This window comes from Ischnura elegans (genome assembly GCF_921293095.1).
Source record: "Ischnura elegans chromosome 13 unlocalized genomic scaffold, ioIscEleg1.1 SUPER_13_unloc_1, whole genome shotgun sequence".
NCBI classification, from domain to species: Eukaryota; Metazoa; Arthropoda; class Insecta; order Odonata; family Coenagrionidae; genus Ischnura; species Ischnura elegans.
Window position 1 is genome coordinate 14,500,159 of NW_025791657.1, and position 112,513 is coordinate 14,612,671.

Below are 112,513 nucleotides of genomic sequence, written 5' to 3' on the forward strand. Positions count from 1 at the left end.
TGACGTATATAGTCCAGCAATGATTAAACTTCTAAAACCTTTCTTCCCAAAGTCTGAGGCTTAAGCGTTTCGACAATATTTCCATGGTCTTCTGTCGATTTTTGAAGGGGGCGATTCAACGGCTCGTCGTATCTCATCTCGTTCACTTTAAACATTCGTGTGAGTGCGTTAGTCAGTAAAACGTCGGTAGTCCGTCTTGATGTATACTAACTTTGTGACAAGGATTCTTTTCCAGGTGAACTCACCTTATATTGCATGTTCTTCCAACTACTCGATGGTCGCGTAAGCGTTGAAGACTATAAGCTCATGCCAACTCATTTCATTCATTCTTATGAATTTGCAAATTACAGCGGCATATCATTTTGACGCCAACAGTAAATTATTTGCAAAGCAGTGCATATGGACAAATACTTGAACGTAATATAGTATCACAATATAGCGCATGCAAACTCGAGGAAAAAATAAAATACGTCAAATAAACATGGGGTGGAAACTTCTTAGTTACCGAGCCATGGAAACTTAGATATTTGTTGGACACACTTTGAAGTAAGTCCAGTTATGGTGTAAATTTAGTGCCGTCACAGCACAGATTTTTTTGTATGGGCAGGCAAGCATCATAGCCGGCCAATCCACGGTACACCAAATAACCCGGCCCATTGAACAAACGCAGTATATCTTCAATATCGGGAAATACTTGACTGGGGAGTTTCAGGACCAATCAAAAGGATATGAAATGAGTCTGTTAAAAGGGATTCTTTAGTGAACCCCTATCCTATCCCGATTCGTTTCATCAGAATCACTTAATGTTAACTTTCAGATCGAACGCCATTCTTCCCCGTAAACCATTTACGTTTTTACGTACACCATATCACATGCAATGCTCCACAACGATAAATCTAGTCCCAAATCTACATCTACGGAAATGTTATCCAAACGTCTTTATTTATGACCTATCCACTCGGATTAACATTCAGCCTCCACACTGAATACTTCTCCATTGTCGCACGTTCTTCAACCAAATCACGGATGTGGACTGCATCCCGGATTCCTTGGACAAAGTCGAAAACTGGATTACCAATAGGAAGCTCTAACCTACTCCTAAAAAAATCATGTGATGCAGTTCACAAGGAAAAATAAAAGATCCACCTGAATCCTGTTTTACTATGGCACCTATAGAATCAGGCGATGCAAAAGACTATGAAATTTTTAGGAGGTACTGTGGATGAAAACATGACTCGGCGGGCAAACAAACACACAACCAATCAAAAAGGCGTAACGTGCAGCAACAGCAATAGCACTGAAAAATGTTTGAAATGGTGAAGATCCAGCCAATACTCAAGTGCTCCCGGTTAATATGAGGACTAGAAGGGAGAAGGTTATCCGCCCAAGGCTGCTGCTAAGTCGTATATATAGCCATTGTTTTGTGGTTTGTCAGGAAAATTTTATAAAATTAGTGTCAAGAACAACTGAAGATCCGAGCTACATTTGCGTTTCGTAACTTTATTTCATTTTTTCATTCACACGGCAAAAATTAGCTAAAAATCGAGTCAACATGAAATCTCATCATTTATCACGCAAAATGGACAGCAGCCTAATTTCTTTCAATAATGCAAGGGAATATACTAACTGCCCTACAAGTGCATAGAATTATTTATGCAGCGTTGATTTAATAATTTATCTAAATAATTTACTCAAAACAAGTTATAAATTCAAATAAAATATGATGAAAAATATGAGATATTAACTGTAGTGACTTAAATTAGTAAAGTGAAGAGAGCTCTAGGATTTTAAATTGTAAAACACAATGGTAAATGCCAAAGAAAATCCTTCCACTTCAATCGTTTTGTTGATGAAGCTGGCCAACATTTTTGAAAGAGTAACACCAAAATGTAAGACAGGCAAGTCGTATGATTAATTTTTTATGACTTCGCTTCCAAAATATCTACATGATAGCAATGCCTTTGCGGACATAGAAAACCGGGAATTTTCATTCCCTGTGCTCAGAATATGTATATTGACCTCATTTTTATGTGAAATATTTTGTCCATGATAAAATATTCTCAATTGATATATCTCGACATGCAAAACTACGCGTGTAGTTCAACCAATTACCTTTAAAATAACTATTTATACACAGCAGGGAAGTTATTTGTTTCGTGCCTATCAACGAGACACATTTACCAGGAAATATATGGCCATTCACTTGAGAAAGAAATTCCTTGCATTCATCATTAATGCCTTAATCATGGCTAAAAATATTTTCGGGAGGACATATTATTGTCATTTGAACAAATAATTTCATGGTGATTGTGGTGTAGGCATTCAAACAACAACCCAATACAGATGTAATCATTGAAAGGCATGTGGGTACATCAGCAATTAACCCTCCGGAACTCGCGCTGAGCCTGACAGGCTCACATTGTTGATATTTTCTTAATAGTTCTTGACAAATTCTCAATAATGCGCTTAGATTTTCTCTACCTTTTCCTTATTCTTTTGGCTACGTTTTACATGCGCAGAATATCCCGATCAACCTATCATAAGATTGGAATATGATACTTTTGCTTCGTATGCACGCGGTGTGAGCCCCTCAGGCTCAACGCGAGTGCTCGCGTTATATTTTTGATTCACACCCTTAGCCTATTCTTTTTCTCTAATTGCCTGCATAGTCACAATGTAGGCTCATATGGATAACCCCTAACACTCTACTCCTAGTAAAGGTTCTTTTTCTGCCAAATCGGCTTGATATTTTGAAAGTGAAAACTATTTACATGGGAGTATGTCTGAGAACCCACTGTTGCTCTTCCTACTGTAATTACAAGCGCGTTATAGTTGACACAAACTAAGCTACTTGTTTTGATTTCACACAATGTTATAAGTTACGGCTTGTTATAATCACACCTCTTTTCGAAAAGTGAATTCACTTCGCCACTCGGCGGCCATAAAATTCGGAGGACACGGTCATTCTGAATAGTGTGTGCACAGATATTGGAGGTGCTCTTCTCGCTGAAGTTTCAATTGCGCCAGTTCCGCAACAAAACCGTGAGTATTCTGTTTCAGCATGCTGGCAGTGACTTTTTGCTTGCGAAAATTATAGAAAATACAAATAATAACAGCAAAGAAGACAAAAAATGATATGATAGCTGTTTTCATGAGATATTTGAAAAAAAAACAATCGTAAAAGTTCTTACATTATTGATGAATACAAAACCATTTATGGGAAAATTGTGAATTTTCGAGGTCTTTTCGCATTCCAGCAATAAATCCTAAGTATGCCCAACAAATACGGGATAAAAATTTTGCTTTGCTAGGTAGTTGCTAGAATATTTTACACTTAGAACTTTGAAGTGTATGCTGGTAAACCACCTGATGGATCGTTTTCGGTCAACAACAGCCCTTCTGATATCGTGAAGAGTTTATGCTCCTCATCAGCAGTACTGGTAGAAATATTTCTATTGACAATTTATTTGCCAGGTTTAGTTTATTAAATGAACTCTTGAAATTCCGACTTGCCGTGATTGGAACAATTCGGAAAAATAAGCGGGAATTGCCAACTTTTTTCGTTGAAACAAAAAATAAGAAATCCAGTTCATTTAATTTCTGCAAGAACTGTTTTTTTTTGCGTCATACACTCCAAGAAAGTATAAATTTGTGTTTATGATATCAACCATGAACTATAACAAAAAAATGATGAATGTATTGGAGATGAAAGAAAGCCAGAAATGATACATTTTTATGACATGACAAAATCGGGAGTAGATGCACTAGATCAGTTATGCATGGCATACAATGTATCAAGAAATGCACGGCGTTGTCCTATGCCAAGTATTTACTTTATGCTAAATATTGCTGTGGTAAATTCCTGCATTTTTTTTACCTCGGAAACAAAAACTTAGAAGTGAAATCTCGGAGAGCCTTATTTAGGCAATTGTCAGCAGGGCTCGTAGATGAACACGCGTAAAGAAGGGGAACCATAAAATCGCTCCCCAAAGAGTTAGGGCTAATTAATTATAAGACAAGCCTATCAAGATCAACAGAATAGATTAACCAAAGGCAACTAAAAAAACAGAGAACCCAAAGTTCACTGAAATTTGAAAAATGTGTGCAGACTGCGGATACACGAAAAATATATGTACCGGTTATGTCTGCGAAAGTAGTGGAAAGTGTATTTGTCTCGAGCATACTTTTTTATTGTATGGTGCATGCTTGCAGAATAATGATAATAGCTAATTTTGCCTCATAATATTCTTTCTGTCCTAATATTAATACTGTGTAGTGGTTTAACGAGTCAATAAATCAATAACAAGTAATAGTAATCTTTTTTATATCACACTCGACATGAAGAAATAATTACATATTTTATCAGACGTTAATGGACTTCATTTTCATGAAATGGACCATTTCAGCATTATTAGTTAGATTTAAACAAAAGAAGAGGAAAAATAATCGACTTTAATAGGTGAGGACTTGAAAAAGAAAATTGAGCCTGACAGGCTCAGCGCGAGTACTCGTGTTCCAAAAAGGGGCGCGAGTCCTGCAGGGTTAAAACAGACCAGTCACTCAGTTCAGCACTCTCTTCATAAATCATATATTTTTATTAACTTGATATTTGCATATAAATTACATAGAAGCAATACATCAAATAACATCGATCAGACAATTAAACGTTGACTAATCACACAATTAAAATTGACATTACATTGAAAATTATTCTTGAGACAAAGTATCTCAAGTTTTTATCGAAAGTGTTGAAATGCATGGCTTACATTTAAATGTAAATAAGTTTCTACCTGTAAAAAATTAGCAGTTATTCCATTTACGGCCAAAGGTGCGAAAACGCACCATTTTTTAATTAGTCGGTTATAAATTATCCACCCCTTTTTTAAATAGTTTCTCAATGGTTAATTATTTATTAGACAATATACATATTTTTAAAACCATTTTCTTTTAAAATTTAAATGTGGATATTTAGTTATAATTTTTCAAGTTTTGTAAATTTCTTGCTCATCGAGGGCTATTAACTTAATATTTTTTTTACAACTGTCATAAAAATATCTATGAATCCAAACACTCGTATTAATAATGTACTATAAATGCTAGATCACTACAATTTTTTAAACCATCTAATGCATTTAGAGACTCACAATTTTGACACTTTCATTTATTGGTGCGTTTTAGCACCTTTGGCGTTTGGCAGACTAGGGCAAAGGCACCGTGGGGAGGGACGTCGGCCGCTTACATTGTACACCACCATGAAGTTAATCGTGGAATGGATCTGAGAACTTTTGGGTTTCAAATACCATGATATATTTTTTCTTATCTCATTGGTTCGCAGCTGTCGATTGCTACAATACGACTTTATTCTGTCGTTAGATACATTGTGAACTAATGAGCAGCCCTGCACGAGACCAGGCGGTTCTTGACTGTGAGTAATGTATAGTTTCGCAAACAGCAATGGTCATTCAGAAACAGAACACCACTACAAAGACATCCATAGAATTTACCTTCCAACTCAATAAGAAGGCTTCAAGAAGGTATAATCGCAGGTACACTCCCGTAGGTATATACGCAGTCATAAGGTGTGACGTGTGTGACTGGGACTTTAGCTTCAAGATCGTCGACATTTCTGGCAACGTAAGTGGGAAACATAATATCTTTTTTTAAATTATTTTAACAAATTTGCCGGTTGTAAAACTAATATACGACCGCTTTAGATGGATAATAAAAGGTGAATGTCCATCCAAGTAATCCTGACCACTTTAGAGGAAACCCTGGATTCTGTGGATGAAGCCAAGGAAGTTGTCTACAAACCACCAGACGTTGACAACTTGACGGATGAAGAGGACATCGATGACAACATTTTAACTGCGGATCCGATTAACAACGACATCGCGGGAACATCTGAAGTGCATCGAGGCGATGGCATAGTGAAGCACTGGTTGATTGCGCAAGAAGCAGAAGGAAAGCCGTCAGGGCGCCGAAAAAAGGTATCCAATCCTCAGACAAAAGATATTCATTTCCAAAATGGAAAACAGGCATTAATGCTAAGTTTTCGTGTCATCCAATAAATAAAGTGAAGGAATATGATGATAATATAAAACTTGAATTTGGAGGCACGTCTTCATCAGATATTTTTTACCTGTTTCTTGATTATGAGGTATTGGAGAAAATGATGTTTTTTTACAGAAAAGTGCGCTAGTGATAATAGCCGGCATGAGTTTTACATCAGTATCGTAGACGTAAAAAAATCTTGGTATTTGATTCTCCCTGGGTATCATGTGCTCTCTCAGCAGGACATGTACTGTTCTAAAGATGAGGATAAATGCGTTGAATTAAATCGTAAAACTATGAGCAGAAAGAGATTTAGAGGCATACAGGAGAATATCCATCTTTTTGACAACCCTTCTCTCGACAAAACTGACAAATTTGCTAAGCTCAGACCAACTTATTAGGATATTGTCTAACTTCGGGTTTTATCAATTTGAAGTCTATCTTTTAATCTTATATAGTATACTTAAATAATTCTATGTAAAATGCCTCCTCATTTGTTTACACGACGTGATGTCCATATGATATTGAAATAGGAGAAAAAAACGGGGCAGTCGTGGGACTGGCCGACAGAAGTGAAAACTGAAATTATTATAATCCATTTATTATTATAAAAGAACAATTTTTCCAGTAAATACTCATTTTTCAACAAGAATTGAAATTATTTTTTTCAGCAAACTGTTAATTATTATATATACATAAACATAGGCGGATCCAGGGGGGGCACGGGGGCACGTGCCCCCCCCCCCCCAGACGCTGAAAAAATGGACGAGATTTTTATCACGGTTCCGTTACCATTACGTTCGTTTTATTTTGTGTTTTACGGAGCCTCAATCATTTAAGCATGGAGCCCAAGCTCAGTGGACAGATTTTCCGTTCATTGGTCATAGTTTGATCATAGGTTCATAGGTCATAGGTTCATTGGTCGCTAGTCAGCTTTCGAAAAAAAATTGCCCAAGTGGGGAAGGGGCTCGTGAACGGCCTTAACGCCTGCAAGTATGAGCCATCCGTCATAGAGCGGTGATATTCTATCCGTCGCAGGTTCTCTCCTCCCCCTCCAAGCGTGGACATATGAGCAAACAGCTTTAAAGGCACCCTCTGAATAGATCGCTACATTGTCGCAACTACTGGTGTTGTGTGTTCTTTTCTCTGGAATTTTATCTGGGACGAAGACCGCGATATTGACGATGAGGAGGGCGAAGACAATGTATTTAGGGATGCAGTACATGGGACGGCGACTTCAATGTATTTTAATTATATTAAAATAGACGAATCAGCGTAAGCGCGAGTGTTAGACGACTGAGCAGTGGTCGAAGGTAGGGCCGAGGGTTCGACCTCAACGCAGTCAGTCAGGAAACTCCGGCCGAGTTAGTTTCTAGTGTTTGTTAGAGTTACAATTACGTAATTTAATGCGTAACGAGTGATATTATCCATAAATGAGTGACAAAAATAGAAAAAGGCAATATAACTTAAGCGCGTATTTCTATAAAAAAAGAAATACGGACGATGTTGTTACGGAGCCTGGTAATGGGATTGAATGTGATAGTTCTCAAGTGCATCCCTTCTCGCTTGCGGCACCTGCGTCGATGTCAACACATGGAACACATCTATCTGCAACGCCAGCCTCCGCTAGTAACAAGCTGCAGGAACTTGACATGGGTAGATATTGTGACGCCCCTGTTGGAACGATTTTGATCTTTTGTTGGTTAAAACTTATGTTGAACTGCCGTTGGATTGTTTTTCTCGCAAGACTGTAATAAATACACCACTAAACGAATGATAATAACATTGATTGTAGAAATTAAAAAATACCTCTAATTTGTGAACTAAGTTCTGAGATCTTTACCTTTTATCTTATTAACTAATTCAGTGTCTGATTGTCGTACCTTCTTTTAGTGCATAAGGGTTGCTATTATTTATGATGATTGACAAAGATAGAAAAAGACAGTAGTTTTTAATTGATTATTTATTTTACAAAATAAAACAGACGATACAGTTGCAGAGACTGGTAAAGGGAATGAATGTGAGGGTTCTCATGTGCATCCATCCTCGCTTGTGGCAACTACATCAATGTCAACACATGGAACACATCCACAGGCAGCTTCAACCACCACTGATTACATGCTGCAGGAACGTGATATAGGTAGGTATTGATTTTAATATTTTGTTGGTTAAAAAAAATTAAAACTTATTTTGAGTTGATGTTTAAATTTTCTTTGTATTACAATCATTACACTACTAAACTAATAATAAGAAAATTAATCCTCGAAATTAAGTGTACTTAACAGCTTTAATATCTTACGTCGGGTTATTGTTTTAAGTTTAAATTAACCAATGAAGTAGTTACCTGTTTGCAGAGGAAGAAAATATCTCCACGGCCTTTTTGATGGGGCCAAGGGATGAAAAGGGAAGAGGGGGAAGGAAGGAGTATATGCGAAATAAGGGAGCTCTCTATCACATGTAAAAAAATAAATAAATTTAAACTATAGTAAATGACACATTCGCACACTCACAATGTTAAAGACAACCGTAACACTCAAAACTAAGGGAATCGTAGTAGAAAAAAATAAAAACGAAAAATGACTCACGCAATCATTCACTCGCGTTTCTATACAAAATACAAAAGTATACAAATAAATCGTGAGTTCAATGGAACAGAAAAGAAGGGTTTATAGGTATTTCTCCAGCGCCTGTGACCCTTCATGCACACAAGAAAAGAATAAAAATAAAAGTGGGGGATAACAAGGAAAACAAATAAGTAAAGTCAATAAAATTAAATTGATAATAACTTTCAAGCACTTATTCACCTGGGTTTGCAGACAATACATATAGTCACCCTGGTGACTGTCATTCGTGCATTCACATACATGCAATGTTCAGAGACCCTTCTCGAGGAAGAGGAATTCAAAGGACTTATTTCCGGAATACGGTTTTGGAGATATTTATCTTCCTTTGTATTGCTTACAGCTATAAAGACGTTCATTTCATTGTTCAAGTCATTATTTGTGCTACTTATGCAAAAATGACAAGAATTTAGTCTTATATTGTAATATTTACTTACAGCTAGACTACTAACCAACCAGCAGGACAGTTCAGTTCTTACAGATGAAGAAAAGTATCAGTGGCTGAAAAATACTTGGCAACCTACATCAGACTTTAAGTTTCCACTGTTGAGTGAGGGGAGAAAAAAGCGGTCTTTTCAAATGAGCTGGGTAAAAGGACATGAATGGCTAGCATATAGCAATATTGCCGGAGGAGGATTGTGCAAAGTGTGCATCATTTTTGGTCGGCGTGAGGGAGGTACAAATGATGTGAAGTTGGGAAAGTTGGTGTCGGAACCACTCAAAACATATAAGAAGGCCACTCAAACAATCAGACACCACGAGAGCACGAAATATCACCAGGCAAACATGATAAAATCTCAAAATTTTTGTTTGGTAATGGAGGGAAAATCAATGGACGTTATTGTCCAAATGAGAACTCAGGAAAGGAAAACTATTGAAGAAAATCGTAAAAGACTTATACCCATCATAAAAATAATTTTATTATGTGGAATGCAAAACATACCATTAAGAGGTCATAGGGATGATGGCGATTTAGAATTGGAAAGTTCCTATGGAGAAGGCAATTTCCGAGCATTGTTGAAGCTCCGAATTGATGCTGTAGATGAAATACTGCGTGAACATGTAAAAACGTGTGCTAAAAACGCTTCCTACATCAGGAAGTCGACTCAGAATGACTTGATCGAGTGCTGTGGGGAATTAATCACTACCAAAATAGTAAACAAAATTAAAAAGGCCGAGTATTTTACTATTATAGCCGATGAGACAACAGATGTTTCTGTTATTGAGCAACTGGCGATTTGTATTCGCTATTTCGATGTGGATAAAAGTGAAATTCAGGAAGACTTTCTAATGTTTGTTGAAGTTGATAAACTTACAGGGGAAATAATTGCTCAGCATATTCTGAAGGCGATGGAAAACCTCAACCTAGATATTACATCGTGCCGGGGTCAAGCATACGATGGAGGAGCCCATATGAGTGGGAAAATAAAAGGTGTTCTGGCATGCATATCTAAAATTCAGCCTTTAGCCTCTTTTACTCATTGTGCAAGCCACCGTCTCAACCTGGCTATCAGTACTGCCTGCACCGTTCCCAGTATAAGAAATGCCGTAGGAGTTATCTCAAGTGTTGCAACTTTCTTTCGTGAGTCAGCTCAACGAATAAATCTCCTCAGGGAAGAAATGCAAGCTCATCTGCCTACGGAAAAACAAAATATAATTAAAATATGTGTGAGACCAGATGGGTGGAAAGACATGAAGCAGTTTTGACATTTTTGGACGTCTTGCCATGTCTTCCTGGAATCGTCGGAATTTCTGGTAAGCATAGTAATCCTCGCTGATATTTTAGGAATCACGCTGCCTTTATCTCGATCATTACAGGCCACTGAAATTGACATACTTTCCGCAGTTCAGCTTGTCAATGCAACCACAGCCAGTCTGCAGAGACAACGTGACACTAGCGCGGATGCATTTAAAAAATATTTCAATATGGCAGAGGCCCTTGCAAAGGAAATGGGTACAAAAATCACGGCCCGCAGAATTACCGGCCGTCAAAAAAATAGGCCAAATATTCAGACTGAGTCTATTGAGGAGTACTACCGACTAACGATGTATATTCCTTTTATAGATTACTAGTTAAAGGAAATATCATCCAGGTTCCCTAAATCTGAGCTGAAAAAAATCGGACAGTTGCAAAAGCTGCTGTTCCATAAATTCAATGACGAAGATGTTGAGGATGTTTTGCAAGGTGCTGACGCATATAAGGAGGATCTACCTTGTTTTTTAGCTTTGAAGGGAGAGCTAAAAATTTAGGAAGAGATAAGAAAAAATACTATGCCTAAGTCTCCAGCAGATGCCTACAAAATGGCAACAGCGCTGCCAAATATTAGGACCCTCTGTCAATTGTTATGCACGTTTCCTGTGACAACTTGCACTGCCAAGCGATCTTTCTCCACCTTACGACAATTGAAAACATATCTTCGTAGTAGAATGACGGAAGATCGCTTGAATGGACTAGCCCTTATGTACATCCATCAAGACATTGCATCGAAAATAGATGTTAATGAAGAACTGGACGTCTTTAGTAGAAAACATAGGAGAAAACTTTCATTATTGTACATGTGAATAATTAATATTGCCGTATTTAAAGCTGTTATATTAACTCTTTCGCGCCGCATCCCGCACCTGTGCGGCGAGGATTTTTTTATCCTCAACTACGAATGCCACACCAGTGCGTCCTCAATGTTCTTACCCTAAACGACGAATGCTGCGCCTGTGCGGCACAGGTCGAAAAAAGGGACCGTGGCGGACACAATAGACCCACGGACGCGGTCGCCCCTTGTGATCCGCCTAAGCGCGAGCCCAGCCCCTTCTTCGGCCGCTCAGGTCGACCCTCTCCTATCCTCTCCACGCGGTCAACTACTGTCATTTGCAGTGTGTTTTCCAAAAAAAATATTTGTTGCTTACTTTTGAAATCCAATGCTAGAAATGAATTAATCTTTTTTTGCTGACCACATGGAAATTTCAAGCGAAATTCTAACGTTAATATCAACAGAGTTATAGAACAACTACTAAATATACTAAATCCGTCTAAATAAACGTTAGAACTTCGTTTAAAATTTCTGCACGCTCAGAAAAAAAACACGAAATTCATTTTGAATTTTAAAAAATCGATACGAACAACAAGTATTTGCATATATTCTGCGTTAATATTTGAGCTAGTTGACCGCGGACTCGTGCTAGGAAGGGGCTTTTAATCCCTCTGGGGTCTGGGACAGAGGCCTTGGAAAAGGATCGGCGCCCCACCGAGTTGGGTCCAAAAATGTTTCGGGAGGGACCCACTGCCTTTAGTCGACGCGGAAAGGCTTCGTACAGAGGAGTAAAGAAAACTTTCAAGAGACTCGTATAGAGGAAGAATTTCTTTCAACGAAGGTCCGGCGCGAAAGGGTTAACCTCTTCCCTACGCAGGGCGTGATTTCACGGCCTGAATTTTCTGATGCTAAAGAAGGAAGGCCGGATTATCACGGCTTGACGTTTTCGAAGCAAAAGGCCAAAGGCCGTGTTTTCACGATTTCGCGGTCAAGCATGCCAAGTGGGTCCCAACCGCCATTAGGGTCTCTCGGCGTGAGAGGTCCGACCCTTTCCTATTGTCCGCGTGGGGATTATCTCGGTCCATCCCGGCACTTAGTGACCCACTCGAGGAAGGTGCTCATGGTCACTTATTTTTTTATAAGTTAAAATAACTAAAAACGTTCATGTTGCATTTATTGAAAATCAATGCAAGGAATTACATTCTGTATGTTCTGCTGATTGGTTCCAAATTTTAAACGGAATTCTAACGTTCATATTAACGGAGTTGGTCATCACCTAGAACAATTTTTGGAGACGCTAAGGTTAGATGTTTAAGGGTGTTCTATCCTAATTCAAAAATCCAAATTCAACCGTCGCCGGATTTTAGTTGCGAAGTCGGCCATTACGGCCAGTGGAATGGGAAGCCTCCTTGGGTGGAGGGGAGTATCGCTGGTCGAAGGAAAAAAAAGGAATGGACGAGGGGTCGAGCTTCGCTCCGACCGAAAAAAACACCCAACGCTGTATCAAATTTCACTGCGGAGGGGCGATATTGAGAATGGTCAGGATTCGGAGGTTGATTTTTGCTCTCTGGTGGCATAGTCCCACCTCAGCCACTCGGTTGACGTTTCTTGGAAGAATCCAAATACGCACGCTCTCGACGAGGCTGGGAAGTACGGCCGGCTTCTATGAAGAAGTGCGATTACTTGCATTGTTCTCTCCTTATTCGACTCTCCTCGAAGTGGAGAGCTGGTCAACGTTCACATCACAAAATTGTTTAGTGCCATTGAAAGCATCGCAAAAGTCAATTACGCCAACCGACATGCGCGTACTTCATGAAACTTTTTTTGGACGTACAACTTTACATTTTTACGTTATTCCTCAGTATGAATGAAATAGTAATCACCCACGTCCATTTGAAAACGTGTATTCCATACAGTTACTTTCCGAAACATGTTTATTCAGTAATCATAGCGCTACAGGGAGAACACTAATGAGAAATATGGCAAATAATGAATGAATGAAAATTGATTTTCAATCATCTTTAATATTTATTGATTTATATGGTAAGAACATCATAAATTGTACATTGCATTAGACATCACATACAGCTTTGATAGGGCCAATTACCCTGAATTACGCTTCGGGTCATATTGACTTTTTTATTCAATGTTTTTTAATAAAATGATGCCGTTCGAACTAGAGTTTTTCTGGTCTCTAATTTTTTGTAATTCTAACTCTAATTAACGTTTAATACTCAAAGTGTTCCCTAGTTTTGCTGCAACCGCTGTTTTGATCCGACGCGACCGTAAGTATTACAATTTATTCTCGCTTCCGATCCATTGTGAAGACGATTAAAATTCATTCGCTCGCATACTGGCTTGATGAAATCGCCGATGACCCATCTTCCTGGAATACACCCATGTGCAAGAAGTGTGTGTGATGAATAACCAGCATTTCGCCTCTTTTTACACAGAATTATTAGATATAATTGTGAAAATCACAAATGTCTACTTTAATTCTGTTTCTGGAAATTATGAAAGAGATCGTGATACTAGAAAGTTGAGTGAAGATGAATAAATGGCTCTTATTAGTCTCCTTTTTCTCTCAGGTGCGTATAAAATTTCCCATATTGATCCCAAAGTCTATCAAATTTTTCCCTTACACTGAGCAATCGGATTTATTTTGCTACTCTGCATTTGTTTTGTGGCCTCAGCAATAGACTAAAAAGGAATAAATTTGACTATTAAGCAGAAATTATAGGGTTCATTAATCATATTTCCTACAAAATTGAATGTGAGCATTAGGCTTATGACTTTTTGTACAAAATTTGATTTCCTGTGCCACAAAAGTATGAACTTTCGCCCAAAAATAACGTCCGAAGTCTTCGTTTTGTTCTATCTTTTAAAAAGGTCACCCCCAACATGATATTAATAATAAGAAATTCAGCCCTATACAAGTTCTTTCTAGAGTCTTGTCACACGTTCTTCACAGATCTCAATCTGTATGATGGAACTCTATAGAGTAGTCTAGATGCTTGTAAGACTCTCTGAAGTCTTCTATGGCAGTATTGAATTTTATATTACTCAATAGAAATGTCCAGAAAATTCTACAACATTCTCCAATTTTTAAGTATATAACTGCATACGTTTATGATCATCTAATTAATTCTTATTCTTAATTTCTTATTAATTTGTTCCAAGTCTCCAACTGCAATTTGAAATCGTAATGTCTCACAAGGTAAGTGCAACTACTACTGAAGGGAACAAAAAGATCTGGGAGAATAATTCTACTCAATATCAAGATTCAAATAGAAAAAAAGAAGAACTGCTCTGAAGAAAAGAAGAAGCTGGAAAAGAACAGCAGGAGAGCACTGAAAATCCAAGTTTTTGGCCGCTATCTAACTCTTGGAACATCTATCAGAGGAAGGAAGGAATGAGCGAAAGAGATTATGAAAGAAGTTACAAGGTTGTGGCGAAAGAAATTAAATTTCCCAACTTTATCAAAGCAAGTAGTACAATCAAAACTAGAACATGTGCTAAGACCTATGATGGATGTGTAAAGCGAGGAAAATAATATTCTTTGAGTGAAGTATTTGACAAAACAAAAGATAATGGTGAATGGCTGTGCAGTGAGGTTAGAAAGCTATATCATCCACAGATTGAGAGTCAAGGAAAAGTAGGTTATTCTACTGAAAAGTCAGCCAGTAATGAATCTATCCATCCATCCAAAAGAAGAAAAATGCCTTTGGCTTATACTTCCTCAACAGCAATTGCAACAATAATGTCAGCTTGTGTATCAGAGACTAATAGTGAATATCAAGAGTCCGAAGAAGAGAGTGAATATCAAGAGTCCACAAGCACATGTAAGGAGTACAGCAAAACAATTTTAAATTTATCAAGCAGCAACGCATCCGCAGTTTGTAAACAGCTATTTCAAGATGGGATTAATGTGGATATGCCTTCACAATCGGGTACTTACAGATCCACTATTTTAAAAAGTGTTACAATAAAAGAAGAAATGAAGAAAATGCTACAATTAGAAAAAAAATTAAAAAATATAATGGAAATTAGAATCGAGACAAATGGAAACATTTATGGAAATATGTAAAGATGATTGTAGCTAACACTACAAATGTGAATACTGGAAGAAAGAATGGCGTTGTCATCAGTTATTCAGAGTTTGCTGAAAAGAAACTGGGAAAGCCCCAATCTATTGCCTGTCAGATGCATGTTCTTGATCGAGTTCCTCACTTATAAATGGATAGTGAAATTGAAGGAAAAGAGACATCTCCCAACATTGAATATCCATTTATTCCGGAACTTGTAAATAATTATGAACAGCTAAAAATGAAATTCAACAATCGTAAAGGATAGATTACTGAATTAGCAGGATGACGTGATGATATGAAATTTCTATTTTATTTAACTCGGGTTTTCCGTTTTTTTTTAAGAAACTGGAAGATTTTTGACAGTAAAGTTTCAGAAAATACCTAATTTAAGTAATGTCAGGTGGAATTGCCGAGCAATACTAGCTCTTTTGTCATTTATTCCTTTACAAAAAAAAGACCTCTCAAAACTTTTAGATTAATTCCCGACAGTTGGGCAGATCCAGTGGGGTAGCCATGAATTACGTTCGGGGGGTGGAAGTTTTGAAAAACGGGGTTCTAAGTTCTACTTTAAACTACTTTTAACATTTTTTTAGAATCGAAATAACTTCATTTGTGAAAGAAATATTTTGTAAATTCATGATTTTTCAATATTTTGTTTGCCAACTGCCTCAATTTCAATCTTTTACGAAGAGAAGTAATTGTGTGGTGGGGGTTGGTCCGGACTCCCCGGACCACCCCCCTCGCTTCGCCATTGAACAGATGTGTGTTAATACATAAACGTAATAAAATTGTATCATAAATATTTAAATTAAAATCTACATTTAAAAAACTGGTACAAAATGATTTTTTCATCGAATAAGTTATGGTAAAAGTAGTTTTTTGAGTTGGAGGTGACCTTTTTTAAAAAGAAAATAAAAATAATGCCTTTTTCTTAAGTTTTAAACAAAAGTTTATCAATTTATAGAACAGGAACATGGGGTTACAAAAAAGTCATAACCCTAGTGAGCATACACCCTCACAGTACACCACGATGGATTAGCGACTCGTACCATTTCGTAGCCGCTGTCCTTTTGCAAAATATCTACACAATAAGCCAAAGAAATATGATATCGAAGTCCTTGCTCTGGTGGATGCTGGGACATTTTACCTAAAGTAATTTGAAATTTATACGGGCACGTAGCCAGATGGCCCTTTCAAAGAATCCAATCCACCTCATGATATAGTCAAACGCTTACCTCAGCACATTGATGACAGAGGAAGAAATAACAACATTGACTACTGGAATACCAGTATACCTTAGGCAACAGAACTTCTTCAAAAGAGATTAACGCTAGTAAGGACAATGCATAAGAACGAAGCAGGCGTTCCTCCTGAATTTCTCGTAAGCAAAATAGAACCGTATATCCTTCCCTTTATGGATTTACTTTACTTTTTCGTACATTGCCATCGTGTAATACGTTCCATTAAAATCAATGGTTTTAGTACTTACTTCTACCTTTCACTATGACGCAAATATTGATGCCTCAGGTGGTAAGAAAAATGATTCCTAGCATTATATAATTTTACAATATTATCAAGGGATCGTCGATTCAATCGATCGGCTATGCTCTAATTACAGTGTCGGCCGAGGAACAAATAGGCGGCCACTTGCTTGTTTTTAACACATCATAAACGTCACGGAAATCAATTCCAACATTTCATCTAAACACGCTAGTTCGATTATCTATGAAATTTAAGGGGATCAACTCACTAAAATTGTAAGGGAAAGCGTTCCGAAAATAAGATCACTAACAGAAAATTAATGCAAAAAATACAATTTTTTAAGAAGGAACAAACTTACACCATGTAAATAATGAAGAGAGCAAAGACAACAAAAACATAGCTGAATTTATGTAACTTGTATCAACTGTAACCGTAAAACTCACTCTGTAAATTGCAATAAACTTAACCCGGGTCACAATGACCCGATGCAGGCAGCTACACACGTAATTTGAGTTGGGGTGCAACCAATTAAGGGTTAAAAAAAGATTCTACAACGCATACTGACCAAAAGATGAATATAGATCGCGAAATTTATAAAAATAAGACCAAACACGAAATAACCGGCACGGAATGACCTTTGGGAACAGACTGGTAATGTTCCTGGAAATATATTACTCGGCATGACAAAAAATAACTCATATTCATGGAATATCTCGTAAAATGGCTGGTAAAAGGTAATCCATATAAAATTCTTTCAGTTTCTCTTTCATTTTGGTCTCCCAAAAGTTATCATCCCTCATTATTTTTTGAACTGAAATTCCACAAGGAGTCCAAACAATGAATTGGCAATACTCTTTTTCAGTGACGTGTAATTGGCCCTGGACTTGAAAGTAGTAGTCACTGCTCTGCTTCAAAAGAATGCTATTGTCTCTTACTTGGCGAAAGGTGATCATTTTTTTCTGTGCAGCTTCCAATTGGGACATATCTCGACATTTGTACGGACATTTAACTTCTTCAATGCCTTTCCCATCGGAAGTAACACCATCTGGCGATGCTGCTAAATATGGGTCCTCTCCGTCGATAAAAAGCCCAGCAGGGGAAACTGTATCTCCAAATTTTTGCTCATAGGCGGCGATGGCGGAGGATTCCATAGCTTGGCCGTATTCAGTGGCCTTACTACCGCAAAATAGAGGGCATAAAATGCTTTTTACCGTTTTCTCTTGGGGTGTAGAGACCCGTAATTTACAGACTCTCCCAAAATTGGATGCAGTCAACCTTCTCTACCTTTCTGACATCCATTTTTGGGATAGTCTCTGCTCCCTAGTGTCTTCCTCCAGCATATGTCTTCCTGCATCATCTAAACGCAGAGACTGAAGGAAGGAATCCCTCGATGCTTCATTTAGCTCTTCCACTGGGTCGTTATCAAGCACCTCCGCCAGCCCGTAATGCTGGTCTGGACCGGTCCATCTTTGGCGTTTAGTTTTAACCGATTCGGGCATTTCTAATTTTCTTTTGCTCCTCAGTTTTGCCTTCCTCTCAGTGGTGGATAGATACACCTTTGTGTGAATCCCAGGGCTCGTTCCTGTCAACTTTTTGTGCACTAAGGAGTGCAGTTGTGGGCCAACATTATGCGCTGTTGCAGCTACTTTGCAGCGCGTTTCATATGACCCCCTTAGTGAAAAATTGACACGCTTCCCACCGACATATTTGGCAACATGCGCGTTGTAGGACTCAGCCTGATTGTTGTTGACGTTGAAAACCAGGCTGGGTGCATGCTTAGCCAAAAGAGAGTTGGCATACATAATGTCATCCCACATGCCACAACTCTTTAGGTCACTGATGATATTAATTTCGCCCATCTTCGGACCTTTGCAGAAATACTCCCCGCATTTTTCATGGTCGCCAAATACATGGCGTGGTCCATTTTCAATATCAAACTTTAAAAGTTTCGTATTCTCTCTCAAATTCCCTTCTTTCCTATAATTTATGGCGGACGTCACAGCTGTCCTCATCCGTAGGATATTGTCTCCCAATCTTTGACGGAAAGTGACTGGCACACGCCCGGTATTATTTTTTGGCCTCTTAGCTATTTCCCTCAGCTTGTTGCAGTAGTTGCGCAATAAATGATTTGTGCACTCTACTTTAACGACTGAGCAGTTGATACCGTATGGTCGTACTTCCATTAATTTCCTGGTGATGCTGCTGTCACCATCACCTGCGAATGAAATGATAGTATTATAGTATATTCCTGAATAATACAAGTGAAAACCCAGCATCAATGAGTAATCAGCGCCTTATATTATCGTACCAATTAGCCGATGATATTTTAAATTGTGCATCTCTACACTTGTTCTGAAACCTTCGACTAATATGTCAGCTTTCATTGCTGTCGAAGATTTGCTCCAATTTTGGTAGCAGACGTGCTCTTTCACCTCCACTTTTGTTGTTCTGCTTTTCGCACAAATACTGCAGTATTTATTTCTTACTCCAATGAATAGCACCTTTTTAGTCCGAAATCCGACAATACAGGCCTGTGACATGACAGAGAATCTTAATGGTAATTCAATCAAAATGTATGTTTAATAATAAAAACATGCATCCATTATTGTCTCTCAAACATAACACTATTTAAGATTCCATCTGTTACTCAAAAATTATACATTAATGCTGGTGTGTTGACCAAATTTATGCTGCTACTTTTGGGGAAATAGTAAACGTTGCTGGACAACTATGCTGCGAGATATTTATGCTTTTCTCGGCACCGAGAGATTACAGTTATGAATTATGAAAAATATGAGTAATTAATGCAGGGTTGATCTGTGTGTACATTTAGTTTAATTTGCTCTCTTTTACGACTACAAAACATGCCGGTACCACTTTCCCCGCATTTCGATCGTATTCTCCTTATATTCTACATGATTAACGTATCAAGGAAGATTTCCCGCAGTGATATTCAAAATTTGTAATGGAATTAGAAATTATTTGTCCCCTTAGCAATTAAAGTGGGCCAAATGTTGACATAGTTGGAACCATCAGTTCGTAATCAGACGTGGTCTACTCAGAAAGTGGAAGGCAGTCTTGGGCGGTTCAGACTCGATGCAGAAGTCATTGTGGACGGGTGCCGAAGAGCCGCGCTATCCATCGTGCAATCGCCAACAGTCCCTCCTCAGGGTTTTAATAACGTATTAACGTTTGACGACTCAGAACTACAAATTAAAGATTTGCACCTTTTTTTCAATTTGAACCAATAAACAAAATAAATCGCATTAGCCTCATTAACATTTACGAGTTATTAGTCCCGACAGCAAGGACAGAATTCCACTTCACGGTTTCTTTGCAGCACTTTTTTCACATTACTATCTCTCCCACGCTCCCGAAACGCGATGAGTGTGGAAGGCGTGTCGCATACCACACATTACTGAGCGCGGGCGACGGCGCCATTTTACTAGGTAATATTTTCCGAACAGATATTCTGCTGAAATTATTTAATGACCGTTCGCAACGCAAACAAAAGTATTCTCCTATATCTAGAGTTTACGTTTTGCGTAAAACTGTATCAATTAATCTAACACCTTTCGTACTTAGTCCGCAAATAAATGCAGAACACTTTTCAAAATTCCTGTAGTCATTGTCTGGTGAATTCAATCATTCAAAAATATTTTCACTAATAGAAGGTGAAGCAGAAAGAAAAGTGGAAGAGAAGGCGAACGGCCTGGTGTCATAGGTAGGCAGGTGTCTGGGAAGTGGCACCCGGAAAGGCACTGGTTAGGGGTGGAGCATGGAGACTCGCAATTCTATTGAGCAATCACTTAGGTTATCCGCTTCCGAGGAAGGATAAAAGTGACTTTCAGAAAAGGCAGCGTCCTTCGTTGAGCGTAAAAACGATGAGGGCAAAGGAAGCGGCAAGTCCTCAGAGTAAGGTACAAGGGAAAGTGAGGGGGTGACGGATAGACGGCTGCTAGGGAAGAACTAAGGATTAAGAGTACTGGAGGGAAAAAAGGCAGAGGAATAAATGAAAACATTAGGAGGGGAGTTACTAACGGGTTAAAATTTGTCCTCGTTCACACATAAATTTGACGGCCACGCGATGACCAAGCAGGCAGCAGAAACATGCTCTGCCTTCATTTAAATATGTACAGAATTGATTTTAGAGTTTGACGAATATTGATACTATGGAAGGCAATTTCCATCGTGCTGCGTCTCCACACGGCATACAATGAAAAACATACATGCTCCAGATATGTTGAAACATGAATGGTAAGTTCAGCCAACCGAAACTTAAAATCCTTGTCATTTGGGCAGATAAAGTGCAATCGGCTAAAAAGTGAAGGATGTAGAGATATATTTTCGGAAATTGGTGTGAGAACATGTATTTCCAGTTTGATACGTACCGTTTTTAAATCATACGGAATTTGAAGTTGTTTGTCTATTGTTCACGGAGAGCGCCTCAAAAGATAGGATGATCGCGATTAAATGTTGAATTAATGAGAGGCATAGGGAGACACAACGAGTTAAACATAAAAAACAGTCGATATACTACCCGTGAAAAATAATATTTCATACACAGAATATATAACCCGGAAGAAATACTGCCTCTTAGAGTATTTGTTATTACTTTTACATCGGAGAGTGATGAACTACGTAAATATAGAGGCTGTTTCGTATTCTCTTCTGTGCACTGCTAATCAGTTTTAGCGCTGGATACTTCGTATTAACGCGTGCCACGGGCAAAATATATAGTCTAATATAATGCGTGCTCCTAGTGGAAATAATGAACTCGACGATAAATACCTTTTCCACGTGCATCATTCACTAGTTAATCGAACGATTCGTCATTAAAAAAACTCGCTACGAAACATTGACGCAGCATACCAGAGCTTTTTATTATTTGTATTTTGATTACGTCCCGTTTGTTTTGATGGTGGCCTTAGTTACAATTATTCAATCGTAAATAGTAATTTTGAAAGTGAAATAGCGTAACATTATTCTATGCAGCTTTCTATGTGATTTTTGGATTTTAAATAAGTTAGTCTTACCACTCCAGAGAGAGAACTGTACTTGGTCCGGTAGGATCTTTTCCCCCATGATCCATCGGCGACCACTGTTATCAAAGGATTACCATCAGTATCCACATCTCCAGCCTCCATTGCAAGGTCATATTCCTTTTTTCCAGCAGCTCTCATCTCTTGCCACGCAACATCATGAATTGCAGATGAGACTTTCTCATGAATGTTTTGGTAACTCTTCGGTGTAATGGATGGCATATCTAAGAATCTTAGATATGCCATCCATTACACCATCTTAGATTCTAAGATTGCACTAATTTCCGCCAACTGCGAATAGCCTTGTCCAGTGCATATCATGCCGGTGACCTGAAGTGGAAGTTTGAACAATGAAATTTGTGGTGCGGAATATAATATTGATCACGAATGTTACAAGAGACCTAGTTGGAGTTCCTTTTGCAAGAAATCGCGCAAGATTCCAACTGTTTACTATAACCAATAATTTAACATCACTTTATCAATTTATGGTACTATTTCCATGTCATCACTTACCATTGCCTTGTTGACCTTCAAAGTCTTTTTCTTGGGGTCTTCAGTTCGTAGACTAGTTTCCAAATTGCATAGCTTGCATCTCAGGCGAAATTCGCTATAAAATCCCTTTCGAATTTCTCTGACAACATCCATGTCCGATACAGTGCAACTGAATGGTCCGTGATTACTTAATATTTTCAGAGATTCGAACAAATGCCAAATATCAAATATTCTTCTTCCTGAGGGCTCATATGTAGTCTTCATTGATGACTTTGGCTCCTCAGTAGCGTCTCTGGAAGTAAATTCGAATAAATAAATATAAGAGAAGTTCCTTAATTCCGATGCCTTTCTTACGCGTTAAGCCATCAACACACGACTACGTAGTATATTTTCTACATGGTATAATATCTATTTGATTTTTGTCATTCCATGGACTCTTTATTGACAAACTGTTAACTTCACCGAATGATATCGACATATTCCTACAAAGGACCCAGAGACATACATACATGCATTGACTGTAATGCAAAAATGAGAAAAACAAAGTTAAGGATTAGGCCCTTCATAAGATTAGGACCCCATTTGGCTCAGATCACCCCCTCGTGAAAAAAGTATTTACTATTCCATATCATTATCTTTTTCGGAATGTCTATCAACCTCAAGTTGGGTATCCCAACAGGCTCACCCACAATGCAGTTTCCTCTGGAAATAGTGAATTACTCGAATCTGACGGATGAGAGACCAAAGCCCGTATTCCAAGCTCCGACACCCAATAAAATAAGGATTTTCTTCGTTCCTTCACCAATAACAGCCAAAATGGAAATAACCCAGGTCTTTCCACCAATTTCACCGGTAAAAAAAATTCCGTCCTCAGTTGTCACCTCTACCCAAAGCACCCCTGCCGAGCAACATTTAGAGAAGGAAAGTGACCCACTCTCCACGGAGCCACTGGTTGGGAACTCATCAAAAGCTGCCTGCGACAATACATCCTCCCCCAGCATTTTGAAAGAGAGCTGGCGGGCTGCGCGTGGTCTTCTTACGCCTTCGCCCAAAGAGCCATTACATCCAACACTTAATCCTTTCTCCTTCACCCACACTTATCTTACAAATTCTACTTTTTCAGCCAATAGAACCCCGATACAGCCCCTTCAAGGATCTACAAACGAAAAACCCCAACATTTCTTTTCCTAAATAAATTCGACTGATTCATGCGTGATATAGTGGAAGTTTAACATATTGAAATAAAAGGTAGTTGAACTTTTTCACAATGATTTCAGAACATACGACGCGTTTCGGCTCAAAGAGCCATCATCTATTGGAAGACAATATCATTGAATTTTGTGAAATTTGTCAACAAACAAATGGTCAAATTCCTGCTTCACCCACTCTTCCACCAACCCCAACCTCAACAGGGTTTTCCCGACCGCCTACCCTCTCTCCGTATTGTGTTGACCATTTTCGTCCGCATGCAATCCCTTCCCGGAACCCCTGCTAATTCTCACTCATTCCCAGCTACCCTAAAGCCCGTATGACACTTGCCAATTTATTGGCCAATATATCGGCGCGCAATATTGGTTAAAATATTGGGCTTTAGGCATCGTATGACACGCACCAATATTTACACCAATATTGGCCGTTATAGTGTTCTAATACCCCACTAGAGAACGCCACATAACACAAAATGACAAAAGAGCATCTCAAGACGCAGATTGATTGCCATTGAGCTACAGAATGGGAGGTGGCATAATAAATATAATTTAATAACTATTTCGAGGGGCTGCTAAGATATTTTCGAATTGCTCGAAATTTCATTCGGGTGAGTTCCTTGAATGATGATAGATTGGAAATATTGTGATCTCATAGGTGAGCCAAGATAACGTAGCGGCTCGTTTTGGCTGGAATATGTTCATCGAATAAACAGAGATTGTGTCATCAATTTGGACTTTCACCCGAAACTTTAGCGCTCAAATCATTAAAAATAGTTTAATAATTGTAATTTTAACAAAATATAGACGCAATCGAGGAGAATCACGACGTTTTTATTCATTAAATATCCGAAATGTTATTTCCGAATTACCCACTTTAGACAGTTGATGTTTGTGAATTTATGTTCTCTCAAAGTACATATTAATTATTTGAGCTATTCCATGGATTGCTATGCTTCTAAAGTTTTTATATATGATATTAAAATTCCGAGGTGAAATGTTTTGCAAAGAGCTTCTAGATTTGGCCACTAGGAGTCGACAAGACTGAGTTCTGATTGGAGATTGGCCTCGAGAAAATAGAACCCGTTCTAAAATCTAGATTGGCCAAGAAATTGTGCCCAATATTGTGAAACGGAGATTGGGCTAGAAATTGGTGTGTGTCAGTGGGTCCACAATCCAATATCCAATGGATTGGCCAATAAATTGGGAAGTGTCATACGGGCTTAAAGGGACTCCTCTCCCCCGCCTCTTTCTGCTTCGCTACTTACTCCGCCTCTCCATTTCTGACGACTCGCGGCCTCTCTTTTTACCCCCCCTTTTTACTCTTCTCCACCCTTACCGTTTTCTGTGGTTCCTCCCACGTGTTGTTATTCCACAGTTATGCCTAGAGTCCTCTTTCCACCCCTGGGTTTCCCGTATAGTTGTATATTTCTTACTATCTTCCCACTGCCCGTACGTTTCCCGCCCCTTCCTCAAACTTGTCAAATCCTCCCCCACCTCTTCCTCAAATGTATAAATGTGATTTTCTCATAAATAACAATGCCCTGTACTAGATTATGGTTGCGAGAGCCGAAACGCGTCGTACACATTAAAATAATTGACGCAAAGATCAACTACCTTTTTTCTCAGTATTTCTTTCCCCTAAAACGCTTTCTGGAGCAAAGGTATTTTTGAGCAAGGTGTACTCACTACAATACGCGTTGTACGGCTAAAATGTTTAGTGCAAAATTCGCAAAGGCGTCATAAGTCGCATCAAGAACTTGGAGCCTAGACGAATAATGAATTAAAAGCGAATTGAAAATTCTTAGGGCTGAACGATGCCAAAAGAAATAGTCAAGTGTGAAAAAGAAAGATTAAAAATTGGCTGTGATCATGAATTAGTTATTTTTTCATTGAAAAGATACACTGATAGATATCAAAGATTATTTCATTCATTGAAAACTTTACAAAGAAGTTGTATGGACAACTGAAGTCTTCCTTATTTACACTTACGTAAAGTTTGAGTCAGTCAAAAATTAATTTTTTAGCATTGAAATTTGCACTTTCAATTTTACACGATCATAAAAGAATTTATGGCCAAAATATTCAATTTCGTAGTTTACACATAAATTAGAGATTAGCAATGGAAAAAATTCCCAAGTTCTCCAACTGAATTACCACCAGTGCATATGAAATTCACCCGTGCCATTCCACCCCTCAAGTAAATATGGCGTGTGCCTAGAAGAATCGACAAATACACCTCCCTCACTCCTTCCCCCATTCAAAGTGTTAAAACATCCCGCTATACGTACGCCTGCACGTATACTGTGAACCCAGCAACCCAGCCCCCCCCCTTCCGCCCTCAGAAGAACCCTTCGGTTCAGGATGCCCGCTAATCCGACCGGCTGCTTGCCTCCTCAGAAGAAACTCGGCCGCCGCCGCCATTCATGCATGGACTCCCTCCCGAAACAACACCCCCGAATTCCACCAGAAAGGAAGACCGCCACGAGAATGTTGGAATATTAGTCTGAAAAATTTTGCTAACCCCAAAAAACCCAGTATTTCCCATGTCTCCTCCCTTACCAACTCCCACCACCACTTTCTCTGGTTTTCCAATCTCTTACCCTGCTCTCTATTCCGTTCACTTTCCTCTTCAGGTTTCTCCATCTCCTCTCCCTCCTCTCTCCCCTTACTTCCCCAACTCCAATTAAAACATTGTGTAGATTAAATGCACGACACACCATTTGTACCTTGAAGATTATGCTATAACACTGAAGCCGAGGTCGCCACAATGTCTTTTATGATCGTGTAAAATTGCAAGAGTTAATTTCAATGCTAAAAAATTCCACTCCATCACTCTTGAATCTTCGAATTTTATTTGAAAAATTAAAACATAACTTTTTAAGTAGAGCGTATGAAAAACCATTCACCTTTCTATCAAATGAATTTGTCGGGCATGGAACAGCAACTAAATATTATCTTCCGCACAGTGGCCGTTATTTTATGAAGTTGGATATTCCATCGTCAAATGCAAAATGTTTACTCTCACTCATGCAAAGAACTCCACCAAAAAGTAACTTTTGTACACCGACACGCGCGCGTGTGCATATTTAAGTACACCAAGGATGACATTCAACATGCAAAAATAATTTAGCATCGCCGGTATTCGAAGGTTTGGAAGAATTAGAGATTAGAAATTGAAACAAATCCCAAGTCCCCCTACTAAATAAACACCAGTGCATATGAAATTCACTCCCGCCATCCCTCAAGTAAATATAGTGTGTGCCTAGAAGAATCGAAAAATCCACCTCCCTCCCCACTGCTTCCCCCTTACATATGCTACCAATTTTATCACCAAGCCATCTTTATACTTGAATATGAGGTTCTATCTTTCCTTTTGTCTGAGATTCGCCTTGGAAGTAAATTACTTTGCGGAGTAAAGTATATCTGACCAGCAATAAGGGAGATCCGGGTTCGAATACCGGCATATCCAAAATATTTTTAATGGTGAATGTCATCCGTGGTATATACTCTCACTCATGTTTAATAATCATGCAATTTAAGAAATTGCATGCAAAAATGCAATTTAAATTCCCTTCAAAATTATGATAATAGGAATACTGGCGAATAATAGAAGAGAATTATATGACTACATACTCAGTACTAGACGTGACTTCAGAGCAGGTTGCCATTTCGGAAGGGTCATCCAGTGTCCCGAGGGGTTGAGAAGAATTGATCGGATAATGCTCCTGGGAAGTTGTTGGCTCTTCCCAATGACTACACTCGGGCTGTGGAGATGTCGATGTAGTTCTAAATTGAAGAATTTTTAAAGACATTTTATTGAATTGTCATAGATTTCTTGTAGAATGATTATGCCATAGATTATGATCATTATTAATTAATAACCGAAGATTAATGATTATGATTATTTCAACTGTTAAATTTAATTAGTCTACCTGATACTGCACACCAGTATGGTACATGGGTTTTCACACATTTATATCTCAATTTACTCTTCACGAAATCGTAATTTTAGTCAACAATTGTATATAAATGGGTAAAACATGTGCTACCGAAAAAAACAAACTTCCTCTTTCAACCATTATCACAAACAATAGACTTGAAAAATCGCGGACGTTTGCGCCTACTTTTGAGAAAAGTTGCATTCGTAATTTGAGTTCATTACCTCCTGCAGTGAGAACCATTTATTGAGAAAAACGATAAACATCACGCAAATTAGGATGTTGGTAAAGGAGATAACAATACGCTTGTTTGCATAACTTTATTCGAGTGAAATGAATATCCCATATAGCTCCTTTCGACTTTTATCCAAATTATTTTTTGCTGTTTACTCGTCACTCCTGCTACGCATGTAGAATTATAGTCTTATATTTGGAAGACTGGTTCTCAGGTTTATTGGATCTCGTGTGTCATTTTTTGCATACCCCAAGCTTATTTACACAAATAGGAGACAGACATCGATTAAATTTGGTAATCTAGAAATTATCGCTGTATTATATTGGTCAAACATAAACCCCCTCTCAGTAATACGGTGGTTCCCGTCCAAATTCAGTATATTTGGTGACTCACGTATCTGAATTTCAGATTTATAAAATAACCTGATACTTTTTACGTCGTGTTTTGATGAAATGGTTACTTTTGAAAGTATTACACACGAAATGAAGATATGCGCATTATGTTATCTACTCAGTTACAAATTTATTCTTGGTAAGCGTTAGCAAGAACTTAAAAGACAATGTTGCAACCTAGGACCGAACTCATTATGTGCAGTATATTCACTTGAATTATCATCATCATTTTCCAAGACTTGGTCACATAATATTAATATATTACAATCACTGCCAATAAATTATCGAGAGATACTTACTGTACTGCAGTTTTCCTTCCACATTCCAAATAACATCTCTTGTTGCAGGTTTGGAGTGACTAAAATGGTTAAAATAATTTGATAGTCTCTTTCTTAGCTGCACCACGTTTTTACAAATGTTACGATGAAAATACGTTTCTTAAGATATCCAAACTTTTAATAATGTAACACATTTAAAAAGGATTTAAATACTCACCATTCTTCCAAGGACTTCTTTTCCATCTTCCCACAAAAGATACGCTTCCTCTTCTTTCCTTTATAGGTCTTCATATTCCTCTTTCTTCTCTTTGATTTCCTTTCACTTTCCATGCCTAAGAATAAAAATTGAAAACTCGCGCTTTCTAACACACCGCTTGCCGACTCCGAAAACACACCGTTTCAAACACACCGCTCGCAACACTAGAACACTCGCCTTCGGGTGAGAATGAAAAAAAAAACTTGTCTGCTTCTTCCTTGCGCGGCGAAAGCATAAAGGGAAACGACACAGATGAATGGGGAAGCAAGTGACCATGGAGAGGAAGTGGTGAAAGAGGAAGAGACTGGAGGGGAAGTAGAGAGAGAGAGACTGCTGTGGGTGGGAGGCTCTTTCCTCGAGAGTGGGGGATCACTCAGCAGCGCCATGGAAGAAAAGATCGTAAGCGCCTGACGTTGAGAAAACACGCTCACGAAATTGAGCTAAAGCGTGGTTATTGCAAAGATGACATTCATGAAACGTATCTTATTTCCAAGAAGAAGGATGAATGTTCACATCTACCGAAAAAAAAATCAAATCGCGTTTTCTACGGGGTAGTATTACATCGAGAAAACAGGCGTTTATTGTGTTTTTCAGCGCCAGTATCTAATTAACAAATGCTTTTCAAAATTTTTTTTTCACTAGCCGAGAACAATAATCTTAGCTTAAACCATATCCAAAACAAATTCTCTCTAGAGTGTATAATAAGCGAGCAAATGGCGAGCAACCTGAAGTCTGCAGAGCCGTTTTTCGCGGAGGTATAGAACACCCTTAATTGTTATTTTTATAACTCACTAGCAAGTTTGTAGGAGCGATATTGTAATGATTTACATCTAAAAATATACGTTATTTTGTTAGCTACATTCCAGATGTACATTTGCGGTGAAATTCGATAGAATATTCGATTTAACTTCTATGAAAATAGCCCTCGTAATGTAATAAAATATGATTCTCTCAGTTCTTTGTCGTGAGCCAAAATTACAGCGACTATTTTTAATAACCTCTTACCAACCTTTGAATACAAAGGTATTATAAACGAATTTCGCTATAGATACTGATTAATGCATATCCTAAAAATTCGTAAATGTAATGTATGATAAGGAATGTTTTACGTAGACATGTTGTGAGAAGTATTCCATACCATTGCAGGAAAGACAACTGCTCTACCCAGGTAGTTACTCTCATACCTTGGATCTCTGGTCAGGTTGCACCTCACAGAGTTAGTTAGCGCATTAATGTTTTCTTGGAAAAACTTATTATCCTCCAACTGGAAGACCCAAGAGTATATTGGTAAAAGTATTCTCCTACGGAAATATGTACGTGGAAGATGATAACATCACTCTTCTCGGAAAAGCTCATTTTCTTTTCAAAATTTTCTTGGCGTGTATTCAAATTAACCGTAAATGTTCTGTATGCATTCCCCTTCCTCCTCCAATGGCTAAATATTATTTTAAAGCAAATTTGCTTTAAAATAATATTTAGCCATTTCAAACAACAAATTTGTATCATTCAAGTAGTTTTATGAGATTTTTTCGGGAAAACATTCTTCTAAAAAAATTCTAAATGTATCATTCTCATGTTTTCAGAGAACTGGAGAGTAGACGCAAATGAGGAGTGCGGATTTTGGCATCATGGATCTAAGTTATGTTAATATCATAAATCATAAATACCTAGAGGTAGGCTAGGAACATTGAAAGATTTCATTCCCTTAAAAGTATTTGTTGGTCTATGATATAATGCCGTTTTGCTGAAAACCCTAAAAATAACCGTAGAATTTCGTTTAACAGTTCTACAGGCATTGCAAAATGAAAGGAATACATTGATAAACTGACATTTAATGCAAAAGTAACAATTTAAAAAAATTAAAATTGCACTGGTAACAATTAACTGACCGCAAAAGTACGCCGGGATGGGCTGCTCTCGGGGAAAAGGGTCGAGGATTATCCCCCCTAGGAAAGGTCATTAAGGGGAGGAAGCGGCTACCTGGTCATTCCCGAGCCGAAAAAAAACTCCGTACGGGGCGAAAAAGAAAATCTCAAACCCTTCGTAGAGCCAAAAGCAACTTCCCGCGAAGGAGCTCGGCGCGAAACGGTTAAAAAAATATAACATCCGTGGCAAGTTATGTATAGTTGGAAACATGAAGAAAACTATTATTACAAAAAAGAAGTAATCTTTGAATCATAATGTTACGGAAGTGATATCAGAGCTACTCCAAAAGAATTTTAAAAATGTATTTTTTATTTTAGAATGGGTTAATACCAAAACTCTGTACATATTTAAAATGCAAAATAAAATATACACTGTAAGCGCTAAGCTTAATAGGAAGGGCCAGGTTCGTAGAAGGCAGAATGAGATGACAAGTCAGATGTCTCGTTCCACATGTTTAATTCACAGAGCAAAGGTAAAATCTCCCCTTCTGACATACAGCCACTAGTTGTCACCCTTATAATATGCAACACTCCTACATTCGTAGGGTAGGCTTGAGTGCACAAGATTCAGGATATGCTTGATGTTTTATCAAGGGTTTTTGTAATGTGTAGCACATCAGCGGTGTATTTTTACAGACATAACGAGAAAAATGAAAAAATGCTACAAAAAATACAAAATACCGCTCCTATGACTTGGGGGTCAGAAAATCAAACTACGAATTCCTGTGTAAATACCTTTTAAAATATAAAAACATTTCTATGGAAACTAAAGAATCTTAAAAAATTATAACCTCCGTGGCAAGTTATGGATAGTTGCAAACATGAAGAAAACTATTATTACAAAAAAGAAGTAATATTTGAATCATAATGTTACGGAAGTGTTATCAGAGCTACTCCATAAGTATTTTAAAGATGTATTTTTTTATTTTAGAATGGGTAAATACCGAAACTCTGAACATATTTGAAATGCAAAATAAAATATACACCATAAGCGCTAAGCTTAATAGGAAGGGCCAGGTTCGTAGAAGGCAGAATGAGATGACAAGTCAGACGTCTGGTTCCACATGTTTAATTCACAGAGCAAAGGTACAATCTCCCCTTCCGACACACAGCCACTAGTTGTCATCCTTATAATATGCAACACTCCTACATTCGTAGGATAGGCTTGAGTGCATAAGATTCAGGATATTCTTGATGTTTAATCAAGGGTTTTTGTAATGTGTAGCACATCAGTGGTTTATTTTTTACAGGCATAACGAGAAAAATGCTACAAAAATACAAAATACCGCTCTAAATTTATTATGAATGAAAAATACCTAATACTTTTGACTTGGGGGTCAGCAAAACAAAGTATGAATTAATATTTAAATACCTTCAAAAAACACCAGATTTTCTTTAAAGTCAAAATAAAATATCTCAATGAGAAAAATTTATGCATGAAGAAGATCAGTAGGTGTACTGGGTACACATCACAGCGTTGAGGGGTCAAATATGCCGTATGTGTAACATTTTAATTGAAAAAAAATAAATGAACAAGTAGGTCTGCATTCTCCAGCCACTAGTTGTCATCCTTATAATATGCAACACTCCTATATTCGTAGGAAAGGCTTGAGTGCATAAGATTCAGGACATGATGTTTTATTAATACAATCTCCCCTTCCGACATACAGCCACTAGTTGTCATCCTTAATTATATGCAACACTCCTACATTCGTAGGATAGGCTTGAGTGCACAAGATTCAGGATATGCTTGATGTTTTATCAAGGGTTTTTGTAATGCGTAGAACATCGGCGGTTTATTTTTTACAGGCATAACGAGAAAAATGCCACAAAAAATACAAAATGCCACTCGAAATGTATTTTAAATCGAAAATACTCAGTAGTTTTGACTTGGGGGTCAGCAAAACAAAGTATGAATTAATATTTAAATACCTTAAAAAAAACACAGATTTTGTTTAAATTCAAAATCAAATTAACTCAATGAGAAAAATGTTTGCATGAAGAATATCAGTAAGTGTACTGGGTACACAGCACAGCATTGAGGGATCAAATGGGGAGTCGAGCCGTGCATATAACATTTAATTGAAAAAAAATATACATCTACAAACGGGCCAGCAATTTCCAGCCACGAGTGGTCATCCCATGGCCCTTACATACTGGTTACTAATCTTCAGAAGTTTCGCATTGAATTCGACAGGGGGCGCTGTTGCCTCAACCTTCCGACACAAAATAGTTCCTTTTTTGAACCAATGGTAGCGCTAGTGTTGCTCAGAGTTTCCACGGACAGAAAATTTAACATGGCGATGATAGGGAAAACGCTGACTTGTGGTGTTTTTTTCCGTTTTTTCAGTGGTAAGGAAGGCCTCTGGAGGTTTTATTTTTTTACAGTATGAAACTGTGTGTAATGGCTAGAAAGTGGTGCTATTAGCTCAGAAAAGTCAGCGATGGTTCGGGAGTAGTGACTTGAAACAAATCCCGTGCCCTCGCTCGTAGTGGGATCCCGTTTACTTATCTGTGAACACCATGGCTTACGACAAGAGATCGTGTTTTGTGCGTGGTTTTAAGTCAGGATATAATGCTAAGAAGAATTAAAATTCCAAACTGGGCATTATAAACTCCCATTTGTGGAAGGCGGCGGTAAGTACACTGAATGTTACATGTTGTATTTTTGAATAAGTTGTTTCTCAGTGAGAATGTAACTAATTTGTGATAACGGTGAAGGCCCGAAGTCTCACAAATTTTAGCAATGAAGTTTAATAACAATACACATGTTTCATCTGCGTGTCCGTATAACAGCATTCGTCAAAGATGAAACACCTATCCCGCTTAATATATTTAGTCGACCTTATTCCAAGATGGCAGAATGTGGTGTACGCGTTAATTTTAATTTGTAAGTAATGTGTGCCGCCTACTGCCTATCGCATGGCACAGTGAGTGTTCGCATTTAAATTTAATATTTTTAATGATTGTTTTGCTCTATCTGAAGTACAATCAAACTCTTCACAAGTTATTTTTAAGTTTGTTTTTATCTGGAATGGAGTTTTTATCTGTTGTTATGGGTTGGGTTTCTTGTTTATATACATTACTATCTGGGAAGCCCTTTGATTTTGAGCAGCTCGGAGATGAGTTAGAGAATTTTCCTAATTTTTTGTTTATTGAAGTTGGCCGTTGTGAGTGAAAATGCAGTTGTTTATTTCTCTTCGTCACAAGATTCATAAGTTTTGTTCATGGTAGCAGAGAGGAGTGCTACTCGATCGTAGCCTACTACACACCGCAAATAAGAGTTTTTTCTGTATCTTGGCCTCTATTTTTAACGTATATTAGTGCCTTACAGGGTTAGTCTTGAGGAATTTAAATGAATTGCAATTTAAACGACCGATAAATCTTCTTTTACGTTATCTTAGCTCGATCGGATACAAACCATATTTGTATGATGATTTTGATGTGGCAGACACAGATTTTCAATGTAGCTGTTGAGTGTGTGGAGCCTATAATTAGTAAGGCTACAATATGCTTTAAATTGTGACTCCAAAAAGTATAACTATGTTTGTATAATTGCCATTAAATGAGACAAAAGTCATCCCCGCATTGATATGTTTTGGAATTGTCGCCGCGTTAGTTCCATGTCCAGGGGCAGATTCAGGATTTCTTTCTGGGGGGAAGGGCACAAGCAAGGCCGTATCCAGGATTTTGTTCTGGGGGGGTGGGGGCACAAGGATATCTCATAATGCAAAAAGAACTCAATGATAATGTGACCGTATTAAAAATCTTGCATATGTTTGAGGGTCTTGAAGGGGGGAGGGGGGAAATGTGCCCCTATGCCCCCCTCCCTGGATCCGCCTATGTCCATGTCTTAAATTAGGAAAATACTGAGAGTTGGTGAAACCCTTTTGGAGATATAAATTTATTCTTGCTTCAGCTTCAATAGGTCTTATTTACCAGCCGAAATTATAAAACTAATAATTTACAGCACATAGTGCATTTTATGGTGAAATTGTTCAGTTTACGTGATCGTTCCTACAATAACCTGCATTACACTCTTTCTCGTCCCGATATGCTTTCGAACCGCCACCTACACTACAGGTAGTTCTACATTTCCCCTAGTGGAGGCGCGACTGTGCCCACAGTTTACTTTGGAGGGGTTGGAGGGGTAAAAGCGTACGCTGAGGCAACAATTTTGAGCCGTACATTAGTAACCAGTATATAAGGGCCATGGGTCATCCTTATAAAATGCAACACTGTTAAATTCGTAGGCCAGAGTGGACTGCATAGCATTCAGGATATGCTAGGTATTTTGTCATGGGTATTTGTAATGCGCAGAAAATCAGTGGTTTATTTTTTACAGTCGTAATGAGAAAAATGTGAGTACAGTCGAAAACATTGATAAATAGGAGGTCAAAGGATCGGCCTTATTTTCTCGCTTCTGGAGGTTTCTTTCTTACCCAGATTTTCACATAAAAAGGTTCTGGTGGGACACCTCTAATTTACAGAGGTACAAATAAGTAATTAGGGGGTAAAAGCAAGGAATCTGCACTTATTAACTTATTATGTAGGCAATCATATACACACTTTAAACTATTCACAATGTTTACAAAGGAAGCTATATAAATAACATAAAATATAATCTATAAATATCTTTTAGATTGTCCTATGGCATTATTAATTAGTTCTTTCGATCCCATAAATCTCATTAATTTTTTTTCCTTTTTGAAACAACTCTACAACACATCTCGATTCACTGGATTCAAAGATGCAACAATTTTACCTATTGAAGTTTTCTTCTCATCCCAGCAGTGCCAAACCATTTTTCCTTAAGATCAAAACCTCGTAACTCCCTTCAGAATGGATGTAAGTAAATGATTGCTTCACTAAAAATAACTTTGCAGTCTTCTGCTAATTGGAAACATCACCATTTACCCAGGTCTCCGTTGACGGGGAATCGAAGAAATGCATTTCAGTACACCATAATCATTCATGCTGAGTGGTGTTCTTTCAGGTTGTGATGTAATCCTCCTTGGGTGTACTCTCTGTGTGGGGTTATTTTTAGGCTTGGGGATCGCTATGATGACTTCAACAGGTACAAAAAGATAAGAATTTTTAGGTGTCAACAAAATATTGAAGAATTAATTATTTGCAAGTTATTCTGATGAAAGTGCATCTTTGACAAGCAAGGATGTGTCACACAAGGGTGTGAGAGAAATCACAAGCATGATTTTAAGTACTCAACCACCAAAACCATTGCATTAGTCTGCACAACAGATTGTGAATGCAAGAGGAAAACTCACCTCATTCCCTTCCTTTTCAACTACCAGTTCACCATGTAAACGTATCTCAACTTTCTCAGATTCCAACATATCCTCCTTCAAGGAATGCATCACGAATGAATCATTAGAAAAGAAAAAATTGGAACGATCTAAGAAGGAAACAGTGAAATTTGAATAATACTTTATCTCATTAGGGTACAAATACTTTTGGGTATATTCACTAAAGGGAGAATTTCCCTGCAGCATCCGAAATTCTCTGCAATAAAATCATCTACCTTCTCATGGAATTTGAAATGTGTTCATATTCTGTCTTCCATATTCTGTCAAACAAATAAAGTTAAGCATTCCAAAGTTGTCTTTACCCTTTGCAGTCCACACAAGAGGAACACGCGACACTCACCTTACCACTGCATAATGAAACACTTGCAATCTTTCACAAACTTAATCACTTTTTCCTACATACATATTAGTCTCTTGCCAAAATCTAATTTTACTGACGGTTCCATCACAGAATAGTCTTATATTGCTTTTGCTTGACCTGAAAGGAAGATTTGGTTCCAGGATGATGGTAAAAAATATCCTACACTTCAGCAGATAAATCTTTCTAATTTAGAAGTTCACCATTGAGATATCCCATGCTTGACACATTCCACATTCCCTAAACATGATTATGGCTTCAAATGGACTGAATCTCAAGATAGCTTACTAACTATGCATTTGTTCCTGCAATATTCCTTCCTTAAATCAACTAAATAAATAGCCAAAACTCATTTCACCTATTTCTAATTATGTTACTGTTACCTAATGATTATTTACTGTGATATATCTTATGTGAAATGTTTTAGAAAAGCTTTTTTTAAGCTCTCAAATGTCCTGATGGCAAACCCCACAAAGTGGCACTGCTGTAGCCTGTGTCGCCTCTTGTCAGATATTGGATCACAATATTGTTTTGGTCGTCTCAAGGAACCTCTCCTATTGGGAAGTTAGGATTTAAATTCAACTACAGTTGCATCAAAATTCATTAGTTTTCTCTCTGTATTGTGTTTGCGCTCACATACTATCTTACTTATGAGGTAAAGATAGTAACTACTAAGTACCATTCATTTAAAGTCAGTTTACCTAGTATGTGCATTTCATGTGGCTCATCATGACGTACTTCCACATACATGTAGTGCTTCTCCTTATTATTTAATTTTCTCTTAATTATTTCATATCTTCCAGATTTTTTTCTTCTATGATTTGATGCCCAAACTTCATGCTCATTGTCTCTTAAATGGTTTATTGCTCCAACATTGCTTCAATTTCCTGTCCCATAGCTGTAGTGAGACATGTATCGCCTTATATCCTGTCACCCTGTCTGTCCTGTGGCATGTTTTCTTAGTGATCGTATTGGTCTCCTATCATGTGGAGGCTGTTCATTTGAGTCACAACAGTTATTTTTGAAATTTTCTGTGATGATTGCATTCCGCCAACTATCTATATCTCTTTGCAACGAACTGTTGTCACTGATATTTGATGCATGTGCATGTTATATGTCCATGGAATTGCAAACTTCAAGTGAATTAATTTCCAATATGTCATATTTTAATTTTAATTATTTTACTTCTGTTTTCAGTTATTTTATAAATAAATGACCATGCACATAGAAGTAAGAGTTACCAAGATTACTCATATTATTAACTCCCAGAATGCCAATTAACTTAGGTAAGGCAAACATGCACAATGATAATTTTCTTAAATACACTGAGTAAGTTTGTCATAAGACTACATTCATTAAGAGGACGTGGGACATAAATTTTTCTCCTCCCACGAGGCCGTCTGAGTTTGGAGATAGTTCTCTTGTCGGCCGGTAGAGTCGTCTCAGACAAACCATCCTTGCGTCGGTGTTTTTGACTAGGGTTTATAATCTTCAGTGTGTTCCTCTTTGAAGGAATGAGGCGGGCGAGGCTTCTGCAAGCTCTCGCTCCTCCTCTCTCGCTTCTCCCGTGGCCGTTGCCAACGGGAATTCACTCGCACTCTTGGGTGTGTGTGCACCCTGACAGTAGCGATACTCGAGGATCACTTACCCTTTCTCATTAGAGCTCTTTTACTTTCAGCATGGGTGTCACTTTGAGTTTTTTTATCCGTATTCATGGAAAGCTGAGAGCGTATGGACGCAGAATTTTGCAATGCGCTTCCTCGGAAGTCACTGAGGAAATAAATCCACATTCGCTGGAAGATGTCCCCGCCTTATCGTAACCGGGGGTCCTCATCCCCACCCACACATTTTTTGGTCCCTCGGGCCAGATCGCACACATGCTGTGCATCTGACATACTAGATACCAAAATAAAACCGCGGAAAAGAGACTTGGGAACGAAAAATATCATTTTTGTAGCATAAAAATAATATTCTATTTTCCTGTTGAATTTGTATTTTAATAGTACTTAATTATTCAGACGTTATGAATCCGAAAAGCTTTCGTAGTGGAGTTGCATCAGCTGTAGTGATTGGAAAAACCTTGGCGACAAGGTAAATATTGCAGCAAAATCAATAATATACCAATGAGGATTACAAAATAATGTTGGCTTGAATATAAGATACACCCTCAATTTCTGTTTGTATCGGATGTGCCACACGAATGACAACGAAAATGCTGCCCTTACGGACTTTGAAAAGTCCTGATGAAATCCTGTTTCACTCGCAGGTCTTTTCGTTCGAGGTAATTTACAGTTTCTGGTTGCTTTTCCGAATGGAGTGCTATCCGATGGGGACAGGTTAGTAGTTTCCTGGTAATTGTTGGGATACTGCACCAGAGTTAAAGAAAAGAGTATGTAATATCTGTTTTTAAATTATTTATTTTTACCTTTTATTTAGGCAACTGTCCTTCCCCGTCTTTCTCCCCCTCTTTCGTTTCCCCGCTGAATTTCTCATTTCTTGAGCTGCCAAAATTCCAGGAGGATTCCGAATCGGCATTGGTCGGGAGAATCTCGGATCAAAAATTTCGGGAAGCATACACTCAATGTAGAATTTTTTCAATGTTTCCACCATAAATTTTCTCCAAAAATCGTCATCCCTTTCGATTCTCTCCACTTTTAAATCACATTTGGTCCATACGGCAAAGATTCTAAAATCTCGCTGGGTTATGTGAAGCTGGCCCTGAATTTGGAAGAAGTAATTATGCTTCTGGTTAATCTTCATTTTGTCATTCTTCATCCAGAAGTTTACTTTTCCTTTGTTGACTGCCTCTTCTACAGTCATCTCTGCTGCCGATGACGGACACTTTATTTCGACTATCCCACGATCACCAACAATTCCATCGGGAGTAGCTCCAAGGAAAGGAAATTCTTTGTAAACGTACAGCCCGCATGGTTGAATGCAAATACCTTCCTTTAACTCCAATGCTGTGTGAGCTTTTTCCTCATTTATCCTTCCATATTCCAAGTGAGGAGAGTCAAAATTGCTGTACATAACTGATTTTATAAAGTTTTCACAGCCAGTGTGCGGAAGCATTTTACACACACGCGGCCAAAATTGGAAGCACTGAGCATCTTCCGCCGCATTGTGACCCACTGATTATTTTTTCCTTGCCCCACTGTTTGCCTTTCGATTTCCTCTATTTCTTTTTCACTCCTTTGGAGGGATTTGAGGAAAAGCCGACACTCATCTTCAAATGGTGGTTTAGCATGTCCGGTCTTTCAGAAAAGGGCCCGCAATCAGGGTCACGATTTTTTCCCAGACGACTGAATGTACTTCTCTTCGATCTTGGCACACCTTTCCTTCTGATTGAAGTTGAAAGCGCCTTTTCACTTTTCCTCTGAAGTGACTTTTTGCAGTGGTACCCTGGACTTAAGTCGCATACATTTTTATAAAGTGTGCGCAATGGGTTGCCAGAGTTAAAACTCACAACTGCTCCGACACATCTTCCCTTGTATGAACGGGAGAGGGCATAATTGACTCTTTTTCCACCAATGAATTTTGCTATAACAGCGTTGTAGTGTTCTACTGGATTATTATCCACGTCATAAATAAGGCTTCGACTATGACGACTTATGTTTTTTACAATACACATCAATTTTTCATACACCCCACTTCTTTTCAATTCTGGAATGTAGTTTTTTTGATCACTGTTGTTTTTACCATCGCAAAAATACCCGATTTCTTTGCATTTCTCATGCTCTCCAAAAATGTGGCTCGCACTATTCAGGATATCCCTCTCGAGTAGTTGAGCTTTTTTAGGCAAGGGTATATCCTGAGATTTTCGGAACTAGACAGCTTTTCTCAATGCAGTTCTAAAGCGCAAAACATTTTCTGCTATAAATTTCCTCTCAACTCTGTCGCAGATCACAATTTTTTATCACTTCGCCCCTTTTTTGGCGTTGTTTGGCATTCCGCATCTGAATGATTTCAAGCACTGTTGCACGAATGCGGTGGCAGACACTGAAGACCAAATCGTTCCTTATGTTCCCCATGCACACCGGCCACGGAGGGGAAAATTTCCCCTCCCATCCCTCTAGGACATCTTTCAAGGTCTTTGCAAGTCTAGACTCAGGGAATAGCGTATGATAGCAACCCGTTCTATTTCTGACAGAGCGCTCGGGGCGAGAGAAGTGAGAACTAAGATGACTGCGGCCGCTGTCGTTGATGCCCGTTTTGGGACTGAAATCCCTAAAAACTCTCGTTTTTCATTTCTTAATTACGCACTTATCTGAAAAGCATTGACCACGAGAGTTGGTGTGTTAGCCATAAACATCTGACTAAAAGGTGATGCGTAAGCATAAACGTCATTAATGGATTCAATATTCCACAGAGATTCCCGAAAATTCCCATTATTTCCAATACCGCCTTGCATAGTTGTATAATTTAGAAAAAAATAAAAATAAGATATCGACTTAGCTACATACTTTTCCTTGAATATATCGAAAACCGCATGCCTGTACAAGCAAAATCAACGGTATAAGAACGGAACGTGTAGAAGCATGTAATATAGGGGTGTACTGCGTCCTCTTAACATAGTTTCTTATGTTGGAGTAGCATTAGTGAGGCTAAAATACACAATGCAAAAGATCAATACTACTGGTACGTTTATTTTAACTTCACATCAGCACTATACCCTAAAGGTGTCAGATGTGTCAAAAATTATATGTACCATCCTTATGGATAAGTCACCCAGCTGGTAAAAATAGTGAAGCACCTGGAGCCTGAATCTGTAGGATAAAGGTTTCATACCTGTGTGTGCAAGCCAGTGTATGACTCCTTGTAGAGAAGGATCTGAGCAAATTAATCATGAATAAAATTTCTCTCCATTGTGTGTAAGCAAATGCGAGACAAAGCTGCATGCAAAAGACTTTGCACAATCATATCAGGAATAGGCTTGCTATCCCAATTGTATACCATGTGATTGCTGAGGGAGAGAACTTTGAATGAAATATTTACATAATATCTTGCATGAGAGTGGTTTCTCCTACGTCTTTGTATGCAAGTGCATCAGTAGGTTGATCGTCCTAGAGAAAGACTTTGCACAATCATTTCACGAAAAAGGTTTTACTTCTGCATGTGTGTATTTAGTGTTCGGATCAAATTTTGCAGTGATAACGTCTTTGTGTTCGCATGATTACAGTGAGGTTTCTCTCGAGAGAGAACGACTTTGCACAATAATTAATGAAAAAGATTTCTCTTCTGCATGTGTACGCAAGTAAAACATTAGTTTGTATTTTCTACTAGTGAAAGATTTTTGGCAATTATTACACATAAAAGTAGAGATGGGTCGAATATCAGATTTCTCAATCTCGAATATCGAATTCAAATAGTATATCATTGCTCGAATATTCGAATATCTCAAATACTAGAATTGCATAAGGCATATTGAACGTACTTCTTATTCTATTTCCCTTGATGAATGTATAAATATAAAGGTATATAAGGGAACCTCGATCAATTGTTTTTCAAGGGGATGGGTGAGAAAACGATGAATGCGTGAATGTTTGACTAGGTGGCCTATGCAGCAGGAAACCCAAGATTTTGGCAAGTAATTGTAATTTCCATTAGAGGATTCAAACAGGAATTTAGCTGATTAATGGAATATTTTAATTTTATGGAAACAATTTGGGCATATAGTTGATTCGACTAACATCTCTTTCAAATATCCAAAGGGGACACAACCTCGCAAAAAATGATTGCATGCCATCTCGGCATTTAAAATACTACCATGGATTTCTGTCTAATGTATACATTCTTATCCACCAAACGCCATTTCAGTGGCTCGCCCATCTGATACTCGGCTTCATCCAACTTCTTATTTTCAACAGGTAGATCACTTTGCCCTGACTCCTACTGTCAATTGCTAGCAGACAAGCCGAGGCATTTTGAAAAACAAACTTGCTTCTCCACCAGGCTTTCTTCATCAATTATTTTCAGTCCATCTTTGGAAGTTCTCACAAGATAAGCAGATGAATTCGAATTGCTAGCAGAGAGAAACCAAATATACTGAGAAAAATATCCCTTCATCTGTAACTGTGACAATGGATTTATAGCATAAATCATAAATTGTAACTTGATATATATTTGCAAAAAAAATACCTCATCAACTTCCCAGTAGCTCAGCTGCAAGGATATCGAGTTTCGCTAGAATGCAAAGTCTTCGTCGTATTTTGACATTTATTTCCTTACGTAAAATTCTTAAATAAAGTCAGAAATATGTCGTGTTTGGTCTTATTCTTTTTTTACATTATGCACACATTACTATTATTTCAATCCAATAAAGGTGTAATATCAATTACCGAAAGTCATTGTTTGACACTTTTTGGGCTAGCAGATAACTCACGCAGCAGTTGACCTCCAGAAATAGGGAACTTTGAATCAGGTAAGCAGAAAAAGGTCAGTGGGGGAAAAGAGGGAAAGGGTTAGGCGTGATTCTATTATTCTCCTGTAACTTCATATATTCTTTTAAAGCTTTTGATTTATGGTCTTCGTAATATGAACCCTGCGCGAGCTGGGGCCTTTTGTTTGATTTTGGAGAGGAGGAAAGCATCGGAGAAGGGGCCGATGGCTGATGGATGGAGGGGGTAGCGGATTTTGGGAATTGTGCTATGTAGTTACTATCTCACTATCGCATTGAGGTTCTCCTGGTAGGGGACACCGGGGATTTTCCGATTTTTTCACTCGATCATTTTCAGTTCCCACGTCAAACTCTTTTCACCGCTCTAATCCCCGAATTTGATGTATTTCGTCAACTTGCCTGTAAACGGCACTGCATGCACTAAACGACTAGATTTCTCTACAATTTTCCGAGTAAACTACCAAAGACGTGCGTGCGACAGTGTATGTCGCAAAATTCAAAGCATTCGAGATTTTATCTTTAGCATAATTATTCTAGATCTCGAATATCGAATACTTTCCAGCATTTGAGCATTCGCGGATACTATTTGCACATCTCTACAAAAAAAGGCTTCCCTCGTGAGTGTTTTTGCATGTGATTGGTGAGGGAAGAACTCGAAGTGCTGCAAATCTCGAACTTGCTGCAAATCTTGCGTGTAAACGATCTCTTGCCAGTGCATGTACGCAAGTCGCTACCTTGGTTCGACAAGGTTCTAACTGACCATCTGGTTGGCGAGCTGGTTTTGAGAAAAACCTTGTCAAAGTTTTAAACTGCTCTATTTCTATTATTAATAGGAATTTATTTTTGATTTTTGGCAATACACTAGTGATCTGCTAGACATACTAGTAATTATTACTTTCAGAAAATATGTTATTTATTCTATATTTTTATGTTTATATGAGTAATAAAATAAGTAAAATGCAGTTAGAACCTTGTCACACCAAATATTAGTTTTTTCTCCTTGCAGTTGGAACTTTGTAACTGTTCTAAATCTGTTATTATTTTACGTAGAGGAATAAAACCAGTGCAACACACAGAGAAACATAAACTTAGTTATCTTGAGTGAAAACACCAAATTTTGCAAAAATGAACTTTGTCAAACCAAGGTAGCGAAGTGTCCGATGAGACTTTATTTTCCATTGAAAGATTTGGTGCAGTGATAACATGAAAAAGATTTCTATCCTGTGTGCGTATGCGTGTGTTGGACGAGTTTGTCCTTTCTGGGGAAAGTCTTTGCGCAATAATTGCACGAAAAATGCTTCTCTCCTGTGTGTACACGCGAGTGTTGGACGAGTTTGTCCTTTCTAGTGAAAGTCTTTGCACAATAATTGCACGAAAAGGGCTTCTCTCCTGTGTGTACACGTGAGTGTAGGATGAGTTTCTCCTTTCTAGTGTAAGTCTTTGCGCAATAATTGCATGAAAAGGGCTTCTGCCCTGTGTGGGTGCGCAAATGTTTCATGAGGTTGCCTTTAAGAGAGAAAGACTTCATGCAATCACCACATGAAAAAGGCTTCTCTTTCGTGTGCGTGCGCATGTGTTGAGTAATGAGAGACTTAGAGTCAAAAGACTTGCTGCAAATCTCGCATGTAAACGGTCTCTTGCCTGTGTGTACAAGCGAGTGTTGGTTGAGTTTGTCCTTTCCAGTGAAAGTCTTTGAGCAATAATTACATGAAAAAGGCTTCTCTCTTGTGTGTACACGCGAGTGTCGCATGAGTTTGTCCTTTCTAGTGAAAGTCTTAGCACAAAAATTACATGACAAAGGCTTCTCTGTGTGTACACGCAAGTGTTGGATGAGTTTGTCCTTTCTAGTGAAAGTCTTTGCGCAATAATTGCACGAAAAGGGCTTCTCTCCTGTGTGTACACGTGAGTGTAGGATGAGTTTCTCCTTTCTAGTGTAAGTCTTTGCGCAATAATTGCATGAAAAGGGCTTCTGCCCTGTGTGGGTGCGCAAATGTTTCTTGAGGTTGCCTTTAAGAGAGAAAGACTTCATGCAATCACCACATGAAAAAGGCTTCTCTTCCGTATGTGTGCGCAAGTGTTTAGTTATGCGAGACTTCGAAGCGAAAGACTTGCTGCAGATCGTACACGGATAACGTTTTCTTTCTTTGTGCGAACGCATGTGATTGCCAAGACCGCTCCTCAACGGGAACGACTTGTTGCAGATGCTGCAATTGAAAGGCCCTCCTTTTGCGCCTCCTAGCGTGTCATTTCTGAGGTTTCTCGCGCAAGAGTTGGTGGACTTTGAGGATATATTCTTCGTGTATGGTTTCCCATCCCCATCAGAACTTCCCACTCGGTCCGCAGTTTTCCTCTCTCCAATTCCACCACAGATTTCTAACACAGGCGCATTTACTTTTTGCATCGCCCCTCATCTTATCCTTTTGATTCCCGTCAATGTCTCAGAGGTGGACGACTCACAAGAATTATTACTTTCTTCTCTTGATGCGGGGACTGTGAAAGACTCATCTTTTCCCATAGATGATTCATCATTAGGAACCAAATTGCTGGTACCAGAATGAATTTCCATGTGTTTTATCAGATCATCATTGGTGTTGAACCCATATCTGCAGTGGGAGCAATAATATAACTTTTCGTTTGAATTTTTACCATTTCTAGGATTTTTGATGAAGCAATAACTCATCTCTTTTTTGTTTTCCATTTCTGCCTCAATGCCACTTCTTCTGTTTTCACTGACTCTGATCAACCTAAGGCTGCCTGTGATATTTGGTGCATCCCTTCTATCCCCTACAACAGTCATTGTGGCTCCATTTCCACTGTTTCTAGATGCTGGAATGTGTTCCATATAACTGTGTCCATCATCAGGAATTGAGTTAGGCAGTACCTTGTCAGCATGATGAGCACTGTCTTCTTTCAAATCTTTATCCATCACATTCGTTCCATCCCCACATGGGGATGCCTCAGTCTTGGATTGAATGTGTGTCACTGAGGCTGATGAACCAATACAATCATCGTTAAGGTCAATCCATACATTTCTTTCAGCCAGCAGGTGTGAAGTTGGTGTTGTTTCTATCAGCACTTGGTCAGGAGTTGACAGCCCTAGAAAAGAAAATCATATTACAATCTAGGACCCACAGATCTAATTTTTAAAAACCATTTGATAGATTGAAACCTATTCCCTTAAATTTATATTTTTGATGGTTGCTAAACACAAATAAGGTGTCATTCTCTTTTGGAAATTTCAATATTGGTTCAATTATGTCTGAAAAGGGAAGGCAGGCATCCATAATAATCACTATATTGAAATTGTTGATGAAAAAATGAAATCATCCCCTATAAACATTTGTTCATTCAAAAGACAAATGTGTGCTCAGTAATTTTGTATTATGTAAATTGTAATGTTCTTGATGCTGATATTTTAAATGAAAAATAATTTTTCATTTAGGAATACTTAAGGAGAGAATAATGTTTTCCTTTCATTCCTTTGCAAGTAGATCAGAAGTCAGTCTTTTTTGGTAGTTTCAATAAACTACAATTTTGTCCAAAAAGAAAAGTCAGGCATCAAGAATTATCTCATATCAAGCTTGAAATTGCTGAAGAAAAATGAAATCACGCCCTTTTAAAAAATATCCATTTAAAAGACAAAAACATGTGTTCAGTGGTTATGGATTATACACATCGTAATGTTCCTTAAGTTAATATTTAAAATGGCATAGATTTTTCTTTTGAGAATACTTGAGGAGAAAATAATGCTGTCCTAATCCTTCTACGTGAGAGAACAACACTTATCAAAATATTTAAGGAATATAATTCCTCTAATGTTAAATTGCTCCAGATTTTCAATATGTTTACTTTTAGCAGCTACATATTACTTTTCACACCAATAAGTAAACATTTTTCATAAAGTACTTAGCAATGGAAATCACGTGTGCCATGGAAGAGGCCACAATTCATGCATTTTTATTTAAAAATTCACACCACATTTTTGTTGAAAAAGGAATGCATCAACCATGAATCAAGCGTAGTTAACAATCAGAGGTAAATTTGATAAAAAAATAAAATTTCTTAAAAATTAAATAATTTCCTCCTTTTGTCCGCTTGAGGATAACAGTTAAAAAGTCATAAAGGGAGCAATTACATTTTTCCAGGTTGAATATGATATCCATCTAAATCATTTCCTGATCAACTTCCTGATGAGATCCACATAATTATATTGAAATATTAGGGATTATCATTTTTTTAATAAATAGCAGCAAACTGTAACACACAAGTTATTAAAATTGAGTTGTGCTGCAACTTAGCAGTATTGATTTGTCTTCTGGTATTTATTTCTGAAATCCATAATATATCTACTTACTTTCTGTTACAAAGTATTTTCTGACATGATTCACTGTTACACCTAACCAAGCAGTTGCCATGCCTACAAAAATAATTGAATAAGACTGTGCATTACAAACTTCAAGCTAATTTTATAAATTCAACATGATAATACCACTTATGGACTTACACTCTCAGTACATTGTGTTCACTAATTTGGCTGTAATTAATGCTAGACATCCATTTAAAATTCAAAAATACCTATATAATGCTAGTATTTCTTTTGGAAGAATAATTTTTTTTTATCAATTGCAATATTTTGTATAAAATTGCACTAGCAATGCAATGAGTTGAATGTGGATTCGTGCTAAGAAAGGGTTCTACGGTCCACTCCAGTGGTTGGAGTAAGGGACCGGCTGGGTCCCAAATAACAAGAAAAAGGATACCAGGGTAACTCAACCCCAAAAAAAAAGAACTCCATGCGGAGAGATGTAAAATATTATCATGCTACCCATAGCACAGAAAACGTTTTCCTTCCATAGACACAGGCCAGAAAGAATTCAGAATGACATTTGAGTGTCAAAACTAGGCAAAAAGTAGGCGGTGGAGTAGTGCATAAATGGGTGGAAAGTACTACCGGTGTTATGTATTTCAACATGGATGTATCGCATTTCTGCCAAAAGAAGTCGGAAACAATTTCATTCAGTCATTTCACTGAATTCCACCCACATGTTTTATGCAAATACCACCCTTAGTTGTACAGGCACTGGTTTCTCATGCTAAGCACTCATAATGGATCATTAATAATTAGAAATTTTTGTCTATAACACCAGTCATAAAGAACTCATTTGTTGAAGTTCATTGACTGGACTAGAGTGCAGATCTTATACGAATCTTTCACTGCCATAAATGCAATATGTCACTAAAATATGAAATTTTACTAGCCAATGGTCGCGCAAGTTAAATATCAATAGACTTCAGCCGAACAAAATATTTTACATTAAAAGGACTTCTACTGTACATAAATGTTAAAGGAAATTGTGATAATTCATTATATTAAATACATTACATTTACAAATATAATACATTACATTTCATATTATTAGAAATCCAGACCACACAAATGTAAAGATAAACATTCTCTCATATTTAAGTGACATGTAAACTAAATAAAACAAAAGTTACACATGGATGACTAACTTAGGTTCTTCATGCTTCAAAAAAGTTACAACACCCTCTCCACGCACATATATTTGCAAGACCTAGAGTTTACTCACCTATAGCCTCAGTCATAGAGTCATTGGTCATTTCAGAATTACCAATCACTTTTTCATCCTCTGTAAACATATGCTGAAAGTAGGAATCAACTCATTAATCAATGCACATAAGAATCAATATTCTTTTAATACACCATTCTTTTACAATATAGAACTATCATCCACACATATACAGCAATGAACACTTTGTAATTTCTTTGAACAATGAGACAGTCTTTGAATAATGTTCATTCTAAATTGAATAACTGTGCCTTAAATACTGTGCCATTCCTGTAATCATTTATACAATTTTTATCGTTGACTTCATTTTCTGATGATACATACCGAATGTAGAGCTACTTTTATAGCAGATAGTAATTCCATAACCCAATGGAAAACTAGCCACTGTCCATGGAAGCGATATACATTAATAACATTACCAACCCTACAAAGGTTATAATTCCTGATTCTTTATTACTTCTGTGGGTACACGTCACCCTTGAGAAAGCGACCAGAATCGGTCGGTTATGTTAGGCCATCCCAGTAATTGACACGGTGACATAGCCCAAAAGTTTTTATTCAACAGTAATAATTCCTGTGCTGCAAAGAATAAAGGCTATATTTTGGCACAGTGCAATCCTTTTGCAAAGTAAATATCTGTGTAAACGAAGCAACAATTCTTCTGTTTTGGTCCATTATATAACTAGAAGATTCCGTATTTATTTAAGAAAATCATTCACTTAATTGTTCACCCAGCTGCGGTCTTAACCATGGTCAGTAACACCTTAGGCCTACACCATCATCTGAACAGGTATTGGGTGGTTTCCTATTACAGTAAAACCTCTATGTAGTGAACCTCTTTACATCGTAAACCTCCATACTTCGTACCAACCCTCTGGTCCCATCAGATTTACATGTATATTTATAGGCAAACCTCTATATAGTGACCATCTTTATCTCGTAAAACCTCCATACATCATACCAAAGACACCCCTGAGATGGCCTAACTACCTCCGCAAATCGTACCGAGACCACTAGAGACCATTAATGCAGCCGCGATTACCTACATGGAATGACATTTTCAGCAATAAATTTTTCAGGCTTATTTTTTTTATAAACCTTAAATAATTACAATAACCATTAGTTAGGGCAATTTTGTTCCATATGAGAGCATACCTGACAGTAAATAAGAAAAAGGCATCCAACTATCGTAATCACATTAAGTGACAGTAAATGAAGATGGAACACGTCCTTTTCTCTCGAATCATGGACAAAATCGCGCGATAGCACTTGCTTTCTTTTACTTATGGCTTTATTTTCTTGCAAGTGCCTACATACTATGTTCAGTTAATAAAAGAGGCAACCAGCGCACCCTGAATCACTTGCTGGCGGAAATATTTCAACCAACTTCACTCCCATCCATGGAGACTGCATTACTCAACCGCATTGCTACTTCCGCTTCCAAAATGAAAATATTTCATGAATACACCGCGACTTGAAATAAATCAAATACAGTTTTACAATTATTTTATTCCCATATTTCCCGGCGTAGCACTTTTTTACTACCGCCTTGGTAATTTTTTCGATGCTTTCGTGAACGATGGTAGTTTACAATTTATTGCACTTAGCAACAGTCATATGTCTTGCCTGCGTATTTATGCCGCGAAATCTTACTCTTCCATCGGGAGTCCGGGTATCGGAATTGGTTCTAGCAATACTGAATGAATCCTTGCACGACAACGGTAGGTGAAGGACAGCTAACTAGCTGATACGCGGTAGGGCATTGAAATTTTTTACCATCGCCGCCACATTCTGAAGTAGTTCGCCCAGCATTCTCACCAAGAAATCACTTCCTTATGCAGAACTAGCATTTCTGTGTGCCTTCGACTGAGTTTTTCTTTGGAACGCTACGTGCATTGTATTTTGGAGAGAGGGAATTCAACGAAATTTTGAAAATTACGCTCAATTTCTTGTCTATTTTTTTGCAGTAGTCACGTGTTTATTAATTTTTTTATAATCTTTAACAAGTCACATGTTATAAGAATAATAAATAAATTTTCTGAAAGATTTTATAAGGAGTATTTTCAATTATTTGCCATAACATATGAAAATTACTTAACTCATCATAGGCTGATGATGGATTCCAGAAATAAAAGGCAACTGCTTGACATTACCACATAATTAGCAATTTTCCTAGCCATCAAAGAGGGCAGTCAGAAGAAAGATATAGCAGTGACCTTTGGAATGCCATCATTCACCCTGAAATCTATTTCAAAAAACCGAGAAAAAACAGAAGAAACTGTATATCTAGGCTGCATAAATAAAAATAACTCAGGCTGTGAAATATGAGGATGAAGAAATTATGTTTAGAAATATAAAACTATTGTACTTTCCTCCGAACACTATTAGTTAATTACAACTCTAAGACCAGAGAATTATTTCTTAGGTCAAAAGGTATTAACGAAAACAGCTAGTGATTTATTTATAGTGAAAATGACCTTAAAAAGTGCTCATGGAATTGAAAACATTATTTCGAAAGAGTTTGAAAATTTTTTTAAGCAAACTCAATAACTAATTTATTTTCTAAGAAGGCCTCTTGAACAAGTTACTTTTATCTTTGTTTAATCATTAAATTGTAAATATCTGTTTACCTATGCATGCATACATGTTTAACTATATTAATATAATGGCTTAAAAGACTGTACACCTTTCATTTCCCAAGGATATGAAAAAATGTTGCCTACCACTGAAACCTCTCTATAGTGAACCTGCATACATCAAATTGCCCAAATTTTGGTCCCCTCCATTACGATGTAGAAAGGTTTTACTGAATTTTTTATTGCCTAAATCGAAAGATTATTACCTCTGGAGTACGCATTTAACACTTTTGGATTTTTAAATGACAATATCTATTTTTTGCGATTAAATGAAGTGAAAATTTTCAAGCGCACGAAAATGTGACAGCTAAGTATGAATGATGGGAAAAGCCCATGTGACTTCATTCTGGTTCCCGCTGCCATCGTGTGAGGTGACCTTGTGGCGATGATATGTGAGCCACTGTGATGCAGACTGCTAGCAGGTAGCAGAGTACCTCCTAGCAGGTAGCGCTTGGCTTAAACAAGGATTGTTATTCCCCTATCAAACAAAGGAAACTTTCCGAACTTAGGCAATTTTAATAGGTGATCATTAAGGGATGTTTCCCTGAGCTCTGTGCCACATGTATGCATTGCTAATCTCAGACGATGTAAAACTCCTATCGACTCATATAGAAACTAGGTCCCTGTGACATCATGTGGAGTGGCATCGCATGGGCGCCAATCTGGCCTTTTTTAAAGCAGGTTAAAATGGACCTTTGCCACATGTCTAAACTGGGATTTCTAAAACGAAAGAATTTGTATATTATGAACTCGCTGCGCTCCGCGCGCTCGTTAAGGGGCTCCGCCCCTTAAAAACCCCGTTTCCGGCTTCGCCGTCTACATTTGTGGTCGTTCGAAGACTTATGAAGTTCGAATAATCTCACCTCAGGTAGGGGCCGGCTTCGCCGACCAGGGGGTAGGGACGCGCCCCACTCGTTCCTCGGAACGGCTACGCCGTTCCTCGCTAAAGGGCGGCTTCGCCGCCCAGGAGTTGAGTGTGCCCCCCCCGGGGCTACCCCGCTTAATACTCGGAACGGCTTCGCCGTTCCTCGTCTGGGGTCGGCATAGCCACCCAGAGGGCGAGGGCACTTCGGAACTGCTTCACCGTTATTCGATTGAGGGGCGGCTTCGCCGCCTAGGGGTGGATGTAGCCCACAGCGGCTGCGCCGCTTGAACATCGGGGTGGCTTCGCTCCCCAGGGGTTACTGAAGCTCCCCCTCGCCTACGCCAGTTACTCCTCGGAACGTCTTATCCGCCTTGGGGATGAAGAGCCTCCCGCGGCTACTCCGCTTAGTCCTCATAAATGATCTTCCCCACCGAGAGGGGAGCCCAGGGGGATTCAGGGTTTCAATGTGTTATACATGCGGTCACTAATCTTCCACAGTGATTATGTAGCGATGATCGTAAAGGGTAGTGCAATGCGGCATAATAGTTGCGACAAGTACGCATAAAAGAAGACTTAATGGAAAGTATTTCATTTTTTGCAGGGGGTTCCAACGGAATACCGGGGTATTATACTTGTGTTAAACCAGTGGTCACAAAACTTTCTCATAAATTCCGTGCTGATAAGTCCTAGGGGTCCGAAATTGAGGCGGAATTCTGACGATTCTTTTACCCGGAGAGGCGATTTATTAGAAATTTTTTGGGAGGTTTCACAGGGTTATCGGGGGTTTTAATAAGTAGTAGTGGCACCGGCTAAATTGTGACGAAATTTACTCGGAAAGGCGAATTTAAATATTTTTTCGGCGAGGCTCTAGGAGGTGATCGGGGGTTTTCTGGTATTTTTTCCCGAATGGTTTACGGTGGCTCGCCTTCACCAAACATTCTGGATCAAGAGCTCAGAGGGGACGGGTAGTACGGCGTAATGTTTGCGAGAAGTTCATAAATAGGAGGCTTAATGGCATATTTTACGTTTGGGGGAGATTTCAGGGGGATTACGGGGGTTTATATGTGTGTACTCCCGCGGTCAACATCCTTTAACATAATTGCCGTAGGGATGAGACGTTGGGGTAAGAACCAGCGGTGGATTAGTCACGAAAAGTACCCAAAAAGTAGACTTAAATACAAAATTTTATTTTTTGGGGGAGGTATGTGGATATCCCGGGGGTTTACAGGTTTGTACTGCCAGGGGTCATCAATCGTCCACATCAAATCCGTAGCGGTGAGTGGTAAGGCTTGGAAAAGCAGCGGCATTGTGACGAAAAGTACCCGAAAAGGCTACTTATATGCAAATTTTAATTTGTAGGGGGTTTCAGGGGGTTTGAAGATGACGATGTTATATGGTCACATCCATTTCCTATCATATCTAAGAGAAGTTGCCTCTATGACATCCATATTTCGAGAGTAATACAATACAAAGTAAATGTCTCCCCGGAAAAATTGGTAGTGCCCGACATTTTTATTTTTTCGCGGTAATATCGATAAAATCATTTATTAAATATTTATTTTTTCTGAAAAATTATACATAGCTGTATGTAACTTCAAAGTTTGAATGAAATCGGTGAGGTTTTAAATTGAGAAATGCCTGTGTTAATCTTTTGGAAGTCGTAATTTTCGGTGATTTTCGGAATATTTTAATATTTTTCAGAGTAACCAAGGACGACGAAAGATAATTGTTGCCTTCATTTCGTAGACAATGTTATGAACATATATAATAATCATTTTCGATGTCCAACTCACAAATTTAGGCCGACGGCAGTGGAAAGTACGAAATATTTTCCGAGAAATCAATTTTTGGACGCCATTTTGAAAGCGTTGAACTTATAAACTAACTTAAAAAATTACATAACTAGATGGCAACATTTATTGGCTTTCATAATATTCAACAACGGTCCGTGTGATGGAAATGCATCGCCTGTATAACGACAAATAGTAAACGGACTCCCGGGAAAAAATGGGAAGTGTCCGCCATTTTTTCATTTTTTGCTGGTTGATGGATAGCAATATTGTTAAACTGTTTTAATATTCTAAAACAAAATGCATAGCTTTATGTGTATACTAAGTCTAAACGAAATCGGTCGTGTAAAACTGGACGAAATCTCGTGTTAATCATTTGGATATTGTACTTTTTGGTGATTTTTGGCATATTTTAATTTTTTTCTCGGCAACCAATGGTGACAAAACAAATTGTTGCCAAAGTTAAATGGAAAATTATGTAAGCAGATATAGTAATCATTTTGGTTGTGCAACACCCAAAATTAGGTCGATAACAGCGGAAAATATGAAAATGTTTCGGAAAAATCATTTTTTGGACGCCATTTTGGCGACGTTAAACTTAACGATTAACTTAAAACAATACATAAGTACGTGGCAGCATTTATTGGCTTTCTAAATGTACATCAACAATTCGTGTAGCACGTACGGTTTGCGCGCAGTAAAATAAAAACGGAAACACGGTCCCTGGAAAAAGGGCGATTTCGGCCATTTTGTCGTCCTAGCGACGACACGTGGCGGAAACTTCCGGTTTTCGGATTTTTCCTCCGAATCATTTCGGGTTCCCCGCACGCCTGCCAAATTTCAGCTCTCCAACATGTCTAGAAGTGGTCTAGAGTTTGTATCCATGAGTGAGTGAGTGAGGCACACATCCGGCTGTATATAGGTAAGACTCGCCGCGCTGCGCGCGCTCGTTAGGGGGCTACGCCCCCTAAAACCCCCCCGCATCCGGCTTCGCCGGCTGCCCCCACCGGACGGCTTCGCCGTCCCACCCTCGACACCTCGGAACGGCTTCGCCGTTCCTCGTCAGGGGTCGGCTTCGCCGCCCAGATATCGAGGTAGCCCTGTGACGGAGACCCGCTAGTTCCTCGGAACGGCTTCGCAGTTCATCGTGGATGGGCGGCTTCGCCGCCCAAGGGTCACCCGAGTCACCCCGAGGCGTCGACTCCTGGGAACGGCATCGCCCCTCCTCGTGATGGGGCGGCTTCGCCGCCCGAGATTTACTGTGTCCCCCCGAGCCCTCGACTCCTCGGAACGGCTTCGCCGTTCCTCGTCTGTGGGCGGCTTCGCCGCCCAAGGGTCATCCGAGTCCCCCCGAGGCGTCGACTCCTGGGAACGGCATCGCCCTTCCTTGTGATGGGGCGGCTTCGCCGCCCGAGGTTTACCGTGTCCCCCCGAGCCGTCGACTCCTCGGAACGGCTTAGCCGTTCCTCGTCTATGGGCGGCTTCGCCGCCCAAGGGTTATCGGCGCCCTCCCCCCGTAAGCCTCCTCGTGATGGGGCGGCTTCGCCGCCCAAGGTTTACATGTGTCCCCCCGGGAAGTCGACTCCTCTTTACTTTACTGTGTTTCCCCCCGAGCCATCGACTCCTCGGAACGGCTTCGCCGTTCCTCGCCTGTGGGCGGCTTCGCCGCCCAAGAATTATCGGCGCCCTCCCCCCGTAAGCTTCCTCGTGATGGGGCGGCTTCGTCGCCCAAGGCTTACCAGTGTCCCCCCTAGACGTCGACGAAAAATTTCCCAAAGTGAGCCCATAAGAAAAGCATTGAAATTTTGAAAAAGTAAAAAAAAATTACTTTAAACCAAAATATTGCAAAGACGACCACACCAAAAAATCAACCAAAAAATACAGTATCTCATACGTTAAGGACTTATTCCTACAACGATTTAAAGTTGGTTTAAAAGAATCGAAAGATAGGCCCATAAGAAAAGCATTGGAAATTTAAAAAATTATAAAAAATACTTTTAATCAAAATATGGCAAAATGTTTCACACCAAAAAATCGGCCAAAAAATCTTGTTTCCGTCAGTGAAATTTAACGTTCCCGTGACATTTGCAAGTAAGCAAATAATGGAATATGTTTTAGTCCCTTAAGGCTCCAATGCCCTTCCACGTGATAGGGCGGCTTCGCCGCCCAAGGTTTACTGTGTCCTCCCGAGCCGTAGACTCCTCGGAACGGCTTCGCCGTTCCTCGTCTGTGGGCTGCTTCGCTGCCCAAGGGTTATCGGCGCCCTCCCCCGTAAGCTTCCTGGTGATGGGGCGCCTTCGCCGCCCAAGGTTTACCGTGTCCCCCCGAGGCGTCGACTCCTTGGAACGGCATCGCCCTTCCGCGTGATGGGGCGGCTTCGCCGCCCAAGGTTTACTGTGTCCCCCCGAACCGTCGACTTCTCGGAACGGCTTCGCCGTTCCTCGTATTTGGGCGGCTTCGCCGCCCGAGGGTTATCGGCGCCCTCCCCCCTCGTAAGACACCCATTCGGCTGCTCCACGTGTTGGAGCGGATTTGCCGCCCGAGGGTTCTCGGAGGATTTCCGCGCCTCTGACTCCTTGGAATGTCCCCGTCGTTCCTGGGGCGGGGGCAGCTTCGCCGCCAGGGTTTTCACTCCTCACAGAGCAATGCGTGCTACCAGCTTTCCCCGATCGTTTACAAAGGCTGCCGGGGGATAATGTGGCTGAATGTAGACGCATGCTAGCCGTGATTGTGGCATTTTAGCTTATGACGATGTTTTGAAGGGGGTCCGGGGGGTTTCCAGGGGTTTTTTATGAGTATACTGACAACGGTCGCAATCATCCAAATAAAGTCCTTAGCGATGAGTCATAGGAGAAGGGAATTACTGCTAAAATATGCGAAAACACCGAAGAACATGCTATTCACAGAAAAAAAATAATTTTTACCCTGGTCTTTTTGGAAGCCACGTGAAATATCGAGGGGTTTTCTTGCATAAAAGGTCTTTATCTACCTACAGTAAAAATTCCAGCGATCTAACTGTAGGGGAACAATGAATTTTCTCGTATTACTCACATTTAGATTACCAATTCTGTGTTCTCCACATAGCGGTGCATAGGCGCTGTAATAAGGCATAACTAATGTGAATTTCGTAGCCGTACCTTATGGGGAAGTGGTTAAAAAAATCGGATTTAGGTGTCCTTGTCCTGGAACCCCTTTTATTACTCTACTATTTTGTTAAGAAATGTACATTTAAAAATTTGAAGTTTTATTGCGGGTGTGTAATTGGGGCAGGATAATTGAACATGACGGGTAAATATAGCCGACACAATTCCCATTCGGAATCAATAAAAACGATACAACTGGGATGAATGGTAAACGAAATATATGACTTATTAAGTAATTTTTATTTTTTTGGAGGGGTAACAGGGGGTTTTCGGGGGACCTAAAGTGCTTGTTCTGTATACCGCGGCATCGTTTACCTTGGATAAAAATTTCGGCTCTGTAGCTGTAGTGTAAGCAAGCTTTTTCGACGGTGTCACCCCTTAAAATTAAATATTCTGCGTTCTCCTGGTAGCGGCGCGTAGGGGCACGAGAAAGACGTCAATCACCTGAATTTGGTGTCCGTTCCACGTCGGGAAGTGGTAAAAAAAAATTCGGAAAAATTTAAAATCGTGTGTTGAGGGAATGCAAACTTCACGGCGGATGTGTTGTAAGTTACCAAACGTTGTAGGAGTCGCAAATTCAATGAAAATACATAATCGTTAATTACTCGAAGTTCGATTAACATGTGGATATCAAAGGATAGCCAAAAAATTAAGAAAAAAATCTAGTGTCTTGCATTAAATGGAATTGGTCCTACGATTATTGCAAATTGGTCAAAAAAATTCCCAAAGTGAGCCCATAAGAAAAGGATTGGAAATTTTAAATTGTTAAAAAAAATACTTTTAAACAAAAAATTGCAAAGGCAACCACACCAAAAAATCAACCAAAAAATTTAGTATCTCATAAGTTAAGGACTTATTCCTACAACGATTATAAGTTGGTTTTAAAAAAATCCAAAGATAGGCCCATAAGAAAAGCATTGGAAATTTAAAAAAATTATAAAAAATACTTATAAACAAAATATGGCAAAATGTTTCACATAAAAAAATCGGCCAAAAAATCTAGTTTCCGTCAGTGACATTTCATGTTCCCGTGACATTTTTAAGTAGGCCAAAAATGGAATATGTTTTAGTCCCATAAGGCTCCAATGTTAATTCGGATCGATATATCTCGAAAACCGATCGAGTTTTTCGAGTTTTCGGACTTTTCCCCCCGATGAATATTTTTTCTCCACGACCCGTAAAAATTTCGTCTTCACAGCACGTCCGGAAGTGGTCGGGAATTTGTATACGTGAATCAGTGAGGCAGTGAGCTATCTGTCACACATCGGGTTGTATATAATATAGATTCACTAATGGTGGGTAATGAATCGCATCAATGCCTTTCGTTTTCTATGATGAAGGAAACTACCCGATTGGTTACCTATACATATAACTGTTAAGATTTATATGAAATGTATAATTTTGTATATTTGCGGACAATGCCATTTTTTTATTAACAGAAAAAGTATCTAAGTACTTTTTTGTAGTCAAGGGTTTGTTGTTTTATTTTGTTGTGAGTCTTTTTACAAATGGTTGAGAATAAAAACTCGAAGTAGATATTGGATCCTGATTTTTCCAGGCTAACTGCCGAAGCTTGTATAGTTGCACAAAGACTTTGTCCACGGGTTACCGAAATAATATTTTTGTATCAATAACAGTATCTTTTAATGCTACCACCAGGTTATGGTAAGTAATGTTGGTGTGGCCAATAATAGCTGGAGGTATTAAGAGAAGAATGAAATTATCATTTTGAAACAATAAGTTTGATAATGCACACCAACGAAGCTTCAGCAAAATGGAGGAGAAGGTAAGTTATTGCTAAAGTTATGCCATTTTCCCTTGGGATTGAATGGTCACTCGAGTGCGACCACTGCTTCAAAACTCTATATGCCGTTCACATCGGTCCTCGTCAGCTCTTGGTACTGTGAATGCAAAGGATGCATGTTCCTTCAGGTGCCAACCATGCAAAGTTTTCACAGACCCAGCCCCATGAGTTAAGTAGGATTTACTCAGATTAACTCCTATGCCCCACCCTTTTCTCCTCAGATAAACAGTATTCAAATCCAAACGCAGAATTTAAAAGTCAGAGCAAACACTAGCTTGATATATTTATGACATTATCATCGGCAAATAAATGGATTTCACTGCTTTTTCAGGAGCAAAATTCAAACATGTAGGTAATGAACGAAAGGGACAGTTTACATTACCATGTGAGACAAAAATTGAATGCTTCTACTGAATGACTTCAGGAAAGTTCCAGAGAGGAATGAATTTTTGAGACAGAAAAACTTAACATGGTAAAAGTGCACTTACCTCGTCATCAACTTCCAGGGGGTCTACAGAATCACTTGAAATGCCAACTGCATTCGGTGAGTTAAATGCATGATAATTCTCCTCATTGAGGAGCTCTTCATTCCCCTCTTTCTCATTAAACTAAAAGGGAATGTTGAGTGTCACTCAATAAAAGCCATATAATAATTACGACATCTCTAATCCATAATAATAGAACCATGTCCTATTCCAGAGGCCACTCTAGCTGGTCAAAACTGTGTATGCCTGAGATTCTAATGACCAACCTGAACCCTTTTACTGCCAGCCAATTTCAGGTGGGATTTACAAAGAGTGCCAAGGCTATTTTCTGAAATTAGCATCATTTCAGATTTAAAAATTTTCAGCAACTCAATTTTACTTAATGCGACTAGATATTTTTCCCAATTCTTAAGATATATTTTCCTCTTATAACCATAGATAGATTATGGGGGTTTACATAAATAACAGCCATTGAAAAGGTCACAATCAGGAAAAAAAGTGAAATAATGGGGAACATGCATGAAATTTGTTCATCATGATAGTTAGTCTCATTGAATAGAAAATTTTCTCACAAGTCCAAATACATGAGCCAAAACTCTCCTAGTACTCTGCTAACCTCAGTAATTGCTAATTAAAAATGCTCAAATATCGCTTGAAGTCATGTGGCCTGAAACGCCTCCTTACCTCATCGCACGGTACACCTTTCACTTCGCTAATAGAGTAGAGTGGTAGAGCCTTGAGTGCAAGATATCGAAGTAAAAATCTTCGTCGAGCTGTGTAGTAGTTCCTAAAAGGACAAATTGACTCAAGAGGGATTTAAGAAAGCAAAATACCTCAGTTTACTTTCGCTCGATTTCTTTATGGTGGCTAATTTTTTTTTCATTCCAAATCTCCCCAAACAATCCCCTTTATTTATTTCAACAACGCCTTGGCAACCCAAAATATTCACAGTCTGCATTTTGTCGTTACAACAGCAATTATTTTCGCCAAATTTGCATTTGAGCCCAAATAGATCGAATTTCTATACACTTCCACAGTGTGTCATCAGTGGATACCGTGCCGTGACGCTCCGATGACGTCGCGTTTTCAAGCAGCCGATGCAGATCAATTTTTAAAGACTCATAACTCAGCTGAGAACCATTATTCATAGGCGAAATTTTCGGCAAGTAAATTTGAGGTAGAGGCCTTTTTATTCCAGTTTTTTTTTTTTAATTGTGCATGCTCCCCATTAGGGCCGATAAATTGGCCCCTGGCATTTTTCGCTCAACCAGCGAGGGCAGATTTATCGGCCCGATGGCAGTGAAAGGGTTGATACACTTGCTGACTCAGCCACAGCAAGCAAACATCGTTGCCTGTCAACCCAGGGGTTGTATATTTTGTTCTTCCCGCTTCACCAACCTAGATGTTTCAACATTCTCAATGTTGGCGAAAGATGCTGGTGGTCTTGACACCAATTCTCTTTTCGCTGTTTCATTTCTTTCCACTATTTCTGGTAAATTGTCATGCATTTCGTAAAAATGGAAACATTGAGACAATCCACATGCATCCTGAAAATCTACAGAGCTAAAGTGCAGAGTTTAACCCTCATATGGATTTACGAATTTAGTTACGTCACAGGATTAAAGGTGCCGCAGAGATGATGTTTCATTTTTAGTTAATTTCTTTCAAAGTTACCGTTTATTTGCAAGTTTTCTACTGATAATGGTAAAAACAGTACTCTCGTTATTACGAAGTCACGGGACCGAAAATATGGAGATTCGTAATAACGAAGTTCGTTTGAACGAGTCTTTCAGAAATCGTCGAAAACTCCGTGGATGATAAATGCGATTGATTTACGCGGAAATATATATAAACAGGAAAATTCGTTTCAGTTTCGGCATGCGGCATGACGTAATCGAGTGTTGATATCCTCCCGAATACGGTAAGTACCATTTACGAACTCGATGCGTTCCACGAACTTGGTCCTAAGTTGATAAACCCACGGTCCGGCCGCCGAGAGTTGTCTGATGACTGGCAGAATAGTCTAGGTCGGGGCAGCATTGCCAGGTGAGAAAGTGAAACGCCTATAATGGCTTCCGTGAAGAAAGGAGACGAAAAGGACGACGAGCGTTAAGGACCCAGCGGAAGAATCACTTGTTTTGGGGATTCAAAGAAAAGGCATGTTTTAGTGAATCAGGCTTATTTCGCTGCTCTGTTTTCATTTGACAACGTTATAAGACTAGGCGATAATGTGAGGTGCGTTTGGGGGACAGCGATTGGCTGCAAACCGTGCTGGCGAAGGATTATCCGCACCCCTAATGTGCCGTCACCGGACCGGTCGTACTGTATGAAAGGCATTGAGGAGTACGGTTATCCTGCACAATGCAACGCTTCACAAAAATCATGCGCTAACTCACGATTGTGACGAAGTGAACTAAATGGGCGTGCAACGCAGCCGGAGCCGAAAAAATCATTCTCCGCGGCAAGGAACAACGGGCGAAATGCTAGTCAGTTCCTAACTTCACACCGGAATGAATGATACTTTGTTCAAATTATGCCAAGAGTGCGATTTCCTCTACGCCGCAGGAATGAAGCTTATGGTATATCGTTGCGCGAATGTTGAAGAAATACCATATATGACGCTCTCGGTCACAGTACACGAGGACAACTTAAACGTGGCGTGATTATTAAAACTTAGCGTAGTGAATATCGATCTAAATGCCATAGCTTATGCGTGGAACTTCATAATAAAGTTAATTTTGTAACCGCCAGGACCGGGACCGAGGCTCGTAATACCGTAAAAACGAAAATTTCCGAATAAAGTTTCTTTTCCTATAGCTTTTCTTTATTCAAAGTATGCCCAAAGTACGATTTCCTCTAAATAAAGTTCACCACTGGAGTACTCAATGGAATGAAACACTTTTCTGTCAGAAGAATAGTGATGTTGTACAAAAAAGATTGATTTACATGAAAATAGATAAAGATCTCAATGGTTTTGCAATATATTGTACAACTGGAAAAGTTGCACAACAGAAACTCGCACATTTGAGGGTGAGATCCCATACAAACGCATACATACACTCAACGCAATCCTAATTTTTTCATACAACTAAGAATTTTACTCAAATAAAGGCCATGCTGCTCCTAGATGAGAATAAAACTTACCACATTATTGGCTCTGGGTAATTGGCAGTCTTGCACGGGAATGTATATTTCAGTCATTTGAACGGAGCATGCAAACTGTGAAGTTTCTTCAATCGCATCTCGAATACATTCTTTTGTGCCAGCAGAAGATCCAGCATTATCATTAGCTGCCTCCTCCTCTTTGATGATCTGCGCAGAAATCAAAAGTGGTAAAAAAGTCACCTACATCAAAATTAACAAATGAGTCATTCTCATCAGGCAAGGCCATTGCAAGGGCGGGGATCAAGGGGGATTGATCCTCCCAAGAATGAAAAAAAATTAAATAGATACTTTATGCTCGCTTGGTGCTCACACGACGATATGATATAGCTGTGCAGGGACATCTAGTAGTTCAATGCGACTTAAGTCAATAATTATCTAAGCAAATTTGTAGGTGCAGTGTGCGTAGTTGTAGTGCAGTGTGTGAAATAATAGTGCTGTGAATTAGAAGAGAGGTAGGTGACTTAAGGGCCTCCTGAGGGACCGCAGAATTGACATCGACACCGAGGAATTGATTCATCGTTTTACATTCATTACACGTTTTTAACTGAAAAACATCTCTATTTCGCGTCATTTATCGCATGCATAGCGTGAAATGAGAGGGTTTGCAGCGGGTTGCCTACCTTGAAAACTACTTATGGGGCCACGAGAAAAGGTCATTTTCTCGATAATTAGAAGGAAAAGAGCTGTCGCGTTTGGTCTAAATATCAACGAAAGACCAATGTTATACACAATTGGAAAAAATGAGTGCTTGCCAAAACGAAATTTAAATTATTTACATTTTCAACGTTTTTTGTTAAAAATTTCGAAATTTCAAGACAAAATGGCGAAGAGAAGATAATAACCGATTTTGAAAAAAAATCATATCTGTAATACCCACCCGGGTACGCAACTTTTGCCGGGTATTACGATTCGCTCCCAAACAAAGGTGGCAAAACGAGGCACCCTAATGGTCAATCCATTTGAAGTGATCCAAGGTAGGTTGCTTAACCATTTTTCATATTTTTAATTTTTTAATATGTTTTTACTACACAAATGGGAAGTTCAAAACCGATTTAAAAAAATGTCATTCTACACCGTTTACATGGGGTGGACATTTTTGTTTTGAATCACGGAGCGTTTTTTTCCCTTTGAAGACGTTTGTGTTAAATTGATTATCCCTGGACTGCATCATGCTACAAGATTGAAACTGGCATCGTTTTTTTTCAGTACTTTCTTCCATACAATAGTGTTTCATAGCCATAATTCATCATGCAAATCTTACCTGTCTAAATGGTCTCCAAAGTAGGGGGTCGAAAATTGAAGAATTCCACTCTTTGGAAATTAAAAAAAAACCATGAAGGAGAAATTTATCAGAGTTAACTTTTTTTGTAGTAAGATATCATTGGGTACACACATTTTATAGAGTATCAGAATTGACAACCCACTCGTTAATTTTTTATGAATTTTTAAAATTTGTTTTTTTTTTAATTTTTGTTAAGTTTGAGGCTGCATATCTCAGATGGGACTGGATAAAAATACACGATTTTTACACATTATATAGTCCTTTGTGATAGCAAAGTGAAGTAAAAATTTCAGTTGTGAAGGGGACATTCATCCTGCCCCTAAGAAACCCTACGAGGAAAACATGTGAACCTTAATAGAACAAAAAAAAACAAAAAAAAGGAAACTAGTCGTGAGGGCTTGCCTCCCATTCATCTACACTACATCCAGTAAATTATCGAGAATTCTAGGAATAAATTGAATTGACACAATCAATAAGCCACCTTGGAGACTAATGATGTCTAAGAAAAAAGACAATGACAAGCTTGGAATAGGGAATACTTAAACAGGAACTTCAAGTACTGTACTTTAGCATAGAAGAAGGGCTCACCTTAGTTATGAAAACATGGAAATATTAGATAAGGTTGTTAATGGGTTGAGCAGTGCAGAGAAGAATCAAGATATCTGTGCTGTTTGTTGGAAGGAAAACAAACAAAGCTGCTACACAATACATCAAGGATACTGTATATCGTCCATTACAAAATATTTTACTTTTGCCATTTAAATTATGATAAGACATCGTATCTAATGGAGGAAAAAAAGTTTTAGAAAATCTCTAACATTTGCACAGTACTTAATCCTATGCATGTCTTAGCCTCCAGATATTAATAACCTCCTCGATCATATAGGATTTAAATGTTTCATTCATCTTTGAGCGTGTCATGAGGTGTGCCTACGTGTCTGGATTACCAGAAATTGTGCGATGTGATGTAACAAAGGGTAATGAGATAACGACGCAAAAGATGTGTCAAGGCGCAACCAAAAGTTGCACTAGGGGGCTCGGGCACATGCTATGCACCTTTCTGTCTGCTTTGGTTGCGATCCATGCAGCCATAAGGAAACGCAAAGGGGACATACAAATGATGAGAAGAGACGGGACGAATAATCGGAGAACACGGATAACCCAAAATTTCACTTGAAAGTATTGTTATTTTCATAATTTACATAAAACACAAAATATATTATTATTAATGACATAATTCCGCTATTTTAAAGTGCTCCCTTGACACAATTACAGCTTTCTTCGCCAGTTCGCGATCTTTTTAGCAGTGATAACATGGTTGTACTCGTGTTATTAATGCTCCATATAAGGCCTGGTTGTGAAAACCATACATCCGTGGCTGTGTGATCAAGGATACAGAAAAGTGGTTTGAAATAATGCTTCAAAACCACTGCTCGATGTTTGAAAATACACTGTCAGGCACCACGCCACGTAGTCGCCTATCACACAAATTTCCCTGCTTGCAATTGCAGCAGGACTTGTATCCATGATGATCACGGAGCACGGTGGTGAGCTGCAAGGCTTGGAAAACAGGAACACAGTACTCCCGTGAATGCAGCTAGCTCGCTATTGCTTCTATTTCGAAGGGGATTCTGACAGAAGTAATATGCTTGGTGTATCCTAGTATTAATGAAGTTATTCCGATGATTTTGCATCCAATTTTATTTTTTTACAAAGGTCGCTAAAAATATTGAGCCAGAGTAAAAATCATTCACGGATAATCCACAACACAGATACTGCAGCCGGATAATCGGGCGTCTGTTATATTTACAACCTCCTTGTACGCATTCCTTTTTCTGTCACTCAACATGCCCCTTTTCTGTCCCTGTAATCATCTACAGACCTGTCTTTCTGCCAAAGAAAAAGTATGGACGTTAATAGCAACTGTAACACCATGCTTTTAATCATGGATGGACGGATCAAGGATATTTTCTGATCCGGATTCGGATCAGATCCTTGATTCTCGGAGCCGGATCTTTCGGATCGGATATTTTCGGATCCAAGTATGCATTTCATTTCATTAAATACTGAGGGAGAGTGAAAATCATGCGTGGATAATCCGCAGCCGGACAATCGCTGCTCTGCTGTACTTTTTCTACTATAAAAACTGTGTCGATCAGCGAGAATCCCAAACTTCGCACCTTGGTTCCGGCATCACTATTTCTGGATTCATCCCCTTCATCCAAATCGCTCTCCAGCATTGGACAGAAGCTCTCCTCCTCATCGTCTTCCTGAGATTGCTGCTTCTCGGGAAGATCTGCCTCCGCACAACCTATGAGGGCCTGTCAATGCACAAGGTATTCAGTATCTATTAAAGTTCAACGAGTTCAAAAACCACACCAAAGGTTTTTGGGATTGCCTCACGGGTGAAACGGAGTTGGAACCCCTTATCTGACCATTGGTGGATTGGCGGCGGTTTCTACAACTATTTTCTGGATAGGTTTCTTCTCTGTGATTGACTAATTTTAAAGCTTCATATCCTCCACGTTATAGTTACCTAATTTTTTTCAACAAATCCTGAATTTATTATTCAAAAAAACATTTATAAAACGTTCGAGCATGATTTCGATAGAATCTGTGGATTATAAGAAGAATTTGGATTAATGTTTTTTAAAAGAGGTGAAATATTCTAGTGGATATTTTGCATTGTTGCTTGTTTACGGTTAAAAGTTTATGTTAGATTGGTGTTTGAAAGGTTTCATTGTCCAAAATGAAGACAAATTCATTGTTTTTTTCTGTAAAATTATAAATTTCTTATTATTTCTTTTTGGTGTAAGTAAAAATAAAATTTTGTATAAAATTGTATTTTTGCAGTAATTTTACACATTTTTCAAAAGGTATATCGTGCACCGACCAGGAGGTCCAACTACAGCCCTGCCTGCCTCACAAAGGAAGCTTTAAAGAAATAAAGCAGGAGGGATATAAGTCCTAATTATATTCTGAATACTCCATCAGCAACACCTCAAATTATCATCTCACCTGCCTGACATTAAAAATACTTTCTTCCACTAACCTTTCATATGGGTAAAGAAGATTTGTTTGGAAAATAAATATTCATTCAACCTTCAAGTTTTTCAAGATGGTGGAGTTTTTCCTTGGCATTACTGCTCCACTGAACCCAACGGGGCTCTTCAGTCCCCTTCCTATGGAGCATTTTTGCAGGACATTCGTTAAGAAGGGTTGTTTGAGTGGAGTTGCCGAGCAGTAAAACCGGATAAGTGGAACTTAAATCATTATTGGGTCATTCCATGTCAGCTCATCCAGGCATGACACCCGCCAACTCGGATTTTGACGAAACTCTGCAATTTTCATCCTTCCATGTAGGAATGAAACAGTGTAAAATATTTCTCGTCTATCTCTTATAGTTCCTTTGCAACATTTAAAGGTTTGGGAGAAACCACAGTTTTTCAATGAATGCATTCTCCAGAGGCACTTGAAACTCCAGAGGGAAATAATTTGTCTCAGCCATATTTTTCATCCGATTCTCTATGAAAATTTACAGGTTTAATATAGAAGTCATGAGGATTCCAAAACTAATTGAAGAATACCCTAAGGGATATAGGATATTCTCTAAACTCAAATGTTTTACAAGATTTTAGAAAATTTTGCCTCAAAAATATGGTTCAATAAAACATCAATGTTTGACCTGAGGCAATATTTGAATAAAGCTAAATAATTTTTTCAAATGCATATTCCTTAAGGTATGACCCACCACCTATAAAAGTAAATTTCATGGCTTTTTGCTTGTTTTGTTGTTAAAAAAATTATTTAATCCATTTTCACAACTCTGGCAGTCAGTGTTGGGTTCTACTTCAAGTGTGATGAAATGCTTGTGTTAACTGTTTTCTTTATCTAAGTAAATATTTATGACATGAATCTTGCACATAATAAGTTCCAACATTAAACCATTTTTTATGTGCAGGTTGTTTTTCACCCGATAAGAAAAATACACTTTTGAAACAGGATATTTTAAGGAATTCATAGCACTTAGCCATCATTGCTGGGAATACCTTGATTTTTGCTTTATAGAACACATCGAAATACTGGATGCATGTGAATACAAGTTAATTTTCTCCATTTTGTATAGAAAAAAACTTCACGAATATGTTTTACTTTATGAATGTAGTGTAACTTATAAGAATAATGTGATAAGATATATTGTCTAACCTTGACAAGCCTTTAATGAGGATTAGACATTAACTTGTTGCTGTATCTTCTTTGAAGAAATTATACTTTTTAACTTCATAGCGGAGCTGAGAAAAAGATCAGATTACATTGGAATATGGCAGCAATGTAACCACATATTTTAGACCTGAAGATCTGTTCATTGAACAGAAAGTGAAAATGAGCTGAGTAAGCCCTGCCACTTTCACCATTTGTACAATGTAGTTTTTCTCTTGGAAGGTAGCTATTGCATGCCCTTTGTCTTCCCCAGTTGCCCTCTAACTTTGGCAGTGTGAACATCAAGTTTTTTTTCCAACAAGTTCCATAGTTAATATTTGTGTCCATCTCTAGAAACCAGGTATGTAAACCTCAAGGAAAATATTTTGACAAAATTTGTTTTTTCTATCTCAGTTAACAATCATTTTTCACTTTCACACATTGATTTATCATTCAGGCTCATGTCTTCATAATGGACCAGTATCAAGAGCTTGGTAACTGTAGTCGAGGAGAACTTACAATTAGTGGTACAGAGTACCATAAACTAGCTACACTAAGTGAATCTCCTAAAATTTGCAGAATTAAATACATTGTAAAGACAAATGATTGAACTCAGGCATGGAATAAGTTCTGGACTTCTTTTGAGTAATTGTGAGAACCAAAAAACCTATTTTTTAGAAAAATATAAAACGTATCAAATAATTTTCTGTGATCCATTTGGATGTCATAGAAAAAAAGGAGTAAATCACTACAAACAGGAACACCAGCATTTTCATTCATGATAAGTAGCATACTAGAAACTGTTAAAAGAAATTCCGGGACAAAATATATGTGATTCATGAAGAGAAAAAGTGGATAAATACATACACCATGCATATTGAAGAAAACTGTGGCATTTAAGAGCTAATCCCAATTGCTGGCAGTGATGATAGCATTGTATATTTCGACAAAGATTCATCGAAAGAAAAGTATTGGAGGAAATGAATTCATTGTTCAAGGAAATGGATGTGTCTCCCTTGAAACTCCATGCAGTTGCATCTCACAGCAAATCAATGTCTCCTAAAGGTAACTGAGAGTTGCAACTTCTACTCTGAACAAAAAGGCTTGCAAACTGTTGGATAAAGATTTCCTTCCAGAGCATGATTCAAAAGTTGTTGATAAAGCAAGTGATGTGGATGTGCTAGTGGGGTTACTAAAAGAAAAACTGGTGACGGCAGGCAGTCGGGGAGAGAGAATTCAGATACTAACACTAGCTCCTACTTTAGCACGAAAAAAGTAGCCACCAGATTTAATGTTAGTGAATATGGAATGCTATACCAGATCCAAGGAGGGGCAAAAAGATAGAACAAACTACTGTGGACTCTGTTCAGTCATTTTACCAAAATGAAGGAAATTCCTGCCTTATGCCAGGAATGAAAGATGAGTGTGTCCAAAAATGTCTCATAAATATCTAACAATAAGCAAAATATTAAATTCATAGTGGAAGGGGCTCAAGACTATGAACAACAGCAGCAGAAAATTGATCAAAGTAAATAAAAATTAGTTCATGTCACTAACTTTTGATGTCTTTTGGTAATCCATTTGAATTGCAAAACGTACAACACCCCATACAAAAGTGGTAAAGAAGGACAAATCCCTAGTCCTTGTTTTTTGAACTCCTGTTCACTTTCATCAAAATATCCAAATCTGATCTGATTCCTGTGAATATCAATCTCTCATAAGGAACAAGCCATGTTGTTAGACCGTGCTAGCAGCTGCATCATGATGTCATGGTCATGCTATTTAACTGTTCCAAACTCAACAGTACTCCGCTTAACTCTCAATTCCTAATCACGCATCTACTCTGTTTTGAACAGAAGTAAAAACTGTGTTATATTATCATGAGAACAATAACTGCTCACCAATGTGAAGACAGTGAGCTCACTTGCTTAGTAAACAAATTTGATGTGTCACTTTAGCAAAAAAAACCATTCATTATTACGAATAATTAATATTAAATGACTCACTCGTGAAATTATTCTGCACTTGGTCATTATTGATCAGGTGACGGAGAATGGTTTCAATTTCTGCTGAGAGGTGTTGGGAATATTCCACAAAGGAATGATATTGTGCAGTAGAAAAATAGAACTGTACAAGGCACAAGTAAACTCACCAATTCATCAGTGGCTAATGGATCTGACACATCAGTTGAAATTCCTGTTGGATCTGACGTGTACAGCACAGGATAATTCCCTTTACTGAGGTTACCTTTGTCCTCGTCTTTCACATGAAACTAGGAGAGAATAATGGGCTACACTCAATAAAAGGAAAACAATAAGAACCTAATTTGATAATAAAAAATCCTCTTTTGCTTGAAACCACTTCAGCTGGCCAATGTAGTCATGAGATTCTTGCCACTCACAGATCAAACTCTAGAATATCAACGTTCATCTAAGGAGGGGGAGTTATATCACAAAGGGCATGCGGTTTGAATGAGAGTTTTGGTCACTTAGAGCAGAGGTAAAACAGCTGGAACGATAGATCGAGGTTCCACTGTACATTGAATTGTCTTCATCTTTTGTTACTCAGTCTTATAAAGAGGAGCCACAAGAGTTAGAGCTGGATCCTTCATTAAAATGGAGGAGAAAGGTGGCTTAAAACAAAGAGAGGGCAATAATGAGACAAAGCCCAGTTATAGCTAAGACAAATGGCTTGAGTAGACATTTCACATAGTTATCAACAAGTCCACTCCATCAGATACTCTATCCGAGGATTTCCGGTGTTGTACAAGTGATATTGACAGAAAAATATTAGTGTGGTTCAGCTTTCTGCCTCATGCGTTACAACTGGAAAACACCTCAACTGACAATGGCATTACTGTAACTTCCCATAAATATACTCATTTTTATAACAGGCATACTCCCTTTCTTATTGCAACTGAGAAATCTGTATAACTGAAGGTGGTTCAAATCAGGTTTTACTGTGTACTAGAACATAACTTACCAACTCATTGTCCCTGGGCAGTACCAAGTCTGGCACAGGAAGGTATATTTCCGTGGTTTGGGATGAGCAAGTGAGCTGTGAATTGTTTTCAATCACATCTTGAGTGCAGCCCTTAGTCTCCACAGAAGGCCCCGAACTGTCATCACCTACCCCTTGCTCTTCAAAACTCTGCAGAAAAAGTAATAGAAAAATCAATTATCTCCTTAAAAATGCATATATGGGATCCTCAAAAGCAATATGAAGACGGATGTTCAACATACTGTCCATGCTTTCATATAAAAATAGAGTGGTGTCTGCATGCCTGTTAATCAATCACTGAAAATCTACCTTTCCGAATGAAACAAATTCTCGCAGGTAGATCCCTAATATTCTGAGTTACTTCAGTGCCTTTTTTAAATTTATTTGGGACCATAGTAGCTGGCACTTCACTGCAGATTATACGATAGAGAATAGGGATCATTCAGCGGTATCATTTTCAATTTATACGAAATCAAAGTAGAGAATGAGGATAAAAAATTTTTGCAGTTCAGAAAATGAAATGACCAAGTTTCTGATTCTTACACTTCTGATTCTTTCTTCTGAAATCATAATTGACGTATAAGTGGCTTTTTAAAGGCCAAAATCACTATTTATTTTTCCTCGAAAGAAAAGTAGAGGAAAAAACATGTTGAACATATTTTCAATGTATTTATTATTTTCTAGACCTTCTGCTAACATTAAAATACTAACTCTGGAAGAGAATACTCGTTGAAATACTAGGTTATGTAAAAGAAAAAAAACTCAAAATCACCTTCTCTTACAAAATTATTTAATGAAACTTTTTTTAAATAAACCCTGATATTATTATCCATAAACTTGCAAAAACAATCATGCAACAATTATGTATTACCCTCTAAACAAAGTTCCTGCTGTTAGTTAATAGATGGATATAGTACTGACAGATGGTCGATTTTGAAATATTAGTAGCATCATTACTCAAACCTAGACAATTGGAAAACAAGCAGCTCGACGACCATGATGAATTTCTCTTGGCAATGGATACTTAGTGTTGTGAGAAAATGTCTGCGTTTGAGGTAATTAACCACCATTAGCATGAGCAGTTGATTTCTTTCTGTCGTTACAATAAAACGGGATAAAGTGCATCAAGAGCCCTATAAATTTAACCATGATGTTGATCTAAGAGAGACAATGTGACATAATTGGTATCACTGCTTCAACGACGGTCGTTTCAATGATGACAACTGTCCATGTGAAGGAAGACCAAATACCTTCAAAGAAACATTAATGTAACATTAATAATTATAGGAGACATTTCTTGAGGAAGATCAATGCTAAACTCAAGAAGAGTTTGCTTTTTAGTTGGAGTTACCCACCAAGCCATTCCTAGTATTGGGAATTCAATATTAAGCAAGAAACTTGGGTTCCCAATCATTCTACAGTGATTCAACAGCATAAAATGCTTGAGCTAATGTTAGAAAACCTAAAACATTAAACATGAAAACCTATTTGGAAACACTGTAAAACAAAGGCTGAACGCACCAGCCACATTCCCCAGACATTGTACCATCTGATTATTATTTGTTCTGTTCCGTACACCTCATTCAAATTGGTAGCCCAAAAAAAATTAAGAATGCAATAAACCTGCCAGGCATGCAAAGCATATAAAGAATTATCACAGGTTTTCCCAGTGTATAGTACTGTGTAACGTTACTCAGGAATTCCACTGGGTCAGGTTATCAAACTCCATCTAACAATCAGCCAAAGTTTCGATGAACAAGTTGTCCATCGTCATCAGGGCACCTGGGCAACTGGTTCATAGAAAATTGAGTTGAAGAATCTGGCCCGGTGCAATTCCTGGGAAACCATCTGCACACCATATCCTTAGCCAAGATTTTTAAGGCTGTTACGTAGGATAAGCATCTCAGTACCAAAAAAAAGTATTTCCCAACAATGGTAACAACCAAGGTACAGGTGACTTATTAATACTAAGGTCATATTTAAACTTTAACCACAATATAATTTAACATAATATATAAAATAAACTTGTTAACAATAATATTAATAGAATACTTTAACAAATTATGATGCATTTTTAAAACAGGATAGTGTTCATCTATTAAATTATTTACAGAAACAAATAATTTCATAAAAGGCATGAACAGGAATGAATCTTATCTATGCATTTAGCAATATATTTTGGGATGTAATCAATCAAAATTGATGTGAATATTAAAATGATATTCAAATATTGGAAAATAGTATTTACAAATTAACTTAACAGCTACAGAAAAGATACATCACATCAAAATTCCTGATTTTTTTCTAATTTTAAATTTCTGATGAAAATATTTTCATGGATAATTTTTGCGTACTAAAATTAATTCCTAATGCTTTGTCAAATCTTGCCTTTGTGGCGCAATATCCGCCACAACACGCAGTAGAGAAAATCGGGAATATTCCAGGAACTCCCAAAGTGGCGTTCCCCATTCGCTGTAATATATAAACAAGAGATCTCGGCCAACAATGATTCAGTCAGTTGAGTCTGTACTACGAAGTGAGAATAATCGCTTCATAATAGAAACGACACAAGTTCGTCACTTAGTGTACGAAAGTATTACTCAGTGTAGTAAATTGCTACATTGCAATTGCGACATTTCCCTACATGCAGTAGGGAAAATCGGGAATATTCCAGGAACTCCCAAAGTGGCGTTCCCCATTCGCTGTAATATATAAACAAGCGATCTCGGCCAACAATGATTCAGTCAGTTGAGTCTGTACTACAAAGTAAGAATAATCGCTTCATAATAGAAATGACACAAGTTCGTCATTTAGCGTACGAAAGTATCACTCAGTGTAGTAAATTGCTACTACTTCATTGTACCCACCATCTATACATATAAGATGACTTGAAAATAAACAACCAATTTCTCAAATATTTCTAAGATGGTTTTAGTAGTACGTAACCTTAGCCTCATAAGATCATAGTTAAACCCAAAGGAGAGGTCACCAAAAAGAAATATAACATGTTTGCATGCACTCGGTACTATATTTAACAACCGATCCACAAACTATTTTCAAGTTCTTTCACCTATTATTATTTAGCAGCAAACGGTCAGAGAATTCTTCGTTCTTAAATAAAAGGACTATGGTAGAGGAGTCATTCCATATAAAATCAACCAATATTTTGACCAAATGACACCCAAAGACTCAGATTTTCCAGATACTTTCCATGGTCATACATCCTGGTATAATTAGAAATTGTGTATAATATTTGCCTCCAATTTTCAATTGTAAATGAAATATGAGCAATCCAAATTTGGGAGTAACCCCTTGAGTGCCGCAACGTGCAACACATGGTGATTTTTATTTTCATACATAACTCCACTCCTGGGAGATGACAAGACATTTTTTTCTAAAGCTAAGTGGTCCATAATGATCCCACGATAATCCTTAAATATTCACTGCATGAAGTCATTCATGCAGTGAATATTTCATCAACAATAGACACCTGGAGGCTCACAATAAAACTTGGCTCACAATAAATATAAAACACTATTGTGTAACGCTAATAAAACGTGACAATCGGTTTTCCAATCACTCTGCACACACTAAAAGAATTTGCACTCCTTGAAGTTCGAAAGGATTCTCCACACCTCACTTCCCACTCATTACTAACGACTTAGAATCAGTTTACGTTATTTCACATTGACATTGCGAAGACAATGAAATGAATAGGCTGAAATAAATTATTAAACTAGCTAAACCAGTTATTGTAACATCAAAAAACTTCTAATTTCACTTTCACTCTTACCGTACCCAAAATTTGACCAAAACAAACAACAGCACAATGAAATTCGTGAAATGTAAACACTGGCGAATGCTCAAAATGAATTGGCAATAGGTAATAAAATCAAACAGAACTTAGAAGCGAACAAACGTATGAAAATTAATATGCGTTCAATGTAGCCCTAAAGTACAACTAGCCCAAATGTGAAACATATCCCCTTCGAAATAGTTAGATACCTTAGATCGAAATGTATAGGGTTGATTGAACCAGCATGGAAGAAATAAATAATTTTGTCGAAGATGTTATATTCACAACTCGCTTCACTTGTTGCTTCACTCTTTACTCCATCGTCTATATGTAATCATTCACTTTGGGGTACATAAAGGGCAAAAATTGTGTTCACTTGCACTAGAGACACAATGAAAGTTCACTGCACGTAGTTTCCTAGCAAATGCAGCTATACAAAACTTTCAATTCCTGTCAACGCTAAATACGTTGCCTGCCTAAATTGAAGAATGGATTTTGTCACCTTGATCCATCCGGAAGTTTCATGCACAACAAAGGCCATTTCAAAATAAGGAATAACCTTGGTCAGTGTCTAGTCAGCATGCAGAGTGCTCAGCTTGGCATCGAGGGTACAGGCCAGCATGGCCAGGCGTACAGGCTTTCTACGTCATCACCTCTATTTCAAGATGGCAGACCGTTTTTGGCGGCATTGAAATTGTTCGAATTTTGATTGCTAATAATTCCACCGTTACTTTTCAACGCATCTGTAATTAATCCCAATCAAAATGAAATTACACCAGAGGTGATATCCATTCGTTTTTTGAAACCATTCTCATAGGCTTGACCGACCCTATTGTAATCTGCATTTTTATCTCCTATTTATCTCAATGGATTTTAATGATTAACTTCAGTTTTATACAGTTATAAGAAGTGATTTTACTTGAATGGAGAAAAGTGTATTTGAGCAATGTAAAAGAACTCTTACTTGATCCATTTCTTTAGAGAAATCTAAGGAAACGTAATGCTTTATTCATATAAGGATATATTAGTAATGATTTTTTAAATGAATTAAACGCTCTCATGAGTAGGTAATCTGTGTATGAAACTAAGAACTGGTTTATGGTCTCTATCCAAATCATTATGTTTTTTGGTAGTTTCATTGTTCATGGAAAGAATTATTGTTGTTTATGATCAATTTTCTTTGCTTTGAAAAGTTTTTTTTTATAATGGAACTTACCCTTGATCAATGTTATGTTGTCAGGTTCTCAAGTTTAACAATGTCACTACAATTCTTTTTCAAAATTTGAGTTTTTTAATCTTTCTTTACTGTAACTATCACTTGAGATAGCATATAAAACTAGCACAAACATGAGTTTTGCCCCACCAACTGAGACATCACTTATTCGACCATAGAGATCCATATCTACCAGACCCAAAACTTGATTGACAGGTATGCTGAACCCACTCCATTTTTATATGAAAGCATAGACAGTATGTTTGACATCCTTTTTTTGCTTAAGAGCATCCCATTTATGTATTTTTAAGGAGATAAGTGTTTTTTCACTGTTACTTTTTTAGCAGAGTTTTGAAGGAGGAGAGGCAGCTGATGACAATTCCGGGCCTACTGAGGAGACTAAGGGCTGCATTCAAGGTGTAATTGAACACAATTCACAGCTCACATGCTCAGCCCAAACCACTGAGATATACCTTCCTGTGCCAGACTTGGTACTGCCCAGGGACAATGAGTTGGTAAGTTATGTTCTCGTACACAGTGAAACCTGATTTGAACCACCTTCATTTGTACTATGGGGGAAAAAAGTATCCCGACAAAGTTTGTGCCGCCACCATCGCTTCACAGGAGAATGGATTCCCTTTCTAACGGTATACAATCCTTGGAAGGAGGCGAGGGAAATTCAAATACGGTCTTATTTGAGCCACCAAGGTCGTGACGGTGAATTTGCGTGCTTCGAACCGAGGCTCAAATGCATTTCGTACTCCTCTCTAGAATGTTGGCGCATTCGATATCCTATGGAATTGTGCCTTTCTTTTACCCACTATCTCCCTCAAACCCTCCTTTCCGTTCCTTCTTCGCTCCTACTGCGGCACTCGTAATACAATTCACTGAAAGCCGATCTCCAGTTCTCTCTCGAAAATTTACGGGATAAATATTCGCTAGACGTAATCTGCAAGGCAGCATTAGCGATGAGAGATTTTGAGCATCAGGAATAACTCTAAATACACAGGTCAACAAAAAACTTTTTTCTATCCTAGAGATGTTGTTGGAGTAATCCTTTTCGTCCTGATTCCAAATCTGGGCTCAGATATTTTTTTATCAAGTCTACTTTCTTTAGGACGACTGTACTAAATGAGTGTTCAAGGATATTTAAGCACATAAATTGTGATTTTAAAAAATGTGAAAAAAGTACTTTGATAGGATTTTCTCGTATTTTTTGCATCTGGTAAGTCCCTATTCAGTGTCAATCAGTAATTTGCTATCATGTTGCTGAAATTTCCTAGGTGTTATTTTTCCAAATGTAAAATATATTGGTCGAAACGCTCACTGTGTTCCTCTCTAACAGCGCAGAGGTTTTGTGGAAAAAGACAGGGTTTGAGTCAAAATAATAAATTTTTAAATTCATAGTGCAGCCCATATTTTGGTACGATTTAATGATATTAATATAGCCACCAGATCACGATAATGTTCAGCCATGATATTTCCTAAAAATGTTTAGATACATTTCTAAATGCGTTCCACGCGCTTTTCTCCGTTGATCTAACTCACTGTTGAAATTCCGAGTCCTTCAATTCCCAATCTGCATATTCCTTATTTGATCCTAGCCTCACTTAATCAAAGGACTTTTGTTTCAAATGAGTAAAACCGGCACCATTATTGCACATGGCTTCATCAAAATTTTAAAAAGTCCTTATTTAATATGCAGAGGTGGAAAAAGAATATTTTTTGGTTCGACCAAAGGCTGACAAAGGACGTTTTTGGATCCAAGGACGAGTTCTTTATGTTCCGAACAATTTTGTTCTGTCTCTGATATCCCATTCGCAGGTGAAGCAACAACCTTTCGTATAGCCAAGCTGTAATCCAAGTAACATAGAAATTACTTTAAGTGGCCACAAAGTTTCCATTTATATTTTTGGTAGTGATATTTTCTAAAAGTAACCGCATATTCTCGTAAGATTCTTTCATTTCAGCTTCACGAGTTAACAGTATTGATGGGAGCCTATTTCCATTCTTTATGAGATTAGCCTTTAACATAACCTAGGAGGAATGGGTGAACAAACGCTAATTATCTTTGTTTAATTCAAAATGAAGAGTATCCACAACACAGAGAATATCATTGCAAATAGCAAATCGTTTTTTGGAGAATAAACCAAATTAAATTCGTCACATCTAAAGTTTCGTATTTGGATGCAACAATTTTCAACCCTTTAATCGTGATCCTAAGATTTCACCCTGCTTTTTGGATAACATATAAATCGTGCACTAGTTAATTTAAAACCTCTTACGTTATGAAATGAGGTCCAGCAGATTTACTCGGTCCAAAATTTGGGTCCTTCGAGTCTCTGAATCCTTCATTATCACGTTCTTGATTACTTTCTGAATCTTTGCTAAGATTAACATACTCGATTGGTTACGGCACTTTTAAATATTCGGAGTGAGGGAACGGTAGTATCGCTGATTCAAAGTTGTCTGGATATTTTACTGAGTGTTTTGACTTCGTTGTAATTCCTTTCATTTTTGAAATGCAATATGATCTGCCAAATCATGGGGACGGCAAACTCCTTGTGACATTTTTTTGTCCAACCAGTAAGAAGCCCTACACTGGTGCCACTCAACACATGGGGAGCCCATGCTTTACCTTGGCTACCCTACAGGCAGTCAAAATAAAGCTTATAACACTGTCTGGAAAAGGGAGTAATTTTCCACCTTTGAGCCTTAAAAGTAATTTCACCGTATACATAACGAAAGTCATCAGGATGGTTCACCCACTATCTAAATAGCCTGGCCTGATTAAAGCTGGCAACTTATCAGCGATTAAATTGTAATGACCTGTAATTTCCTGCGATCATCGAAATTATCCATCTTCTACTATCTTCAGAGAAAGCACACGTCTTCACGCTCCTACACCTTGTCAAATGATGATGTGAATGGAGGCTGAGGCAGTATTGCTTTGAACAAAACGGTAGGATAGTACGATTTTAAACACATTTTGACAGAATAGGAAGGCATAACATCGTAGGACAACATGTTTTTTCAGGAAAGTTTTATTTTCTCTTTCTCATGCTATCACGATACATAAATTAATTAATTTACTACTTTCGTAAAAGAAATAAAAAAAACACTAAGCTGTCCCAAAGAAACTAGATGTGATAAAAAGAATCTATCCCGGATTCGGAATAAGCGCAAAAAATACGCCTAAGATCACTCAACAGCGTCTCTAGAACAAAATCTATGTTGACCGGTCATGCCTAAACAATTATCGCTTTAAAAAGTTTTAGTGCGTCAATTGCGACTGAAAATTTCTTCAATGATATGCACATGATTCCTAAAAAATTAATTGACGACACATATTTTTTCGACGTAAATTACATAAATCGTAAAACAAAACTAACATTTTATTTTTTCCTATCCAGCGGCAAAAAAATTATTTTCTGCATATCGATACCTCACTTTTTTCAATTTATTTGAAAACAAATTTTTAAAATTAAAACTATGCATGAAATTTTGCTGCCAAATTACCTACTTTTGAAAATATTTAAGAGTTAAATAAAATATCTAAATTAATGCAGCAAAAATGAAAGACAAAAAAATATACTCCAATGAATTCACACTTCACTTGGGACAATAGTTCTCCTTTTATTAAATTCGAAATCTCAGCAGCACTTCGATGTATTAAAATATGTCAGCATCAACATCTCCGGTTGTACACCTAGGTCCTAATCGGTCACTTCTCAGGTGGAGGTCTTCTCCGATTTTTCAATGCCTCATTACCCTTCCTGTTGCGTTTATTCGAGTAGTATACGGTACTTTAATTTTTATTCACCCTTCGCTATGTTTCCGCTACTGTTAAGCCTGCCCCCAACAAGCTGACTACTTATCCCTCTTTCGCCTGACGACAAAGGTATCTTCAATCAAGATGGGAAAACATCCTTCTCGATCGAAAGGAAAACGCGTTCTGGCAATGTGCACGGCAGTCCTTCCGGAGAAGGTAAAACTTCTTCAAAACCAACTGCATTCAAATTCGTGGCCCATCGAATATTCTGGCTGACTGTCTTGTTTACCTAAAGAGAGAGCTTGCTTTGGCCCTAGTGGTTTAAGTCGTTTCGTTGAGATAGGCGAAGGAAAATTCAGAGGAGCGTTCCCAATGTGCGCTTATGATGCCGTCGAATGCGTCTCTATTCTACGGATTTCATCGCGAGTCATGCTTTGGGTTGCGGGAGACTCAGGTCGCGTACTTGGACGGCGAAGGCAGGAAATGGTTTGCCTTGTTTGAATTTCCCTCACTGACCAAAGAATAGCAACCCACTGGAAAGGAAACCCACTAACCCGCGGAGCGATAGTGGCGGCGCAAACTTTGTCGGGATACTTTTTTCCCCCATAGTACAAATTTCTTGGTTCTATAAGGAAGAGGGTGTTTCTGCCATAAGTATTAGTATATTTACGGGAAGTCACTCACAGTTATGCAACCGTCAGTTGAGGGCTTTACTAGTTGTATCGTATGAGGCAGAAAGCTGACTCACTAATATTTTTCAGTCAATATCACTTGTACAACACCGGAAATATTCTGATAGAAATTGCACGTACCTGATGAAGTAGACTTGTTGATAACTGTGTGAAATGTCTGTTCAATCCATTTGTCTTGGTTATAACTGGGATGTGTCTCATTATTGCCCTCTTTTTGTTTTAACCCATCTTCCTCCTTTATTTCAATGAAGGATCCAGCTTGTTGTGGCACCTCTTTATTAGCCTGGGTAAAGAAAATATGAAGACAATTCAATGTACAGTGGAACCTTGATCTATTGTTCCAGCTGTTTTGCCTCTGCTGTAAGTGGCCAAAACTCTCATTCAAACCACACGCTCATTGTGACATAACTCCCCCTCCCTTGTTGAATATTGATATTCTGGAGTTTGATCTGTGAGTGGCAAGAATATCGTTAGTACATTGGCCAGCTGGAGTGGTGTTTAGGAGAAGAGGATTTTTTTATCACCGAATTAGATAATTATTATTTTTTCTTTAATTGAGTGAAGTCCATTACTATCTTCCAGTTTCAAGTAAAAGATGAGAATGAAGGGAATTATCCTGAGCTGTACACATCAGATCCCACAGGAACTTCCACTGAAATCCCAGACCCATTGGCCAGTGATGACTTGGTGAGTGTACTCTTGCCTTGTACAGTACTGTTTTTCCCCTTATTGAACTTGCGTAGTTGTGTTTTTCTACGGCACAGTGTCATTTCTTTGTGGAATATTACCAGCACTTCGCAGCAGAAACGTAAAGCATTCTCCCTCACTTGATCAATAATGACCAACTGCAGAATATATTTCATGAATGAATCATTTAAATTGAATGATTTATTGTAATGAGCAGTTTTTCTGATTTTTGCTAAACTGACAGCTCACATTTGTGTACTGAGCAAGGGAGTGCACTGTCATCACATCACTGAGAAGTCATTATTTTTATGATCATAGAAACGCAGTTTTTACTTCCGATCACCACAGAGCAGAAGGGGGGTAAAGAATTGAGAGTTTTACTGAGTACTGTTGAATTTGATACTCTCTAACAGAATTACCATGATGTCATTACTGCTCTTGAAATTAGAGAATCGGTATTAAGTCCATGGCAATTTTATTTCTATCTTATCATCTTTCCTTCAGAACCGGCAACAAGACACTATAGTAAATGGGTCATGTTCTTTGATGGCACCATATGGAGTCCCACAAGGGAGTGGCCTCGGACCTTTACTGTTTGCTTTATACATAGATGATCTGGTTAACATAGTCTCCTCCACCAATTGTAAAATATTATTATACACGGATGACTGCAGAATTTTTAAACAGATTGATTCCCCAAGAGACTGCCTTGCTCTGCAGAAGGCTCTTGATGCCGTAGACCAATGGTCTGAGATTTGGAGTCTGAAAATTAATCCAGCCAGGTCTACAATACTACCATTCACCCTACGAAGTCTATCCTGAGTATAAATTACCAATTATCTGGAAATCAAATTCCTTCAGTCACCTCTCAGAAGGATTTAGCGGTTATTTTTTACTCTAAGCTGCTCTTCCGTGAACACTTAAAATCCATTTCCACCCATGCTATGTCTTTGATGGGAATGATGTATTGCCATAGTGAGGTGTTGGATTTGATTGCTCTACGCACCTTCTTCCTTTCCTGTGTCTCTTTGGTCCTAGATTACTGCAGCCAAATCTGGTCTACAACCCCACCTTCTTCATTAAAGCTCCTAGGATGCACTTTGAATTTTTTCCTTTCTTATGTCCGCTACCGCCACTTGCCTTTTCGTAACTTCTCCCTCAATGAGATTGAATCCTCTCTTGGCATTGCTACTTTAGCTGATCACCATATCCTCAATGACCAGAGACTTCTTAAATATCACTTATGGCAAATACAGATCATCTGACCTTCTTTCTTTTTTTGCGCTTCGTGTTCCTTCACGAACGACGAGGTCGAGTGACCTATTTCATTGTTTCACCCCGCCTTTCTGTCTCCAAACTTTCTTTTCTATTCAGACTTCTTTTTTCCATTAACTCATATGCTAAATGTTATGTTCCAAATTTTGATCCTTTTTTTCATCCCTCATCCATCTTGCACCATCACTATCATAATTTTCCCCTATTCCTTACACCACCCGATGAAATTTACAATTCTTTGTTATTTTTTTGTAAATACTGTTGAATATTTTTTTGTTCATTATTGGTTACATTGCTTTATATTATTAAATTGTTTCTCCTGTTATTTTAGTCCTTTGTAATTGGCCTCGTGCTGTTTTTGGACTGGATTAAATAAATAAATCATGATGCAGCTGCTAGCCAGATCCCAAAAAATAACTCATTTCTTATGAGAGATTGATGCTCACAGGATTGAGATTGTTTCATATTTGTATTTTTTGCTGGAAGTGAACAGGAATTTATAACAAGGACTACAGATTTGTCCTGCTTTACCATTTTCGAATGGGGTGTTGGACGTTAGCAGTGCAAGTAGATTGCCAAAAGACATCAACTGTAAGTGACATAAACTGATTTTCATTTACTTTGACTCAATTTTCTGCTGCTGTTGCTCATAGTCTCTTAACCCTTCCACTATAAATTTAATATATATATTTTGCTTATTCTTAGATTTTTATAATTTTTTTAGAAGTCAGTGCTCTTTGCTTAGCTCCTTTTTTAAAATAAGTTATAATGAAAGAGGAATTCCACAATTTTAAGAGCTACTCACTCTCAAGATTATCCCAATAAAGATGTGCCTTTGTCTTACCAAGGATTTCATTATACAGTAAACTCTTGATTTTACGAAGTCAGTGGGACCGGAAAATTGGCACTTCGTAAAATCGAGTTTCGTAAATTCAAACCTTTTTCGTAAGTCACGAAAAAAATGTTCGCTTTTGTTTCTTCCGCCGTTTTTTGTCTTTAGTGGTCTTATTTAAATGTTTTCGGTGGTTATTCTCGGTATAATTCATAGAAAAGGCTTTTTGCTATCGATTTATGATGTGAAAAATCGTTAAATATTTATACCACCATAAAATTCCCATTTCTTGTTTATACTTCAACGTCAACGATCGCTAAAGAAATTCCCGACCAGTTTAGAAAACGTAATCAAACAATGAATTGCAATGTTTATTATAAGAATTAACAGTAATAAATTTGTGGTTAGGAGCCAATAGCTACTATTAAGTATGCAAAAGATAGATATTTGTTTCTGACACCCACGGAATTTTAGCGGCAGCCGGCCTAACCGCCATTTATGTCGCCCTATATCGCTCAGTGACGAGAAAAAAAGAAAAACAAGGGTCTTAGCCCGTTTCCAAAATAACCTTCGTAAGTTAATATTTCGAGTTACTTCGTATTTTCAGCAGAATGTGCTCTATTTTCACTGAGATTCAATTACGATCATAAATAACGTAGGATGTGATTATCTTCTGGCGAATATTTGAAGTAAATTCTGTTTGAGTTCTCCGTCCGACTACTGTGTTCCATCATCTTCGCAGACGTTGCCATAAAGACTCAATTCTTCATCAGGACTGTCTTCTTCATACCGGGTGTGAGGTGACCTGTTCATATAGTATGTTTCTCTCCTTTTATGCCGACAGGATCAAGGTTCCAACCGGAAAACGACAGGAGAAACATCTTACAGTATCGGAGAAATATAGATAGAAACGTTATTATCCACATTGATTGTTTTCCTACAAGAGACGTTTTATCATTTCTCAACGTGGTTAAGTATTGGTTCGCTAGCGTGAATTCCCAAAAAATGACACGCAAAAACCTGTACCGTCACCTCATTTAGTTTTCGTGTTCCTTTCTCCGCCGTATTGAAAGTTAGGCAAAGGATCATTGACATAGAGAAAAGATTTTCTTAGTTTTAGCACTAAAAAATAGTCGCGCCATAATCGTAAATAAATATAGTGTGGAAAGAGCAAAGAAATTAATTTCAATTGAAAAGTCAGCTGAGAAGAAGAGAGACAATTATAAGCGCGGCACCATTTTCCCGATAGTGGAAGATACTTCTTCCGCCTCTCTCCGGTTAATAACTTCCCCCCGTTGCAGGTAAAGATGAACCATGCCCTTCTCCACAATCGGGGAACGTTCCCAGTGGGTGGGGTGAATAAGAGTGGGATGGGGATTGCCTGAGGGAAGAAGTGTGGTCAGCACAAGGACTGGTGAAGGGGGCAGGACAAACAAGGGTGGGGAAATGGCCTTCAGCTCTGCCTCAGTCTACTTTTGGGGGCCGTATTTTTTTGCGACGCACACAAGCTCAGTCTCCTTAGGGAGGGAGTGAATGGGAAATGCTGGGGAAGGAGGGGTTTGGGATGCGTAAGGTGGGTGTCAGCAAGATCAGCCAAAGGCGGCAGGAGGGAAGGGACGGCTTTGGAAAGATAGAACCCCAGCATGGGAGAACAGGGAAGCGCGTGAGAAGAAAGTTCATGGTTAGACTTGGAAGTGCGTCTTCATTACGAGAAGCCTGAAATATAAATTGGCGGTAAATAGAGCCCAGTACTTAAGATATTTAAGTTGTTCATTCACAAAGGCCAATATATACACGAAAAGATATTATGGCGCGGATTGCATGTATCAACGTCCATTTCGGGATGTTATTAATTTCTGTTCCCATTTATAAAAGTAGCAAATAGATTTGAAAGAATGATAATCATGAATAAAAATATCTAAATCGATATCCAAACGCACATGAGCAAAATAGATGAATGTATACATACCGATCCATCGCAAGTAATACCGCTCAAGCTTCTTCCGGTATAGGACTTTAAAATCCTGGATAATGCCTTGGTCCAAGGGCTGGGACTTGCTAGTCGAGTTCGGGGGTAAAAAGAGGACTCGAACATTAGCCAATTTTAGATCTTCCACGTTTTCATGAACGGTGGCATTATCCATTATTAAAACAATTTTGCTGTTCTCTCCAGCAATTTTTCTGTGTAGACGTATAACCGTTTGCTGGAAATTTTCTCGGGTCATCCAGCTGTTTTTATTTGCATGGTAAAAAACGGGGAGGGCTTCCAATTTTACATGTTTTAAGCACCGTGGCCTTTCAAATTTCCCAATGACAACGGGCTTATTTTGTCCGTGCCCGTTTGGTTGACGCACAGCCCCACAGTAACACGCACTTTACTCTTTTTCCCCCCATGGCACCTTTGCCCTTTGAAACCCAGGGTTGCGTCAGGTAATGCATTAAAAAATAGCTCAGTTTCAGGGGCCAGCGAGGGTGAGCTGGTCGAGGAAAGGGTCCCGGATTAGGGACCCTTCGAAGTGCTTCGGCGAAAAGTAGTCAAGTAGTCTTCGAAGTACGTTCACAGCAGTGCAAAGGGTTAATTAGGGGTGTTCGAAATACTCCGCGCGACCTTCCTGACATGTTAAACTACGAATTATTGGCGATGCTATGTTTACGAACAGGCACGTAAATAGGGGCATAATGTCAGCCGCGATATTTTAACTGAACTCCTACTCCCCCTAAATTCCTACAGTGAGGTTTTTGGCGACCCATTTCTCTCCAAAGTTGCATTATCATTTACGATTTCGCACTTTTGATGGACCACAGTTGGAAGCGCTGATTTTTTAGCTACTTACGCCGGCGTAACTAGTTTTGTTGACAAATTTTTCGCCGTAGTTCGTATAAACGAATGCCATTTGCTCCTAGGGACCGAGCCGAGGTTCGTAAATTCAAAACATTTCGTATAATCGAAACTTCGTATAATCGAATAGCGCCATGTATTTAGCATAGGCTTTTCACCGGGACCGCAATATCACTTCGTATAATCGAAAACTTCGTAAAATCCTGCTTCGTAAAATCAAGAGTTTACTGTATTGCATTGAAGGAATGAGAATTTAATTGGCCAAATGTTGTTGGTTGATTAAGTAAATATATTTTCTACAAAGAGGCCAGAATAGTTCATCAGGGATTATGTACTCGTTTACTACAGAAATCCTGTATTTCAAGCTTCATTCATGATCACTTTTGCTTGTGCACCAATGGATTAAAATGTGTATCAAAGTGTGTTCCTCTTTCCAATAGAGTGATCCATTAACGTTCAAGTGCTCTTCTGTTAAAAATGATGAGATTAGCGATGATGAAGAAGGATATGTGGTGAATGATTGCTCTGATGCTGCCACAAGTAAACAGATGCATCAAGACTCTTCTAATCAGGTAATACTATTTATGTAGAATTTATTGTCTGTGGAACCTGAATTGCATATGGACAATGTTGTCATCATAAATCCACATTCCTAAAATGCGTGTCTTAGAGTCCTCAATTCTTGTTTAACATCTGCTTATCTTTTCATGTGTATGTTCTTCCTTTTGTCTACCCTTAATAACCTGACCTATAAAAAACATTCACAGCCATTTTTTCCCTTCTTTCTGTCCACCTCTCCTCCTCTTTGTCGATTGTTCTTGTAAGGTCGTCATATCTCATGATATGGCCGATTAAGTTAAGGTTTTTGGAAGACATATTTTCTCCCACTCCTTAATGCATACTTGTTACTTAGTGAAATTTTGTATCGTCAACATTCTATGGGAGCAACACATTTCCAAACCTTCCACTTTTGACTTTTCTGCAGTTGTCAAATTTGAAACCTTACTACCATTTATAAATATGTTCCATATGTAGTGTCTGATGAATTGTTTCCTTACTTCTGTATTTTTGTTCTCAGCTTTGAGCGAATTTTTAATTTTTGTAGAATGCTTTCTGTGACTGTGCTATTCTACTATTTCTTTCTCGCTTCATCCATCACTGGTTATTCCGCTTCCTGTAGTATAACACATCAGTTGGTTTTCAAGGTTATGAGAAGTGAATATGACATAGTGATGAAACCATGGTCATTAGTGGAGTTACATTTTAAGTGATAAAGTTATATTTTGTTGTATATACTTATCTTGGATATATTGCATTTACACCTGAAACAATTTCACATCCTTGAAAGCACTGTTGTATATCTTTTAAGCAAATATGTTGTTAAGGATCAGTTATTTCTGGGAAAACTAATGACGTTCCAATTCAATATGCATTGTAAAATTTTTATTAAGTCCCTGGAAGTAAAAACACCTCAAGTTGGGTAAAATTAACCTTCATATTTTCCCATTGAAGTTAAGTATCTTTTGTCCTATAAGGAGTTCATGTATCGATAACTTTTTTATTAACTTGGATTTTCCTCCCAATATATCTAGTTTGAGTAACTTATTTTCATTAGTCAAAATGTTTGATATACTGACTTATAAACCAAAAAACAGGAAATTATTCTCCTTTATTGACCATATTATCTTTCCATGAATGTGTGTTATTAAATTTGTGCTCTGAAATCTCATGCAAATTTCTCCCATAAAATAGGTTTCTATTACAAATAGTATTACATATGGAGTTTTTAATTTCCAGAAACCATTGCCCTAAGGATCATTACTTGGCTTTTGAAGGGATTTTGCAATGCAAATGAGAGGTTTTAAGTCTGTATCAAAGTGGTAAATATAATTAACATGAGCATAAACATTATGCAATCCTTATATTAATTACTTTGAGGAAGCTTGCAGGGTAGCATGAAGAATGTATCCATCTTGAATGAGCCTTAATTTTATTCCTGAGACAAATACTCAAAAGCATTTCTTTTTTTGTATTTCAATCATGTATGATGACGATTTGGCATTATAATGCAGCCCATAACCATAAGTGCTTCCCAAGGAGAAAAGGTGGAGGCTCAGGACACAGGAGCCATGGTGGTACACCAGGAGTGGACGCTGATTGTGGCAAAGAAGGAACCATCTCTGGAAGAAAATGCCCAGGTATGTATGGAATTAAATTAACCCTTTTACTGCCACCTGGATGATATATTGGCTCTCACTGTTTGGGCTAAAACTGCTTGGGTCCAATTTATCGGCCCGAATCATTTCACTTCTTTGTTGTGAATGTGGCCTTTTCCATGGCTGTAATTTTTGTAAACCTCCATTATGTATCTATGGTTATTAGATGTAATTATATCTTAAAAATTGGGAAAGAAGTCTAGACGTATTAAATAAAATTAAGTAGGTGAAATATTTTTAAATTTGAAAGGTTGCTAATTCCGAAAAATAGCTTTGGCAGTCTTTGTACATCCCACTTGAAGTGGGCTGGCAGTAAAAGGATTAATGGACGAAGGAGATAGTAGGTAAAAATCTAAACATTTATAATTGTAAATGATAGGGCGTTTTCCATTCTGCACAGCTTTAAAAGTAAACTATTCCATTCATAGTTACTAATTATTTGAACGAGTTTTCTTATCTTAAAATAAGCTGTTTTTATTTTTTATGTTGTACATATGTGTAGTAGTTTTCTTGTCTTATATTTTAATATGTAAAATCCTGGGACTGATAAACTAAACCTTATGAGCCCTTCTGTTGGCACGTGGGGCACCTTAGTGGTGGATAATGTATCATGCATATGCTGTCATTCATGCAATGACATAAAATACCTGTGATATTCAGAATCTACCAATCATATGGGTGCCAAATGTCTCACATAGATGCTTGTTAGTAACCGGTGCGTTTTTGCACTAAATATTGCACAAAAGGAAGTGGGTGTGTATGGGCTACGAGCAAACAGTGTAGGCCATGTTTATACTATTTTTATTGGTACTTTGGCTGGTGGCCTACTTTCACGCCTCCACTGCAAGGGAGGGGCGTGGGGGTGCAAGCAACCTGAAGCTCTATCTTTACAAGTGACCACGCTCAACTATTTTCCCTGCAGTGAGCTATCCTCTTTCAATGTAGGAGCATAGATTCCCAGTGGTGCTGTTTATTGAAAGTACAGTGACGTTTCCTCAGGATTCCTTCTTTTTTGGCTAGGCTTACGCACTGTTGTTAACTGGCAGGGTAACCCAATTTATTCAAAGTTTCTAATGACTGAAGCAAGTATTCTTATCTCTAAAGAATCTGTTTTTATTCCTATTTATGTTTTTTTAATATGTGTTGAAGTGTACTTGCCTTATATTTTACCTAAGTATATCCTAATACTAATAAATCATGTCTCATTAACGGAATCTGGTCTCCGATTCAAATCAAACTTTTAATGTTGTTATATGTCGGCAGCTGTCCACGAATCACCCCATTATGGGGTTACATGGTTTCATTAAGAAATGTAGTTCAACATTTACAGGTCTATGTTATTCCCTAGTAAATGGTCTCCCTTCATTTAGGAGCGATAGCCCAGCAGTTAGTGTGTAGCTACTACCTGGAACTTCTAGGTTCAATTTCGCATGCACCACTTTTCATGAATAGTTTCCACTTTGCATTTTAAAAATGCCAGCTGTTCATCATTACCTCAGTGATTTTCGGTGAAAAATGTAGTTTTCTGTGTGGATATTTTTCTCTGAAAAGCTGCAGCATCAGATTTTTGTCCCATTTTTGGACATGGATGCCTAGTTTCAAGTATGTGGTTTAGGTTCTTCATTACCAAAGAAACCATAACTCTTTTATGGTATCCTATGAAAATGAAATGGCATTAATTGCAGAGTCAACAAATAAAGATAATATTACTTAGCAGGTGTAACTTAAATAAAATGTTGAACTTCGATGTTGAGAGAAATGCAAAAATATGGATTCTCCGAGTGTTGAAAAAAAAATTATTTTGAACGGAAAACATTTGTTAGGAATACCAACTTATGATGCAATGTGGAGTATGAAGTAGTTTTAGTCAATCCTTTAAAAATGCCCTGAATTCTTTGTGCATACATGATTCATCTGTTGATGATTTCTTCCAGCTTACTTTAGGGGAGGATGGGGACCAAATTGAGAGATCGACTATTGCCCACGAGTCCGCTACGGAGGCATTTGGTGAGTATTCTTAATGGTTGAAAATAACTATATACACGGAGGAATTTATGCTATTGTGGACGATGTACGTGTTAATCCTTTTATTTAGTTAACTTTTACTGTTATAAGAGACACGGTTGCGAATTCGACATAGTCCACTATAGAAGCAGTGGGTTATTTGCCTTAACCCTTTCGCGCCGGACGTCGGGTGGAGCCGACGGGCATTATACACGTAGAACACCTGACGTCGGGTATAGCTGTCGCAAACTTTTCTAAACAGACGACCTGATGTCGGGTATAGCTGTCGCGGGGGATGAGAACCGACGGCAGCGATAGCTATGGTCCGTGGTATTCAGGCCCGGCCCGACACCCAGCTTAGCGAGACCATTGTGCCTCCCCTTAGGCAATTGAGCCCGACCCTCCCACTCATTTATGATCCTTCCCACAGCAGGAACTTGCGGTGAAGTGGTTGAAATGGCAATGGTTCTTGCAAAGAATAATTTGTTGCAAACTCAATTATTTTATTTATTGTATCGAATTCTTCGTTTTGTTCTGTGCATAGGCAAATTTTAAATGAAATTTTAGCGTTATTTTCAACGAACTTTTCATGTGAATGCTTTAATACCTTGTTCTTTCATCTTACGGGATGAAAAATATGTAATGGGGAGATGCTGTTGTTTTATTGTTTTATCGCTCATGAATGTTACAATCCAAATAACTTCCAACGTAACATACCCTTTATTTTCTGATCCATTCATTTTCCCCCGAGTAATTACTAATATGCCGGTATTCCTAAGTAATGTAACTAGTACATCCAACTTCGTACCTGCGTTGTATGCCCTATTGTTAGCTACTCATTTTGGTTGGAACATGTGCTCAGCTGACAGACGATGTCTCGGGTAAACTACGCGGAAAAACCAAACGTTCCACTCTCACAATGATATCGCACGTACATTCATACAGTTCAGGTGTTGAGCGCTAATGACATTTTCGCCGAATTTTTCGATGGCCCACTCCGATTCTAAGAAAAGCGATCCTCAATATGCTATTGTGCTAGTTCTTTCATGGGTTTTCAGGCTTGCATTCCTTTTTCCCTACCCTTTTTCCTTTATTGCTGAATGCATCCTCAACTTCTATGAAAACGTTATCACGAAAACCCATTTCTTAGTACTTATGCCTGCCCATACGAGAACACATTCCCTCTGTAATTTCTCATCTTACCTTCTAAAATACTTCAAAAATCTAACCTTCTGAAATATGAAAAGGTCCTAACTAGGTTATTATCAACGCTAGAAACCCGTTTAAAATTTCACAATGCTTAAAATTATGTCAGTTATTATTATGTAAGTGTAATTTTTCAGAAATTGTAATCAATAATTATTTATAAAAAACACCGGTAAAATAATAAGTTGACCACGGAATCCTGCTAAGAAAGGGTCTGAGGGTCGGGGGAGAGGCAGGGATAATGGCCGGGCGCCCCATTGAGTTGGGTCCCAAATCGGAGGGACGAGTGTACCCGGGCAACTCACCCCCAAAAAAGAGCTCCTTAAGGAGAGTTTTAAAATGTTCTTATGCTACTCATAGCGTGGTAAAGTTTTGCTTTCGTAGTCTCCGGCAGGAAAGGGTTAAGGGCTACAAATAGCGGTGCATAGATAAGTCATGGGCTTCTTTCTGATGGGACATCTTTTCACTGGCCACCATCCCCAGTGTGCCAGCATGCTTTCAAATAACCATATATGTCTCTATGAATGCCTTCAGAAGAGTCTAATTACACCATGGTCTCCACAGCACCCATTTCATTCTGGACTGGAACCATGCCATCAACACCATCAATGGGCCATAAAATTCAGGCCGATTTCAAATGTGACGACTTGCTAGATTTCATGATGACATGTCATGAATGGTGGATTGTACTGGAAGTCATCTCTTCTGAAAGTGGCCTTATTGTGACTGATTAGTCATCCATCCATATAATCTGTTTTCTTTAGTTTATAGTTTATTTATTTTGGATAGGGGAGAAGAGTTACATTTACTCACTTTTTGGTGGTCATTTGTATCATTTTTAATGCCTTGCAAAAATTTTTGTGGCATTGAAATTATTAAATATTTAACTAACCAAGTTTTCAGACCAGTTTATTGAAAAAGTTTAATCACAAATCATCATAATGGAGCACTTGGTTTGAGAATCGAGTATAGAAAAGTGAATTTCTGTCTTAATAGAAAGTGTGAATATGAAAACTGGTCATGTGAATGGAGAAATTATCTTTGATTTTGGTCCATTGTAAATTAGTGGGAAAATTAGGGAAAATATTTTAACCTTTTCCCTACCGTACACGTATATATACGTGTGGACGTTTCCTGACCCGGGAGACCACGGGCGTATATGTACGTGTGAGATTTTCCCGGTCAGGAAAAGGAAACCCGTATATATACGTTTTCTAGCTCTCCCCCTTTCAGGACGGTCGTGGGTTTAGGTCGCCTTTGTCTCGGGACGTAACGCTTCGGGGTTTAGGATTAACCCTCCGAATACGGGAGCAGGTACCCGGACCCTTCGTCTTTTATAACCCCTCTCAGCGGTAAGGGACAGCGGTCATACAATTGTTTATAGAGTAAATTTTCGAAATAAATATTTGTTCACTTCTAAGGAAATATTAACTAAGAATTGAATTGTTTGTCTTTTGAGCAGCGTTTAGAATTTTAAACGAAATTCTAAGACAAATATCAACTTATATCTCGAGTTATGTATAAACATCAACATGGAAATTGTTGCTGCGTGAAATGCTTTGATAATGGCTTTAGAACTTCGTTTAAAATTTGACAATGCTCAGATAAAAATGAGGAATTATATTCTATGTCTGTAATTTACGTGCAAGCAACAATTATCCATTTGCTAAATACATATAAGCAATACATAAGTTGACCGCGAACCAATGCCGCAGGTATGGCCGTAAACCCGGAAAGGAGGGAGCACAACTACCTTCGGAGTCCGAGATAATGCGGAGTCCCACAGTGGAGGGGTCGAAAAAGGTTCAGCGAGACCCTTCTTAACGAATGCCCTCCAAAAATGCTCCATACCACGAGAAAGAAGAGTCTCTTCGGGCTCGGTACAGCAGTCAAGCTAAGACGAAAACTCCTCGGTCTCGAAAGGGTTAAATGTGTGCATTCCTGTTCGCCCCTCTTTCCCTAGAATAGGTTATGGTGGTTTGTTTGGTTTAACGGAGAGTCAAGCATGAAGCTTCCTTGGTGTTGAAAATACTGTTGACATAGCTAATATAAAATCGACTGTAATGCACCAGTAATGAAATCAGTATTGCTAAGAACAACCATACTTGATTTCAGTCCCTTAATTGTAGGATTTCGGTGTTATAAAACAGTGTAGTATTGATAGTGGGTGTCATGCTAACTTTGGTTAGTAAGGTAATGATTCTTGCTGTAAGTTTTATCCACCTCACTGCAGGATGTAAATTCAGGGGCAGTCACTTTCCCCTTTCAACACTTTCACGCCGAATGTGGGTCGGAGCCGACGGGCATTTTCATGTCATACACCTAACGTCAGGTATAGCTGTCGTGGATTTTCAACGCAAACGATTAGACATCTGCTCCTGCCAATGCAAGGGAAGGGAAGATACCCCTGAGTTAGAAATCGTCGGATGCATTCAGTGGCCGTACTCTATATTTCGAATTTATTTAGTATTAAGCTGTTAGGTTATGGGCAGTCACCTATACCCTTTCCTGCCAGCACCTATGGTTGGATAACGTTTTTGTGCTATGAGAAGCATAAGTACTATCATTTGCAAAAGTCTTGCAACAAATCGAGCGGCGCCAATTTCGCTCCACAAAGATTGTGCCCGGAAATTGTATGGTTTTCGGGTGTATGCAACAATCCAATACTAGTCTTCATGGTTCAATGCATGGAGAACGGGTCATTGGGTGGTCGAGGTATTTTGTCATCCTTTTCAGTCTCGAGATTTGACCGCTTCCATTTAAGTGAAATTAATGTTCATGATATTCCCCCAAACACATTGTAGCATTTAATACAGTAGGAAAGATCGAAGGTAATTCCTCGGAGAGATTTTAAAAAGTTGGTAGCTTGGCTCTTTTTGAGTGATCTCAGCTCTTTTCAGAGAGCTGGAAATCACGAGTCGTTCACTGTGAACATGGACTTTTGTTTACATCTATCGACTCGGGTTGATGTTTTAATACAATATCTACGACATATGATACGAGGCAGCTTTGAAATTCCCAGTGTTTCATCATATAAATATCTGAGCAAACACGTAAAATATGAATTTGTGAAGCTAATCGGCATTAATCGTTGCGTAAGTAATAACAGAGTTTTTCCAACGTCCGTCAATTGGTAAAGATGTATTCCTTTCCACTTATTCAAAGTATGACGAGGAAAACTTAATTCCAGGTAAAAGTCCCATTTTTCATGAATGTCGGATTTCAACAGGTATTGTTTGATAAAATGTTCTACTGCTGAATTAGTGTGAATGCGAATAATAACTCTGAGCTGCTATGTCGTTATGATTAAGTTATCTTATTTAGATGCAATCATTTACATATACACTGATGAATTCGGGATAATGTAGGATACTTACTTAGCATTATTAATTGAATTATCTACTTGCATTGAGTAGGTTACATTGTATTAGGAAATGTGTTTGTTGGCAATACGTTTTATGTTTAAGGCATCAGTGGAACTGCAGCTCATTTCATAAAACCTTTCAAGTCGAGTAAGAAGGACGTAAGCAAATCCTAACAGAATTTCTGTTTGTAATGAATGTATACGCTTACTTCATTAGAAAGACAAATACCGAGTTTGAAACATAATAACAAATAATAATAACTTAACAAGACGATACCATACCGAAGTCGCAGGCGACAACATCATAATATTCCTATTGTATATACTAACCAGCCGAAACATAGAGTATGCGAAAGCCTCCGTGCTCAAGTTATAATCATATAAACGAATAAAAGACTAATTTACCGAGAAAGTGATTAGTTTGATCAAATTCGTTCAAGTGAGAAGCTGTAGGAGAAGCCAATGAAGGAGCTCAGTGTTACAATAGCATTAAATAATCAAAATTACCGCTCGATGACCTTGAGCTAGAAATAGCGTAGTGGATAAGCTATTGGGCTAGTATCATGAGGGACCAGCGTTCGAGCCCTTCTCGTGGCCGTAAGTTTTTTATCCTCCGTATTTTATTTTAAAGTTTTTTTATTTTTGAAATATATGTTAAGAGGGTACCAGCTGTTGAATATGAGCATTTTTTGCAACAATTTCTAATTTAAATGACCGTGCGACGGGAATCATGCGTAGTTAGCGCGGTAGGACGAATCAATTGCGTTTTCTTGAAGGAACTCCAATCAGAATCACTGGTGAATGTAATTCCTAGTGCTATATGGTTTCCTTTACAGGTCCGTAACTGCTCAACATTATTAACCTTTGGAATGAGAACTATCGTAATAATCTAAGGTTCCATATACGGAATTTCTTAAATAGATCAATTTCATCTGATTAAAAAGAAAATTATGAATGATATTTTGCAGCGATTATGCTGTCCGTCTATGTAGTATGCTGCCTATTTGTCATCAACTTGACGCCATTTCCTACCAAGTTAATTTCTCCAGAAAAGTTTTTCAGAACAATTTTACCCTTTTTCGTTTCGTAAATGAGCAGTGACGGAAACTTTTCTTAGAGATAGAAAAAGATATGAATAAGTGAAGAATTTTACTTTTAAACTTTAGGCTTCAGTATTCTACAATCAGTGTTTTTTTAATGCAGTAATTTTGCTGGAAAGGGACAGAATGTGGGACTAGCTGATCTACTAAGTACAATCCTAGGAATAACCGATGTAATGGTAATCCTTAATCGTGCACGCACCACGACGCTTATTTTTAAATATAGGAAAGGCTTATCTTGAGGTATTTATCAGTTATTTTTCTAGTGCGTACTTTCTTCAAGCAAATTGCGGCATCAACATTTATATGATAGTGCTACAAATTGGCCCTATTTACACTATTTTGGAAGTACGTGAGAATCACTTACGGCCTGCAAGTTTTACTCCAGGTAATCTACTTCCTCGTCCCTGGCTGGTAAAGTTGCGATAAAGATGTAGGGCAAGACGAGGTGCAGGACCTATTAGCTGATCAAAACTACGGCCCGGGAGCACCCGATTCAGCGTTAAGAGCTGAGGGAGCGGCGAAATTATGCGCAAAGTATCTTACCTCCGTAATAGATGCGCAAAGTATTTCCCTCCCTAAAATAGGGGCGAATATTGGTTTAAATTGATTTTCAATTTAATCTCTGTCCGTTGTTGTTATTGGAAACCTTACCAATGGAGGCATTCATGGATAGGGAAAAGTCGTACTATTAAGTCACTCTTTAAGTTGGTTGTCCTTAGTAATATAATAATGGCCGAAATATTAAAATCGAAACAATAACTAATTTATTATAACAAAAAGAAGATTAATGCGACATGATCACTAAATATGTTAATGCTATCGTAAAAATTTAAGCCTCTCCTAGATATGTAAACAGTAAAATTAGAGACACATTCTGCTAGTAACGAGGAGGCCTAGCGAGTTTTTTTGGCAATCATAATTCCATTTTTTTCCGAAGAAACATTTCCATCGGTGTAAATATATTTATCCAATTAACAAATTGATAATTAATGAAGAAGAAAGCTTATGAAGCTATATTTATCAGCTTCAACCTACGTAAAGAACTATTTAATGCCAATTAATTAAATATGGTGGAGACAACAGAGTCGTGTTTTTTGCCGGAAAATTGCCAGTTAATTTTTTTTCATATATAAATTCTTCTATATTGAACAAATATTTCAACAACTTAATATAAAGTCTCCTGAACGACGTTGAATCCCTTAAAAAAAGGGTTACGAGCGAGTTGATTTCCGTGTTCCTAATGGCGAAATCGTGCCCCCAGCCGGCCTTATGGGGTTTACGATTGGAAGCCAGGCATCATAGGTACCCACTCTTTTAACGGGTAAATATTTTCAATTATCTACTCCAGTCAACTACGGGTACAAAAATAATCTCAAACGCAGCCCAACATCTACGCTCGTTTACTCAACTGAACATCGTAATGATTTCCTACGTCTCACTCCCGTGTCACGATGACCCGTTCGTGAGTCGTTCCCGAGCTACCATGAAGATTCATACCTAGATAGTGATCATTCAAACTTAATGGTGGCCAGAAATCGACAATGGAGCGAAAGTGGCGCCGCTCGATTTGTTGCAAGACTTTTGCAAATGATAGTACATTTTAAACATTTCTGTATGGATCTCTTTTTTGGGGGAAATGCATGGGTATTTTATTTCCTTAGAATTCAGACCCAGCGAGTCTATCCCTCGCCCAGTCATAGCATTAATCCATAGCCAACTTATTGCATTACCAGTTTTTTTCAACTAAACATTGTATTTTATTTTCATAATTTACTCTTTTAAAAGAATTCCTGCAGTGAGGATGATCATAAATGAGTGGGAGGGTTCTGGTCTTCTACGTATGAAAATGTCCATCCCCTCCATCCAACATCAAGCACGAGAGGGTTCAGCCCGACCCACCCACTCATTTATATCCTCACCACAGTACTCCGTCGCGAAGTGATTTCACTGTCAACGGTTTTTGCGGTGATATATTTTGTTGCATACTACATACTGTTGAATTTTTTTTTTTACTTTGAAATGAATTATCCATTTTTTCTCTGTGCATAAGCAATTTTTTGAACGAAATTGTAGCATTAAAAATAACGAATTTCTGAATTTATAGTCTTAGGACCTTGTGTTCACTAACTTTGTTGTCACAGTAGGCTGCATTTTCCGGGTTTCACCGCATCGTGGTTGCGTTGGTGACAACAGTTTCTCCTGCATTCCAGCAGGCGTCTTTAGGTCGAAGTGATTATGCCGTGTTTTGGCCGCCGTTATATAGGCAGCCCAGTGGTGTAGGTTCGTCCTGATTGGTCGCCTTGCGGCCAATAGCGTAGGGGTATGGGGCGAAGAGTCTCTTCCATGTGCTGTGGACTGCGTAGCTATCCTCTTGATTGAAATTATGAGGATGTTTGGATATTTCAATCGCCTCTCGGATGATCCTCGGAAAATATCGATATTCTCTGGCGATAACTTTTGTTTTTTCCCAGTTAATGTCGTGTCCAGGTTCACTGAGTGTGTGCTCAGGCACTGCCGACAGATGGAATTGTTTTTTTTTCACCGCTCTTCTATGTACTTGAATGCGGCACTTCACAGCTCTCCCGGTCTGTCCGATGTATGACATACCGCAACTGCATTCAATTTCATAAACTCCTTCGTAGGCGTGAGGTGAGATACGGTCATTAGGAGTCGGAAACGAACACTGCTGTCCATGTGGCCCAGGTTTCCCAACTGTCCTGGGTGCCTAATTTGCCTTGCCAGCATTCATGCTTCAAAGGCACGTCGTTCCTCTGGTGCGGGTCTCAGGGTGTCAGTGTGCGCCGTGCGCCGTCTAAAGGAAGCAGCCTCGGCCTCTTCCTTGGTGGGAGGTTGGCTGCAATGTCCGTGCTTGCGATGGGGCGCTTGTGGCGGTCCCATGGCCGCACGGTTATCTCAGCCAGCCTGCTGATTTCCCGGTGGGTGGAGTCTCCGGCTTTCTCGAAGAGCTCCGTGGAGAGTCTTGGAAGTAGGACGTCCAGCGGCTCCAACTTTCCGTCTCGATGCATCTGCTCCACTCGGTCGTATCGGCCTCGGCTCAGGATGCATCGTAGTGCTTTGTTTTGCACCACTTGGATTCGTTGGAGGTCGATTTGGGCACTCCGGACCATACAGGAGCTGCGTATGTGATGACGGGCAGCACGTAGCTTCTGTAAAGTTTCCATTTGGTGTCCATGCTGAGCACCGGCGGTTGTGGAATCGGCCGGTGCCGATTTAACGCCGCTTGTGCTTTTGCACGGGCACGTTCTGCCTGTCGTCTCCAAAGCAGCTTCCGGTCCAGCAGCACTCCGAGGTAGGTGACCTCAGACTCCCACGGGATGTGGACTCCATTCACCGTTACACGGCCAACTCCCTGCGACGCTCCTTGGGCAGACGGGTTGAACATGATGGCCTTGGTCTTGGTAGCGTTGACTCTTATCCGCCATCTTCGGTACCATTTGGTGACGTCGAAGATGGCTTCCTGTAGACCGTCTGCTGCAGCCCAGCCTTTCATGGATCTTGTCAGGAGCGCAGCGTCGTCTGCGTAGAGGGACAGGATCGTGTTGCATCCGTGGTCCCTGGGGATGTCATGCGTGAAGATGTTGAAAAGAATTGGGCCGAGAACTGAACCCTGGGGAACGCCAGCATTGATGGGCTGGGTTCTGGATTCTGCCCCGAGCCAGTTCACGCTGAAGGTCCTGTCCTTCAGGTAGTCCCGGATGAGTCTGAGGATCCAGTCCGGGAAGTTGAGTCGGCTCATCTTCAGCAGGAGTCCTTGATGCCACACCCGGTCGAAGGCTTTCGAGATGTCGAAGAAAGCCCCCGCGACCGAGTGTTTCCTGTTGAAGGCGTTGGTGATGAAGTCCGTTGTCCGTGCCAGCTGCTGGACCGTTGAGTGCTCCTCGCGGAAGCCAAACTGCTCATCAGGAAGGAACCCAGCTTCCCTGATGAACTCGCAGATGGGCCACCGTACGATTCTCTCGAAGATCTTGCCGAACCCGTCCAGGAGCGAGATGGGACGGAACTCCTCCGGATCCAGTTCGTGCTTCAATGGTGACTTCGGCAGGCAGGTAATCTTCGCCCTCTTCCAAGATGTTGGGAAGTATGATATCCTGATACAGCCGTTCAGGATGCTGGTCAGGTATACCGCTTCCGCCCTCGGTAGTTGCCGGATGATGGTGTTAGGAGTCGGAAGAAGTTCTCTAGTCTTCTTAACAAAGTTAAAGCGTGTTGTAACGCCGAATTTTTTCCAGGATTCTCGCGATTTATTCACTGGTTCCAACTACATAGGGGATTGTCGCATAACCCGCTGCATTGGGCTGCTCAGTTTTAGGACTTGGTGTCTTATTCTTGAGTTTTATTTCTCTCTTTGTGGTCCTTTTAAGGACCATGTCACTGTGATATCCATTGCTGGCCAGGGCCGTCACCAAATGTCGTTTTTCCGCGGGAAGTGAGAGTTGGTCAGGGATGGAGTATGCTCTGTGCACTAATGTCGAGATTAGAGCTGCCTTCTGAGTAGGGTGGTGGTGTGAGGAGGCATTCAGGTATCGGTCCGTATGTGTCGCCTTACGGTAGACTCCATGGCCGAGTTTTCCATTACGTTTCTTCGTCACCAGTACGTCTAGAAAGGGTAGGCAGCCGTCCTTTTCCACTTCCATGGTGAACTTGATTGAATCATGTTGGTTGTTTAGGTGTCGTAGAAAATTCTCCAATTCTTGCCCTTAATGTGGCCTGATGACAAATGTGTCGTCCACGTATCGGATCCAGAGGGTAGGTTTCTTTTTGTAAGAAGTCAGCACTGAATTCTCAAATTCCTCCATAAACAGATTGGTGATCACAGGGGACAGTGGAGATCCCATAGCAGCGCCGTCACTCTGTTCCTAGTAACGGCCATTCCACGAAAAGAATGAATTTGGAAGACAATGCTCCACAAGCCTGGTAAAATCTTTGGGTAATCCGTTATCGGTGAGCTTTTTCACGATCTTGATGGAGTCGTTAATGGGTACGTTGGTAAAAAGAGACACAATGTCGAAGTTTACTAGCAGATCTCCATTCTTCACAGTAGTTTCTTGAAGACGTTCAATGAAGTGCGTTGAATTCTTCTCGAAGGATGACGAGTTTCCGGTGAAGGGTTGAAATGCTTCTGCCAGGTATTGAGCCAAGAGCCCCTTCATTAGCCTCTACGGGGAGGAAATCTACAGGAAGACGAGGAGATTAGAGGCGCTTAGGAAGAGTAAATTAAAACTTCCCTCCACTACAAATCCGTTTAAAAATCCAAAATGCTTAAAAGAGCTTAGTAATTTTTAGAAGGTTAAATTATTGAAAACAAATACTAAATTTGGTTTAAAAATATTGGTAACACAATAAGTTGTCCATGGACATATGTTAAGATAGAGATAGAGGCTCAAGTGCATTAGCAGACATAAAGTAAGGGCACACCGTTGACTTGTCTCCCAAATCTGAGTAATGAAAAAAACAACGGTGACTCTACTCTAAAATGAAGCTGATAGACTCCAAACATTCTTATGCTGTTCATAGGGTGGAAATTTTTTCCTAGTGTAGGCGCTGGCAGGAGAGGATTCTTGTGACTGCCCATAGTGTTGCATCCCAACCCTTTAACTCTTCAGTAGGCATGTCGGGCACAAAGGTGGGCGATAGTGTTTCATCCGTGTGCCATTTATCATATGATGGCATATTATGCACCTGATATTATTAGCTGTGCATCATTTAGTCCTCGAAAACCTCACACTGTTGTATTTTAGTAATTGGCACATGGTTAGCATAATTAGAGCAAGAAAGGAAGCCGGTATGACTTGGCCACATGACTTTGCCTTACGCCAGTGTAAATTTTTTTTGTCAGCATTGCTTATAAATATGCAACAAATTTTGTATGACATTTCTCTGCATTGACGAGGACAGTGTTTCACACATCTAAGTTACTGTTATGGGTACCTTGACAAGTGGCCTTCTTTATTGCCTCCTCTGCAGGGAAAGGTAGTGGGGGTGCTAGCGACCTTGAGTTGGTGCTTTACAAGGGACAAAGTTCAACCGTTTTCCCTGAAGTGAGTTACAGAAATCCGCACTCCTAAAATACAAAGCAGTGATTCGTAGCCATAGGATTTATAGAAGGCACCCTTCTTCTGGGTTCTTTATCTCCTAGCTTAGCTGATATGGGAGTATTTATTGTGGGTCACTCCCCTGTTGCGTTTAGATATAGCATATCTTCTTCTTAGTGGAATTGCTAAATAGTCAACTGAATAGGAAGTGATTTGCAGTTTCCTTTTAATTTTCTATTATAAACTGTGAATAAGCGGTCCTGTCTTTGCAACAGTTTTTCATGGTAACTTTCTTTTATAGAACTTATTTTACATATTTTTACAGCCCAAAGGACCGTATTGAAGTAGTAATTCAGCTGTTGATATTGTTATTCTGTTAGTTGAGCGATTTGTGGGTGCCCAAACGATGGGTTATAATGATTCCTGTTGCCCTAGACGTTTTTGTGTTTTGTGTTTCTTTCCCAATTTTTTCCCATCTATTCATTTTCTGTTTATTTTTGTTTCTGGTTTCAAGTACATGCAAGGCTAGATTTTAACTCAGTGAATCATGGCTTTTTTCATCCATTAAATCACTTTTGAATAGTAGGTTTAGGAATCTTACTTTTCATGTTTAACTATGATAGTTGTCGTTCGAAATTCTTTTCTAGGGGTCCAAACAACCGATGGAATTCCCATTCAAACAACATCAATATCATATCTGCCTGCAGAAGGAAATGTAAGGAGGTATTCAAATGAAGAATGCAATGGTCCCACAGCTTTGGTGACACAAAGTGATTTCAACGCTGGAGCATCCCTAGTAAAGACAGAAAGAAGCCTGATGGGTGAAGACTTAGAAAAATGTGGTGCTCCAGATACTGACATGAAAACAAATAGCTCAATTCCTGATGATAGACAATACAATGTGAGAAACAACAAATCACATATACTCAGTGGAACCGGAGGCGCAAAGACTTTTTTTGGGGAGAAAGGTGGTTTTGATGCACCAAATGCTATGAATAGCCTTAGGAATATCAGAATTAATAGAATTGAAAGAAATGGCTGTGAGACCCTCTTGGGAGACAAGGAGGAGATGCCTCATTGCTCGATCAACACTCCTAGGAGCAGTAACAGGTCAAACAAAAATTCATTTTGCTGCAGAGATGCATTCAATGACAAAAATGAGCGAATCAAACACACAAAAAGTCATTCTGTTGCTCATAATTTTGATGCTGTAGCAGAATCATCAATCGCAGAGAAATCTTATTCGTGTTCAATCTGCAAAAAGTCCTTCTCTTTGCATAATGACCTTGTTTCACACATGCGTTCACACACAGGAAAGAGACATTTTTCATGCATTGAGTGTGAAAAGTCTTTCTCGAATAAGTCCCTCTTAGTTCGACACATTTGCACCCACACGGGAGAGAAACCTTTTGCTTGCAACTTGCGTGAAAAGACTTCCTTGGATGAGAGCGCCTTGGTTAGACACGTACGCAAGCACACGGGGGAGAAACCTTATTTTTGTTCACTCTGCAACAAGCCCTTCTCGCGGTCTTATGACCTTGTTTCCCACATGCGTTCACACACGGGAGAAAAACCCTTTTCATGTAATGAGTGTGAAAAGTCTTTCTTGAATAAGTACTGCTTAGTTCGTCATATGCGTATACACACGGGAGAGAAACCTTTTTCTTGCAATGAGTGTGAAAAGTCTTTCTCGGATATGAGCAGCTTAGTTAGACATGTACGTAAGCACACCGGAGTGAAACTTTATTCTTGTAGCATATGCTCTAAGTCTTTTACTCGGAAACGCATCCTCAATGCACATATCCGTACACACAAGGGAGATAAACATTTTTCATGCATCGAGTGTGAAAAGTCTTTCTCGAGCAAGTACCACTTAGTTCGTCATTTTCGAACACACACGGGAGAGAAACCTTTTCCATGCAACGAGTGTGAAAAGTCTTACGCGGATGAGAGCGCCTTAGTTAGACACATACGCACGCACACGGGGGAGAAGCCTTTTTCTTGTAGCATATGCTCCAAGTGTTTTACTGAGAGAGGCAGCCTCAATGCACATACCCGTACACACAAGGGAGAGAGACCTCATTCTTGCAACTATTGTGAAAAGTCTTTCTCAAATAAGAGACACTTAGTTTCACACATTCGTACACACACGGGAGAGAAACCTTTTTCTTGTACAATTTGCTCTAAGTCTTTTAGTGAGAAAGGCAGCCTCAATTCACACATCCGTACACACACGGGAGAGAAACCTTATTCTTGTAGCGAGTGTGAAAAGTCTTTCTTGAATAAGAGCCACTTAGTTACACATATTCGTTCACACACGGGAGAGAAACCTTATTCCTGTACAATTTGCTCCAAGTCTTTTACCCAGAGAGGCAGCCTCAATGCACACATCCGTTCACACACGGGAGAGAGACCTTATACTTGCAACTTGTGTGAAAAGTCTTTCTCGAATAAGAGCCACTTAGTTAGACATGTACGTACGCATTCAGGAAAGAAACCTTTTTCATGAAACGAGTTTGAAAAGTCTTTCTCGAGAAAGGGCGACGTAGCGACACTTTTTCGTACACACTCGGGGGAGAATCCTTATTCTTTTAGAAGGTGTGATAATTGTTTTCCTGTGAGCAACTTTCTGGTTGGATACATTCGAACGTACTCAGGAGAGAGACTTTCTTCATGCAGAATTTGCAAAAACAACATTCACTCTGAGGTGATCTCTCAACAGTCACGTGCGAAACAACACTGAGGAATGTTGCTATTTGTGCAGTGACAAAGAGAGCGTATTAAAATGGACATGTGTGCACACCCAATTGGATATTTATTTTTGCAACATCTGCAGCAACTGTTTCACTCGTTAAAGTTGGATTTTGCGCAGAAAGAATGAGAAAGAATTCAGCTTATTCTTTTCAGTATTTCTCTTTACTTAAGGAAGGCATATAAAACTATAAAAACAATGGTGACAACAAACTGTTTATAAACATCAGCTGTTACTATATCTCCAACAGTTAATACGACTTAGTTACATGTTATTACACAAAGAGAAGATAAAACTTATCAATTTAACATTTGTTGTATACATTCTGATGTGAGTGCTTACCTTCACAGTCACATGCATGCTCACATGTAAGAGCAGCTATTTTTATGCATAGCCTGCATCAATCCATCACTGCAAGGAAAGGCCTTACCACCACATGTGTAAATGAAAGGCTTTGAAACGTTATTCATGCTAAGTTTGTGCTATTTATTTCACTTTTTATTCCAACCTCTACTGCCACATCGCTGCAACTCCAACTTTAATTAATCATACATGATGGAATTCTCTCAGGTAAAACATGACGGAGTTGAGCTGGACCACCATTCTGATCTCCAGGAGGAGACTGCCCGAGAGGGTTAATTTGTCAACTGTGTTACAGTTATGACGCGTCATGACGCAAGGTACATGGAACGTGATATCACCAAGTACCTGCGGTAAGCTACAAAACATTATGGTGGGAATTCGAAATTTAAATCTCATGCTGAATATATGTCTTTTTATTGAGTTAACTGCGAAAAACGTGGGCCGTTAAAAATTTCCATGGCAAAAATGATACGTTTAAAAATACAAAAATGTAGGTGTGGCAAACAGTCTCCCTTTTCTACCCTTTCCATTCCTAAACTTTTCTGTCATGTCCTCTCAACTTCAAGCCAAGGACGTCAACTCATTGTCTAAGAGAATTGCCTCTTAAATCCCTCCTGATTGTTTTCTAACTATCCCGTCAACCTCCAAAAATGCATTCTAAATATCTTTTTACTTCGAAAAATATGTCGCATCATGTTTCATGCAGCCTTTACTTCAAGTCTTTTAATCAGAATGTTCATGATAATGAACACAACCGTACACATATCAGGGAAAAGCCTTAATCCTGCAACTTCTGCTGCGAGTTCTGCTCTCTGACAAGTCCAACCATAACAGGCAGTATCATGCAATACAGGAGATCAACCTTACTCATGTTACATTCGCTGCAAGCTTTCTCTCTGAGATTTGCCTTGAAAGTTAAATAGTAAAACAGTTATTGTAATAGTTTGGCAGTCTAATTTATAAGTGTTAATCAACCTTCAAGATCATTACTCGTGATTGGCTGAGGGATTTTTTTGTTTGAAATCGTATGTTTACTTTCATTATGTTGTAGTGTTAGTAGACATCAAATATGATGTTTGATAACCTAATGCATACATTCTGGTATTTGTTCAATTGTGAAAACTATTCCCTTTTCTTTAACTGTAGAACATCACAATTCATGAAACATGAACCAAAAACGTCTATGTTAACTATTCCTTTCAATTTTTTTGTCTATGTTCCTCAGAAATTCATTTCTCTATTAATATCATTTCCATAACTATATATGAAGAACAAAATGGATAAACTGATCTATATGGTGATTGATACTCCTGGATTACCTTAAACAATAGATAGGGGATATCCGTCATGATCTGATATGGCCTCTTGTGAATTATTTTGTAAATAAACCAATACTTGAAAATATCAAATTTTTTTGCCTTTTCCTATGCTAATTGTATGTTGTTATTTTTGTTTATCAATTCTCATCAATGCTGAAAGCTGCCCTGTGTTACAAATTCCGTAAGTAATATGCTCATTTTTCAGGTGAGGTTGTAGTTTGCATGTGCCACGGTTTATAAGTGGTATGGTTACCCATTTTCTACGTGTATTAAGTCAAATAGGGGGGCGGGGGTCGCCGTAACGCTAGTAGTACTTAATTATGCCACCAGATGGCGAAATCGGTTCACTATTCTCGTACCTAGTTTGCAAACTTATCGCGTGGTGGCGCGTCGATCGAAAAAAGTGACCGTCTCCTGGCCAGTGCGGACATTTCGTCATAGGTTCGTCATCGTATCGTCCGGCCGTCTTCTTGTTGTCTCCAGAGACGATAACCGCTTCAGGGAGACGGTCTCTTTGGTTTCTGTAGACAGTCTCTAAGGATTCGGGGGAGACAATCTCCAGTGTGCTATCTGGGGTGGTCCCACTGAGAAATGTTGGGAATTCCATTTCCATATTCATTTCGAACAATGCCAGAGTGTCTCCGATCCATTGGCAGTCAACCTCCTGACATCCCTTCGATAAATGGAGGTAGATTCAACGAAAATTTTACATTTTTAATGCGTGGTCATGCAATGCTAGGACCCTGTCTTGAGATGACTTTATTTTAAATGTAATATTTTGCGTAAAGAATTTGTTTTATATTTTTTAAGCATGAGAATCCCCAGGCCTAAGATGATGAATGCAAGATTTCTAGGCTGAGTATTTTCATTCGTTTGTTAAGTGATGTAAAATAATATGTTTGCAACCAAACTTTTAGGTTTAAATAGGTCACTTTTGCTGGGATTTCCATTGAATGTTATTAATTTTTAAATTGTAGGAACGGCCGTGGCGCTTTTAACCGGTGACCTATTATTTCTGAACTTCTGACACTATCAACATATCTATGCATTTTTGGAATAGCAAAAATGTAGAGAATGTGTGTAAGGGAAGTCCGGAGCTTCGGCCATTTTTGGTACTCATTTAAGTACTCTGCGACTGAAAACGAAGAAAACTAAAACAGGCTATTTAAAGAATCATTAATAGCTCATAACCGTCTCATACAAAACTCTCTCGCTCACCTTAAGGCAATTTTACCATTATTTAGCACCAGAACCGCGGGCGGGACTTTTTGTCCCATCGCCCTTTGCAAATGTTTGCCATTCATGTACTAGTGATTTGATCCCTTTGAAATTTACTAACTTATAGTCTTTTTTTATGCTCTTTCGAATGGTCATATTGAAAATATTGTACGATGTTTCTTCGCGAGACGATTGACGATTTACCTAGAACCACGGTATGGGACCTTTTTGTCCCATATGGGGAAAACATACAATTACAGTTTTTTGTACACATATTTTGTATTTAGCATAATAACAGTTTATTACGAAGGGGATCGATGCACAAAAACTGTTATTCTGCCGGTTAGAAGCGCAGAAGGGAATAATCTGTGCACTGCGTCGGCCGCCTACTCACGCAGCGCCGGCCGCGTCACCTCTGCCCGGCGCGTCTGCAGGTCTGACCTTGCAACCAACACGTCAAAATAAGTTTACTGTGTTCCTAGTTATACTTAATAAAACGTTTTTAACATTACCTAAACACGTGCTTTGTTCACACAAACCACAAAAAACCGTCAATTATATTTAAACATTACAGGATCAACGTGTTTTGAAAATTGGACCAAAAAGTCCAATGCCGCGGTTTTGGTGGAATTGGAAAGTTCATCGGTTCTACCGTTAACCTTTTCCCTACTGTACACGTACATATACGTGTGGACGTTTCCTGACCCGGGAGACGACGGGCGTTTATCTACGTGTGAGATTTACCCGGCCAGGAGATCTAAAGCCGTATATATACGTTTTCTAGCTCCCCCCCTCTTAGGATGGTCGTGGGTTTACAACGTCTTTGTCTCAGGACCCAAAGCTTCGGGGTTTAGGATTAACCCTCGGAATCCGGGAGCAGGTACCCGGACCCTTCGTCTTTTAGAACCCCTCTCAGCGGTACGGGACAGCGGTCATTCAATTGTTTATACAGTCATTTTCGAAATAAATATTTGTTCATTTCTCAAGAAGTATACACTAAGAATTGAATTATTTGTCTTCTGAGCATCGTTTACAATTTTTAAACGAAATACTACGACAAATATTAACTTATATCTCGAGTTATGTATAAACATCAACATGGCAATTGTTGCTGCGTTAATAATGGCCTTAGAACTTCGTTTAAAATTTGACAATGCTCAGATAAAAATGAGGAATTCAATTCAAAGTCTGTAATTTACGTGCAAGCAACAATTATCCATTTGCTAAATACATATAAGCAATATATAATTTGACCGCGAACCAATGCCGCAGGTATGGTCGTAAACCCGGAAAGGAGGGAGCACAACTACTCTCGGAGTCTGAGATAATGCGAAGTCCCTGCGTGGAGGGGTCGAAAAAGGTTCAACGAGACCCTTCTAAACGAATGCCCTCCAAAAATGCTCCGTACCACGAGAAAGAAGAGTCTCTTGGGGCTCAGTATAGCAGTCATGCTAAGACAAAAACTCCGCCGTCTCGAAAGGGTTAAAAGCCAATTGTGATATTTAATTTACCGCAACAAAAAACTGCAATTGAATCCCGTCACTCATATTTTTCCCGATTCTCCGTACTGTCCAAATCTTAAAATAAGCGACTTTTAATGAAAACGCGATCAAGTCAACCTTGGAGAGGGAACGTTCTAATTCAGATCGATTCATTAGAAAATTCGTCGCCCTCCATTCTTTGTCTATTCTCATCTTAAATGTCCGTAATTAAACTTTTTTTGTCACTCAGAGTGCTTCACTTATTCATTTTACATATAATTCCGACGTCTCTCTATGACTGTCTCATTAATACCATTATGGACAGTGGCGAAAAAAACGCAAAGCTGAATTTCTGTTCCTGTTCCTGTGCGGACCGCCGAATGCGGCCCGCACAGGAACTATGAGTTGAAGACTTACACCTTTCGAAATGTAGTCCATTAATTCTTTCATTCAACTAGGATTTTTACGGTGATCATTATGTTGTGGCATTTTTTAGTGTTCCCCCCCAAAAAATTTCTGGTACCCCTCCCACCCCAGAATTTCCTCGAACTTCCTCCGAACTTATCCGCAGAACTTCTCCCGCCAAGGACTTTTCGCGCTAAGGTTTTTCGCGCAAAGGATTTTCGCGCAAAACGGCCCTGTAGCAAAATGCCCTGTCTCGCAAAATCCTGTCTCTGGAAAATCCTGCCTCTGGAAACCCTGCCTCTGGAAACTCAGCCTCTGGAATCAGCCTCTGAAACAGCCCCGAAACAACCCCGAACCAGCCTACCTGCAATCCAAGACATATATAGGACTACTGCGGAGGAATACTTACTCCTTAGCAAGCAAGGGGAAATCGGTGCTAAGGCCTTAGTATTGCACTTTGGAGTGAGAAGTTTTTACCATTGTCCTATCACAACTATCTCTCCCTCCAACACCTCACCCCAGTATCTCCTTCCCCTCCATGTGTTCCAATGAATTATCCCTCTGATTCGACTGATGTCTCAAACCCAGAAGTTGAGGGGAAAATTCTGGGTGGTATGCTGTTGTCTCAAAACCAGGGAATGATGTTTTGCGGAGCGGCCGTTCTACTGGGGCAGTGACGCACCAGTGGCGCAGTAGTTGAATTCGCCTGGAGTACCCCCTCCGCCGCTTGGAAAAACCCCTCCCCTCAAATCCTGTGTCGTCTTGCATAGGCAAGCTCTCTTCTGCTCGTGGCCTGGTCGGAGACACATGTCTAGTGAGACATGGCAAATTTAGACCAATTATTCTGCGGGTATTTAGCTGGTAATGTTTCCTTTGGGATCATGAATTACCATCATTGTTTTCTGTAATACTTCTGATTTTGAATACTCTACTTTGAATAGTTATAGAACGAAAATACTCGTAAATTATTCTTTGCAATTTTTTTCTTATGAGCTGATTTTCTTGTTTGTGGAGTCTTTCCCTGATCCAGCATGTGACCGACGGTTGGAGTTTTTCCCTATGTCTGGGCTTACGTGAACAATCAACTAGATTTTACGACGTAACGCCACAATGTATTAACTATAGTTATGATCCCAGCAGTTATTTTGCGAAATTAGTGTGTACCAAAGAAAATTTTAAAGGTTTTGCCACCCAATTTTTGTAAAGACAAAATCGTTCATTGTTTCGGGTAAGAACTATGTGCCTATTCCGTAAGGTTTGGCCGTAAGACGGGTTTTGTCAGGAAATCATAAAGAGATTTTAGAGCGTCAAGGGTGACTCAAATTCAGCCTCCGCGATAAATAATCCGGCAATTTTCTTCTGGGACAATGACTATTGAAGTGAAAACTTCCTTAGCGACGTTAAGCACTTTTTCGGGATGGGGAAAAAGCATAGAATTCGCGTGGGCGTCACCGACCCGACACCGCGATCGCTACAGGGTCAGCATCTTAAAATTCGTCTTCCTGTCTCTTAGAAGGGAGCTTTGTAGTGGTGGAGCAGCAAAAAAATTTCACAAAGTGTTCTGGAGATTAAACACAACATTAGTCAACTCTTCGAGAAACTTGGTAGTCATCATCAGCTTGTCACAATGGTGCTCCCCAATTGTTAACATAGCCTCCCTGTAACTTTTCGGTGTCTCTTAGTACCAGAATGCAATGTGAAGATCTTTGTCAGCATCAATGGGTTTCATGCCGCTTTTGTTGACCATATCTACATCTGTATTAGCTCAATTATTGTATTTTTATTGTACCTTAAGTAGAGTTTGGTGTCCTTAAAACAATGTGATTTTTATTGAATATTTTACATTCACAACTGTTTTCTTATAGTATAATTTGTAGTTATAGTATCGTATTACCTTCAATTTGGATTTATTAATTTTGTTCACTTTAGTAAATTTTAGTTTATCTTTTGCATCTTAAATAAATTTTGGAAAAGGGTTGTTTTCCGTACTCCCATTGTACTAGATATATTCTATAACTTTCAATTGAATGTGTTCACTTGTTTTATATTCTTCTGTGTTGGCCACGGTCTTAGAAAAAGAGTTGTTTATCAGCATGTGGTTCATTAGCTGCATGTACATATTGAGTGTCAAGGTGATGAAAAACATGCGAAGGACAAAGAGAGGGCAGTGAGCTAATAAGAAAGATATTTTATCTCCTGCTAAAGGAGTTGACACATTTTCATGCCTCACTAGAAGAGTAGCCAGCAGTTTTCAAGATACTACAGTTGAAGGAAGGCGTTTACTTTTCAGACCAAATTTGCCAACTCACCAGAGTGAAACCAAAAGTCATAGAAAACTACAAAATAATTTTTTTATTGATGAAATCACAATGAAAATTTATTGGAAAGAAAAAAACGTTCCTTCGAAAAGCACGGTAATCTGTTTAAATTCAAAATGAAAAGTCTTCATGAGAAAACTTTTGGCATGAAGATGATCAGTAAGCGTACTGGGTACACATTACAGCGTTGAGGGGTCAAATATGCCGTATGTGTGACATTTTAATTGAAAAAAATAAATGAACAAACAGGTATGCATTTTCCAGTCACAAGTTGTCATCCTTATAATATGCAACACTCCTATATTCGTAGGAAAGGCTTGAGTGCATAAGACTCAGGATATCCTTGATGTTTCATCAATGGTTTTTTGTTATGTGTAGCACATCAGCGGTTTATTTTTACAGACATAACGATAAAAATGAAAAAATGCTACATAAAAATACAAAATACCGCTCCTATGACTTGGGGGTCAGAAAATCAAACTACGAATTACTATGTAAATACCTTTTAACACTAGAACTACCGATGGAGTCATTTTGACTCCTCGCCATTTTTATTTCTCTGCCCTGTCTAAAATTTTCCGAATTCCGGCCTGAAATTCCGTGACTTTTATTCATTTTCGACACAAAATAAGGCTGTGCGATCAAAATAATTCTAGAAAATAAAATAGTGCACGTTTTTCAAAATTTACCTTTAACTACCAAAGGGAGTCATTTTGACTCCCTAATGTATTTTGCTTGTCTTTTCACCAAATAGTAATATTTATAAGAGTGTTTATCTCTTCTTATGTCAATAATAATTAATATAAATCAATCAAAGGCTTAAATATGCAATTATTTTCCTTTTGGCTCATATTTGCGAGACTTTGAAAGCATTTCTTATTTTACGGGTCTGTGTTTGGATCTACAAACTATGTGAATGTCCTGATATTATTTTACCTTGCGATAAAGTGGTGAATATGCAATTCATAGCATTTTCAAATCCATGTGTTTAGAATCCGTTGTGTCTGTCCCTCCTCCGTTACCCCTTCC

At 38.7% G+C, this 112,513-nt stretch overlaps 3 protein-coding genes across 3 annotated transcripts; 1 reads left to right on the plus strand and 2 right to left on the minus strand.

Annotated features, from left to right (window-relative positions):
* Positions 1 to 43,601: 43,601 nt before the first annotated feature.
* LOC124172234 (gastrula zinc finger protein XlCGF52.1-like) lies at positions 43,602 to 45,016 on the minus strand. Its single transcript, XM_046551653.1, has one exon. The coding sequence runs from the start codon at positions 45,014 to 45,016 to the stop codon at positions 43,832 to 43,834; it is 1,185 nt and encodes a 394-aa protein (XP_046407609.1). The 3' UTR covers positions 43,602 to 43,831.
* On the minus strand, positions 44,921 to 75,345 carry LOC124172093. The gene is made up of 6 exons (XM_046551500.1): positions 75,337 to 75,345; positions 69,729 to 69,848; positions 62,074 to 62,241; positions 58,933 to 59,052; positions 48,207 to 48,279; positions 44,921 to 45,711 (listed from the first exon to the last, which is right to left on the minus strand). The coding sequence occupies exons 1-6, from the start codon at positions 75,343 to 75,345 to the stop codon at positions 45,023 to 45,025; spliced, it is 1,179 nt and encodes a 392-aa protein (XP_046407456.1). The 3' UTR covers positions 44,921 to 45,022.
* Positions 75,346 to 89,707: 14,362 nt separating this feature from the next.
* On the plus strand, positions 89,708 to 105,908 carry LOC124172232 (gastrula zinc finger protein XlCGF57.1-like). The gene is made up of 2 exons (XM_046551652.1): positions 89,708 to 89,905; positions 102,276 to 105,908. The coding sequence occupies exon 2, from the start codon at positions 102,446 to 102,448 to the stop codon at positions 104,135 to 104,137; it is 1,692 nt and encodes a 563-aa protein (XP_046407608.1). The 5' UTR covers positions 89,708 to 89,905; positions 102,276 to 102,445; the 3' UTR covers positions 104,138 to 105,908.
* Positions 105,909 to 112,513: the final 6,605 nt, after the last annotated feature.

Bases quoted from the DNA above. Each gene is read 5' to 3' on its own strand.
- LOC124172234 (XM_046551653.1), bottom strand. From the start codon at position 45,016: ATGCAAAAAGTAAATGCGCCTGTGTTAGAAATCTGTGGTGGAATTGGA.
- LOC124172093 (XM_046551500.1), bottom strand. The intron at 62,242-69,728 runs GTGAGTTTACTT...ATTTCTGCGCAG, and splicing joins CATTAGCCACTGATGAATTG to ATCATCAAAGAGGAGGAGGC. The intron at 45,712-48,206 runs GTGAGTAAACTC...TTTCTTTTCTAG, and splicing joins CTCTATGACTGAGGCTATAG to GGCTGTCAACTCCTGACCAA.
- LOC124172232 (XM_046551652.1), top strand. From the start codon at position 102,446: ATGGGTGAAGACTTAGAAAAATGTGGTGCTCCAGATACTGACATGAAA.